The 124,753-nt window shown below is 37.4% G+C and overlaps 1 protein-coding gene and 1 long non-coding RNA gene across 3 annotated transcripts; one reads left to right on the top strand and one right to left on the bottom strand.

Moving 5' to 3' along the window:
* Positions 1–10,251: 10,251 nt before the first annotated feature.
* Positions 10,252–121,280, bottom strand: MAPKAP1 (MAPK associated protein 1). Of its 2 annotated transcripts, none has more exons than XM_072431199.1 (12): positions 121,173–121,280; positions 110,398–110,715; positions 101,482–101,571; positions 100,467–100,615; positions 78,734–78,906; positions 68,739–68,915; positions 60,148–60,257; positions 44,705–44,812; positions 34,907–35,047; positions 27,023–27,160; positions 13,027–13,124; positions 10,252–10,875 (listed from the first exon to the last, which is right to left on the bottom strand). In XM_072431199.1, the coding sequence occupies exons 2-12, from the start codon at positions 110,651–110,653 to the stop codon at positions 10,756–10,758; spliced, it is 1,560 nt and encodes a 519-aa protein (XP_072287300.1). In that variant the 5' UTR covers positions 110,654–110,715; positions 121,173–121,280; the 3' UTR covers positions 10,252–10,755. The 2 variants fall into 2 exon arrangements, with proteins under 2 accessions (XP_072287300.1, XP_072287301.1); XM_072431200.1 differs by lacking the exon at positions 121,173–121,280 and adding an exon at positions 112,653–112,828.
* Positions 74,378–79,811, top strand: LOC140344207 (uncharacterized). The gene is made up of 3 exons (XR_011923512.1): positions 74,378–74,458; positions 75,563–75,665; positions 79,680–79,811. It is a non-coding gene; the product is annotated as an uncharacterized lncRNA (long non-coding RNA).
* Positions 121,281–124,753: the final 3,473 nt, after the last annotated feature.

Below are 124,753 nucleotides of genomic sequence, written 5' to 3' on the forward strand. Positions count from 1 at the left end.
TCACAAGTCTATTTGTTGGTCCCTTCTGGCTTGTTGCTGTGGTCGGGAGGGAAGGTATGGTATGTCATGATTAAAGGTTTAATTGACAACCAAATATACACTTTAGTAAATGTCTATTTTCCCAATCTAGGCCAGGTCTCTTTTTTAAAGAGCTTGGTGTCAATGGTATATGAATTTTGTGAGGAACTGTTGATCCTGGGTGGTGACTTTAATTTTGCACTTAACCGCACAGTAGATGTATCCACAGGCTCCTCAACATTAACAAGTGCTGCTATCAGGAGGATTAGGCGTACATTTCATCTATATCACTTTGTTGATATATGGCGCATTCACCACCCATCGGATAAAGACTTCATGTAATATTCATTACTCCCAAATTGACTTCTTTCATGTCAAGCAACATGCAATTTCCACGATCTCCTACTCTACAGGAACAATATCTATTTCTGATCATGCTCCTATATCCCTGCCAATACAAGTCACTCCAACCACCCCCAAATCTTACACTTGGAGGTTGAATGAATCTCTGTTGGAATCCCGGGAGGTACAAGCCAAGCTTGAGGTGGATCCCAAATCCTTTTTTGAAGTAATTGATATGTCAGTAGATAATCCCTTGTCTCTGTGGGAAGATCACAAATGTTTGGTTAGGGGGCTCCTATTTCAGCAAGGTCACAAAAATAAAAAAGACAGCAAAAAAAGATTGAATCAACTATTGGCTGAACTCCACTCTTTGGAGGTCGCTCATAAGCATAGCCATGCACTTGAGGTTGAAAAACAAATTATTCAGGTTAGAGAGTGTAATAAAGAACTGCTCCACTTTAAAACCAAATTTCTACTCACAAAGTGCAGGGAGTTCCATTATGAACTCTCCAATAAATGTAGTAGAGCTCTAGCTCGTGATTTGAGGGAAAAAAAAAGGGCTAGAATTTTTTTTCCGAGTGTGGATTCTCCCTCTGGTAGATTGGTTAATAACACCCCAGACATAGCAGAGGCTTTCAGGGAGTTTTATGAGAATCTATATATTCATTCTTCCAGCCCTGACCCAACCAAAAGAGAACATATTCGGTCATACTTAAGCCCCTTTGGTTTGCCTTCTTTCTCAGAAGAGGTAATGGAGTCCTTAAGCGCTCCAATCACGGCAGAGGAATTGAATTCTGTAATCTCAAGTGCGGCCACTGGCAAAGCTCCCGGGCCAGATGGTCTGACACTCCGCTACTTTTTCCCAGTGCTTTCTCAGAAATATTTGGAGGCCTTTAACAGCTTGACCAACGGGAACATGCTCCCGAGAGATACCCTAGCAGCCCATATATCACTAATTCTCAAGCCTGATAAGGATCCTAATTCATGTTCCAGCTATAGACCGATTTCTCTCTTGAACTGTGATTATAAGTTTTTCAGTTCCATCCTAGCTAGACGTCTCACCCCCATATTACAAACAATTATTCATGCGGATCAGAGAGGATTTTTGCCAGGCCGAGAGATACGCGACAATACGGTGAGAACACTCAACCTGAATAATTATATCTGAACCAAAAAGATCCCAGCGATGCTTTTAGCAGCTGACGCTGAAAAGGTAGGGTAGACTGGAATTTTTTGGAATTAACACTAAGACATATAGGTCTACCACCTAATTTTTTTTAAATGGATTCTATCCCTTTATTTTACTCCTACAGCACAATTTAAGATTAACGGTTCACAACCCTTTAGTATAGGTAACAGGACCAGGCAAGGGTGCCTCTTATGGCCTCTGCTGTTTATATTGATCCTTAAGCCGTTCTTGCAGCATGTCAGGCGCAATACCAGTATACAAGGTCATCGAGTTCAGAATGAGGAACATAAAGTGTCAGCTTATGTGGATGACTTCCTTTTGTACATTACATCCCCCAGAATCTCACTTCCAAATTTATTGGAGGAAATTAAAACATACTCCGTGTTATCTAAATATAAAGTTGACCTACAAAAATCGGAGGCTTTCTACATCTTTGTCATCAGTAACCAGTAACAGTCCGCCCATTATCTCCTTTTTTCCCATTCAAATGGGCAAACTGCTATATCTTTTTTGGGCACAATGATTCCCAGGGACATGTCTTCGTTGGTGCAGCTAAATTTCTTACCTCTGCTTTGGTAGGTGCAACATTCTTAAGATGAATGTTATGCCATGCATGCTATATCTACTTCAATTGTTACCAGTTTATATACCTTACTCTATACCAAGTGGATTTCGACAGGAGTTTATCCGCTTTCTCTGGTGTGGTGACACCACACCTCGAATAAGGAGACAGATATTATGTCTACCCAGATGGGGGGAATGCTCTACCGGATCCCGTATTGAACTACCAGGCAGTGCATTTAGTGAGACTGATCGACTGGTATAGAAAAGGAAACCACAAACTGTGGGTGACTTTGGAATAGGGCATTATCTTCGATACCACTTGAGGTCGCTATTTGGTCTTCTCTGGATGCATATGTAGCAGAATTGTGCCATCCTTTAATTGGTCCGACTCTACGTATTGTCCGAGGATATTTTAAATTCGTTGGGACTTAACACATGTCCATCACTACTATGGCCTATTGTGGGTCAACCTCGGTTTCAGCAAGGGCTTTCGGACCAACAGTTCCGCCTATAGAGGAAGCACGGTATATTTCTACGCATTTTCTGAATGGTCTTGAGTGGAAGATAATTTTAGATATTCAATCTGAGAGTTCACTCCCAGCACTGACTGTCTGGGGTCGCCTACAATAAACCTATTTTTTAAGAGCTATTCCTTCACTGGCTCGATTTATCCGAATGCTGTCGATTTTAAAGTCATCTTGCACTGCTGCCCGTCCAATGCGAGGGACCTTGTCCCATGCTTATCAGCTTCTTGCCCAGAAGGGAGAAGTCGACACCCTTGGCCCTGACGTTTTTGACAAAGTGGGAAAGGGATCTAAATATTACATTCTCACCTGAACAGCATGAAAAACTCCTATTACAGCATGAAGAACTCAATTACAAGCTACTTACCTGGTGGTATTGAGTCCTGGCTGTCCTAGCAAAACTATACCCGCAGGCAGATAACCTTTGCTGGAGATGTGGGACAGAAGTTGGTAGTCTTTTGCATATATTCTGGGATTGTCCGGTGCTAAGCTCCTTGTGATCTAATGTGGCAGATGTTATGCTAGAGTTGACTAATGTGAACATAGGAAACAGACCTGAATTGAATCTACATCTGATGTCAACCAAAAAATATCACATTTTTCTATTGAAACATCTACTCAATGCAGCAAAAGCTTGTATCCCAGCATTATGGAAGTAAACCTCCCCCCCACATTGGGTCAACGGTATAGGCTGGGTGAATGAGATCATGGCGATGGAAGATTTGATAACACCTAGAGATGAGAGGGCAGCTAAGTTTAAGAAGACATGGTTCTACTGAATACAATATACCACAATTTTGGATATCTCTGTCATTTGCACAGAGGACAGAATTGATGACATACGATAGGTTGACGTTTTTTCTGCACTGAGGGTGATAGATGTGATGATAACAGTTGCTCAGATTATGTTGATAAGACTACTACTGTAATGCCACCCCCCATCCACCCCACCCCAAAAAAAAAAAAAATACTTTTTTTTTGTATCTGTTTTGTTTTCCTGATATATTTCTTTATTTATAAAATCTTCCAGTCCAATCATTTATGAGTCCAATCATTGTTTAGCAGATGTATAATTGTAATATTCATGTTGTGATGTGTTACTTTATTTTGAAGAGATGCTGTATCACTAATAAAAATTAAAATGAAAAAAAACTATTTTTTTTGTTGACCTGTGTTATTAGACAATAGTATATAGGACATGCTGAAATTTGGGGATCAAATTTTAGATAAATATTTTTTGCCATGTAACCTAGTATTGGCTGCATATTGTGGCATTTTCATACTAGTCAGGCAGTAAAAGCACCTATGTTATGACATGCTTTGTCTGTTCATGCCAGTCCTTGGAGTATGTGATGCACCCGCTGGGACTTGCAGCCAGCAGACCCCAATCTCCCAGAAATCTCATTAGTTTGCTGAGCAATCTTTTACCGTAATGAAAACAATAGCTTGCAGTAAGTACTAAATCAATCCTAATTCCATTCATTTTTTGCATAACTCACATCTTGGGCTTTATTTCTCTCTTGCATAAATTAACCCATTTATTTACAAAGAGTGGTTATAGAACAGTTAACTGCTTCAGATCCGTAGTGATAGTTTGTGTAGCCACATTTGGTACAATTGGTAATAGTTATCAATTCTAGATTAATTTGACAGGAACGGGCATTGATCTATAAGTATTTGGGTGCCCATGGACCTTTCAGATATCCTAATATGACAGATCTCACATTTAAAGCGGAAATAAACTGAAAACAAAAAAATACACTTACCTTTAATCCTGCAGGTCCCTCAATGGCATTGGTTCTTCCCGCGATTTGGTCCCGTGTTGTCCTGGAATTCCTCTTCATCTTGGTGCTGAGGAAGCGCTGGGTAACACTATCTTCATTCTTCACTTCCTTCCTCTTCCTCAGTTGTCTTGGCACGTCACCCGATCTCGCACTGTCCAGGTGCGAGACCAGGTGATGTAGCCTGCTGTAAAGGAAAAAAAAAAAAAAGCTATTCCCATGCAACTGCAGTTCTGTATCTTTGTTCTGTATCTTTTTCCCTTAATAGAAAAAATGCCCCTTCTGCGCATGTCAGAGATTAAGGCATACACACAGAAGGAGCAGCCAGAGCCTCCTGGGATCCATGATGTAGGTATCCTTGGAGGCTCTGTGCTCCCATTTAGTCTTGATCGCAGCGGTAATCAAGACTGGAAGGGGGCGGGGCTAAAAAAGATGTTGCAATTATGTTAAGTGAAAATGTTGAGTTTAGGTACGCTTTAGGCACTTGAAACACTGAGATTAGTGTGTATACCATTTTAAGGTTAACAACCTGCTATTATTTACATGGATTTAAGATTTAAAAACAAAATGTTGTATACCCCTGCAAACAAGCATTAACCACCCAAGCCTTTTTCTCCCTAAAATGCCTGGTATCTTAGGAAGGTTTTTAATTTAGAAATATTTTAGTTCACTAAACTTTTTAGTGTTTGTAGTCTACACTAATGTATTACATAACAGACTTGTTTTTTAGTGACATAATTTTAATACGGTAGCAGATTTGCTTATCATTTACATTTACATTTTTTTTCTTGGGTTTTAAAAACAATTTGTGGAAAATAAAAAAATATATAAATTTGCTAAATGTTTACTACACAACTTTTACTTAAGTTTACACACTCTTAGATTTTTAACCCTCCAAATCACTAGACCCCAGCTGTCAATGACTGAAAGCAGTTTTGGCTATAAAAGCTTCTAGGACCAAAGCCTTAAGGTTCCAGGTGCATATGCTATTTTAAATAGGATTTTGGGATCTTACATAACTACATAGTAAGTCAGGTTGAAAAAAAAGACATAAAGCCATCAAGTTCAACCACTAGTAGAATAAACATAACCCAGATATAAAACCCCATGGATATAGTTGATCCAGAGGAAGGCAAAAAAAAACCCTAGAACAATTTGCTTCAACAGGGGAAAAATATTCCTTCCGATTGCCTCATGGAATCATGATGTTCCGTGGATCAACAGTCTCAGTTATCTTTACTTTAAAGTTTTAATACCCAGTTATATTCTGTGCTTCTAGAAATCATCCAGCTTTTTCTTAAAGCAATCTATAGAACTTGCTGAAACTACTTCCTGAGAGTGTATATTCCACATTTTCACAGACCTTACAATGAAGAATCCCTTCCTTATACGGAGCTTAGACTTCTTTTCCTCCAGATGCAAAGAGTGCCCTCTTGTTCTCTACAACAGTCATATCCCCCCTTAAATGTCTCTTGTCAGGGGAGAATAGATTCAGTTCAGCTAATCTCACCTCATAGCTGAGCTCCTTCATTCCTTTTTTTTATTTTAGTTCTACTTCTCTGCACTCTCTCACAATGTCCTTTTTGTGAACTGGTGCCCAAAACTAGACTGCATATTCCAGATGTGGTCTGACCAATGCTTTGTACAGGGGCAGGATTATGTCTTCATCTCTGCAGTCTATTCCTCTTTTGATACAAGAAATTGTTTTGATAGATTTTGATATTGCAGCTTGGCATTGCATGCTGTTATTAAGTCTATGATCTACCAGAACCCCCAGATCCTTTTCCATTTCTGACTCCCCAAATGTATCCCCCCTGGACAGTATGAAGCATGCATGTTGTTAGCCCCCAAGTGTATAACTTTACAATTATCTATATTAAATGTCATTTGCCACTTGGTTGCCCAATCAAACAGTACATCCAGGTCTGCTTGTAGTTTATAGACATCCTGTATGGACATAATTCCATTAAATAGTTTTGTGTCATCTGCAAACACAAAAATGGTACTTTTAATCCCAGACTCCATATAATTTATAAAGATGGTAAACAGTTAAAGGTCCCAACAATGAACCCTGAGGTACGCCACTAATAACCTTAGACCATTCAGAGTATGAATCATTAATTACAACTCTCTGGATGAGATCCTTAAGCCAGTTCTCTATCCATTTACAGATTGACTTTTCTAAGCCTATTGACCCTAACTTACATATTAGCCATCTGTGGCATACTGTGTCAAATGCTTTTGCAAAGTTCAAGTCCACTGTAACAACTGCTACTCCAGTGTCTACCTGTTTGCTTACATCTTCAAAAAAAGAGATTAAATATGTTTGACAACTTTGCTCTTTCTTGAAGCCATGCTATCACTTATTTTATTATTTTCCAGCAGAAACTCCTCTATGTGGTTCTTTATCAAACTCTCCATTCAGACCATTCCAACTATGGACGTTAAACCTAACTTGTACTTTCTTGTACTTTCATATGTTTGATACTTTACCGTTTATGTCACACCTGTATTTATGTTTTTCACTCTCTTATCCTTATTAGAGTGCAAATATCCTCTAACCAACCTTATAGGTTGACAGCATAAATTAAGGCGTTTACTCAGATAAATTTCATAACATTTATACATTTACACATTTACAATATGTGGTTTGAATAAAAAAATCCTTACTAAATACATCTTATTTACAGAGAATCTCTGAAATACAAAGTCACTTCTACTATTATATTCACAGTTGATCTTCCATATATCAATCCCTACAGTGGGCTTACTGCTACAAAACTTTTACCACAAATCAAATGTAAGTTATGATTACACAATCTGTGTTTACCATTAGTTTGTCATCTTCCTTAATTTGCAACATGAAATCCTATACTTATATTGCATTATCTATTTATCAGATGAATGACCCGTGTTGAATAAACTACAACTTTTAAAACCAGACCTTATTTGCTTTTATTGATTGGTACACTGAGACTGCATTCTGAACTTGTGTTAATATATTTTACTAAGGTATCCCTCTTCGATCACCTTCTATGACTTATCCCACCTTGGAAACCATATCCTTTACTAATGCATATGCAATTCTTTACTTTTTGTATAATCAGCATTTTGTTACACTAATGAACAGCAATGGTTATATTATGTATAGGTCAAAGCTTATATACATTTATATGTTACAACTAATACATAACTGACACTATACAGACAAACAATTTACTTATGTTATGTTTTCTAGCTTGCTATTTGGTTCTCCAAAATCCCCTAAGAAAGCCCTTCTGGGCAAAAACGCATCAGAAAGGAGACCCAAATTTACTGCTACAACTAAATGATTACTAATAGCAAATCAGGTTTAGTCAGTCAGACGTATGTCTCATTGAAACAAAATTTGTATGCACCAATGCACATTGTTGAAGTTTATAGTTTTTGGCTATAGAATTGAAAAAATACGTGTTTTTAACAGTAAGAAATGCCATTTAAACAGCCCTCTCTTTTCCAAGTTCCTTCTTCCAAGTTGTAAATAAAATTAAAAGAACAAAAACAACAAAATTAGCTTTAGATACATTAAAGTGTATGTAAACATTAACATTGAACTTTTGTTTACTCCTTTTTGGCCTGTTAAAACGTTTTGATGTATTTGAGTACCAAAAAAACCCTATTGCCAATAAACGTTTTGCAAAATAATCATGTGAGCTGAATAAGGAGGGAGGGAGGAGATACCATATTGTCATGTCAAAGAAGAGGAAAGGAGCAAGTTATATTTCAAGATCAAAAGTTATTTTTATGTTCTTGTAGATTTACAACAAAGGGATATAAAATGATGAAACATGGAGAAATGTGCATATACGCTAGAATTTTTTTTTTTTTTGCCTTGATATAGGTTTTTATTTATGGCACTTTAACCCCTTTATACAAAATAGATTTCACTAGCAGAAAACATGACAGATCTAAACAGACAATTGAGTTGCTCATAACATTTTTTTATTAAATTATATGTTTACCATTCTGTGTAACAATGAAGCATAACTTAATTTGTTTAATTAGGAAAAGGATGGCTGGCAGACACATTCCAAAGGTCAGTAATTCCATTTTACATTACAGCGGGGACAAAAAAAAAAAATCTGTGAATCTTTCTGTATCTTCTGGAATCTGATCTGATCTTCATAACGACATATTGAGCATGCATTACTAAAGGATTCAATAATGTTCACAAAACACATTGTGTGAATAATGAAAATATCTGCATAATTAATGATATATGCAGATAATCTCATATAACACATTAAGAGATCACAGAATAAAATTTTGCACATACAGTACTGTGAAGGACAGAATGAAGTGGACAACAATTGCAAATTAATCATCAGATTCGTACTATTTTTCCAGATATATCTGTGATTATTGCTTATTATACAAACTTTCCAGATATTTAAATGCCATGAACTGGGAACAGCAGCAGAGATAATCCGGGAAATAAATGTTATTCTTCCAGTATTGTGGGGACAATGAAAATTAGACAAGAAATTCAACGTTTTGACTTGAATCTTACCAAGAATGCATTTTTCCAGATTTGTTGAAGAATTTGATGAATAATCATACTATATACACTTTTTAGTCAAAAGCAGCAACAACAGGCAACAGTTTCCTTTAAAACAGTAGATGGGCCTCAGGGGGTTTGGTCTCCCTGCACACACTTTTGACAGGGGTTTTACAGTGCCTTCTGTTTCAACCAGCTCGAGAACCCTTCAGCCTTTCGCTAGTGGGCTAACAGACCTGTATGCCATGTTTACGAATTGCTCACCTTTATTGGAGTGAAGTCCTTTGCCTATTTGCAGGAGCCCTGGTCCCTCCCCGATAATGAATATTTTCGTTTTGGCAAATTTGACACAATCTGTTGCCATTACCCAGTATTTATTTGTTTGACTGCCTTTGCATCATGCTGTTTGCGTAACCCTTTATCATCAGGGTTGATGTCTCAATTCTATGAATCTATGATTACGGCAGGCACCCAGAAGCCATCTTATGTGGTGAAATGGGAGGCAGAGTTGGGTGACGCTTTATCTTTGGAGGAATGGAGCCAGATTTGTCTGGTAGGGGTCAAGTGCTCCACTAATGTACTTGCGCAGGAAAATGCCTACAAATTATTGCCCTGTTGGTTTATGACACCAGAGAACACAGCTAAGTTTATTCCCGGGGGCACTCCAATGTTTTTCAGGGGTTGCGGAGCTATAGGGTTGTTTCTTCTTGTATGATGAGATTGCCCTGTAGTTAGGAGCCTATGGATTCAGGTCTACAATCACTTGAGAACAGTATTTTAAATTTCTTTAAGGATGGACCCATGCAAGGCTCTACTACACAGATCTATCCCTACTCTACGCAGGCATTCCTGTAAACTGGTTTTTGGCCACAAGACAGACAATAGCCGCAGCAGTAGTAAAGATATATGACTATGGTAGGGACATTAGATTGTGAGTCCATTTGCTGGACAACTAGTGACATGACTATGGACTTTGTACAGCTCTGCGTAATATGTCGAGGCTATATAAATACTAATAATATTAATACTAACAATACCTGTTGAAAAATGAAAAATCTTAATACAAATCTATTGAATATAAAACAGTAGATGGGAAAGAAGAATCTTTTTTTCCCCCCAGAAACTACAATGGAAAAAAAGAGTAGTGGTCTACAGTCAAGAGTTTTCGGGACAAAACTGTCCCTTTAAATTAGATAGTGAATAGCCCTGCTTGTCCCATTTGTAACAGGTAGGTAGAAAATGGAATGACTAAGAATCAAATACAATTTTCCCTACAAAAACAAAATTACAGACAGAAATTTTTAATTACTTTATTTAAAAAGCTTGTTGATACAGTTTCACACAGCCCTAATTTGTACATAAATGCCAAAGGGTGTGAAAATTCTTTCCTTGAAGAACTGTAAAAGTCCCAGCCTTTAAAAAACACCTAATTGTTAACCACAAAAGGACATATTTGGGATCTTTAAAGAAATGGTCTTAACATAATTACTTTTTTTTACATAATACCAATTAGTCAATGGTACTTTAAGCTTGAAAGAGGTCATAGGAGTGAGTGGAGTCTGATCTGCACTGGAATATAAATGAACAAACGGGCTTTGAAAAAATTGTAAACTATTGTTATACATTAAAGATGTTGTACATAGATGCATACATGATTAACGCTTTATAGTGGGGTGAAATCCTAAATGCCATAATTTATCAGTGTCTCTGCCTATGTCTTATTTGACGTGGCTGCAGGAGGCCCACTGGCCGGCCATCTCTGAGGCTCTGTATTTTTACCTACTACCACATCTATCTACCTTAACCTGGTTTCTTATCTTTCTGGAAGCTGAAACTGGTTCTTCTTGTCAATTTTCTCTGTTTTTGTGCAAAGTAATCAGCTCGTGCTGTGCTGGCTCTTGATTCCAAGATGTAGTTAACCTTAAAACAAAAGAAAAAATTGATTATTTGATGTAAACATTAAATATATATTTTGAAATTATGCAATTATCTAAAAGTAGGCACAAAAAACAAACAAACAAAAGCTTTGTGGCCAATAATGCATTTAATAACGAAGAAGTCTAAATGATCTTCCTGTCTCCTGTAAAGAACCTCTTTGATGAAATGTGTCAGGATTAAAGAACATCTATCAAGTCTATTATCCTTTTTTTGTTTTCTGAAAACCGATTTACAATATTACTAAGATAATATTTTTGAGATACTGGATCTCTGTTAGAATACCATTTGTGCAATCATTCACCCTACATGCATTATTTTCCACAAAGCCCTACTCTCCTTTTTGTATCCACTTTTAGATAATTGCATAATTTTACTTGTTAGCAGATGCTTTTTATAATTTTTTTTAAAATAGTGGTTTACATTCAAAAGACTAAGAAAGTTGGTGGAAATTCATGGTCCACCACTGCTGATCTGATATACAAATCTCAGGCTATATTTGGCTGGCTATAGTTGTATTACTTTTTAAAGCAATGACCAGGATCATACACTACAAGGTTAAGCATTTTCCACAGACTTTGCTGTACACCAGCACAAAGAAAATAAAGCAGAGACTTCCAGTATTAAGACACAAAGTACTATCTACGCCACCCAAAACACTAATTACACATGTGCTTACAAATTGATGGCATAGTTTTGCTAATCAACAGTATTGCATCTATAGTGGACTGAAACATATTGGCAAGCATGCACTTTGCACATGGGAAGTGGTTAAATTAACAAGGTGTACTCATTACCGCAATATCCAAATTGAAATGGCAGCACTTAACTCAGTAGATAATGAAGTCTGCTTTATGCTGGCTATTAATATCTGTTCAGTGCATCTAAAAGCTGCAATTAACCATTTGATTAGATCTGTTACTAATTATCCCATATTCAGTGTGTACACATGATCTGCATAGCTCACATTATCAGTTAAAGCCCTGATACATTGCCTATCATAGACCTTCTGGCTTTTAAAACATTGACAGGATATGTAGAATTTAACCACATAACCTAAAACATGTTTTTTCTCTACCCTTTGCACCAATCTACTGCTGCTCTTATAAGCATTCTGTCATTAGGTACTATTAGCTTTGGAATTTGGAATTACAGTCTAGCATAACATACAATGAAAACTTTCTTAGCCACTTGAGTCATGTTTTTTTTTCTTATACCCAGCTTAGAAATCCTGGGCAGTTTTTTATTTTTTATTTTTGCAAATATTTTGGTTTCACAACCTTATAACGTTTAGCTTTCGAAGTCTAACATTCTCCTACATCCCCAACCTGTGATCAGGAGAAGGACCCCCTTTTGGGGGGTGCACCGGCCAGAGGACTATGTCTCCCGTAAGCATCGCAGACTCAGGGCTCAGACCCGCAATGGGAGAGTGGGTGGGTTCTGGCATCATGATGTCACTCTGGAGGAAGTTTCTTCCCCTTTGAGTGACACACAGCTTCCTGTGCATACGTGGTCCGGAGTCCGTAAATTTAGTGGTCCGTGATGTCCAAAAGGTTGGGGACCATTGTCCTACATCACAATAAAGTAGCACATCCTGTTGAGTAAAGTTTAAAGTGAAAATTTTAGGAGGACGTTTTCCATGCTTTCGTTGCTTCTGTAAAAGGTCACATCATGATCTAAATTAATGCCATCCTCAGCAAGAATTCTGGTTGTACTTTGTAAACAGAATGCAGGTGTAAGTCCAGAAGCTGATCAATTCAACTCTGGGCTTAAAAAATTATCAGCAGTACCCAGAGAAATTATGGGGGACCTGTAGGAACCCAGATGCCATTTTAAAAAAGTATTTTGGGCAAACAGCCCACATTCTGAAGGTCTGTAGGACATACCCGGCAGTGTCAAACATTTTGACATTTTTACCAGAGGGAAAGATGACTAACTGTGTTCAATCAAGATGATTAGTATTGTTTTTCCTCTGACTAAAACCACATTTAAGATGTATGTATAAAGATAGAAGATCCACAATGTTTTGTTATGAAATCTGGAGGCAGGATCGCGCATATTGTAGCAGGTAAATCATTACTGCTTAGAGATAGCTTTATTCTGTACTTGCTGGATGTTCAGTAACAGCAAATTTACCTTGAGGACAATCTCGTTAACAGTAGCTGCATCAGATTCGAAGTACAGGTGCTTGTAATCATGGTTATTGAGGTAGGTCAGCTTGAACATCGCATGGCCTGTAAATGAGAACACGATTTCATTAGACACATACTTTTCAATCACAATTAAAATATAGGAAAACACTCCAAGAAATAATATTAAGTCACTAGTAGTAAACTGTGTACTTTTCAAGAATTTAACCCTGACTTGGTGCAGATTTCATGGCAGCTTACATAATCTCCTGATATAGGGCCACTTTAACCTACCAGCAAATTTTTCAGATGTAGGAGGAACCCCCCCCCCCCCCCCCCCCCCCCAAAAAAAAAAAAACACGAGGAGATACATACAGAAATCTATGCAGATCATGTCTTTGGCTGACATTCAAAACTAGGAACCTAGTGCTGCATGGCTGTGTAGTGCTAATCGCAATCTAAAACATTTTTTCCACAATATACCATTATATACAATGATGTGTATAGCTGATGCAATACATCTATCACATGTACACATTCAATTTAATACAAAATATATTTCAGGTAAAGTTTTATAGAGGGTCATTTGATTATATTTAGCAATCCCTGAATATGAGACATTTTATCTTGGAAATGTATAATTAAATATAATTACAACACATTATTCTTCCCCTAGTAGCATGTCTAATGATTTAAAGATGGGGAACAAACATATAACTTCCTTAAATCATTCAGCAAATTAAACTTGTTTGGTACATATATTAGTAGATGCCTGCAGCAGGATAATTTGTTTCTATAATCAGAAGGCCAGAAGGGTTTAGAGGAGAGGAGGGATGTGTTGTAGTCTGCGTTTGTACATTGTAAAATATACATGTGTGTATGCGTTTCTATTTTAGAGAAATTTCAGTATTACAATTTAAAGAAAATTTTACAGAGAAAAATCTGTAAGCTTCCACTAGTGAGAACTCTTTACTTTACTTTATGTTGCCTGGTTCTCATATTCAGATTAAAGCTTCAGCATTTTATGAGTCATTTCTTTTGAACAAGCTTGTTTCGGGGCAAGAACTCAAGAAAATATTAAGCTCAGAAGCATTTTTAGAAGATGGTCAGAAATGGCAGACTATTGCTAAAAGAGTTTTTTAAAAGTGTAAGGCTGGGTTCACTTCCATATGCCTACCACATCATGGATGAATGGCTTATATTCGTGAGGGCTGCCTACTGCAAGTGCATTCAAAATGAATGGCACTACACTGCCCAAACAATTTCCACAAGCATTACCCTGTAAATACACAGATGTGAATCAGACCTAAAGGTGGGCAACTGCATGAACAGATTGCCTAACTATATGAATGACTGAGTACAAATACAATACGTTGCATTAAAAGACCAAATGTAGTTCTGCAGACTTTTAAAAGAGTAACCCCCCCAAAAAAACAGGTGAAAAAACACGGTTACAAAAAAAGCAAAAAGTGTTCCTAATAATTCAAATGGATAAAATTCCAACATCCAAATAAATGCTAGTAAACTTTTATATGACTACATTTAGTATACTACATACATACATTACATACATAAATTACAAATACATATGGTGGAAGCATAGGTGAGTGGTGGTATAGTGTGCAAAATTCAACAAAGTGTATGGAGCATGGTAGTTCAGAATATGAAATGCACAGTGAAGGACACATGTGGGTGGTCTGTACTGCAATGTTAAAATGTCATTGCTCTAGGAAAGAGAAGGGAACAGAATTTGTGCTCCGGCAAGCTTATACAGTGTGGTTGCCTTTACTATTCAACCCTAAATGAAAAGTTAGAGCTAAGCATTTTCCCACTGGGATCCAATCAAATAAAGCCAGGGTGTATGTACATACATGGATCTCGTCTATTTTTATTTTTTAGGATATATTTTCTGTTTTACCTGTTAAGGGATTTGTAATTCTGACACAATAATCCTTTTATTTAGGCTATATTCTATGCTCCACGGGCAGGCAGATGACATATGGTAGTTAGACAAATACAGTTGTAGACAAAGGTAAAATAATTTCCATCCATTTTAACCAATAAAAATAAATACATGCATCCATAAAACTCTAAACCCACGTGGCAGTGATCCACTGGGGCTCCATCAGATACTGTATGCAACAGTACATGGGTGATCAGGGGAAGCATGCAAGGATATGATCATCTGTTACAAACTGGACTTAAATGTAAACATAAAGCTTTGTTAACCACCTGGGCGTGTTACGCTGATGTCTAGATTTCTGTACCAAAAGTGGTACACTGTTTTTCATGAAATTTTTTTTTTTTTAAATTGTAGACCTGTAATTTACAGAAATATGTCCGAACAGGGTTCTAGTGGATATCATAAATATAAAAAATGTTTGAAACACACAATCATGTAAAAAAAATACTTTTAATAAAATTAAATAAAAGACACAAAAATCAGCTTAAACAAGAATACATAAATAAATGAAAAATACTGAAAATGCGATAATTTGGTATACTGTATAGTAATATATTTTTCTAAAACACCTGCCTAATGTCCAACAGTCCAACATCACATACCTATAGACAAAACCACATAAATATATTTTGTATTATTTTGTATTGGATTGGATACAGGACTTTGTATCCAATCCAATACAAAATGAGCGTTTGAATTTACCAGTTATATACTTTGTATTTATTTTATATTATTTTGTATTGGATTGGATACAGGAGTTTGTATTCAATCCAATACAAAACGAGAGTTTGAATTTACTAATTACATACTTTGTATTTATTTAGAATTATTTTGTATTGGATTGGATACAGGAGTTTGTATTCAAACCAATACAAAATGTGTTTGAATGAGTTTGAATTTGAATTTCCCGCACACGGGCCGACGTCATCGCTGAGGGACACGTACACGCTACGGACGGAGAAGAAGCCGGCTTCTTCTTCTCCAAGAAGGCACCCGACGCTGGAGAGGGAGATCGACGCTGGAGGACGACACTGGAACACGAACACGACGCTGGATGATCACAGCGGGACCAGGTAAGTGATGATTTTCATACAGTGAGAAAAGTTCGGGTTTATCGATAATTGCAATTTTTTTTAACCCGAACCAAGGTCGGGTTTAACGGTCGGGTGGTTAACAAGTTTGTTGAAAAGAATACATTAAGAGTGATGGAGGGGCTAAAGAAGCTTTTTTTCCAAAGAAAATGCTGCTCCAGGGCACTTTTATTGCAGTGCTGGTCACCTTTTTGGAAGGCCCAGGAACTAGGTCATGTGGTCTGATCTGTTCTCCCAGCTCAAACCACATGACTTTGTCTGTTACAGAACAGACATCATATACCGCCTACAAGCTTCACACATAAAGCCAACACAAAAGGGAACCTGAAGAAGCAATCTCTCACTGAAAGTGTATATGTTATACCTTTTCTTACCATTGTGTTTACCAGTGTAACTGTGAGATGCTGTTAGTAAGAGAAGCCTTCTGAAAGATGGCACGGGCAACTGTGGGTGTGTCCTTTAGTAACTGGTGGATAAAGTAATAATACAGAGGATGTGTCAATGCCTGTAGTAACTGGTGGATACAGTAAGGACCAGGCACCAGGAATTTCAGGTACAGGAGATTGGTGCACTAATGGCAGAGTACTGTACCTGTCCTTACTGAACCTAAACCCTGATGAGTAATTTTGTGGACAGTTTTTCTAAGTGCTGTGTGCTTGCCCTTTCTGCTGTTTTGCTGTCATCTGCTGGAAATTCTGCACACTGCATGCACTAGACTACAGAATGTAGTTGTGTACTTTACATATATTGTTTAGTTACCTCCAGCAAAATACCCAATTAGATAAACTCTTAAACTAGTATTTGTAATGTAGTTTGAATGTGGCTATGTGACCCAGCCTGTACTAGAATCTGTTTTTCTTGATACCGCCCCATAGCACTTCAGTTTACCTGACTACACATACTATTCTCTGATGGGTTAGCACCTGTTGATAACATTATCTGCTGTCCTGAGACATGAGAGAACCACATCTCCTGCATATTTGCACTTCTTTACTACTGCAGTCACCAGTAAAACCCTGGGGATCATTCCAGTGTCAAGTGCCCCTTTGTCTCCAGGTAAGACATCATCTCTCCCTGCTGGCATGGAGAAAACACTTTTGGATATCTTTAGTACTTTGTTATAGGCGTATTAAAGCTGGATTCTGAGGCAAATTCATATTTACTCCTGCAGTGGGTCTCCTTCCCCACTGTAAGGGTTGAGTGCTTGTTTTGTCCAGGAGTAAATAGTTTAACAGAATATTTATCTTATCCCTTGTTCTTGCAGCAGCCTGCACTCATCCTCCTATCTGTTAGGCTGGTCTCATGCAGTCTCTTCATAAGCCTCTCTGTGTACAGACTTTAACCCAAATAAAATGCTGTGATAGGTTTGGCAAGAGAGCTGTGCATAAACAAATGCCTGCAAACCTCAATGAATGGAAGCAATGCTGTTAAGAAGAGTGGGCTGAAATTCCTCCATAAATGATGTGAGAGAATGATGAAGTCATACAGAAAATAAACACTCGGGATTGTTGCTAAAAGGGGTTCAACAAGCTATTGATCATGGAGTGCACTTCACACATGGCTTCTAAATTTAGGTTTCATGTCTGTAAAATAAAATATTGATATAATTTTTATTATGTCCAGATATGTAAAACCTTAGGATTGAAAGAGGGTGCACTTTTTATGACTGCATTATTGAGATGCTTTACCCTCCATAGGATTTGAATTTTTGTCCTTCTGGAGATTTATTATTATTTATTATTATTAATAATATTATCATTATTAATAAACAGGTTTAATATAGCACCAACATATTACACAGCACTGTACGTTAAATAGGGACTGCAAATGACAGACAAAGACAGTGACACAGGAGGAGGAGAGGACCCTGCCCTGAAGAGCTTGCAATCTACAAAGCAAATCCCTGTTTGGCTTAAGGGGACACCACATTTTTGGTCCTGTTCTTGCCCCAGTCTGTGACTTGACAACAAAAGCAACAGCAAGAGACTGATCCTTTTTTTCTTTAAATTTTCATTTCCTATAAGCAATTTAAGTTCGTATATAAGCATGACTTGGAGTTCAGATTAAAGCAATAGTAAAAAAAAAAAAAGAAAAATTGAAAGCACACAGCATTTCTTATTTCTTCTCTTCTGCTTCCTTCCTGAAGACTGAACATGCTATGTAAAATTAAGCAAACATCCACCTAATCTTTTGTTGAGTGTACATCGAGCGTGGCTAGTCAAAACAGCCAAACACCTGAACACCGAAAAAGACTAAATTAACAAGTCAGCACACCAGCAATAGAGCAAAGACAATTGAGTTAATTTTGCTTTAGTGTGCTCTGCTCATATGTAAAAAAAAATGTAGGCTGCATCTTACTGAACAGTAAAAAATTGATGTAACGCAACACAATTTAAAAAGGGCTTTGGGCGGCCTTGATGTTACTTGACAATAACATTACTACATATACTTTGATTGTTGGGTATTTTGCTACACCTGATGTTCATTGATATTATGCATATTGATCCTGTTCCTGTATTGCTGTACTCCTTGTTCATGTAAAAATTTCAATAAAACTTCAATTTCAAAAAAAAAAAAAAGGGCTTTGGGCTTAGGAGGACCTTAGTAAAAGAACTTGTCTAAACTGAGAATTTTGCAAACCTGGGAGCTCCTAGCAAAAATTCCATCTCAAGATCACAGAAAATCTTCACATTTTTCTTTGAAAGTCCAGTATTCTCAAAGGACAGTTTACATTAAATTTAGATTTAGTAAATGGCAACAGTAAACTGAGGTGCTGCACATTCCACAGCAATTTAAAGTTTAGTACATAAGATCACCAGTCAGTTATAAAATCACTGCCTCTTATATCAGCTGTTGTGACAGAGTGACACTGGGAGCCACAATATGGTGTATCTTGTGTGTCAGGAGTCAAGGCAGCTAACACATCCCATTATTCTAATAGGTGCAAAATGTGACTTTTCTTACAGACAGTCCAAAAAGTTTACTGGTAGCAGATTTGATGGAAAGTAGTGGGGTGTGAGCAGGTAGGAGAGACAAGGGAAGTGGAACAGAGGACAGGGAAGGAGGGAAAATGAAAAGATTGGCAAATGAAGTAGACTTGACTAGGTTTATCTGATAAAACAAGGAGAGACAAGTAATAGGGAGGGTTGAGATGGAAGGGTGATGTTCCTAAAATAGGTCAGCATAAGCATCATGTCCATATCAGTCTCTATTTAATTTCTTATCCTAGGCTTCCTGTCACTGTTGTCTGTGACTGTCCCTAGCTGCACCCATCCTAAAGGCACAATAATAGGCTCCCTATAGGCAGTCAGGTGTAACATGCCTTTCCAAATTTATTAGAGTTATAGTCAGCATTTTTAACACCAGAAAGGCAATACAGGTATAAAATGCTACAGTTAATATTATATTGTAATATAATACATTTTATCATTGCTAGTTAAATTATTATCTCCATACAGCTACACAACATCTTGCACATAATTAAAGGGTTACCCATTGTAAACATGACATTTTAGTATCAGGTAAAGCCTGATAAGCTAAGTGAGCCCATGGCATCTTATACGCCTTAAATACTCTTAACAAGTGACACCCCCCTGTAATTTATTTTACCTCTGTCCCTGTTCACCTGAGAGCTTTGGATAGTCCAGGCAACAGAATGTGTTTTAGCTATCACTGCTACAATTTTCACAATATCAAAAAAAAAAAAAAATCAAAGAGGGAGCTTGAGATCCTCATAATAACTTCAGCAGGTGTGAGGAATCAGAAAGCACAAAGATATTACAAAGAGAGAATGCAAGAAATTAAAGAGGGGCAAATCAAGGGCTTTAGCTTTGTGGTTGTGATATTTACAGACATGTCCGATCATTAACATCTGATCAAGGACCAAAAAAAAATGGTTAATTACAAGTTCTCTGCTAATGAGTTCTGTTTAGTTTTCCCATTTTATCAGATTGGTAATCAGACCAGACCAAGTGAAAAATGGCCCATGTGTACTAGGCCAAAGACTGTATAAAATATATACATGGTCCATATAGAGAACCCTCTTCCCAATTATTCACTTTGAGATCATTACATAGGACAAGAGGGCTCTCTTTACGTCTGGAGGAAAAGAAGTTTAAGGTCCAGATAAGGAAGGGATTCTTCACTGTAAAGCTACATACACACTTCCAATTATTATCGTTGGAAAACGAACGACGAACGTTCATGCACGATATATACGAACGATCGTATAGCACCGATCCTACACATAGAGTTAACGACACGATCGTTCGTAGATATTGTACACACAATAGATACGATCGTTTGAGCGATAGAGGAACTATGTGCACGACAGGAAAGTGAACGGACGTTCGTTCATCACGCATGCTCTGAACATGGACGATCAACGAACGACCGTACACACGAACGATGTTCAACGATCGTCGTCCAATCCGATCCGTCGGTCCGGTCGTTCGTTTCCAGCGACTTTCATTGTTCGTCGGCGTCGTTGGTTACTTTTTTACGAACGATTTTTTGCCCAATCGATCGTTCGTCGTTCGATTGGAACGATAAAAATTGGAAGTGTGTACGCACCTTCAGGTCTGTGAAAATGTGGAATCGGCTCCCTCAGGCAGTAGTTTCAGCAACTATTATAGATTGCTTTAATAAAAAGCTGGATGATTTCTAGAAGCACAGAATATAACTGGGGATTAAGGCTTTAAAGATAACAGAGACTGTCGATTGAGGGAACATCTGATTGCCTCATGGAATCAGGACGGAATTTTTTTCTGTTGAAGGAAATTTTACCACGGTTTTTGCCTTCCTCTGGACCAACTATGTCTTATAATGGTTTCAACTTGACTGACTTATGTTCTTTTCAATCTAACCCACTATGTAACCTACTATGTAACTATGAAACTCCTCTTTCTATTGGGCAGCTGGATAGGGCTGAGAAGAACTTTCTACTTTGAGCTCGCATGTAAATAGGTTTACTTTATTATTTGGATACGATAGGGGTATTCAATATTTCTACACTTTATTTTGTCTTTATTTGTTCCACAAGTCTGATTGCTAATTAGGAATATAGAATGAGTTTTGGTCAGCCATGAATACTAGATTTGTTTTCAATGCTGTAGACCAATATTCAGGTTAAAACTAACCCCAGCAGTCAAAAAAACTTTATCTGAAAAGTGAAGTCCCCATTAGAGGAAAGTATTTTGTTCCGTTTTTACAATGACCATTAGTTAATTTGAGACACCACCTACTAACCCTTGCAATATACAACACTTTACATTGCTTTACCTGACATTGTATTATTTCCACAAAAACAGAATATCTAATTTATGAAAGCACATGAAAAACAAATGTGTTGCTTATAGCAACAATGCAATTCTTTCCACATTCCAAATACATTACAGATAAAAATAGCTATCCCAATGTAAATGATAATGAAAAAAACTGACAGTTATCAAATTCAGTATGGGGTCATTAATCTTTACATATCTGTTCTTATATGCTGTAAAGTCGTTGAAGGAAACCCCCTTGGAGAAAAATTCCAATGATGACCACAATAGGGCAAAAACAGCTAAAATTAACAAAGCACAGGGAAGAAAACAATAAGAGAATCACACAAAAGCGATCAAAGACTCAATGGGGTTTGATGTTTTCCAAACCAATGGAGATCCCTCTGGCAACATTGCTTCAAACCTTCCAGAAACACACTGTATACTTATTATTGCAATATATTTTCGGGCAGTGAATATAACAGCTGTTCTGTCTGATGTGACATGAAATGGCTCCGTCTGTAAAAGGGCACCTCTTATATTTACATGAGAGTCGCACAGAGAAACATCTCTATGTTCAGAGGCGACACGATAGGGTGTAAATGGGTCTGATAGCAGGTAACTCTATGTCACAATGGTGACAGGGACATGCTGGGAAATCCAGTGACCTTTTACATACAGCTAATTAAAAAGAAATTACACAGTGTTCTCTATTCACTGGTGAGACACAGGAACAGAGGCTTTTACACATGAATAGTTCAATTCCATCTACAGCAGTCTTTTTCTCATCTTTTAACTCTTCAGTTCCCCGAATAAGGGAATTTTCCATGCCTGCGCTTTTTTCTATTGTGGAAGTGCAAAGTAAAGGGTCACCAAATAAAAAGGGCAATAGAATAAAACATTATGGATTAATGAATATCGAGATTTCCAGTATCCATACAAATTCTGCACAGTGCAGGTGATAGTAATAGCAGCTTTACAGACCTAATAATTTTTCTACTAATTAGGTTTAAAGCAAAAGGTTATGTAAGGACCTATTACATATCTACAAAGGAAACTCCTGAAAGATGGAAAGTGTTCACAGACATACTGCAGTCTACCTGTACCACGTTTGTAACAGTAAGCTTAGCCCTATGACCCGTTTAGAAAAACTATTTTTATTGAGGTTAAGTTACATGTAAACAAAGCTTTCATGTGTATATCCAGCTATGTCCTGACATGGATGTTTAAAAAAATTAATCTAACCACTGAAAATCAATGCCCTATACACAGTGTGTCTCCTACGTTTGTACACATACTGTGAACAGTAAAGCTGGCAGAGATAGGGTATAACACTGCTGGCAGCAACGGCATATCACTGCTACTAGTGCAATGAACCAAGAAGTTAGGCTGGAAAAAGCAAAAAGAAGCTTGGCTGCCAACATGTAACAGATAATTTAAGATTAGCAGTATGTAGTCAAAATTATCCACAGCCGTGCAATAATACAGACAAATGCCTAAAAATGCCAAAATCTTGCAGCCTAATCAGCAGATATAAGGTTAATATTCTTAAAGAAAAAAAAAGAAAATACAATGCAGACACAGGGTTCTTCTCAATCTGGCACTTTGTTATTGCTTCTGTGGTTTTGTCAGACAAGCTATTTTTTGTTCACGTTTAATGCACATCTGTGTATCGCTGCATCTACTTAGCCCTTGTGTTTGCGTAAATTTGTACACTTGTTTGTGTTTGTGTGCAGTGTCTGGCACTGAAACACTTCTGTGGCCAAAGACATCAATCAAAGTGTCAAAGTCGAAGACAACTACCAACAGACGGCTGGTGTCATAGGTTACAGCATAGAAGAGGCAGGAAAGATTTCAGAAGAAAGCTGCCAAGCCCCCACCTTTTCTAATACAGACAGAAGCAAGAGCCCCAGAATTCATAGTCTTCATCAATCTTCGTGCTGGCTTCCTCTGATCGGCTGCATAGAAATACAAAGGTGTAGCTGGATAAGATAGGGCTCCACTCACCGTCTGGCACCTTGCACAAAGCTTTGTACTAAACTACAGAGCATACTCATCAATGGGAAATCATGTCCTTTCCCGAACTCATATAAAAAGCAACTCTGATGGCATAGTACTATGAAAATAAATAATTCCTGCTATTTCAACTGAAGTGAACTACTGCTATTTCAACTGAATTGAACAATTGAACAAACAAAGCTATATGATTTTAGGTTATGCAGAACTGTTTATGGTAACACCTAAATGTACTCTACACAGTCAATACCCATCATAATGTTAAGGATGTGTCATAATAAACATAATAAACAATGTATGGCACATAAGCAATGTTTCCTGAACTGTACAGGGAAGGAATAGTTAAAAGAAACACTGCAATAAAAGTAGGCTAGGCTTGAAATTTTTTAAATACCAATTGCAAACACTGCTGTAAAGGTAAGTAATACGAGATTGACAGCCAGTATGCAGCTTGTGTCAGCTGTAAATGAGCTATGCCAATTAGCATTTTGATACGTGAGCTACCAAAAAATTGTGCTGCTGTTTGGATTACTTCATGCATGCCCCAACCAGGCAGTAGAAAATAAAAATGGGCAGAACTGATCTAGCCGCCATTTGTGTGCTTACAATGCTGTAGCCTTTCACTATGTAACTAACTGCCTAATTGGAAGAAGATAACTTGGTAACAATGTATATTGAGCAGTTCATTGAAAATTGGCAAGAGAACAAGAAGGCAAGCAGATTTAGAAATAGGAGGCTTGATTCTACAGACAAACAATCTTTAGCACAGTCCTCTATATCTCTTCAGGGACTTGTGAGTAGCAGTACTTGTGAGTAAAAAATGCAAGGGTTCAGAGGATGCCAGTATGTGCACAAAGCCTGGAGTTTTAGGACCAATGGTTTCAAGAGAGCAAGGAGAGTGTTTGCATCATGCCTGGTTAAAGCCACAAGCACCTAATAACCAACTTGTCAAATGACCAGGTTGTTGGAACAGAACCTGGTCATTTGGTAAAGAGCATCTGTACTTGATATTCTTGTGATCCATATAGACGGTAATACAATAGGGTGAACAGTAGATAAACTCAGTAGATAAATATAATATTTTTTTAAATACACAGGAAAACATGTCTAACCATTTGTTTGCATAGAATATTTGAAACAGCATTTTCTGCTTTGTTTATAGCTTTTCCCTATCTCCTGTGCAGATACAACTACAGGTACTCTTGCTTTAAAATAAGGCATAACAAAATGTTCCTCTCCCTTTCTTTGGTCTGTACAGAAATGATAATATAAATGGATTTTGTGCAAGATAAAACCTTTGTCTGAATCTTCCATGGAATATATATAGTCCTCTAGGTAACAGCTACACCCTGCCTGGTGTGATCTGGAGGTGACGTAATTGAAAGGTCTTGGTAGCCAAGCTGTTAGATAAAACCTTTAATGCTAGGCCATCGTTTTTGGGAAATAAAGTAATTATGTAGCACTTTCAATTCCACTTTATTTCCAAGGCAGATAGCCCTGGCTGTCAGATTCGCAGAAGGAATCACAGAGGATGCTGATTGATTTACTCGGGAGAGTGAAACTCGCGGGGCACATAATAGTGTGAGTTTAGAAGGCTAATGTTTCAATACCAGCAATTCTGGGGTCAGCAGACTGATAGAATCACATTATTGCCATATCCACTGAATGACTCTTCTGTATATTGTCCCCCTGGAAATGCTATCATATGTACTTACTGATAATACAATGTGTTGTGACAGTAGTATGCATGTGAATAAACATATGTATAAAATATATGTAGGCATGATGACACACACACACACACACATATATGTGTGTGTGTATCATATCACTTTGTAATAAAATATGGAGTTTAGTACATAACAAATATAATTTACTTTAGGACAGTAGGCTTATGATGGTGTTGTAAGAAGGTCAGAGGACTGAGGAGGTTAGATGGATTCTCAATGAAAATTCTAAAGCTTTCAACCTTTTGAAGCACATGTGGAAGAATTTAATGAAGGTTGTTGAAAAGTTAAACATATTAAGCAACAAGCTAAAAAGCATAAGTGACCTTGCCGGACAAACAAACTAGTAAGCCACAAAGTAAGCAGGAAAGTCTACTCAAAGAACCATACAGGCATCCCTTACTAGGCTGACATCTTCATTCTGACAGCCATACAATTGACCCTGCTCTGCGTGCTTGCATAAGTACAATTTATAATAACTCCCTGTGCTAGATAGTCTGAGCTTGTGTTACCAGAGATAAAACACTGGAAAAAGGATATATTGCACAAGTCTGAACTCTTATCAATTCCCTATCCTTTCCTTCTCCCTCATAATTCATTCAAGGAGGACCCCAGGATTCATTTTTTTATGTAAGCTGCACAGTAAGACATATATCACTGGCTGATAAAAATCACCCTCAAAATTTGTGCAAAGAGCAGTCTAGAAACAAGCAGAGAAAATGTATCTCTTCTCAGTAAAAAGAAGCAGGCCGAGGCTAACAATGGAACCCTACTGATAAAGATAGTTACTGGCACATGAAGAATAATATTGACATTTGAAGAGACAATGAAGCTGAATGTGTAGGTTGGACAGACAATTTTACTATAAATAAAACGTATTTATTTATTATTTATTTATTATTCATCCCTTTATTCCGTTCCAAGACTTTGGTTTAAACTAGCTTGTAAAGGACAGTAAAACACTAAGATTTCAGAACTGAATCCAGGCTAGTATAGTTCCATGGTTCCTCCGCTGCAGCCTTTTTAGAGCGTATCACTTTTTTCATTTATTTTAGGATGATCTTACTTGGATGGGAAGGTCTAAAACTTTCATACCAACTCTTTTGCATGGCCTTTAAAAGGAAGGCAACAGATGTTTGTCTACCTCCAATAATTTCTATTGTTAACAGAGTTTGTAGCATGGTTAACCAAACAGCAGCGCAGATCTACAAATCACATACAAAAAAAAAAAAAAAAAACCCTTAAAATCGTATTCCTGATCTAAGAATTCATTGACTTTTTTTTTTTTTTTAAACTCATGAATGGGTGATAGAAACAACCGAAGGCAACAATCAAAAATATACTGTGTATGGTGGGCCTGGCTAAATAATCAAGATCCTGACAGCAACCAATCCTTCCTACTCCTGCCAAATTTGCTCTTTAGATGCAAACATCCCACTAATAAGATATAATTTTTGTGTGTACCTTTTTTTATTGAACTGGCCCACCCAGGAGTCACTTAACCTCTGGGTCTTACTAGCCTACCAGCTTCCAGCCCTGATAAGAGGTCCTGCATATATGTTCTACAAAGCACTGTTTTGGATTTGTTATTCAGTTTACCATATCATATTACAGAACACCAATTCTGGAGTTGGAGAGTGTGATTTGTAAAACAGGAACCCTTGATGTTTGGCTTTGATAAACAAACCCCAAGCCAAATTTGCTTTTTAAATATGTATTTTTTTTTAGCTTTGGATAAAATAGAGATAGGGATAACATATGTACATATCTACAAAGTGAACAGCAGAAACATAGACAGCAATAAAAACTTGACAGGTGTTTTTAAAACCCTCACTTTTCTACCCAATACTTTAAACATATTAAAAATGAAATCATATATATATATATATATATATATATATATATATATATATATATTACACACATACACACACGTGTTACTCACTTGGGCTTTTCTCTTCAGCAAGGTCACACCCACAAAGCAAATCTGAATCAATAGAGATTGGTTTCTGTTTGATCCAGAATTTTGTGCTTGTTTTCTGGTTGGTCACTGGGTCAATCTCCACTTTCTCTCCAGAGATCCCTAAAGAATAAATCAGATTTTAACTCTAAGAGGTCAAATGACAGATTCAAATAATGATGATCTGATTAAATGAGGCATAGTGTATTTTATTTTATTTTTTTTTACATAGATGCACACATGAAAAAATATAACAGTCAACAAAAAAAGCTTTCCTAAGATTTAAATATTTTGCTAAACATAATAAGGTGCCATTAAAATTAAAGTTCATCTATAGGTAACATGAACATCATATAGTTTGCCTAAACGATGTAGGTTTGTAATAGCGAAGTGTATCAAAACCATAAAAAACTACCAAAGACTACAAATCTTGGTCAAATTGTTCCTTTATATTTTATTTCCATACTGTAAAGTTGATTATATATCAGTTGAAAGTCAACAGCTTTAGTTATTGAACTGCCTGCTAGAAACTAATGCAACAACTTAAGGGTGGAATGGGGTAGGCTGAAGGAAAGAAGCCCTGTCTGTTAAGTATGGTAGCATTGAGTGTGACAAAAGAAACAGCAGTGTGTGGGTGAATTGATTCAAGGGTATTGAATGAATGAACAATAAAATATGTTGCAGTTAACTTTCAGCTTTCATTACACTCTACAATAATGAAATAGGTTTACTGGTGCACTATATCACAAAGTCTGGTAGAGCAGTGTTTGGGGCACATGCAAAGGAGTTTGCTACAGAGGCAATTCATGGGTACACTGGTCTCTGAACCTGCGTGTTTCCCTAAATGAGCTTGTACATATTTAACAATATTACTAAATGGGACCTTAATTACATGAACCAGAAAATGAATTACATCAAATAAACTATAATCTTTTGAGTAAGACTCTCAACCAAACCCAGTTGCAATATTCAAAAATGTAAATTTTTGTAAATATAACTAGTTTAAAAAAAAAGTAAATGTGTCCCGCTATTGGCCTACTATGGTTCCTTGAAAACAACAACACTGAGTATTAGGAACTGTACCGCACTGATTACCAGACTGTACTGCATGAGCAGACATGGAAAAGCACTTCAGTCCCCTGCCCCCCTCTATCCTTTCTTACTGATAATTATCTCAAATGTATTTAACAAAGCCTAAATTATTTTTTATACAATATAGCAGATTGCATAAAGTAAACACTAAAATGAACTGCTTCTATTTGATTTTCATTGGTATGTTCTATATATTATTGAAAGCATTTTGTGATAACTGCTTCACAATGAAGAACTATACAAAGAATACCCACCAAGTTTTTGTGACCTCTACACTAAAATTTCACCGGTGATGACCAAACAGTGACATGGTCAAATTTCGTTTAAAGGCCAACATCATGTTTTTCCAGAAAATATCAGATATGGCTGCTTCTGAAACTACTTTATTGTACTGTTATACATATGTGTACCCCTCATTTAAATCAGAACTTTGATATAGTTTAAAAACAGAATCTTCATTGTAACAGAGCAAATTATTTAAAAAAAACAAAAAAACAATTACTTGCCAGGAGCTATCATTGCACTGTGATCAGTCAGGTAGAGAAGGTGTTAAGTGCTGTTAATTTGACAACTGCTGATAATAAGAGTGGAAAATAAAGGTATGACACCAAAATATTCCAGATGATGCCAGAGGTATGAACCTAGAGTGATTTTCTAACAGTAACCGAACATAAACCAGAAGTGACACCTAAAGTGGCTGCTGATTTATAGCCACGGTGAGTTTGGGCCTGCGTCCCCATGAATATTAGCACTACAAATCTGGGCCCATTTAGCAGAGAGAGCCTGGTACATACATCACCAGCTTCTGCTCCTAGCCAAGGTCACCCTCAGAGCCATCAATCTTTCCAACTAGGGGCAAGTGGGCAAGGCGTGGAGTTGTGCAACGGGAGAAAGCAGCGTAGCTGGTCCTTCTCATCTGCCTTTTTATCATGTAAAGAGCGTGCAAACCTCTATTATATTTATCTGCTGGATAGTTCCTGCCTTGTCCATCCATTACTGCCTCTATGTACAGGAGAAAAGCCTCTTTTTCACATCCTCGATTCTCATCTCTGAATATAGATTCCTTATTTTCACAGCTCAACACATACTAGAAAATAAAGCTAAGTAAACAAGATACAAACAAATATAGTTTTCATCCTACTTACTAGAAAAGTGAGAGTAGAAGCAAAGAATTTTTCAATATCAGTCAGATTTTTGTATTTTCCTGATCTGACCAAGCAAGGGAGAAAACCTATGCCATATTAAACTTTTTTAAATTTTAGCCTTTCTGTGTGTGTGTGTATATATGTATATATATATATATATATATATATATATATATGTATGCATATATTTTAAAATTACAGCCCAAGGATAAATACATTTCTACATGTATACAAAAACTGTGCCTTTAGCCTGACTTATTTGTTTGGTGTACTTGGATGTTCTGCATGCTTATCATTTTCACTGAATACCACTCAATCTGAATCCTGAAAAACAGTTTATTCTCAACATTTAATTGAGCCTATTTTAGCCTCACCTACATGTAATGAAACATAAGAAAGAGGTAATGCATACCTACCCACAGAATAATGCATAACTATATGCACCAGCATGATCTTGCATGTGTAGTTATTTATTTTCCAGAGAATGTCAAAATTCGATACAATCTACATTGTCACATCTCATAAAGAGACCTTACATGGTCCTACTGAAGCCTGCCACTTAACGTGTTTGCATGTAAAGGAGGCAGGCAGCTTAATATGTCACTAGTTTCTCTCTAAAAACTTGAGACTAAAGCTGCGTACACACCTGCAATTTTTCTCGTTGGAAAGGATCTTTCACGATCCTTTCCAACGAGAAAAGACTGCACGATGCACGTCCATGGATCCGCCAGGACGGTCGTCAGACGACGACCGACTGTACACACGGCAGATTTTCGCCCGATAATTGGCCAATACCGATTATCGGGCGAGAAAAATTTGCCGTGTGTACGCAGCTTAAGCTTTTTTGAAAAGGGGGGAGTGACAAGAGTGTATCACTGCTCTGAAGTATTCAGACAATTTGCTGCACATAAATCAGACACTTTAACTTGTGTACATTTGATGAAAGCTACATGAATGATTGTATTCCATATGGTATTAATAACTCAGCTCCTTGGCTTCACATTTTTTTTTAAGCAAGAGTTCAAGTAAGAAAAAGGGTCATGAGGCAGGGATTAGTTAATAAATATTTCTAAACATATTGTTTTGCAAGAAGTAGCAGCCTAAAAGTCCAGAAAAACTGACTAACATTGAATGATGACCAGTTCTAACATTCAGACAAACATTCTACTGTATCATATCTATTTATGATATTTACATTTATAACATTATGCTAAATTTCACATGAATAGTCCGAGACCACCAGGATTTCTTTGTTGAGGCCCTAAAATTTCTGTAGAGAACTCAGTTCAGTTCCACCCTCCAACACCGAGCTCTCTTCTCTTCACCCTAAAGTCTTTTCCCCCAATCCATGGACAGTATTTTTGCCTTTTTTTTTTAAATTATACTTACCTAAAGTCATTGGGATGGTCATGTGAAGTGACGAGTCTCCTTTAGATCTTCTCTAATGGTGGGTCCTCCTCCGTGTTACAGAAAGCGTTACTGGTTTCATAACATCAACATTGCTTTCAAGTTTTTTACGAAAAAGACTAAGGACATCTTTTGAAGGAGAATGAGGTAATGTAGAGTTAGGTGATAAAGAAAATGTGAGTATTCCACTATGTGTTATTTGGTTTTTGAGGCTGTTTTGTTATAATACATTTGGTATGAGACAGGAAACACTGATCAAATTTACACACACAATGGGCTTGAACAGATTATAGCCATGTTTAAGGTCAGACAATATGATAAAGACAACTATACAAAATAATGAGACATTATATAAGATATGCCATTTTTGACACAAATAAATAAAGCGCTAACATGTATCCACTAGAACTTGCTCTGTAGTGCTGTCCATTCTATACACACTATATCACTGTCCCCCACACACCTCCCACAAGATCAATATGATCAATAAAGCTTCAGGCTTGCAATCAATAGCTTTTGGGAAGTAGATGTCTAAGATATAATTGTCTTTGCTCAGTGACAGAGAACTTGCAGCAGCTCACACCTGAGGGTATTTACAATACAAAAAACTATTTAAGCAACTGTTTTGCAATGTTTCAACCCCTACTGCAGTATGTTTGCTCACAGGTATTGGCTAGATGCAGGAACATTTAACAAAGTGGCGGTTAGGATGACCAGGAACAAAGTAAAAAAAAGACAAAAAAAAAACTCCTAAGATTCACCAAAATCCCATTTTTCCTTCTACATGTCCAGGATCTCCAGCTCAAAACCCTCCCTATTTGATAACTGTGTTCTACACTCTCTCCCAACAAAGAAAATTTTTTAAGGTATATATAAACTAAAATACCAAAGTCCTAAATAACCTTTACCATTTTACTGTCATTTTGTAAAATAATTTTTTAGGATTTATAATTTGCAGCTGTCAATCAAATAATGCACATCATTCTACCACAAAGGTGTCTGTTCAAGTAATTTTTGAATTATGTAACATTTATCCCAATTGTGCTCCTCTATGGTGATCCAGTCACGTAGGCTTACAAAGAGAATAAAGAAATGGCCATTTAACACACACATTAAACATTGTGAGCATGAATGTAGACAGTAAACATTTGTCCAACGTACACTAACTGAATCCCCTGAAATGGAGATTCAAAGAGTTAAGCTGCGTACACACTGCCAATTTTTGTCATTGGAAAGGATCTTTCACGATCCTTTCCAACGACAAGGGAGTGCACGATGCATGAACGGTGCTGTACATACAGCACCGTTCATGCTCTATGGAGAGGGGAGGGGGAGAGCGACGGAGTGGCACCCTGCTGCGCGCTCTCCCCTTCCCTTTCATTAGGATCGGCTGTCGTCCATCGTCCGTGGATCCGGCAGGTCGGTCGTCCGGACGATGGACGACACCGACTGTACACACGGCAGATTTTCGCCCGATATTTGGCCGATGCCGATTATCTGGCGATAAAAATCTGACGTGTGTACGTAGCTTTAGACTTCCTAAACCAAGCTGTGACTTTTAAGTAGACCCTCACAGTCCTCACTTCAGTCAAACAGTGAAGAGAAACTACTTGGAGTGATCTGATGCCAGATACAAAGGCAGAAAACAATAGAAAACAGAGACCACCCTGGGAGTCTAGCCTTCTATTAGAGGGTTACAGTACACAATAAGGTTTTAGGTTATTTACAGGACAAGGCAGCAAGTTTGAAAACCTCTTGGCGATCAGAAATGCCACTGGAAAAATTTGTGTGTGAGAATGTATAGTCAGAGAAATTTTCCTTATAGACTGAGAGTGAGGCTTCTGAAGAACTGCCAAACCCAAGTTTTATTAATACAACAGCCGAAGTGGAGTTAAGTCAGAAGAGACTAGTGCTGACTACCTGAAATAGGATATAAAAAAGTAATTTAAATGCCAACATCTGACATTTGACATTAATTTGACAACAATTTGAGGTCTGGAGAAAAGGAAATCTCTTCTTTAGAAAAAATGTGAAGGTAAACCCTTTGGACTAACACTATCCAAAGTAAGTTTTGAAGAATTGATGGTATACTCTACAAGTGATACAGTTGTTTTCAGAATAATAGCACTGTGCTTAAAAAAGTGAATAAAGCTATACAAATGTATTACGAACACTGAACATCCACTCAAAATCAAAACATGAAGAAAAAATGATCAAATTTGTGTTATTCATTTAAAGAGGTGTCAATTAGAGCTCCTATTTAAGGAAGGAGTGCAGCAAATGTTGTTGAAAAATTTGTTATTACAGACATTTAGAAGAACAAATTATTTTGAAGTTGATTGGAGAGGGGAAAACATAAAGAAGTGCACAAAACGATAGGCTGCTCCTCTATAACGATCTCAAATTCTTTAAAATGGCAACCAAAACCTGAAAGACGTAGATTAAAACAAAAAACTAACATTCAAATGAATAGAAGAATAGCTAAAATGGCAAAGATTCAGCCAATGATCAGCTCCAGGAAGACCAAAGAAGGTCTGAAATTACCTGTGAGTCCTGTTTAATTAGAAGCCCCTGCAAAATCCCAATGTTGAAAAAGACGAGCTGAAGAGATTAAAGTTTGCCAAAGATCACATTGACTGGCCTAAAGAGAAATGGTGAAGCATTTTGTGGTCTGATAAAAGCAGGATAAATGTTATTTTTGGGTCTAGGGGCTACAGACAGTTTGTTTAGACAGTAGAGATTGGTGGTACATCATATGGGGATGTTTCTTTTACTATGGTGTTAGGCCTATTCATTGCATACTATGGATCAGTGATCGCCAACCGCTGGTTCGAGAGAAAATTTTGTCGGTACGTGGCTCTGGCCGGTGCGCCTCCAAGCAGGGTCAGGAGAACGACCCCACTGAGGGGGGGGGGGGGTGTCGGGGGTCACACCGACCAGAGCCGCGGACCATGTCCCGCATACTGATGGCAGGCTCAGGAAGTGGCCGGGTTGTTTCTCAGGCTCAGACCTGCGATGGAAGAGTGGGCGAGTTCTGGCATCATGACATCCCTATGGGGGAAGTTTCTTCCTCTTGAGTGACACCCTGCTCCCCGCGCATTCACAGTCTGGAGAAGGTAAATTTAGTAGTCTGTGGGTCCGAAAAGGTTGGCGACCACTGCCATGGATCTTAGATAAGCTTGAATGCTTAAAAATACTTGAAGAGGTCATGTTGCCTTATGCTGAAAAGGAAACATTTTTGAATTGGACATTTAAACAAGATAAGAACCCCAAATTAACCAGTAAATGAGAAGCGTTTTGGTTCCAGATCAGAAGGACTGAGGTGTGTAGTTTTCACAATGTATTTGTGTGTATGGAAATAAAAAGCTAATAAAAGGATTTTGAGCTTAATCTCTTTTTAGACACACTGCTGTTTCTACAGTTACAACTGTAGAGTTATAAGCTTTAAGCATATTGGGAATCACAGACCCAGTTTCCCACTTTGCATCAGCCAGCAAAAGAATTAAGCTGGCATAGCAAGTCCTCCTGGGCCAACAGGAAATACCTAAATACCCTTCACCTTGAAATTCTGCAGCAGATAAGGTATAAACTTAAGAGAAAAAAAAACCTCAGATCAGAATATACCAATCTAAAGTTTCGTCAAGACATCCACTGCCACTGAAATCAGGGAGCTAGTCACAAATAAATCCAACTTGATATTGGAAAGAGACACCATTGGGAATGTTGTCATATGACGTGTGGGTCAATCTGTGTTGTTAGGTTCATGGGGGTGAATCATAAACGCTGGCTGGTGCTTTGTGCATTCCAATGTAGGAAATCCAACAAATATGACTGATCCACATTCAACATTAAAAAATTAAAAAAGCAGAAACATTTTGGGGCAAACAAACATCTAGTGAATCTCTATTTTCCCTAGTTTGCTTGATAAATGCACAGACAAAGTGTGCTAAACTTTTTATAACTATCCATGCACACAAATCACTGAGAATCTCACAGGGGGTGGGTATGTCTAATTTAGGGTTTTGGGATAAACTGGTAAAAGATTTAAACCCCCTGGGGCTGTCTTAGCACTTATTCAGAATCACTTACACTGAATCACTGAAATAAAAAGCTACAATAAAAAAAGATTATTGAACCTCTCCAGATTCTACTGCCTTCCTTCCTGTCTTTGAAAACAAAAAAAGGCAATGTACAGGTAGACACCAGGAGATAGGAGAAAACTTACCAAGCTGGACATCCGTGGTGAAACGCAGTCTGTGGATCATGCTGACCTTGAATGATTTGTAATGATGACTGCTAAGCATGTCCTGCACTGTTGCAATGTCTATTTGTGCTTCTTCCTCTTGGGGCTCTTCTCCTCTTGAACCTTAAAATAAAGACGAAAGATTTACATACAGATACATTTTATATAATATATTTATTTCATATGAATGTGGTATACTTTCAATTTGTAAACTGGATAATATGGTCTGCATAGGCATACAAGTAATGTAATTATTACATTGTAATTAATGTTAGCAATTAAATATGATTTTGTAATATAATTCTTATCGATGCAATTTAGGAATGTTAGGTTTAAGACACCATTGTTGGGTTAACAGAGTTAGGTCTCTGTTACTTTTTTTCATTTATACTTTGCACTCATGCTTCTGTGACATCTTTGCAGCACAGTCCATGGGAAGCCATACAGATGGTGGTAGAAGATTCTTGATCGGTCATTTGATTTTCCAGTGGATAAAAATCCCTTGCATGGAGTACACTGTATCAAATTCCCCCCCACATGCAGCTCACCAGAAACTTGAAATATTGACCTATTGTTGGTTGTAATCATCCACCAATATGAAACTAATACAGTGATATGTTGCCTTAGTAAGAGACAACACAGAACTGGAAAAGCTTTGCCCTAACTGCTCACTAACAGGAAGTGCTATGATATCACCATTGTGATGGAAAACAAAAGTGTTTATTGATACACAAGAAGATCACTTTATTTTATCAGATGAGTATCAGATGAGTTTTGAAACCGGGGTATTTATAAAGTGAAATGAACACAAAACTGGAGTTTGAAGAATAAACTACAGATCCAGAAGATCTGGGTCGAGGTTTACAACTGCATCGTCACTCCACATAGTATAATGCTAAATTTTCATAAGGTAAAGGTAAATGGTTGTTCTGATTAAACCTGGGGGCAATGAAACTGTAACATAGAGAAATAAAATGAGTTTGAATTTGGCGAAGAAAGGCAATAGGACCAGATCAGAGAGATATTTAGTTTTTTTTTTTTTTTTTTCTAGAGGGAAAATGTAGAAAAAGAAGGAGACTGTTAAATATAAAATGAAATATTTCAAAGCAGTGGCTTTGAAAAATTGAATGCACTGTAAATAAGAAAAAAATATTTAATTGGGATAATATCAAGTATGAAATGATCACAAGTATGAAGTGCAACATAAATGTTAAGTACACTAAAATGTAATAACATTGTTTAATATGTATTTATATATTTATATTTCAGTATATGAATCTGTATCTGCACAAAGTTTGTTTACATATATATTTATACCACAGTATATGAATCTGTAAAAAAAAATATTTTATATTCTAGACTTTATAATGAACACTTTGTTTTTATAAGTAACTGCCTCTCTGTGGATTTAAATAGTTTAAATAAAAATGGAGATTGGGGCTCGGGCATTGGACAGTTGGGGCATAATACAAAGATGATGGAAAAATGGGACATACTAAAGACGTGGGCATTAGAAAGCTGAAACAAAGTATATGGGGAAGTGGAATGCTGACATAATTATAGGGTTTACTGGACAACTATGACACAAAGAACTGGGAGCACTACATGTTTCCCCACCCCCAAGGGCTCAAAAAACATTTTTGAGGGGAACACTGCTCATGGCAAGCCTGGAGTTCAGTTCTAAAATAAATGATTTTATAGTCTACAGATGAAAGAGATGAGGATATGCAGCTGCTTGTAATGTTTCACAGTAATGGTTTGTAATGATGCATAAATTTACACTAGATACTTATGGTGTCTGAAGGACATTGAATTGAATTTCTGGGAGTGAGATTAGGTAAAGCACCAATATTGGTGCCACAAAGTTGGCAAGAGTTCATAAAGTGTTCATTTTAACATGGTGACCATACATTTTAATTATGACATTCCAAATCCTGAGCCTGTTTGAGCAGGCTCAAGACGCTACCAGATATTTAATATCTAAGTGGATAAGATCCTGAATGCTTTACTATAAGTTTACTGATGCTCAAGAGCCATTTTATCCAAGTGCTGTCCCGTTTTTAAGTTACATAGTGTTCAAATATAATGCAACATTAAACACAGTACACATAATTACTTCAAGCCTTGTTTATGTCTTTAATGCACTTCTAAAATATAAGCCAATTTCAGATGACTACAATTAGCTCATCAGTTTTTATTTTTGGGACAAAACCTAAGCAGCCACGAAGAGAGCACAAAAAATTCATAGAGATAATATCCCAGGTCAAACCCTGGATGTAGAGCTGCAAAGAAATATGACTAATCTCATGTCAAAATATCATGTATACTACAAGTGTCAAGGATAAAAAACAGCAATATTTAAAAAAAAAAAACACCAATATGGTAAGATATTAGTACAGAAGCTTCTAGATGTATGCACATCTGCATACAGAACATGTCCAACTTCCGACCTATTAGTTTTTATTAAATGATGTGCTTTTACACTAACTGTGCCTTACAGTAAGCTGTATTAATGCAATATTTACATACAGTAATTTTTTATCTGCCAGACTGACCAAGTCAGGGGAGAACAGAAGTTGGCTACCTGCTGTGCTGGCAGGTACAAGTATAATTTAAGGTAATTAATGTATGGCAGTTTTCAGCACATCTTTAGGGGGTAATGTGGTCTCCTTTTAGTCTATAAACACCTGCTATTCAAGTTACAACTATTTTAAAGTGTTGTGACAACTAAGAAAGGTTTAACTCACACAGACATCAAGGAATGCAATGCTAATAAAAAATGAGGACAACTATGTAGCATTTTAAGTTAAAGTTTTATTTACCAGTTTATGCATGCGCAGGGCGATTGGCTTTTTTTCTTCCCATTTTCAGGAAGACATGTCACCTGATCTCACATCTGTGCAATGCAAGTTTAGGTGATGTGAGAAGAACCTGGAATAAAGAAGATTAATGGCCCGGGGCTGAACAGTATGGGAAGATAAAGATCTTAATGGGATGGTAGAAGCATGATTACCCAAAAGAGAACAGATCTGTAGATAGTATAAAACAGCTAGGGACAACCAGACTAAAATGGTTCTAGATGTGGTGGCTGGGCTGAACCTTAACATATCACAGTATAATATCTCACAGGTGCACACATCTGAATTACTTTAAATTGTATTCATGATTTGGACAAAATGAATAGTACAGTGATTTCTGAGAAGAACAGGCAGAATATCATCTATCATGCAGTAGTAGATCTGATCCCTACAAACTTCGTCCTGCAGATGGCAATGAACCTAAATACATGGCCAAAATCCACAGTGAAAAGAAGAATAAATAATGCAAGAGATGGTAAGGTCTCCAGCAGTCTTAATCTTGCAATCATGTAAGTCTGGGGTTACTTGAAAAGACAGCCAAATTCTGCAGCAGACCTATGACATGCTCTGCAGAATTGTTGGAACAGCCTACCATGTGAGGGTTTCTAAACTACATACACATGTATCTGAATGATTTCCTGCTAAAATAAAAATCAGCTTGTTGTACACATGAAATATTGTTTTTTTTAACTGATCATTTATGTTTTTTTCCCCCTGATTACACTACCATCTCAAAGCCTGGATACATTTTTGCCATCATACAGGTAGACTATATTCCTGGGTTACAAAAATTCCAAATGTTCCTAAGTGAATTGTAACCCCAAGCTGGTAAATGAACATGAATAGGCAATTGTGAAATAAACCCTGACCTTCCTTCAATGTCATACAACTTGAGTGACTGCTGCCGATTCCAGTACACAAAAGGTTAATCCCAGTGGCCTTTACTCCCAAATGATTTAGGCACTGTGGGATTTTAACAACTTTTGCTCATAAAACTGCCATTATCCCCATTATCAAACTCATACATCCTTCCTTACTAACACCCTGTTTTTTCTTGAAGCTATTAGTTATAACGAAGGTAACTGCTCATTAAGCCAAAACGTCTATTACTTTAAAAATAACACGCTGGAACACCAGACATTTGCTGCCCTTTTATGATATTTTGGATCACAACCAATTTAGAAATGAAGGTTTCTGATGGATTTTGTTTAAATATAGCCCCCATGATGCCAGCATTGGGAGCCGGGAAATAATCAGTCAGATGCTTTTAAATAAAGTGCTGCATAAAATATGGCAGAAAGGGTGATTTAGCCTCTTGCGGAGACAGCATGACACGCAGCTTACTGCACTTGCTAATGCAGGACCTAAAAGCCATAGACTTTGGATTTCAGAGACAGATTAATAAAGACGTCATTGTTTTGTTTAAATTGAAGTGGCTTGTGATACAAGAGGAAATAAACTTGCCTTTATACAGAGAAAATATTATAAAATACACAGAAAATACTCCAATATTCCTGCAAGGCTGGCAGAGCAAGGGGGACTAATAAACATACAAGCACAAAAAGCTGTTTCAAAAAAATCAACAAAAAGTGATTTAAGTGCTGAAAGCCACAGGTTGTGCTAAAGTTAAGTAAAATAGTTTTACAGTAACCAAGAAGCTGTGATTTTTCTTGGCTAGGTAGGTAAATTAATAATTACATGTTATATTGTTTGTGCTCTTTCATGTTTTATGAATATGGTCCACTTTTTTTCCTCTGCATTTTAAATTTTTCTGCCCAAAGCAGTGCTGCACAGTGAGCTAACCTGCATATAAATTTTTACAATTTTCATCGCCAACCATGCTAAGTGTCAGCCACTGAGTGCATTACGGTTGTGATTAAGAGGAAAGCCAAAATAAGCAGTTGCATTACATGGGAGCATAATCATGGATGATAAAAACTAACTATACTGGAGGCCAGTATATCTGTAATAGTGTAAATAAGCCATTCTGTTAAATGAGCATGGCCCCTTGCTGCCTAACATGAAGGGCATTGGTGGAAGAAACACTTCAGTCTGACCTGTGTCCAGAATCAGACCCATATACTTTAGGCATAGCGATGGAGTCTGTGAAGACAATTTAAAAAAGTTTAGGGTTCAGCCAAACCAATCCAAACTGTATTTAGAAAGGGGAAGGGCGGTTGGGAGAGCGAGAAAGAATATCAAATTGAATTGAGAAGAAGGTACATTGGCCACCATTTTTAGGATCACCCAAGATGTATGACCAAACAGTAAGGAACCAAACTAAAAAGTGTTACCCCATGTCACTAAATGCAGGGACCACTGATTGAGTAAAGAACTAGTGATGTGTCTTTCATGTCAATTGACAACCATTAGGAAAATCATCATGACATATAAGTAAGTATGAATTACATTTGACACTGTGACATACACATGGCACTGTGAATTAGGAGAAGAAGTCCTTACATTTTTCATTAAAAAAAATAAAGAACAAATACTATATACGCTCATGACAACTTATATACCAGTTCAATTGCTTGTTTATGCAAATAACTAATCAGCTAAACACATGGCAGAAGCTGAAAACATTTAGGCATGTAGACATTGTAAAGACTACCTGCTCAAGTTCAAACCGAGCATCAGCATGGGAAAGAAGGGCGATTTAAGTAGTATGGTTGTTAAAACCAGAAAGACTGGTTTAAATATTTGAGAAATTGATGATCTGCTGGGATTTTCATACACAACCATCTTTACAGTTTACAGAGTCCAGAATAGTCTGATAAAGGGAAAATATTCAGTGAGTGACAGTTTTCTGGGCAATGCCTTGTTGATGCCAGAGATTCAAGGAAAATGGCTGACTAGTTTGAGCTGACAGAAAGGTAACAGTAACGCGTTACAACTGTGGCTGACAGAACAGATTCTATGAATTAACAGGTCAAATCTTGAACACAATAGGCTACATCAGAAGTAGACCTTAGCAGGTGGCAGTCCTGTTGACTAAGATCAGACACTTAAAGGCTACAATTCATTTGGACTCACCCACCTTAAACAAAGGAAATAAAAAAAAAACAAAACAGAAAAACTTCACCTGGTTTACCATAAGTCTCAATTTCTGTGAATTCTTCCCAGAAATTTGAGTAAACAACAAAAATGCATGGATCCATCCTCCCTGGTATTAGCAGTTTAGACTGTGGTGTAATGTTGTGGGGATGTTTTCTTGGCACACTTTGTGATCCTTAGTATCAACTGAGTATCATACCCAGCCTACATTAATATTGTTGCTCACAATTTCCATCCCTTTATGACCACAGTCTACTAATCTTCTGATGGCTTCTTCCAGCAGGATAACAACTACACTAAGCTGAAAATTTTTTAAACAGGTTTCTTACACATGACAATAAGCTCACCGTACTCAAATGGTCTCAACTACCATCAAATATCAAGCCAGTACAGTACCTTTGGGATGGGAAGAACGGGCGATTCTGATCATGGATGTGCAACAGACAAACCTGCAGCAACTACAAAATGCTTTGTCAATATGTACCAAAATGGACCTCGAAGAATGTCTCCCTTTTTTATTTATTTTTTTGCAACTTAAATTTTGTAATATAAATATATATATATATATATATATATATATATATATATATATATATTTATTTTTGTTTTTTTGCAAGCTCTATCCTATGATTGTGACAAACCGTTACATATAAAACATTACTTATATTACCATATTATCAGAAAATTTACAGAAGAAATTACCTATATAATTTTGTTTTGTTTTTTACAAAAAAAAAAAACAGAAGTTTAGCGAGCAGAACCCATAATGATGCATCATTTTAATATAGTGGTATTTTGCTTAATGAAAATTTTTAATTGTAATTCAAATAATTACATACACAAACTCCCTCATTACAGTCCCCAATAAGACACTGGCTTTTTAAACAGGTCTAAAAGCACTTAACCAATTTTAATATATTAAGAGCAATTTCCTCCGAATACTAATTAGTTCTTAATGATAAGATAAGAAGAGGAGCATCATAGAACGCAAACGGCGGGATATAAAATTCAATTAACCGTGGAAAGGCTGTGTGCTGGCACAACTTACATTTTAGGAAGTAGAGATGAGAATGGAAGCTTATAAATCTCCAGGATATTTAGGAAAGATTACAGAACTTATCTGGATCACAGATTTTGATAGATACCACTACTAAAGGCCATCTTTAAGTTCCTAACACCCTTTACTAAATTAGACTTCATTGCCCCCTCACTGTCTTACACACACACACATAAATATATGTATGTATATATATATATATATATATATATTTTTTTTTTTTTTTAACACAGTCAAGAACAAAATAAAGAAAAATAGCTTTTGAAAAAAGACCTGATAAAGTATAAAATACATTTTTTTTTTTTTTTTTTTGCCATGGAGACACTTGGGAAAAGACTGGATGCTTACTCCCAAAGAGGAGTAGAATTTGAACAATAACATATTTTAAAATTATAATAAAAAAAGGAGTAAATACAAACACTGCATCCAGCTCTCCCTGGTCATTCATATCACTAACATATCATTGCGCTGCTCCACTCACCTGTTCCTGGTGACAATTAAGTATGTGTGCAGAAACACTGCTCTGCCACCTTAACAAAAGCTTAAAGTAATCCTTGAACATTAGACCTTGTGGTCTGGGAGAAAGAGGACCAGCAATTGCAGACATAATATGTCTGTTGCATTGAAAAGTTTGGTCAAGTCTAACACTGAACATGCTTAAGGTTAAACGCAAAGATCACTGCTCTCTAGTTGTCCAACAAGTGGGCTGGGCTCAGAGACAGGATATTACTGCACTGCTTAACTATTAACCACCTGAGCGTTACACTGAGGTCTAGATTTCTGTACCAAAAGTGATCCACTGTTTTTCATGAAAGGGATCTTGTGTTCGGCCGGCCGGGCGGCGGAACGCAAGATGCCGGGCAGCGGAACACAAGATACCGGCCGGCATCTTACCGGTCCCGCTGGCACCCGACGCTGGAGATCGACGGACGACGATGGAATGGGAAAACGACGCTGGAATCCTTACCTCCATGGAGGTAAGGATGTGACAAAAATATGGGGTTAACCATCCTAGCCATTTTTTTTTGCCCGTACGAAGGTCGGGCATACCGGCAAGGTGGTTAAAGAAAGTGTAAATACAAAAGCATTTTAATCCTCCTAGTGGTATTCCCAAGTGTGATTTGGGGGTGGATTTTACCTGGTAAGAGTAGTATTCCAGAGTCACACTCCGGGTTGCTAAAAACATAAAAAAGAACCCACTTACCTTGTTCCATTGGGGTCCGCCGTCGCCCTGCTGGTCCCTGCAGCTCCTTGGGACAAGTCTTCTACCTTTGATCTTCAGCCAGCGACTGCAGAGACGTTCTCCGGGGTCTCCCGGTGACATCGGTGCATGCGTCGGTGTGGAGAGGAGGATTGGCGGGAAATTCAAATCATTTTGTATTGGAGTCCAATACAAAGAAATCTTTATAGAATATATATATATATATATATAATATAATTATAATATATATATATATTATACATGGTACTGTACAGTTATATTAGAGGTTTCACTATTTTTTATAACAGATTTTTTTAAATTTATTATTAAATTTATTAAATATTGGACGAATTTCAGTGAGTTATGCCTAAGTAATATAGGCCTACAATGTAAAATAAATTTCCATGGAAAAAAAATGTAACGCTTTTTGCGAGGAAATACAGACAGAATTAGAACGCTAGGGGGGTTGATATAGCTGCAACTTTTTGCCAAGTACAATATGCACCAATCGGCCATTTTTTGGGACATTTCATCTGGAACAAAGATGTTAGCAGCACAACCTTTATGTTGCATTGTTGCTGCTGGCCTGCCTTCTTCACATCCTGATGCATTCAAGTCATTTACATGATCTAAAAGACGACATGATTCAGCTGACCATGTTAACTTCTTCCACTGTTCCAAGGGCAATTTTGATGCCTGCATACCCATTCAAGGTGGATGGATACAAGGAGGATATAAAAGTATTGAAAAAAAATGCCTTCACTGCTACCAACATCTAAGAGCAGGCACCTCCAGGTGCCCCTGCGTTAGTCAAATTGTCTTAGAACAACCTATTTGTGTGAATTTCATCACAAAAAATATTATGGCTCTGTAGTGTGTATAGCCCCCATATTGTCTGTATGCACTCCTAACAACATCTGGGCAGGCTTGTGATGAGATGGTAGATGGTGGCCCGTGATATGTTCTCCCAGACCTGCATCAGGGCATCGAGTTCTTGGAGAATCTGTGGCCCTTCCTGGTGGAGTTGGAAGAACTGATGAATAATCGCCCAGAACTTCACTACTGGATTACGTATAGAGTACAAATATTCTAAGCAGTTTTAGGGTAGAAAAACATGGCTACAGGTGATTTCCCAGTTGGTAATTTGGCAGCGGGAGGGGGGTTAAACTGTACAAATGATGGATTTTTTCACCTGAAAAGATTAGTATGGTTTGTCTTGGGTAATGATTCTCTGTGTACCAACACATTTACCAATGTATTTGCCACATCTGCCCAGCTATGGCAAGTACTAGTATGCTTTACAGTACAGGATGTTATGCAGATTAATTCTAGGTAAGTGAAGGCAAGTATGATTTAAATGAATATATTCTGTTTCTTTATTTCATGACCGTTTCATCAGTTATCTAGAGATGGTCATTTTAGTTGTGCTGGAGTCAGACCCTCCACAAAAGATCTGTCATACCAGAGAGATAAACAGTGCTAAAACCTCAACAGAGAGTTTGAGCCAGTCAATCACGTTTCATGGGTACCCTACTTGAGCAGAAAAAAAAGGTTCAGGCAAGTTTGTGATTATCATGTGTATGAGAGTGTACAATCTGGACACTTACTGTTTTCTCTTACAAGGCAGAACTCCAAGGAATTCTGACTCTCCAGGCTGCTGTCCAGATCCACTGGGACATTTGGCTGGTTCTGTTTCTCCAGTCGATACTGAGGACCTAAAACACATAATCCAGATTAAATTTATAATGTGTGGTAATTTGATAGTAGCTTTATGCAAACCATCCCCAATATATGCCCAATAAAAAAATGCTGATGTAGTTCAATTTGCAACCAAACAAAAAATGGGTTTTTACAATTAATGTTCAATTGATATATTTTTCAAATATTGACCTATGTCCTAATTTTATTAGAATACTGTTTGATATAATTTTTCTATAAAATCTAATGTAAATCTGGTAAAAAATGTCAAATCTGATACATTTAGAACTTATCACATAATTCTCTATGCTTGATCCAACCATAATATTTATCAAAGTGTCTCAAAACAATCAACTTACTGTCAACTTTAAACAAGGTAATTACAGCTGCAGACTGAATTTCTGATTGGATTTGGAGATAAGGATCACCTAAATAAATAAGGTATAATGTTTTTTGTTTTTATCATTAGGGTGTATCTAAACCATACAACAAAACTAATAAATTGAATCTTATCAACCCTCAGATGTGGTGGCAGCAATTGTTTCCTTTGTTTCAGTATTTTTTCGGTATTTTAATCCACTGAGTGGCAGCACTGTTACCTTTGGATAGTCTACAAAACCCTTTCTCATCCTCTTCTCCATTACATAGGGACAGGTGTTTTAAAGATAGCTGGAAAAGCCGATAGTTTTGTTTGAGATTTCAGTGTAATGCACAGATTACAAAGATGACACAATTTTGACAAAATCAGCATGTATTTTTTTTGTACTAACAGAAATTGTTCTTGGCCTGAAAAATAAAAATAAACCACTAAATCTGGGAACTGATAAGCTGAGCTATATACCATGTTTTTCTCAGGTTTATATATTTTTAAACATTATATCATAGTTCACAAAATTGGTGGTGCAAACTTTGTGAACTATGATGTAAAATTTGCAAAAAGTTCAAACAGCCGGTAAGAAGGGGTGTCAAACTCTGGCCTGTAACGTCCTTTTTTTTTTGGCCTTAATGAACCTTAAATATGAATTGCAGCTAGGCTGCGGCTGGGATTAGTAGTAGCGGTGCTTTTTCTGTGAAGAGGGAGTTTTTAATTTTGACCCACTGCATATTTGAGTTTGACACCCCTGTTCTACTCAACAGCAGGTCGCTAAATGTCCAAAGCTTATAACCGCTATTATATTCTATTAGGCAGGATGCAACCAGGAGCTCCTGCTCTTCCTTCACTCCCAATAAAACTGAAAAAGGCAGTCTGTACGCACTCCTTGCCTTTACTGTAACTGGAAACAACAGTAGATAAATGCATGCCTTTATGAAGCATAACATGCAGATCTGTCCACAGCAACCAGTAAAAATACACCAATTATCCAGATAATTATTGAGCGCACAAAATAGCTCATGAGCAAAAAATAACCTTTTTTACTCGCTATATGAGAGCTCTCACCCAGTATCTATAGGTTACATGTGTGGGGGTGAATGTAGAAGATGATGAATAAAGATTACATTATATTCAGGTCACAACATTAGTGCTGTGTCTTTATGTAAAGCATGTAGCAAACTCCTGCAATTGGAAACAAGCCATAAATTTGTTACACACTTTAAATGAGGACACAGTGCCATCTATTGGTGGGCAACAATAATACACAAATGATCATTTAGGAGCAAGTGATCCAACATTAGCAACTCAATTGTACAAAATGCTTTAACCTGTAAAAATGGGAAAAATATGCAACATTACCACATGTGATTTAAATTAAATGAAAGCTTTAAAATAAGACACCATGGATATGGTGTGTACAGCAAACTTTGTGCCCAAGTTTTTTATCAAGTTTGCACTCAAGTCAGAGCATTTTCCTGTATGGTGAGGTAGAAAGGGCTATGACTGATTTTTGTTTGGAATTTGTATGTGTGAGATCATCTTTTAATTACTGTATACACTCAAAGTAGTTTTTACACTTTTGTTTTTTGTTTTAATTATACAGCATAAATTATAAATCCCTTTTAAATATTTGGATTGGACATGCATCCCAAAAGCCATTCTCATAAGCTGACTATGTTAGACAGCAGTTAGGTTTCAAACATCAAAAGATCTGTTTGCGTTTTCATTTCTTTTATTTTTCTCCTTTTAATAGACATGTGTATAGCTCAGGGAGACAACCCTTAAATATAAAGTAAAAATGACCTTTTTTTTGTTTAGGACCCTTAAACAAAACAACCCCAAAAACAACAACCCCCCAAACAAAAAAGGTGAAGCCCCTCCCCCTTCACCGCAGCAGTAAACACAGAATGGAATCGAAGAGCCTCTTGGGATACCCATGTCACACATCCCAGGAGGCTTCTGGCTGCTCCTTGTACCCACATTGGGGAAGAAAATGCAGATCACACGCATGTTCAGTGAGAACGGCACTCCCCATTTACAGCAGGCTACGACATCAGATTTCACGCCTGCGCAGACTGGATGACATAGCCAGAAGAGGAAAGGCGAAGGTGGCGGCACCCAGCACTTCCTCCGCACCAGGACAAAGGAGAATTATAGGACAGAGTGGTTCCCAATCTCAGACATCTCTGGAGGGATTGAAAGATCTGCAGCACTAAAGGTTAGTGAAATTTTTTAAAATTAGTTCCATTGTTTTGTTTCCCTATTGGTTTCAGATGTTTGATTGTATTTGTATTTTTGAAAATAAATAAAAACAATTTGAAAAAAAAATTTGTTCTGCTTTAGGGGAATATCAGAAAGCCCCAAAAAAGGCAAATTCATAACAGAGAGGGATTAGCTGGTTGCAGTAAGTATATTATTCAAAGGCTTTTAGCAAGAAAAGGAAAATGTAAAATAAATAATGCACTTTAATCAGGTTTTAATATTCATGCATCTGTTGGCAATCCTTAAAAACCCGTGTCTTAACTTATCCTATGTAAAATATATATTTATTGTATCTTTGTCATTCTCTTATGACTCCCCCCAACACGAGTCCAAAATAATTTTAAAAATTCATTTTTAGTCCAACAAGCAAGTGCACACCTACTCCTACTAGCTCTTGTCTTGTGGGAGAAAAGTGAGAAGAGAGGCTGCCATAGCTACCCTTTCCTGAAAATGATAGTTGATTGGATGTGTCTGTCTCTAAAACTTTGAGTCATGAATACAAAGTAAATGAACATAGGAATTCCTTAGTTCCACACTTATTTTTTTCTCCTCAGACAAGCAACTGGCATTTATAAAAGGAGAGGTCAGGAAAAATAACACACAGAGGTCAGCAAAAGAACGCTTCTCCCATGACATATATATTTAAGACTGAATTTCAGGCAAACAGCTTAAAACACAGATAAAATACATACAAAGGAGGTGCGTTATCTGCCAACAGATGTGTATTTGTGTTCATCCAGTTCTGAGATTTATACAACCTACTATACTGTAAAGAGCTGAATTTTGTCTGCTGCAGTTAAGTGTCCGTAACGGATGTTGTCTCTGCTCTACTCTGTAACTTGACAGTGAATAGAGAAACAGTAGAATGATGAGCTCATCTTTGTCTTTCTCCTTTCTCCTCTACCAGACTACTTCTGGGACAGGAGCACTGCAGCACAACCGCTTGGCTCCCTGTGCTGAATTCCCCTCTCCCAGTCTAAACTTTGCTGCTAAGGCACTGCAGGATTCTGATACCAAAATAAGGTGATGATACATTTATGTATAATGATCTGCAATATTTTAAGTCTTTTATCTACCTTCAGCTCAGCTTTAAAATAAAATTTAATAAATAACTGGTAATATTTTGCAATCGAAATTAATTATTACACTGAGGATTTTTAAGTAAATTTACTTAAATATTGTTGTGATTTTGACCCTTAAACCATCTGCACTAACCACAAATATAATAAAACCGAAAAGAAGCACTGATGGAAGAGGTTAAATCTCTTACAATATAAAGCTGTGCCTCTAGGGAATTCCTATTTTGAAGCATTTATGTCTAGAATTGGACTGGGGTCTCCCTCTGACACCAAGCACAGGGCTGCAGGCCTCCTGTACCCTTTACAGAGACCTTAAAAATGTCAGCGGCCGGAGAGGAAACATGTTTGTTTATGTGGCAGCGGGAGACGTTTATGTGAAGCAGTAATACTGCCGTCAAGAGAGAGCCAGGCAGAATGATTGATTTGCCGCACAAACATGCCTTGCCTTGTAATGGACCACAAACAGATTCAGCTGTGGGCTTATACAGCCAAGGTCTGATTGTGACAATCTTATACAAAACAGGGGCTGACCAACTGTCGCACAGGAATCAATAGATTTCCATTTATGGTCTTGTTTTGTAAGAAATGAACAAGCTTCTGGTGAGGGATTAGATTTCCATGTAAAATATTGGTGATCACACTAGGACAGAAATACTCTTTATTAGGAAATATAGTCTGAAAAGTTTCCAAGTTAATCACAGCTAGTGTTACAACTGAACTAGGTGTCACTGAAAGTGTTTGTGAGCACTTAGGGATTAATGGGAGGGAGTTAGAATGCTTTTAAGCCCACATAATTATTTCTCCCCTACTTTGGAGAATAAAAATAAGGTGCATTTTTAGAAGGGTTGGCACTTGTTGTGCACACCTAAAGCTTTAGTTGCCAGTATTATTTAACAAACAATCTAACATTTTTCTTTCTTTTCCCTGTCCAAACACATAGGCAGGTAAAGAAAAATGTTAATTAGATTGTCAGTTGAAAAATGCCACTGACTTTTACACTTTTGTTTACCTTGCTGTACATTCCTTGCTGAGCACAATATAAATTATTGTGTAACCAACAATTTTTCAGAGAGCCGTAGATGGCACTAATGTATGGGCATGTCCACAGTCTCTGCTTACACCTGTTGATTGGTCAGTCTCCAGCCACATACACCAAGTACAAAACCTTGCGGTAGCACTACATGTAATAAATATTATATGTAAGCCCTTTGGTGAAACCAAGAGCTGCTATAAAGTCTAGTGTTGGTGTTCGAATTTCGGGTAGTTCTTTTTTTCGACCCGAATATGGTTGTTCGAATTCGGATAGACCCGACCCGAAAAACACAGGATTCGATGGTGCAAATTCGTGTGTAACAAAATGTGTTAAAAAGAAAAAAATTAATGTTAAAGAAATTTATAGATTGTGTGTGATTTGTTTTAATAACCTCTTTTTTTACAGGTTATCCCACAATGACAGGATGATTCCCACAGCTGCACAGCCGTGGGAATCCTTCTGTCAGTGTGGGATTCCCGGGCACTAGAGCTTAAATGGGGGACAAGTGTCCCCATTCATTACCTCAGGTGCTCTGTATTTGGCTGAGGAAAGGTAAACCCTAATGACAGCTCAAGCGTCATCAGGATCTTCCTTGCCCCAGCCAATACTAGAGCACTAGAGGTGAATGAATGGGGAGACTTGTCCCAATTTAACCTCAAGCACCGGAGATGTTCTCAATGACTGCGGCCATGGCTGGCCGCATTCATTGATAACAGTGTACGACCCCAGAACTACAGGTTAAATGGGGACAGATCTCCCCATTCAAAACCTCTAGTGCTCACCTCAGCCAATCAGGGAGCACTATCCCTATTCCTAGATAGTTTCTCTATCCAGGAACACAGGACTCCCTGTGTTCTTGGATAGAGTTTCTCTATCCAAGAACACATACAACTAGTAAAGGGCTGCAAGAGCAATCAGGAGAGCGGAGCTGTCAGCTCTGCTCCTGATTGCTCTTGCAGTTCTTCACAGTCCCTAAAAATAACCTGAATTCTCCCACCATTGATTTTAATAGTGATCGAATTTGGTATTCGATCATTCGAACAATATCTCCCTATTCGATCAAACAGCTGTCGAATCGAAAAGTGATATATTCGACCAACACTAATAAAGACCCCCTTGACCTAGAAAATTCACTAGCACTGCCCTAATAAGACTCAAAAAGAGTGCAAAAAAACCCTTAAGATAAAAAAAATCATCCTATATGGTTAATTCAATTACTTAAATGCAAGAAATTGTAAAATAAAAATGTATATACGAGTGATTTCAATCTTACGTGTATAAAATAAAATAAACAGGAATTTTCAATGACAGCTTATCTGAAAATGTCCTGGGTGATTCTTGCAGTGTAATTTTAGATGTGCATGCATCTTTAAAACATGTAAAAGTTTGGTTGGCAAAATATATTTAATAAGATATACCAGTGTAGCTAAAACATCTACCTAAAGGCTGTTCAAATATATCTTTAGTTTTAACCACTGTTTTATGCATCATACAGCTTATTTCAGCCTTGTAAATTATTAACTGGGGTCAACATTTGCATGCATCCTGGGAGAAATTTGTTTATCTAGTTCCCCTTTTTTGCCAAACTTTCTGATAAATATACTAATTGTTAACCTATGCAAACTAGACTATGTATGCTGGCTTAATCATTCATAGAGCTGGTAAAACATAGAAGAATCCAGATGTTGGTTATGAATATCCAGGACATTAGCAAATAATTTTGGCATGGATTGACAATCCAGGCGTCCAAATAAATAGTTGGGGACTATATTGGTAACTATCTTGTGACACAGTAAAATGTACTTTGAACTTCCTTTTACGAGCAGATAATAAAGTCTCTTGCAGATTAGGTATGGCACTTAAGCTGCGTACACACGGCAAATTTTTCTCGCCCGATAATCGGTATCGGCCAATTATCGGGCGAAAATCTGCCGTGTGTACAGTCGGTCGTCGTCCATCGTCCGACGACCGCCCTGGCGGATCCATGGACGATGGACGACGACCGATCCTAATGAAAGGGAAGGGGAGAGCGCGCAGCAGGGTGCCGCTCCGTCGCTCTCCCCCTCCCCTCTCCATAGAGCATGAACGGTGCTGTATGTACAGCATCGTTCATGCATCCTGCAGTCTTTTCTCGTTGGAAAGGATCGTGAAAGATCCTTTCCAACGAGAAAAATTGCAGGTGTGTACGCAGCTTTACCAAGCAGAAACTAGTACAAACTGATCTTACCATGTGAATAATAATTAAGTCACACTATGCGACACAGGGTGTCCTGTGCAGTAAACCTTAAATATAAAATATGAAGTTTATGTATTTCTGCAGAATAATACCTTTCTATAGTAAAAATATTAGACGTGCAGCACAGAGGCTCAAATACAAAACCTGTTACAACGTTGAAGTAATTTTATATGGAAATATTATGGTATGTTTATTCCAACTTGACAACACAGAGGCAAATTTGGACATTATTATTAATGTATAAATGCATACGTTTAAAACAATTTATAATTTATAAGTTTAAAAATCACAATTAAAAATAATGTTTTGCTTTGAAAAAAAAATATCCAGCAGGTTAACTGTGCTTTAAAATACATTGGCCAGCTGTCAGGAATCACACTGAAAAATCCACCACTGTCACTTCTTATTTGGAGCAAAAAAGTTGTCCCTTCAGTCAAGGTTTAAAGGGAAAAAATAGGAAAGAAAGGCCCTAACTTTTATCTCAGATAGTGATGTCTGTAAACTCTATCTCTCTTTTCTGCTGACAAGCAGTGGCTGAGATAAGATTGGAAGCGAGGCTCACTTTACTGGGATAAATAAATAATCAATACTCATCTAAATGGAAATGAGGAACAGCACCCCCCCCCCCCCCTTCACACCACCACCTTCTGATAACAGGACCCCTTATCAGGGATCCAATTTTTCAGGCCTGGGCCTTATCAACATCACTCAGCTCTGAGGTAATGTGCAGGAGGGAAGGGGGGAAAAATCCTGCTGCTAAATTGAAGCGATTGAATGGAATCAGTTTAGTGAGGTGTTGGTTACCCGCAGTTCAAATGTTTAGAAATGCAATTTTGCTCCCATTATGTAGCAGTGGAGGTGAGAGATACACAGGGAAATGCTTGGGGCATTAATGTGAAGGCAACTTAACTCTTCAGCCCAGAAAGGCCAGGAAAAACATAGTTGATTTCATTGCTTTTCAGCATGCTGAGTTTCCTTATGACCTCTGGACCACTCCTAAATTATTACACCAAGCAAGGTTGTACTTAAATGTGACAAAAACAGCAATTTGGTTTACGTACACACTTATTAGTTTTTGGTGGCAAAGCTAAACCACAAAAAGAAAAAAGTTTATATGAAATATTTAAGGCTTCAAAATGCACACACATAACAGGAACTTAACTAGGTACTATAAAATGTATTCCATGCACACTCACCGCTGACTAGCATAAGGTTGGTACCGCTTTTAACTCTAAAGCTGCCAGAATTCATTGTGGCAGAGAATGAACAAAGAGCTGGAAACAGCCTGTCCTTTCTGCAATAAAAATCCTGACTGCTCACAATTTTTCATTGTGAAACTATAGTTGCACTCGAAGATTTGTGACTGATTTATACTTGAAAATGCTTCAACATAATCTTTTCAATAAAAATGCTGTTTTCTGTTTTCAGATTGCAGAGCTCTGTGCTAGAAATACTGAGTAACAGCCACAATTCTCAGAGATGCATACTCCTCCAGACAGCATGGCCAAGACCATGCAAGCAGTCTCTTTTTTTTTTTAGTTGAACTCTACAATGAAAGTACCCCCAATTTTTTCTCCCCCCCCCCCCACCTTGTGTAGTGTCCCTTGGACTTGTTTTAATTTCCTTGACCTTACACTAAGTAATCATCTTAGCTGCTATGTCATTATAAGGGCTGCAAAACATTAGTGATTAGAAGCCTTTGTAAAATTAACACCACAACAGCAGAAAAGCACACTTCAGAAAGGACAGGAATTTTCTAAGCTCACAGCACTGGCTCTCACACTCTGCATCAGCACATTTCAAGCTGATTACCCCTAAAAACATTCACACATAAAGCTCCGACTACTATACTGACAGGGCAGAAATAAAAGGGAAGGGCTAAGAGACAACAAAGAGTAGTGGAATGAATATTCTTGTAATTTCATTGGGCAGAAAATAAGGTGAGCTCAAGACACCTGCTGCAGCATCTAATCTTGTGGGGAAGTCACAGTGTGCAGGGAAATGGGACTAATGGGTTTCAGAACAAGAGAGGACTGTCTAACAAGTGTGATTGAGTTAAAAATTCTCCTCCTTTTGCTGGTGCTGACATTTGGTAGCTTTGCCACCAAAAACACCTTTTTTGGATCTACATCTTTATTGGACAAGATGGAATGGCATAACTCCTAAGCATGTGCACTGGGGTTTATTCATTCCTGGGACCAAGGCATGCCAAGACTGTACACTGAACTGCCCATGCACAGCTCAGTGCATGTTCTACATTTAATGGCAAACATGAAGGCAAGTTTGTTTTATTGCAGCAAAGATAAAGCATGTCACTTCTGCATAAAGAAGCTCTGTCACATGGCATAAGTGGCTCCAAGTGTTTTGGCTCTAGCTGTCCCAGTTATGCTGTTCAGGGTAGTGAAGGTTTAAAGGTTTTACTCAAACCTACAAATGATTTAGGAGTATCAAAAGGTGTATACTTAAAAGTACCTAATTATTTTACCTTTCTTTAGCATACGTAACACCCTTTTGTATATAGTGTTACAAAGTCAATGAGGATAGATTAGAGATTTTTCCCTTTTTTTCTTAAGATTTCCTGAACCTGAAGAAAATCTGGCCAAAAAATTAAACAAAAAAAAAAAAACACACCCATACAATATCCTGCAAAATGCTTATATGGCAATTCCAAAAATAATACCACTCGTTAGAAAACTCTTTCAAAAAGTTCAGTTTCAAGGAAGCGTCTCATTTAACTTTTCTTATAAACATTGAAGTAGACTGCTGCAGTTACATGGTTAAAGCCATTTTATTAATTTGAAAATATTTACATGTCAGACACTATTAGATCTCTGGTATTACTGACTCTCCCATTTCCTGTCTGGCTGAGATAATATGCTTACTCAATGGTGCAGACATTTTTTGGCTATTTTGTGTCACTTTAGACAATTTAGGATACAAAGTCTGACAGCTGTGACATGACTTATAAACAGATGTTTTCATTTACACTGAAAGGTATTAGCAACTTGATGGCTGAGCCTTAATAACTTCATAGCCTGTGGAAAATTTAGGTCACTCTGGAGAAATATTGGCAAAGGGCTTTGTTTAACAAATAAGTTAGGAGAGCACTTGGTACTTGAAAGGATTAAGTATCCTTAGCCTTATTGTTAGAAGTTTACACATGGGAACTGACTAAAGACTTAAGGTGCGTACACACTTCCAATTTTTATCGTTCAAAACGAACGACGAACGATCGATTGGGCAAAAATCGTTCGTAAAAAAAGTAACCAACGACGCCGACGAACGAGGAAAGTCGTTGGAAACGAACGACCGGACCGGCGGATCGGATTGGACGACGATCGTTGACCATCGTTCGTGTGTACGATCGTTCGTTGATCGTCCATGTTCAGAGCATGCGTGATGAACGAACGTTCGTTCACTTTCCTGTCGTGCACATAGTTCCTCTATCGCTCAAACGATCGTATCTATTGTGTGTACAATATCTACGAACGATCGTGTCGTTATCTCTATGTGCAGGATCGGTGCTATACGATCGTTCGTAGATATCGTGCAGGATCGTTCGTCGTTCGTTTTCCAACGATAATAATTGGAAGTGTGTACGTAGCTTAAGCATTGGTTTTGCAAAGAAAAAAAATACATTCTAGTTAATGTTTATATAATCAAAATAGTGACTAGGTCAAAATTTATTATCTGGCAGAAAAGAGGTGCTCAACTAAAGGTACCAAAACATATGAAATAACAAACCACCAATCAAAAAAACAACAGTGCTTTGTTTGGCTTTTTTCTTTAGCAACCAAAAAAAACTTATAAGAAGATGGGGTTTGACCTTCACAGCTAATCACTGCAAACAGCTCTGAGGCCTCCAGTGCTTGGCAACAAATTATAATAAAAATGCAGATTAATGAGAATTTAGAGCAAAAAGTTCTTGTCAAGTAAATTGAGTTTTGGGTGGACTGTAATTAGAACAGATGATCCATTGATATGCCTACCTACAGTACCTAATTTGAAGATCTCTGGTTGCAATTCTGAATTTCAGCCCCCTCTGTTCTCACCCCCTGAACCACTTATCAAGAACTGTTAGGACCCCATTGTAACTTACAACACCCTGATCTGCCCAGTATTGAAGACGACCTAGAGTGTGTTTAAAGTACCAGTCAAGTAAAATTTTGATAATGAAAGCTTACAGCTGTGTACACATACAATTACCATAATGCAACATTATATATAAACCAAAAGTTAATCAGAAAATAAAGACCACCACCTTTCTCCCAACAAGCAAGTAGCTATATATGCTAAGCTAAAGAGGCTTTAAAAAGATTTAGTTCTTACCTACACAGGGGATGAGCTGCATGGTATGGGTTTTATAGGCCTTTTCCTAATGCGACCTTTGACTTTAAAATACAAAAATGAAAACAGGTTGGGTTTCAAGTGGAACTGTTTTACAAGCCTGTCTGTTCAAAATATTTTCTTATGTACAATGACTTCAACTATGCTGGGCATCCTGACAGCCCAGGGGCATGCACAAGATATACAGCATTCTGGCTTGACCAATCATGATGGCTGAGAATCTTGAACCTGGAAGATGACCATGTGGTGCCCACAACAGAGAGGACAAATGAGTGGAATTCTAACAACATCTGATCAGTCAGGCAAGTTTGCCTGCCTGCTTGATTTTTTTTTTATAATTTACATTTATTTCTGCTTTAAATGTTAAAATAACTACAAGAGCACATACTTCTACAGAGTGTCTCATAATATTACTTAAATCTTTGGAGGTTAAACCTTAAATTTTTGGAGGTTCACTTTAAGTAAAAAAAAAAACAATAATACTGCATGGTTTGTAAACCTGGTCTAAATTTGCCAGTTAGCTATTAGAGGTGATAATCAACGTTAAAAACAAAAATATCGAGCATGCAGGGATGATCCGCATGCCAAGGGGTTGACAACCTCATTGTACTCTATGTACTCTACATTGCTATTGGGCTTCCATGCGGAGCTACCACTTTTCACAAGGGCTTGGATTTAGGATGTGGGGCAAGATTTCTCTGAGGAACAATGGGAGGAGGTCTGGGCCTATTTGGCTAGATCCTCAGAAACTACTCTCATGGTGGAAACATCATAGAGTCTTGTTTAAGTGGTACCTGACACTGCTCGGTCTATCAAAGCTCTGTCCCTCCTCTTCCCTCCAGTGCTTTTGAGGTACTGGTGAAGTAGGTTCTATTAATCATTTATGGTGTGAGTGCCCTAGTGCCCATATTAAGGAGCACTATTCTGATATGCCAACTCAATCATGGGTCCCAAATTACAGCCAGCACCCACCATGGCATTATTGCAGTTGGGCCTGGATTATCCGAGAGTAGTTGCAGCTAAGCTCATTATTACCAGGGCTTGGAAGACCACTTAGCTTAACTTTGGTTAGGCCTGTATGAAAAAGGTATTTCTGAAAGAAAAACTTGCGGTCCTGGATCACTACAAAAAAATTCAGAATGTGTGGCAACCTTGGACCTTTCAGGTTCCAATTGAAGCAGTGCCTCTGAGAATATAATAGGTTTATTGAGGTGAGGTAGGTAGATGGCTTCCTTTCCCTACCCTCCCCTTCTCTTCCCCATTACAAGCCTCTCCCCCTTTGATGGGTAGTGTGGTGCTGGTGGTCAGCCAACTGAGCCCCTAGACTTAGAACTTGTAGCTACATTCTACTAGTAACTGTATATGTAATGTTATCTAAGGCACAGAAAAAATAAAGTTGAAAAAATAAAGTATGTTCCAATTATGTGTTTTTTTGAAAATAAAGAAAAAAGGGTGCAGGCAGCTCCCGTTCTGTCAGGGGAACGCAAAGCCTCATGGGATACCTATGTCACACATCCTGGGAGGCTCTTGGCTGCTTCTGTCATTAATAAAAAAAACTGTCGATCTCACGCATGCGCAGTGTTTTTTCTATTCTGTAAAATGCTCAATAAAATATGTGTCATTAAAAAAACAATATGTAACTTTTCCAATAGTATAGAGGTCTACTTAAGCTATAAGATAACTTCACTAAACCATAAAGACTCAGCATTGGTGAAAATGAGTGTTGTATTTTACTAGAGGTCAACAAACCACTTCTCTAAATCATCTTCTTATAAATTCTGTCATTGGTTCTCTTAATCACAGACCAGAACAGAGTATAATAACAGCCATGTCCTGCCATGCCATGTACTGAAGACCCTGGAGAGATATAATTTGTAATTACTGAAACCAGCCAGATCTTCATTGTAGACATCCGCGCCTTGGCTTAGCAAGGCTCATTTGGCAGCTATATTCTTTGGCTTCTGTCAAGGGATTACATAACCGTCAACCTCCTGCCCTTTGCAATAGCAATAAGTGGACACCAGCAACAAAGCCGGCCTTGTATTCATAAAGCTGGCCACTAAAGTAGTTAGAACTCACTTCGACCTTGAGAAAGACTCAAGAACAAGCAGCGGGTTCCTGGGCGTTGATTAATTGACCTGGTCTCACTTTCCTGCGAGCGGCAGCATGGAGAGATAATTCACAGATACACCAGATAAAGGAGAATTGGAAAAAAAAGTGTACAAAAGACAAGATAGAGAAAAGGCAAAAGGAAGAGAAGAAATAGGGGAGAAAAGCAGCCCAGCCCAGCAGACCATTTGCAGCAGCTAACGACTTGTTCATTATGAGTGATGATGGATAAAGACTTCTCAAGCTGCGATGGGATGGAGATTTATATGCATGGTTCTGTCTCCCAACTTGGGAGAGAGATCATCATCATTTAATTCTATCTCAGCGGTCAAAGATGGGCGTCCAGAGGAGCTAGGTACCACAGCGTGCCGTCAGCTGGCACAATCTGAGCGCGTGCAGCTGGAACATCTGGAGCAGGCTGCCCAAGGCTCAGGCTGAACAATAGAGTCTGGAGCTCTGCCAAATAGCTTGAAGGCATTGGCAGCAGAATGAGGCTCCTGTCCCCTCTGTCTCTCGCTTATTCTTTACAACGATCTGATCTCTCCCAGGCTTCCTTATCTGTCCCTGGGAATATGGCCTTGAGATTGCTCTCCCGTGTCCTTCACCACCTTATCGCTCACCACTTTTATTAAAAACTTGCTCCCCCTTTACTCACGGCTGTCAATACCTTGTTAAACCTTGTGATGGATAGTATGTTAGTTGTTGGGTGAGGCGTAACTGTGCAAAGGGTTTTTCTGGGAACATTTTGAACTTTATTAGATTCAAGGATAGCAGAAAACTCATTACAAAGGAAAAAAAGAGGCTAAAAATATATGCACAGCCACCATTTTTCTATTTTTGATAATGTGGCAATGTGATGGAACCGCTGTTGAGCTTTTATTACTATTTGTGCTCCTGCTTGGTAGCTTAACCCTTTTTAATCAACCTTGTCACAAAGAAAGAATGATGGGAAAAATAAAAATTTTATGGAGGACACAACTGCTCCGGTGACAACTAAGAGGGACCTCCCCAAAGATTGCTTCCCAATTCTCACTGCATCCCTGGGAGAGACATTAAAGGGAACAATATTAAATTACAAAACATTGTCATTGTCCCCTTTTACTTTTGTAGTTGTGGTGTATATTCAAGTGTGACTCAGATGACTGGAAGGTGCCTAAAAGTAGAGGCTGATTGCAGGGAACTACAAATCTATGTAACAATAGTGATACAGTGCACACATATGTATTCTAATTGTGTATTTTGTTGCCTGTTTGCTGTCCATCTTTTATCCTTGACTTTTCATTGTAAAAGTCAAGCTACGTCTGCCTCTGGCCTCTTATGTGTGTTGGATTTTAAAGCAGCAAAGTCTTCCTGCTTCCTATTATGCTTCTGTCCAGGGGGTGTGTTTCCTTGTCAACAAACACAAGAATGCAGCACATCAGATGTGCTGACCCAAAAATACAGTTAAGGTCTCATCAACAATGAAAACAAATATGCACAGATGGTTTATTTCTCCAGTATCTACCAAAAAGTTTTGATACAGTTTTAAAATTCATTATTGTCAGTACACAGGCGTAAACTGTAGGTTTGCCATACATTTGTGAAATAATCACCCAGGATTTTCATGGCATTTCAAGTTCAGTAATCACATCTTTCCCTAAAAGTTTCTGGCCCTGCCCCACAGACTTTGGAAGCTAGGAGATAATGGTTTTCATTTAACAGTTGTGAGTGACATAATGCATTAAATATATATAAAACGGAAACTGCTCTGATATGCTAATAGATGTGTTGATTTTATGGAGAGACCTTTCCATATAGTTAATGGTACACATGCAGACTGCACATTGTTGGGCAAGCTAAATAATGAGGTTAGTGAGAATAATGAGGTTAGTGATAAATAAAAGAAACTTTTTCCCATAACAAACGCTACACACCTGAGTTTCTCTGAGATCCTTTCCTGCGTTTCAGGGCTTTCTCCAAGATCTCACGCATAGTCACATTGGTACTGTCCACCTGGATCAAAGAGAATCCATGGGCCGCATTTCTGTTGAGAAGAAGTATTTTGGTGATAACATAAAAAATAAAATACACAACCCATGTACAAATAATATTAACACAAAACCTGGTAATAAAATTAAAAAAAAAAAAAAAAAAAAAAAGAATATAGTTTATTCAAACTCCATAAAGCCATTATAGTTGTTCCCTAACCCTACATGTTCTTTTAAGACCAGGACAGGCTATTTTGTTTCATTATGCAGCTTATAAATTATACTACAGGGAAAACCTCAACCCCATATCTAATATTTTGGAAATTATCAACTCACAGCACTAGGATGCCGAAGCTTGACCTGGACACTATCTCTATAGGGTCACTTCATAAACCAGGGCTGTTAAGTCAGAATTGGTACATTTTTGTCAACTCCGACTTCAGGGACATAGTATTTACTGACCCTGACTCCTCAGCCCTACAAAGAACTCCTATTTTCATCTACAAACTAAAATAAAACTAGTAGGTTAACTAGCTTTGGCCCCCTTGATTTGGCTTTATACTATGCTAACACATTGAACTAATATTATGATAGGAACCAGATTTTAAGCTCCTCTGAGGTCATGGTACCTTTTTGGGTGGTATAGGGGAAAGAAAAAGCTGTCCGAGGCTCTAATCTATCCAAAAAAAATCCATTACATTAATTCACAAAATGTTATAATTATTAATAAAATAAAATTACAACGCTAGCTAACTGTATGTTGAAAGAGTATACATTGCAACTAAAAGAGAAAATACATCTTGCAGCTGAGCTGATGGAATGCAAAACCATGTGTTGTCCTTTTCCTCAGATTCCCATACTGCAAGTCGACTACACACTCCTTGGATATCATCATACACCACATTCAGGATAGTCCATACCAGTGTTTCTTAACCAGGGTTCTGTGGAACCCTAGAGTTCATCCAGAGGTTGCTACGGGTTCTTGAGCAAGGAACAATTTGTGCTCTCAGGTCTGTTACCACTGACACTATTGATCTTTTTGGCTATCTTAAGGGCAACATTCTTTCCACTGACCACCGCACGAATGTACAGTGAGCTGTGGTTTTAATATTTATAGCAGGGTTTTCTTGGGACCTTAAAGATATTTCAGTGGTTCCCCTATGTTCAAAAAGGTTGAAAAAGGCTGGTCTATACACATGTGCAGCACCATATAAAAATGATGATGGAGAACAACTTTCCTTTGAATTTTCTATATGGACCATTTATATAATATCTCCAGCAAGTGCAGCAAGATCAGGACTCTTTTTTTTTTTTTTTCCCCATCTACCTAGGTAAAAAGGCAAAGATGATTCCTCCATGGGGGGGGGGGGGGGGTACTGGGATGCCACAGGAGCCAACAGAAGATAGCGAGTGAATTTTTTTTCCCAGTTTACTTCCGCTTTAAGTTAGATGTGCTGCATTTGTGTACAGCAATCTTTAGGTCATATCATCGATTCTCATTTGGATTGAGGTCTGGGCTTGGATGCATGCAGTAATTCAAAGATATTTAAATGTAACCTGAAAACTTTTTCAAAGTGTATCACTATTCACTTATTCAAAAACTATTTCAAATAGCCATCATGTGCCTAAGCTTAACACAGAACATCACTTGCCACGTGGTTGCCCAAAAAACCTGTGTGTTAGATTCAACTTACTGAGAGACATCTAGCACGTTCTGTATTTCTGTGAAAAGCTGTACTACAAAGTACTTTTACTCCCAAATACTACATAACTGATAAACTTAATAAATGGGTCCCAAAATGTAACCTTTTTTTCCATAATACATTGAGGTCAAAAGCTTTAGAAATGTTCAAATATATTATATACCTAAAGCCACCATTATTTATAGGTTTCTGTCTACTTCTTTATGAAAGAACAGAAAATTGTTTTACATCAGTCATACATAAATCCCTAGTGGTGGCATACAATACATTTAATAGCTTCCCTGCTATTAAACTTGCCTAAATTGGTTTAGAACCTTATATCCCATTAAAATGGGTGAATCAGATTTGTGCCAATAAAATGGTACCAAGACAGTCAACAAAATAATTTGCAGAAATTAAAGAAATACCAGAGCTCAACTCGTGACAGATTCTTGGATATACCCCCTCTGGTTAATATACTTAATGCATGTTTATTTTGCATAATTATTATTGAACCCCATTTACAATGTGATATGTTTGAATTGTATCAATAACATTGTCTACCACCAGGTTCCAAATTGTTTCTTTAGGCCACTTTCATACTTACAATGGAAAATTGTGTGGTTAGTCACTTTCAAGTGCATCACAACATGCTGCTATGTGCCCATTAGCAGCAAAGTGCACCACAGGTAAAACATTTGCAAGCAGTTGTGGTTCTTCATCTGGAGGAAGAAAAGCAGCCGTGTGGCCAAAAGCAACTTTTATAGAACTTCACTGTGATCCAGCAAAACCCATTGAATGAGATTGGTTGGGACTACAGTTAAATCTGTGGCAGAACGTTATAATAAACCACAGGTATGATGAAATGGCCTGTTGTCTCCAGTGACCAGCTCAGATTTTTTTTCTGCCTACTTACACATACCTTGTCCTCATCTATTGTGTCTAAAATATGTAAAGGCATTTTTTTGCGTGTATCTTTCTCAGCTTTCCATAACCTTTTGTTTGGCGTTATCTTTCATACCTTTTTTTTATTATATGTAAGCCTTTTTGTTTTTTTTTTTTTTTTTTTTTTATCATTTTCCCATTTATATGCTTATTAGGAGGAATTAAGCTACATGAGTTTTAGTATTTAATGCTTGCTATAACTGCCCATAGGACAGCAGGCCATACAGGTAGCAGAATCCAGGACACTGCAGGCCACATTCAGCCCGTTTTAGACACCAGGGACTTACAGTAAAAAAAAAAAAAAAAAAAAAAAGTAATTGCAAGTTAAAAAGCAAATGTATTACCTAAAAGAAAACCTGTTACTCAGCACAGATACCAATTATTAGTTACCACTAACACTACCAAAGATCAATGGTGGCTGAATAATCTCCAGTATCTGACAATTCCAAACGTGGCCCCCGTGACTACAGGACACACCAGTCTGGAGAGGTGACCCACAACATACTAAAACATCCAATATTATCTATATATTACGTGTATTTAAGGAACACTCCAGGGAACCATCAAAACTTTGCATTTAAACTGACACAAGACACAAAATGCCTAATATATTGAAATTTTTAACTTCACATTAAGCTTCAGCAGCTGGTTGTCGGCTAACTCAACCTGGCTCTGCACAGTGTTTAAACAGAATGTGCCAAATCAGACAGAGCTGGCATGGACAGCAAAATTCACTGTGGCCAGCAACAAACACATCCATCTGATCAACACATCACAAGTCTGACTGACAAAATATCCTAGAAAGAGGATCTGGAAATAAGAAGGCCTCAATGATTAGGAACTACAAGTGTAGCATCTGCAGTATACAGGGATGCACTTCAGTCTGAATATGTAGCAAAAGTAGTGTACATTTGGGAGCAAAGACAGTAAATGCAGTTTTAAAAAAAATATATTTATTATTATTTATTATTTAAGTAAACCAAGTGTTTTTTTTTTAGACCAACTTTATAGTATGAAAGTAAGAAAAGTGCTTTTTTGGGGGGAGCATACCATGTTGATCATGTCTATAGTTAAACACAAGTTATAATAAAAATACAAAAATAGCATCTGTTTTAAATGCTCCTTTTCACATTGAACATCACTGACCTCTCTGAACAATACCGACTGATGCATTCTGCACTTAACACTCCCTGAATCCAATGTACTTTTAAGTTACCTCATGTCTAAACTCTGCAACTGCTCCCTATGTCACTGTTTTTGTATTTCAGTGTTTTTGGTATTGTGTGCTTCCAACTTTTCAAAATGCTATGATTGTTTGTGATATGTTAGCTCTGAGCACTGCTTCACTGTCCCTTGGCTGCTGAAGTGAAGATAAATTACCAAGCAGCAGCTGTAGTTCTGCAAATACTAAAAACTGGCCCTGTACAAGCGTGAGGTAGATACAAACTTCTTTGGCTAAATCTCACCACTTGTCATGTTGTGTAGTGGCGTGTGAAAACAGGTGCACTTATGATTTTACACATCAAAACAAAGTGTATAAACTCTTTTGCCATGGGAGGAAGTAATAACAGTTCCTACATGTCAGGAATACCACCTTCTGTCCACAATCTGTTTCCTCTCTGCCACCTCTTCACACTTCAGTTTATGGCCAGTTCTTCCACTACATTCTCTTCCAAGGAAATCTGATCAGCTGGTGCATTTCTCTTTTTAGCAACAATCTATACACACTTCCCTTCCTCTCTTTGACTCCAACAATTATATTCAGTTCATTCAAAGCCACAATCATCCTCTACTTTGTCTCCAAGCAATGCTTAGTGTCATTCTATTAAAGTGGTTCATGATCAGATCACATTTAGCCAACTATCCCGTGCAATAGATCACATTCCACTGTTCTCCCTCTTTTCCCTATCCATGACCATCTGTTTTCTGTCTTTTCTCATACCTTTGTACCTAGTCTTTCCTACCCTGTCCACGATCATTCTACTTTCTGCCTTTGTTTTTTTTACACTTTGTCTCTTTTCTCTTTGCTCACTGATCACCTTCAGCTTGCAATATTCTATGGTCAGTTGTTTAATTTCTCTCTTCCCTCCCATGAACAGCCTATCACTTGGCTTTTTCTGTGTCACCATATTCCATTGCTAGTTGCGGTCCCATACAGTCACAACCATGTTCTGACACCATTCTTTTTCCATCCAGCTTTTTTTTCTTTTTCAGCTTATACTCAGTTACTTTAAAGAGATAAAACAATTTACCAAATAATATGTCAAGACTAAATACTGTCCAGTATGAATCCCTCAAAGGCAAAAACTATTTACCCTAACCTAACCTGTTTATGAAAGAATGCATATTTGATAGCTATTTTTCATCTAATTTTTGAAGAAAAACACTGTCACTGCAGCGTTCTACCATATATAGTGGTACCAAGTCATGTAAACCATTAACTTCACAGCTGTCTTCATCCAACAATGACATAAAAACATTTAGGCTTAATTGTAAATACATGTATACAAAAAGTACGCCCTAACTAATTTAAAGTTTACCCAGTTAAACCCTCATTGACAGGTTGTTGTACCACTGCCAAAACACCAAGGAAGTATGTGACACTAGAACTGGATCAATATGGAAATGTATGGAAGTTGCCAACCTTGGTTAAGCCTGTTCGCTCGGCTGGAGCACAAATGAGACACAGATGTATTTCAGCTCTTGGCACAAAAGAGACAGCTAATGGCTTTATTCTGTGCCCTGCCATCTCAGTTGGGCACAGGTACTCTGGGTGTGAACTGGCTGCCCCCTCCCCCTGCCTACACTCATACAGTTATTGATTGCCTTTGCGGATAGCCGCTGCAGATGCCTAGCAAACCGCTTCCAGCCAAGGGCTGCTGGGTATTTAGAGCAAGTTGTAGCCAGCGCTCTGTTTGCGTTGGCAGCGGCTGGTGTGGGCAACATAACTGCAAACACTAGCGGCTGTTAGGTCTCAGAAGAAAAGACAGGCGTGCTGTACTTGCTTGGGAGAACTTGGCCAAGCCAACCATTTCACACTACGGAAACACAGGCTAGAGTATTGGAAGCTATACTGACAGCGTGGTACATTTCTGACTTCTTATTTAAATCATCTATAATCTATTGTATAAAATAGCAAACCTCAATGCAAAATAATATCTGCCTATCATGCAAATGCAGAAATGTTTAACATATCTGATATGAGAAAATTCAATAATATAACAAGTTGGTTATTCATAATTGAAATGTCTTCTGCAATAATTAAAAAAAAGTTAAAAATTGCACAAGAGTATATCACAGAATTTTTTCATTTACAAGAAAGAACCTGTTTCTTGTCCCACTGAACTTACCTAAGGTGCCTTGATTACATACAAACATATTTTTGATACTTGCTTTACAAATAATATCTATCTTTTAAAGCTGTTCGACAGCTATTACTAGGATATTGTTTTAATGCCTAGAAGATCCAAGTCTGACCACTCAATCAAGATCCAAGATTTTTCATACAGAAAATAAATAAGAATAATCCTGCTTAGATATCAGTACAGGTAGTCCCTGAGATAAGGACATCCGACATGCGGATATGAACGGGGCTTCCCTGCTTGTTCGTGTGCAGGACAGAGGCTTGATGGGAAGAGGGGAGGCACGGTTCACGTGACTTGCAGAAGAAATCTTTTGCTGTTCTGCAAGCTCTTGTAACTCTTTAATGACCAAGAAAAAACTCTGCAGTTGTTTCTTTTTGCATATCAAAGCACAAATTGCTACAGAAGTTAATGAATGTCTAGGCTCCATAAAGTTTTTATTTTGTTGGGTTTTTTTTGAGGATTTTATATAGTAACTGACACCACACTGCCTAATATTATGTTGAGACAAACATCTTTCCTAATTGCATTTATTAAAATAATGTACCTGTTCGGACATACAAATTCAACTTAAGAACAAACCTACAGTCCCTATCTGAAATGTAACCCGGGGACTACCTGTATGCACCAGCTCATTATACCATATATGGAATTAGTTTGCAACAGAATGGACAAATGTGTAAAAATCTTAGTCAATCAGTATTATCTAAAGACTAAGTAAGGTGAAAGGTCTTCAATATATTATTTTACATTTTACCAGCAATTCACAAAAGAACACACTGGATTTTAAAAATAAAGCTGCATAAAATGCAAACTTGAGCCGTCTATTAATGGGTTTCCAGTTAACAAAACATTTAGGTCAATGGCAAAAGGACTAAAATTTTCAAGCCAAAGATCAGAATACACATGCATGTTACCGTTTTAAACCTAAAATTATCCTCACAGGCAAACATCAAAATGAGAACACAGAACATTATTGATCATTTAAAATTTCAGCCTAACTCAACTTTTGTACTAATATAAACAGCTCAGTTAACTTTTACAAAGCTAAACTTTAACAAAGTATAGGGATCTTTTTTTAATTTTTTATCTGTAACATCTTATTTTATTTTATAAACATCTCAATTCCTCAAAATGAAATGGCATGGGCTAAAACATGAACCAGTTTGTGAAGGACAAATGTTATGTTGCAAATGCACAATTGCTGCAATCAGCAAATTAAATTTCACCTACGAGGGGGTGCTGAGAAGTTTCTAGCTTTGCCCCCTTCCAGATGAAATATAAAAATGAGTGTGGGAGCATATGACAGCCTAATATCATAGTATGTAACTGTGCAAATATCAGGTATTTGCAATTTTTAAAACTGTTTTTTCTTTTAGAGTGAATCTGTTTTTGGCAGAGGCACAAGCAAGTTTCACGTCGTTGAAGTTACGGGCCGTCATGAAGTTTTTGTTTCTCCAGGGAAAGTCACACTGAGATGTCACAAACACTGGGGGAGAAGTGTCCTTCCTACAGCACTGTCAAAACCTGGATATCTCATTTCAAGACTGGGCTTTTCATCGTTGAAGATGAGCCTTGCAGTGGGCGCCCCCTAACCTCAACTGAGCCGGCAACCTGCGATACTGTCCATGAGCGGATTATTGAGGACCAGCAAATATCCGCAAAAAAGATTGCCCAGATACTTGACATCTAACAGCAGTGTGTTGGGTTTGTTATCACCACTATCTTAGACATGCCCAAGGTTTTAGCGAAGTGGGTGTCGAAATGTTTGAACAGTGATCAGAAGAAGGAACAAGCTGAAGCATCCAAGCCGTTTTGGCCCATTTTGAAGCTGCACAGGACATTTTGGCTAGGTTAGTGACTGAGGATGCTCCACATCTATGATCCTGAAACCAAGGAACAGTCAAAAGATTGAGCCACAGCGGACCGAAAAAGTTCCTAACCAAGAAATCTGCGAAAAAAGACATGGTGTCCGTTTTCTGGGACAAAGACAGTATTTTGTTGGTGGACTACCTACCTCAGGGCTCTAATATCACCAGACAGTATTATGCTAACCTCCTGGTAATTAGGATGAAACGCTGTGAAGTTGACCAAAGGGATCCTTTTTTTTTTTTTTGCAGGACAATGCACCTGCACACACATCCAACTATGTGGCTGCCAAATTGAATTGGTCAACCATCCCCCCTACCCACCTGACTTGGCAACATTTTGTGGACATTTTTGATGTCAAATATGCTGCTGAGAGCTGGTTTACAGCCCAATCAAAGGACTTTTATTTGAACAGTCTAGAAAAGCTGCAACTACGCTGTACCAAGTGCACCAGTCTCAGGGGGAATATGTTCAATACATGTGTTAATTCATAGCTCTGGCTCTCTTCTTTCTGGGCAAAGCCAGGAACTTCTCAGCACGCCCTAGTATTATTCTACAGGAATCCGATTGCTTAGTGTGAACAGCTCTACTTCTTGCTTAAAATTCCTAATTTATGTATCTGAATAAATTGTTTTCCTACTGTTTAACTTTACAGAAGTTTGACGACATGAATACTTACATCCGTACAAAGAGAGATTGCTTGGCTGCCAGGTTGGGAGAGGAATACTTCTCCACAAGAGCCAGGGTGCTGAAACCAAACTTGTGTATTGGCTCATTAGAATCCAAAGGTGGGAAATCTGTGTCAACCTCTCCATCATCCTCGGCAATATGCAGGCAGTAGGCATCCACATTATCACTACAAAAAGAACACAGTAAAGCAGATGTGGTCAGAAAAGTCTGAGATAATGTAAAAACATGCTAAGATTTGTACTAACATTAAAGTGAAACTAAACTTTATTAAGAAAAAAATGTGAGAAGAAAGGTTCATTACTGCAGAAGAAACAGCAGTTCCCAATACTTAAGCACTGATCTCTGAAGACATTTGGGAAACCAACATGTATCAGTCTTCTGTGTCCCACAGGGTCTATTGGTTTCTCTTGTCTACCTTTATTTCACAGTGATGACTGAAGAGGGCACCAGAGAATGACACCCTAAAAAGTGTCAGTTACCAGCAGACTTTGTGACAGAATACTTCAGCAAAGGAGCATTGGTTGTCAGCACTGGCAGCAATAGGGGGCCTCTCCAATCTCCATGTAAATTATGGAGAATGCAACCAGAGGGGCTGAAATACACAAGGGTTAGCGGAAGCCATTAAAACGTCAAGGGGGAAAGTAGCATAGATGGGAAGTATAGATAAGAACTTAGATGTTAAAGCATTTAAATATGGGAAGGTAAGGGCTAACAGCCCACAAGGCCAACCTATATTTAAAATATCAATTCAGGGTATACTGGCGCTTTAAAGCTTTTATGTGTTACCTCAAATTCAATCCTCTAGGTTTCATTACAAAAAATGTAAAAAAAAAAAATCACATTTACATTTAAATTTTTGCCAACACAAATAGCGAAAATGTACACAAATCAAGTTGCTATTTACAACTTCAGCATTTGTTCAAGATCATCTCCCTGCTGGTAATGTAGAACTTGATGCTTTATGCCCAGCCAAACATAAGGCAGGGCCAGAGAGTGCCTGAGGCGCCAGCCACAAGTGGCCATAAAAGCAGCAGTTCAAACTCTCTTTGCGTGCTTGTGTGAGACAATGGGGACATGATCATAATGTGGATAAAATCAGCTGCGCTGGAGAGACAGAGCCATAACTCAGTGATGCAGAGTGTCGGGGGAAACATCCGCTGCTAAACATTCCATGGAAATGCTTCATCCAAATAAAAGGAGAGAGGTTCAAAAGGTTTCATTAAAATGATATATGCTGTTCTCAGCATCTCAATCATACATGCTACAGAAACAATGTGCTCAGTAATCTCTGCAGAGAGCTAGCCTCAGAAAAAAAACTGGCAAGTCTTATGAACACAGGCATTTGCTTGGATCCTAGCGGAACTTCTACTGCGATATAAACTATAGGAAGTGCAATGCCAAGCAGCAAAGGTAGTTGGAGAAATACTTCAGAGTAGGTGTACTGTTAAATGTTTTAGCTGTCAAATCGCAGAGGAGGTATATTCTATATTCAACTAGGGGAAAGTAACCTAAATAAAAGAATGTTACAGTGGTACTTCAGTATAAGTCCGCTTTGGAATAAGTCCAACCTGTTTGGACACGAAAAATTTTGCTTGGTATACAACCTTTTTGCTTGTACGGGTCAAAATTAGTCATAACACCGTGCACTACCCTTATTTACCTTTCTCGGGACAAAGCCACGACTGCCCACGAGCGTCAGTACGTCAGTACAACCCACACTATAACTTTCTGAATTACATAATATCTCCTCCTCCTCCCTTCTCAGCATCATCCTAGTAGGCACTCGACTCTTCTCAGCAAGGTAGAGTGAAGTTAAATTTTCATTTATTTTATCTAATTGCTTTTGTATTTATGTATACAGTATGTATATAGCGCCAAGATATTGCCCATCATTGTACATTGAATAGGGGTTTGCAAATGACAGACAGATACAGGCCATGAGTAAATACCAATGGCTTCCTTTTTTTAAACATTTAAAAGCATGACAAATCTAAAACATTGTAATATATTGCAGCTTACAAGTGCTACAATAATTTATTTTCAGTTTTTTTGTTTTTTTTTTAGTATCTGGTTTTCCTAACATAGCTATCCTAGGGTGGCTGCGCTTACTAACTGCACTGTATCTACAGAGAGAGGTATTATTGTCACACTAGGCTGCTATCCTGACTTCAGCTAGCCAATTATGAATTGACTAAGGTTTAGTTTTCATTTACATTAACATGTTCATTATAAGTATTGACCACCAATCCAAAATTAAACACTGCAATGGATGAACCACCTTATGAGAGAAAAATCAGTGGAAAAAAGCATATGTGTATGCTCCTAAATTTGATCAAACAGAAGCCGTTAGTTACTTTGATCAACAGGAATTTTTGTGACCTGACCAGCTAAGGTTGTTAAGGTTAGATTCTACATTCACTACTGACTGCTTTTGATTGACTGAATACAGATTCAATCTGTGGTCAACTCAGTGAAACCACTGAATAGATTATTACAACCATAAATTTGACTTGGTTAGGACTACAAAAAATAACTCTCTTCCCATCTCCATTACAATAAGGGTAGAGGATTGTGTTATTTACAGAAGGTAGCTTGAATAGAAGCTATATTTTTTGTGATTTCAGTTCACAGAAATGTATTTTAGTTTACTTTACAGAATATGGGTAAATCCTGTGTTGACCCTTCTTTTGCCTGTTTTCTCTGCCCGTCCTTCTTACTGACCTGGCATAAACCTTCCAATTACTAAAAACCTTGTACTTTGTGACTCGAGACCAAATTTTAATCTTAATAAGACGAAGGGGGCTCATCTTGTAGCATACCATGGCCTCATACATACAAAAAAAGAAAACAAAACACAAACCCAACAAGATACTCCCATCTCTGTTTTCAATATGATTAAGTGAATGCAAAAAAAAAAAAAAAAAAAAAAAACATATGGTTACTACAAGAAGCAATAACTCATCTTCTTTTAAATCTTTACAATGACTAGAATCCTAAAATTACATGGTACACCAACTGCCCTATTTAGGAGATGATCTCATGTCTGACTGTAGGAAGCAGAGAAAGTAGACAAAAAACATGTTTAGGTGGCAAGTGATCAGCCTGCATGTGATCAGATGGTACCTGTTTGTACAACCACATAATTATCTTTGTGTGTGTATGTACACAAGTCAAATTTATGTAACTGGAAACAATCTTTTGCAATTTTTTCCATTAACAAAGACAGGGGGGAGACAATCCACTGCATTCTACCCAATAGGAAATGACAACAGTTGTCGGGGACAGTCATTTAGCAATCTGCTTACATTAAACCACGTTGGGGGAATGCTGCACACTCTAGATTTTCGCCTGGGATAATCAAGAACTCTAATCTTGAGAATTACCCAGCATGTGTTTGACAATTTGGACTTTCACTTAAAGCAAAATTGTAATTTTTAAGTGGCCCACTCACCTGGGTACAGCCTACTTGATCCACATTTATGTGTAGGTTCCAGCCATCCAATCAAGTATGGTTTTCCGAAAGAAACAAATGGGGCTAGAGTGCTCAGGCAAAGTAGGATAAGAACCCAGACAAAGGAAATTTATTGTATGGTTACACAGTAAACTTCTCCTAAATGGTGAGGAAGGGACATGTTTTATCAGATTTGGGCTACAGACAGTAGAGTGGTTAAATACTTGAAGGATAGGTTCACCAAAGCTCAAGTTATCATTTAAAGTGAACCTTTTCCAAAGCAGTACACTTTAAATTCTGATTTCTGAGCCATTCCCTGAGCTGCAAGCTAGTTCTGTTGCACCTGGTGCCTGGTTTCAGCTACAAATAAAATAGATTAAAAAAAAAGTCATAATCCCAGATTATGGAAAAAAAGTAAATAGTTAAATATGTTTTAGTATGTGTATATCGGTTTTTCAAACTCAACTCAAAAATACGAAAATAATAAACAATGACCCAGTAAACACAATTTAAACACTGATATACACAAAAGCAATCAACATCCAATTACTACATTACTATCTGGATTTTATGAATTCCAGCAGCCTTACAAATCTACACATGCATTTATGGGAACATAGCTTCAGTTACAGGCATTCTTCACCATTTAGCTCAAACCTATACCAAGCAGAAATATATGCACTCCTGGCATAGTTCTCCCCAGTGTGTTTTACCCAGGTGCAGCGCCCGGCTGCAGTGCCTCCTCCACCCACCTCTCATCCACAGCTCTAACCCATTTAAGGGATCACATTGGGGCTGCTCTGTGCACAGCCATCATCTATTCTCAAGCTGCTGCTGCGAGGTGGGCGGGGGAGAACAGCACAGCACAGCTAGTGTGAGAATGGGACACAGGCAGTCCCACCCCCATCCTCTAGTTCGTTCGGTGTCTTCTATTGAAAAAAAAAAAACAGCATGTAAAACGTATCCGCCCGAGTGGGCGTATGCAATGACGTCATTGGAAGCATAGTGTGATAGTTGTGCATGTAAAGGCTGCATGTCAATATCCGGTAGCTTTACAACTCTCTGTGTACAAACCTTCAGATCTCTCCAATGACTTAAATTTTCAGGATGCACCAGGGACCCTCATAGTTACTATTAATCAAGTTTTAAGGAATTTCAAGATTTGGGGGGGTCACATGTTTAAAAACATGTGAAAATTAAAACATTGGGGTTGCTGTTTCAAAAGAAAGTGTGCCTAGGAGCCCTAAATTGAAAATCCAGATTGGGGACCCCGGGGCCAATTAAATAGCAAGAAGCACTGAGATAGAGCCCCTAAATTTATACCTGTCACAAGTCTATTATCATACTATGCTACCCTGCCTATCTTCTTTGAACCCTGCTTTCCCTAGAGAGTCAGGGTGCATGAAACCTAAAACGTTGATGCAAGTAGATGACACCTTTGGCTAACTCTACCTTTTTCAATTCTATAGTATCATTAGAACATAAACTCTTCCCATCAAAATGCGCTGCCCTGTTATGCATAACTGCCCACTGCCTAACACTTGAACCCCAATTTCTCTGAAATGGGGATGTGTAAGAAACTTACAATGTAGGTACAAGTGGGCAACATATGTGGCTAACAACCCCTAAAATTTCATCACTATAGCATCAATAGAACAAAAACTCACTAAAATTAAATTGGGGTTCAGGTAATAAAAAGGTACAGTCATGTGTAACTGGGAAAGGAGATTGGATGGGCAAAGTTTTTTTTATGTTTTAATGATGCCATGGTAATAAAAGTTTGGGGGGTGTTAGCCACAAGGCTCCTTTTCTTGTTTGCCTGCACCTCTCCATTCTAGAGAAAATGGGGTTAAAGGTAGAGAAGCAGACACACCAGGGGGAGGGGGGGGGGGGTCCCTTAAGGTGAGTACCTAAAGGAGGAACCTATATTGAGGTATGTATATTGATTATCATATGCAAAACGGTAAGGTGAGTACCTAAAGGAGGAACCTATATTGAGGTATGTATACTGATTATCATATGTAAAACGGCAAGGGAATAATATTGAGTTTGGATTAAATCAGAAGTATTTGAAATGGTACTCTAATATACCATTAGAGTACATTTACCAAGTTTATCAAGATTTTTCCCTTGTGTTGTTTGTTTATAAACTTATAATATGCATTTTTTGTGAACCTAGATACCTCAAAATACGGTGTTGATCCCCACTAAACGTAAGATCACCCCTGAGGAAGCCCAAAATTTGCAAAAAGCGTCAGGTAATCGACTTATGCTTGCGACACCACTGTTTATATATATTCCTGTCAGAAGTTTATCGTCTAGTGCCCTTTAAGGGCCTAAATGGCAATGATCTGGATCTGTATCTCCAGTCACTGCAAAACGTAATATTGCATTGCATAACATTTGTGATAAGTATTATGAGAAACAATCAATAATACAAGTCTATTTTGTTTGCCACAAAAACCCTTCTCATAATTTGGTTTTTCTATTATTTATCTTCAGGGTTGGCAACTAGGCTATATTTATATAGGCTATATAAGTTATGGCCTATATATACAGACCTCCACCAGATGATACACTCCAATTCCTCAGTTATATTCAGCTGTGAGCCACATAAGTTTAAGGGGCTAAAATTAAAACCTATTACCCATTGGAATATATTTTTCAGTGTGCTTTTGTAGAACAGACTTGAAACATTTCAATTTCTGTTCTGTGTTCTTTGAGGATAACATTGTCTCCTTAATAATGTAAAATTTGCATTCTTAAAATTAAATGTTTTTGTCTTTCCTGTTTTTGCTTCCTGTTTACAACTTACATTAAATGAAATCATATTATGGTCACTGTTACCCAGATTCTCTTTTATATGCACATTTGTTATATATTTTATGTTCTCCTAATGCCAAATTAATTACATTTTAGAGGGGTTTAGCCACAAGTGTCCCCCATTTGCACCTACATTTTTGCTTTTGCTTACCTCTCCAATCCAGAGAAGTTGTGGTCCAAAGAAGAGAAGCAGACAAAGTAGCACAGTCTGACAGTTATTGTGTGAAAGGTAGGTATAAATTTAGGGGCCCACTCCAATGCTCTTTGCCATGTTAGTGGCCCCTAGGGTAGATGCACAACCCAAATGTTCAATTTTCACAAGTCGACCCTCATATCTGGAGATTCTTTAAAGAAAATTTGGTTACTAGTAGCTATGATGGTCCCCTGTTTACCCTAATAATTTCAAGTTGTTACAACCAACGATTTAGGAGATATAAAGTATTGAACACATTTGAACACACAGGATTTTTTTTTTCCCCCACAGAATTTAACTTTATATAAGTTTATATTAGTTTTTTTTATTTCCTTTCTTTGTGAAGGACCTCCAGATTCAGTCTTTTAAACCATGGTGGCAAAGACTGAATGAGAAATCTGCAGCCTTCAATCTCATGCATGCGCAGTGCAAGGATACAGGATGGAACGGTAAGCTTCAGTAAGAAAATGAAGGCTGAGCTTTGAGTGTTACTGCCAATGTGAACTAAGCTTAACTTGTTACGTTACATTGATCACACTATTACACTACTACAAGGGATTATGCTCTTAAAACATGGAACACTAGCAAATTGGGTCACAATACATGAGCACTTGACTCATGTACTTGACTGTTGGGGCATATTACAAAAATGAAAATAATGGACATACAGGGCAGCCATTAGAAAGTTGGAACAAAGTATATGGGGTAGGTAGAACACTAGCACAGTAATAGGGGTTACATAGACAACTGGGAGCACTAACTTTGCTGTGTCTTGCCCTGCTTACTTTTTGACCACCCAGCTACAGCTTGCCACGACCTGGCTGAAAAAAAAATTCTGGGGAGAACACAGCTTGGTTGTGGCATTCACTGCACATAAGCAGAACCCATACCCACAGCAGCCTCCTACCTCCCCCTTTTAGAATTCCAAGTTTTAACTGCATGATTGATGTGGAAATTAATTAATCTCAAAGTGCATGCTAATTGTTTAATTGCTTGCTTGATCTATATGGATCATTTTCGGGAATTAAAAGTAGCTGATTTACTCTGGCTATTGATTGAATGTGGCACTGAGTTATTCTGCTTGCAAACTGATTTGAAATTCCCTCAATTAATTCCCAAAACCTTTTGCTTCTGAGGCGGCTGGGTGCGTTTGCCCCTTCTGGCTGATCTATACTAACTTGTCATGCTTAAGAGATATTTATTATTAGATCCGGCAAGTAATAATGACACATTAATATTAGCGGGGGCTGTACATTTCTACAAAAAGGATTGCTAACGTGGAATTAAAACCGATATATTTGTCAGTATCAATTTTCTCAAATTCCATGGTGACCTGGGTGGACTAATTAATGGGCATTCCCTTCTCACGCAGTCAGCACTACAAAAGTCATTGTCAACGTTAAAAGGTTCCACCATGGGACAGCTTTTACTCTGCATTTCAGTACCCTGCCTAGTTATGGAAATGCAAAATAAAACATTTATTTTTGATCATCTATTTTTGTTTTAACAATGATTACTTAATTCAAGAAAGGTTAGGTGGAATTATGTTGATCAACATGGATTGGTGATCATTCCCTTATTCCCTTTTTAACCAACTTTTTATAAGACTATCTGTAAACAGCTTTCACATTGTATGAAGACATGGGCTTGTGGTTTAGCTCTTCTCATCATAACACTGCTCCAGCAGTGCTTTCTGAACTACTGTGAAAGTAATAAGCCCCAATAAACATTGGTGTAGCTGCACTAGGGTAATAAATAAAATTATCCAAAGTGTTTATACACTGTATAAACCACTGACATCATACTGTGGTCCAGTCCTTGAATGCAACCTGTACTGAATTAACCTGTTAATTCCCTCCCACAGCTCTGCACTGTGCACAGGCTATGTACAATAATAAAAGGATGTCCATGCCATGCCATTCATACATACATATGAATGTAGAGCAGTTTTTCTGACAAAACAACCTGAAGATCTAGGACTTTCTTATACATCCTAAAGTTGGAATTCTCTGGTATTTTCTAACAGGTCAATCCAGCACTGCGCTGGTTAAACAGACTATAATTTTTTTTAATTTTTTGTTTATACGTTAAGCAGCACATGTCTTTATTTAATAGAATTTGGGATTTTTTATCTTATTTATTTGAAGGTATGTACAGTGCCCTCCATAATGTTTGGGACAAAGACACATTTTTTTCCTGATTTACCCTTCTGGTCTACAGTGTACAACTTTAATTTAAAAACAATTTGGACTTCAAGACTTTAAAGTTATCTGCCTACATTTCTGTTTCAAAATGTAGAAATTACAACCCTTTTATTACATAGTCTCCCTCATTTTAAGGCAGCATATTGTTTGGGACAAAATAATGATAGGAGTAACAAAGTAGCTGCTTGAAACCTGTGATTTATAAACATCAAATGCTGAGTTACTTCTGCCTGGTCCCTACTGAAAACTCTTAGAAGGATTCTACTGTTAGTAGTCTCTGACTATGACATACCTGCCTCCTGAAGACTGTTGGACAGGCATTTGAGGATATTTTTTTACCATACAAAGTTTTTTTCTGTCATCAGCAGTAGAGGTCGTCCTTGGCCTTTCAAACCCTTTGTGATAACAGACCCCACCAGTGTATTCTTCCTTATTTTATTCCAGACTGTTTTGGGTAATTCTTAGGTTTGACCAAATTCTCTAAGGGTTTTATTCTTGTTTTTCAGTCTCATAATAGTTTTACCGACTTTGTCACATTTTTTCTCCTCATGTTGAACAATGGCAACTACAGACTCCAAGCCTAAGTATTTTATCCCTGTACTAATGGAGCAATGAAACACACGTGATCACATAACCTGTGAAGCCAATTGTCCTAAACATTATGGTGACCTGAAATGAGGAGCACTATGTATAAAAGGTGTTGTCATTTCTACATGGTGAAAATCTCAGATTTACAATTTTGCACTGAAAAGCAGAAATCAAAGAAAAATGTGTGTTCATCCTAAACATTATAGAGGGCTTTGTATATGTTGTGTGTGTGTGTGTGTGTGTGTATATATATATATATATATATATATATATATATATATATACACATATATACACTTCTGTAATTGATAATGAAAATAATAATATTTTACGTTTTTTCTTTCTTTTTTTTATGTATCATAAAGAAATTTTTTTAAAGAATTAAAAAAAGGTAGATGGAATTCTCTAAAACTACCCGACTAGATAATATGAAACAAACCTGATAACCACGGTGTCAAAATAATATCTGAATATTGTTCAGAGATCAGCACAAAGCAGTATATGGAATATAAGGAATATGACAACACTCACTGACAAAAAAAAATGGCCATGTGCGGTTTAAAATTAGGTGTTACTGATCATCAGAAGGAGGTTTTTATCCATGAACTCTGTATGAGATTAGTATAAGCACACTCATAGCTCCAATGTTTAAAACAGCTTAATATCAGCTCCCTAAATAAGAATTTTTTTCATAGAGGATAATATTTCTTAAAATATTTGGTTACTTTAGTTTTGGTTCCCGTCCTTCTGTTGTATACTGCCAGCAGATAAGTCCGATAAGATCATGAACCTTGGCATTAGCAATCGTGACTACAGTCATAGGCAAAAGCTTATCTTGGCTGGTTTGCATTGAGAGATAAACATCAATTTTCTTGGTGGCAGTTGTACCCACATGGCCCTGCAAAAAAAAATGAATAATGTCAAAGTAAGAACAGAAACTTGAAAGGACTGCTACATGTCAGAGGCAACTAAAAATTCAGTAACGAATATGGTGTTTGAGAATCAACATGTTAATTTAAATTTTGTTGACTTTTTTTAGGAATCCTTTTACAAACCCGATGATTGTCCTTTTTTTTGTTAGTATTGTGCACAAATTGAATTCAATTACAGTACTAGTGCCGTCAATAAGCAGACCTCAACCCATGCTGGAACTCATTATTTTATGCTTTTATCTAGCTGGGCAGGATAACACGACTAGTGGAGGAAGATGGAAATGCAGAGAAAAAAAAATCTTCAAAAGCAAATATCACAAACAAATGATTATCTGACAATATTTTGCTGGGCATGGAAATCATATAAATTCTGTGCAGATAGCGCCTCTAGTAGGAAGAAAAAAACATGAATTCAGAGATCTTAGGAAAGAGTAACAAGCCACACTAAGTATTAAGTATTGCAACCTTGGATAACACTATAAAATCAGCAAAAAATAATTGTTTCGTACATAGACAGAGCAAGGACATATTAAAATCAAATCACTGCCTATTTGAGAACTTTGTGCAGCTTTATATTCTCCCCGTTTTGTTGTGGCTCCTTTATTTGCAAATACAAGTATCACTATCCAGTGCTACCCACTTTGCAGCTTGTACTCAATGCCTTTGTTATTTACGCCCTGAGATGATATCACGCTGTGAAATAAAGTGCAAGTCTCTTTTTTTCCCTTCTCTTTTACAGGCTTGTAAATAAACTTGCATCGGGAGTAAGCGGGTTCATTAGGGATCTGGACATTAAACCAAAGGAAAACAGCCTCATAAAAATTGATTTGTTGCTTATCTACATGACCAAACAAGACTGAGTTTATTTTTTTTTTAACTCTTTCTGAGAACAAGTATTGACAAAACTACAAATATTCATTGCAATGAAAACTGTCTAAAATATTACTAGATTTTTAGTACATAAATAACTATTAAATAATCATATTTGTGTGTGAACTTATCATTTACATAAATTACACAAATGTAATGCAGAGAGAATAAAGGCAATAGTGGAGGTCATTTGTAGCAATCGGATTCTATGATATGTTCTAGAGCAAGTTAGCTGATTGGTTACTTGAAGAAGCCGAAAATTTTAACTATATTATTAGACCAATCAAACACACAAAAATGTAGCAATTGATGTGTTACCAAGAGGATGTCACACTTTGAAAGTCTGTTATTAAAGCTCAACAAAGGTTTCGCAAAGTTTAATGAGAAGTATATTTATTTATTATATATAAATTTACCACAACATCCCTAAAGAAAAGGGAGCTGGCTTTGGACCCTGAAACTAGGTATTTCTTTCTGCTGGACAGTGGTTTAGCTCTCCTTTTTATGTCTGTTTGTTGCAGCCATATTTGTCCACCAGCAGTACTGGATTTCCTGTAACTGCCAAAAACTGAACACCGTGCAGAAATTTGTGGTCTATATCATAGAATTTGTGCTCATGGAGAGTCACTATAAGTTATTAGCACAAGTGAATTCCTAGTGCATATCAAGTTGCCTCACATTTAATATGGTTTTTATTTAAAATATCCACAATTACTAAGCTGTGAAAAAAAGCATCTCTAGGCAAACATTTCTTTTAGTATTTAAATGTGGATGGTTTATACCCTTCGGTAAATATTTATTATAGTCCTATAGGGGACCTATCTGGTACTGGTGAATAGTGTCACGAAGAAGGAAAAATCAGTGGAAATCCAACACTTTAGAGTTGTGACCAGAATATGAGGTAAGGAAAAATCTTCCAGTGGAGACAACTGTTCTAAGGACAAAAAAAGGGAAAGAAATTCCCTGTAGTCCCTGTCAATTTTCCTCTACTTTTTAATTATTGACACTAGAAACACAAAGGAAGTTTCCAAACAGTACACTGACTTTAGAAAAAAAAAATGAATAACTTCCCTACTCTAACCAAAAGAATAAAATAAAATAAAAAGTAGAATACATGTACACTTTACTTCCCTGATGTGCTTACTTTGGGGAAAGTGATTAGCATTTTCAGGAAAATGTTAGCATGCAGTTGTCATATATTTCTCATTTTTTCTTTTCTGCTGCATTTTAATGTATCCAGCTGCAATCCATCTAATACATTTTTTGCTGCAGTTTTGTATAGCCTTGCTGTATGGCAAGTCTTGTCAGTTTTATCCACTGATCAGCTGGCAATGGATCAACATGACCTTTCAACATACAAAAAAATACGTTTGTGGGGCCTAAGGGTGTAAGTGTTCAGAGATGCTTTTTCCCTGACTTTTACATAAATGTGTAAAGCCCCTTAAATGAGCATCACCCATAGCCCACTGATTTTGGCTGAGCAGTACACATGTCATATCTGTGTCTGCATATGACCTGCTCTGCGTTGCTCAGCATACACAATGAAGATGCTATATAAAAGCAGACACATTAGTAATAAAACCACTTCCTGGTTATAGAACAGAGTGATTAAAAGCATTGTTCCATTTAGCTGATCACTGCAAATGTTTTGACATGTTTTCAGAAAGTTAGACCTTTCCTTTACGAGTTCTTTTCGAGTTCTTTTTCTGTACCCCCCACCCCCCCCAAAAAAAAAAAAAGCTTGAAACAAAAGTTTCTGATTTTGGATGTATCTGGTTTTAAAAATCTTGTTTTAACATTCGCAAAGGCTATTGCCTGGAGTAACGTGTATATAGTAGATTATGTGATGAATAGGGGCACAGATCTGTTCAGCACCCCTCCTCTACAAATTCTGTGTGTATGTGTGGCAGGATTTAATGAAAGTCTACTGGGGAATGTGTTCCTCTTCTCCATTACTGGCTGATGGGGCTTGTGGAAAGGTTACGGTGTAGTCATTAACATGCTCCTAAATTATACAGCAAATTTGGAGCACTCTTGAAATGACCTCTAAGACAATTTAATTCTAGACTTGCTGGAAAGTGCTCTGTTAATGCAGCCCAAACTGCTGATGTCCATGCAAAACTGAGAGGCACTTTGAGGTTACATGAAGATAAATACACAAAATGTATATACCTAACTGTAAATATGTATAATAAAACTGTAATTTTAACTAAGGTTTATTTTTTTTTTAAATATTTTCCCTTTATTGTCATGCATCATTACTTTTTATTTGTTATCTCAAACCAAAGAAAGTAAAGCATACAATGAACCATGAACGAGATGCTTGGAATCCTTCACTCCGATAAATGTTAATGGAGACATACAAGGTCTGACTAGGTTTTGAGAAGGATTTAACAAAAATCTTATCAGACGCAGATTTCCAGGCAGATCAAATAATTTGTTATCAATTAGAATTCCGCACTGTAAAGTGGGTTGGGGGGTGGGGTTGGGACTCGGCATCGCTCAGTATTACGGCTATTATTTAATTATGAGGCCAGATGGTTTAAGGCTTCGCTAGGCAGAATCTGCCGTGAGAAATACTTTATCTTCATTGCAATCATCACTACAACATCAGCTCCAGGGCTGAACTAACGCTCATGTTTTATTCCAGCCGCTTGTAGTGTAGAAGTTAATTATGTAACAAAAGAGATTGTGAATGGGGCTGCACCATCAAATGTTACAACATCGTCTTATCTTTTTCCTTCTGAAAATATACATATATTAGGAGATAACAAAATTAACCACACTGGAAAAATAAAACATTTGGCAAAACTTCATTATAGCTACTTTCAATTCAAAGTACTCTTTCTGACACTTTTCAGGATACACAAAGTACGTGTGTCTGTGTATGTTACATATTAAAATGTCTTCCTAGCAAGTTAAGCACACAGAAAACATGTGAAGTAGTCACCTCCACCATAAACAAAGTATTTTGCTTGTGCGGTTTGGTACTTGTTGTGTGGCCTTTGCAGCAATAAGAAGTGGGAACACTGGTTTTAAAATGGTAATAGCAGTAGTCCACAATAGATATATATTCTACGTCCTTGGACCTACTGTCTTCTGTAGCATGTCTGCTAAACCACCGTGCATAGTTGGATTCTTAGTGATCCAAAGGTCGGTTCAGAATTTGTTTATATTCTCTTGCCACAACTCCTCCCTGCTACCAATGCCTGTGTTTTTTCCTGAGCAGGTATACTTCTATAGAAGTCTATAAAGCTGTACTGCACAGGAAGAACAGAGGATTTGCAGCAGTGGAGCACAAATTAATACACAACGGTTGAACGGGAAGATGGGTTAAGTCAGTGGGGGGTGGATAAAGAACCTATTAATAAAATGCACTTATTCTTTAGGGGTAAAAACTATTCCTGATAATTTATCTTTGTCCAATGATTACATTTACCTGAAAAGGTTAGGGCTATAAAAGGCCTAGTCCAACCCCTAATTAAGAAGTCAATGTCCCCCTTTAGTGAGGATTGCCCGTTTAAACCCTTTTTAAAGTGGCTCAACATTTTAACACATATAACACATATAGTAGTGCCATCCATTTGGTTGAATGCTGCAAGACACAGTAGTTTGTTGCTAAAGGTTAAAAAATAAAAAAAAAAGGTCATGCCTTTATGCAACACACATACATACGTTTACCGCAAGTACTGTAATGCACTCCATTTCATCTAAAGATTCAAAATGATCCATATAAATCATGATCAAACCTGCTATCACAAGAAACACACTGTAAAAAAGAAATTAGCATTACAAGAAAAGAAATTAGCATTACAAGAAACTGTAGAAATCATAAATATGAAAAATATTTTAAAAAATATATTGCATAAAAAAAATATATTTTATTATATATTATATTAATTATATTATATTATATTATTATATATATATTAATATTATATATTATTTTAATACTGCAAGCCACATTCTACAGGGTGCCCAAGGTTATTATTTTTCATATTTGTGTATATTATGTTCTTTAAAATTACTAACTACAACCTCTGTATGTGGTCTATGCATATTACAAAAAATGATAGTAATATTAGATGCCATATATATTCAAAAGACTGTCCATTGTATGACCAAACTGTAACATGTTTCATAGAATGTTTCACACAATAAGATATAAAAAGAGTCTAATAATGTAACATGCAAGCAAAAAAATGGTAAAAAAAAACAAAAAACAAAAACATTGCTATACCTTCTGTATCGCTATAATTAAGCTATGCATGTTTAATGCCTCAACAGTTCCGGTTTTTATAATGACATAAATCTACTCAGCTGTTTCTCTGATGTGCTAAATAAATATTCAGCAGCTCACATATCATTGTGTTAATTAACCAGTGGTGTGGTGGACCCTCTGGATGTAGATGGAACAAACTAGGGGCAGGGAGGTACAGGTGCTGTCTAGGCTGGATACCCGTTGCAGCTGTCAGATAAAGATGGCCCTGTTCTTAATAGTCTAAAAACACCAGATTTGACGGCATAACACAATAAATAGACTGCACACAACAATCATTTCTGAGCCAAGCAAGAGATGGGCACAAAGTGACCTCAAAATATAAAACTGTTTATCACATTTTCCCACTCAAGCACTGTAAAGTAAGTGAATAAAATGGACGAAAATATACCTTGCTAAACAGAAAGTAATACATTAAATTACATTCAATCTACCTTTTAGTTTCAATACATTTTTATTGAAATGATATTTAATCCATTTTTTATAGTAACATTCTTAATTCACATGTTACATTTGTATCCTGTAACATATTGAAGGTCTAAAAAATACCGTTGATACACAATTATTTTAGGCTTAAGCTGCGTACACACGTGCAATTCCTGTCGTTGGAAAGGATCTTTCACGATCCTTTCCAACGACAAAGGACTACACGATGCATGAACGAGTGCTGTACATACAGCACCGTTCTGCTCTATGGAGAGGGGAGGGGGAAAACGACGGAGCGGCACCCTGCTGCGCGCTCTCCCCCTTCCCTTGCATTAGGATCGCTCATCGTTCATCGTCCATGGATCCGCCAGGACGGATCCACGGACGATGAACGACCTGGGCTGTACACACGCCAGATTCTCGGACGATGCCGACTATCGGGCGAGAAAAATTTGACGTGTGTACGCAGCTTAAGGCAGACATGCAAAATAAGTCTGCTTGAACCCTGAACATTGCCTTAATGCTAAAAAAATCTTCTACTGATGCTAACGCAACCAGTAGTATCCACGGAATGTCCTGGGTCTCATGCAGGTGTCATTGGTTTCTACCTCCTACTTCCACCCATTACAGAATACAGTTTAACCAAGTGTATCTGTTTTTAATTAGATAAATAGGTTTTTGAAATGTACTCTGAATAATGAAAGACAACTTTGGCTGGAGGTTAAAATAAAAGGTAAGGCCCACAAGAAGGATGTAAGCTATATACTTCATTGAATCACTGTGAAATATATATTTTTTGTCAGTACATAAATTCCTTTTCTTCTCTTAAAACACACACAGACACAATCAAATATTTTTCAACAAAACGGGAAGTTAAAAAAGCAAAAAAAAAAATAAGCCCTGGCAAAACCCAAGATGCTAAATAGGCCAGGGCAACCCTAAAAGCAGAATTAAAGGATGTCCCTTCTGCAAAAAGTATGCTTACCTGTCTGATCAGTTGCTTCATGTTTGGTTTGCTAAACGATAAAACAAAACTCATTATCTCCCCCTCTCTCAAATTCCAAATCTCCCCCTGACATATTCCTAACTGCTAATAATAATTTTATCCATCCCTCCCCGCATGCACATTGTCTTCTCATCATCTCCTCATTTACCCCCCATAATCAGAACAGTTCCAGGTCATGTCACTTTCACCTGCGCAACATCTCCAAAATCCACCCCTACCTGTGCCCAGAAACCACCAAACTCCTTGTACATGCTCTTATCTCTCGTCTGGACTACTGTAACATCTCCTCTTTGGTTTTCCACTAACCTGACTCTTTCCTCTACAATCTTTTATGAATGTTGCATCCATCCTTCTGACCGCTACTCTTCTGCTGCATCTCTTTGTAGTACTCTTCATTGACTTCCATTTCACCTGAAAATCAAATTTAAGCTCCTGTGCTTTGCCTTCAAATCCCTCCACAGTTATTGTCCCACTTACATTTTTGACCTGATAGAAAAATCTTTCCCTGGCCTCTCTCTTCGCTACTCCAATGACCTACTAATGACTTCCTCCATCATAACCCCATCACATGCACGACAGCAGACTTTTCAAGAGCTGCTCTGGCTTTCTGGAATGGTCTTTGTGGTCCTATTCGGCTGGCTCTTAGTTTCTGCTCCTTTAAAAGAGCACTCAAAACCCATTTTTTTCAAACTTGCCAACCTTTTATCTTTTGTCTTTTAAATCGCTCACTAATTCCCATCACTCCACATCTCCCCTTCTATTGTGTGTTACATCCCCCACCCTTCTAGATTGTAAGCTCTTCGGGGCAGGGTCCTCTCCTCCTCCTGTATCACTGTCTGTATCTGTCGGTCATTTGCAACCCCTATTTCATGTACAGTGCCGCGTCCTTTTAATATTATTAATAATAATATTATACCAATGGAGGAGTCTTGACTCGAGTCAACCAGTCATAAATCAAACTGATTGAACATGATTTAGAAATGTACACACCTCTCTCTATAGCAGGCCTCATAACTGACAATACATAGAGCAAAAACCAAGCCATGAGGTTAAAGGAACTGCCCAAAGAGTGCAAAGAAGGAAAAAAAATCTGCTGCACTAAAGGTTCCTAGGAGCCCAGTTGCCTCCATAATACTCAAACAGATGATGTGTGGACCAGGACTTTTCCAAGACTTTTCCAAGAGCTGGTCACCCAACCAAACAGAAAGTCCTAGTGAGAGAGGTGACTAAGAATCTTATGGCAACTCTGAGCTCCAGAGATCCTGTGTGGAGATGGGGCTAAGTTCCAGAAGGACAGCTATAATTGCAGCTCTCCACCAATCTGGGCTTCATGCCAGAGTAATGCTAGATGGAAACACATGAAAGCCCACTTTCAGAGGGACCCATGATGATTCAGCAACAGGGGCTGGGAAACTGATCAGGGTTAAGGGAGACTGAATGAAGCAAAGGAGTGCTCAGGACCTCAACCTGGGCCAAAAGTTCACCTTCCAAAGTTACAATGACCCAAAACACACAGCGAAGGCAACACGGGAGTGGCTTAGGAACAATTCTGTTAATGCCCTAGAGTGCCCCTTCCATAGCCCTATCAAACATTCTTGGCACATCTCTGGAGAGACCTGAAAATGCTGTCCACCAACAGTCCTAATCCAACCTGACTGAGCTTAAGAGGATTCAAAATGCAGAAAACACACATGGTCCACCCCATGGCCACAAAGCAGTTCTGTCGGGGGGCTCTGCCTGGCTAGTGTGGGCTAGAAAAAAAGGGGGTTATTCCAAAATGGGTCAGGTTACAGGGCCGTAGGCCACACAGGTACAGATGTAGTCCCAAAGATGTAGTCGAGTCAGGGGAACCATGTGGGGGGCATGGGTAGAAGAGGCCCTTGGGCTTTTATCTTTTATTCTTGCATCATTCCCACTTTGCTTTAATGTTATTTTTGTTACCTGGAGATTCCACACCTTTTCTGGTACGACTGGAACTAATTTATACTTCTGGGGGGACTGAGTGGTAGATGGAGTACAGGTGGGGCTTGCCTCCCTTTCTTTCACTATCGACTCATATCTTATAAATCTTAAGTTGGTCCTGGGGTGTTGAGCACGGGGCTTGTTTATTTTTTTTTTATCTATAGAATAACTTATAGAATAAAACAAATGTTTACAGGTCAAAATCACACTACAAAATTCACTTTAGTTTTGAAAATTAGGAATTCTTAATGAAGGCCTAACCCTACAACAGATATATTTAAATATATCAATTACTTATTAGCCAAAATGGCAAGGCTGGTATTTCAGGTTCTCCCTGTACATGCCAGAGGGAGCATCTCTCAAGTGTTTTAATTGCATTTTTCCATTTGCAGATTGGCCTGCTTTGCCCTAACAATCAGGTGGAACTTTGCATTAATATGCCTGGATCCGATGTGTTAATTTGATGTAACTTTTTTTGCCTTGACAATGTGTCATTAATTTGTTCGTGGGCCGGTCTAGCTCCGGAGCAAGTGACAGACTCAAATGCTGGGTTTCTTTATCCTGATCTTTTTTTTTTTTTTTTTTTTTTTTTTTTTAGCACGCCCCAGCCTGCTGCTTTCCTATGGACTGCTGTTAATTTGTAATGAAGTGGCATTCAGGAGGGTGCCTTGATTTTTAATTCTGACTGTGTCAGATCCTTCAGGAAAATTACAAGTTTCTCTCGTTGCAATTACTGCCAAGCTCCACTGATGAAAGGTTTACGAAAACTGCGCCTTTGTGAAGCAGGCTGGATGTAATCGGCTGAAACGGGTTTATCTCGACAGAAAAACAGAATGCGGGGTTTTTCTTCTTTATATAAAAGGCATCTCTTAACCCTTGGAAGCTTACAAACTCCCCCTCTGTCGTAAAATCTCAATTTTGCTGTCAACTTAATTAGCAAGTACTGTAGAATAAGAATGGTAAATAGCTCGACATTAGCATAACATGCCACAAATACTGTAATGTGGAAAAAAGAAAGAGGTTGTGAACAAAGAAGGTACAGCTCAAAGGGCTCTGAACCCAACAGTCATAACTGCTAGAGTACTACCTTTCTACACAATGTGTTCAATCAGAAAATTATTGAAGTTCATTGATATTGAAGAAATAACAATTGTTAGTACCTATAGAATTCTAGTGGGGAAATCTTTCAAGAATCAGTTTCAAAATACTGGATAATACCAGTGTTCTAGAAGATGGGCATACAAATCTGATAAGCTACATAAATTTAGTTTGCTTGCAGTGCTCATTCACAAAATGTACCCATCTAAATATTTTTCATAAATAGATATTTAATTATAGATGAAAGATACTAGGTTTAATAATTTGCAAACTTAATAAAATTTTGGGATATATATACCACATACAACAAAACCTTCTAGGAATGCAAAGTACAAATTTTCAAGAACCAACATGTTTCATATGTTGATTTATTGAAAAATTGATAAATGATTTATTTCACAATGAATCAATATTTTAACACTTATGCTAAGCATTCCTCATCTTGTCTCAAATAACTCCTAAATATTTGGGTATTACTATTTAATGATATTATCATTTTACAATCAGTGTTCATAGTTGGAAACAGTTGTGAATGCGTTAACTATCACATCTATGTAACCACAGCTGTGCCCACAACTCTGTATGCAAAATATACAGGTAGTCCTCAAATTAAGGACATCCAACATACGGACAACTCCTAGATATAAACAAGGCTTCCCTGCTCACTTGTGTGCAGAACTGAGGCTTGATGGGGAGGAGGGGGTCAGTTCGCTGCCTGCCCACCATGCCCCTGCCCTGCAGCTACTGCTCGCGACTGGATGGAGGCTTGATGGGGAAGAGGGGGGAGGGGGGCCTTTTACTGCCCGACCACCACACAACCTTGCAGTGGAGGTGACTGTGTGGTAGGCAGGTGGTGAAGCACCCCTCTCCATCCCTATTCATTTTAATTTGGAAGCCTGCTTGTACTGTACATACATCTTGTCATTCCAATACACCAGACATGCTGACGAGTGGTGCATTCCTGCTGTGATAGTGTGTACTGTACAGAAGAGCTCATCTTCAGGCTCTTCCTCCACTTCATCAACTCTATCAAGTTCTACCAACATTGTTTAAGGCTGTACTGTATTTGAAAATGTTTAAGCATTTACTGTGCATGCACAAAAGGATAAAAATAAATATTATGTTGGGACAAACGTCTGTCCTAATTGCATTAATTAAAATAATGTACCTGTTCTGACTTACATACAAATTCAATTTAAGAATAAACCTACAGACCCTATCTTGTATGTAACCCAGGAATTTTCTGTACATAGTGCATACATTTCATTATCCTATGTAGGCATATGAACTTTCTCTGTGCATTTGTCCTTACTCAAAAAATATACTAGAAGACAAAAATGTATAAATTCATAAAATATATGAAAAGAACTAATGAGGTTACTTATCCAAAATAGGTAAAGCACAAAGATAATTTAGAATAAATAATAATTTTGAAAAAATAAGGTATGTAGGGATCCCTATGAATCAAAAGATACAGAAAGGTATGAAAAAGTTAGGTGGTCTGTATACCCAATATTTTCCCCTTTGGCCTACTCATACCATTCTGAGTCTGGGGACCAAGGATCCTCCACTGCAAAGAAACCCCAATCACTGGTCCCTGCCTGCTCCCTTCTGCCAATGTCATCTTCTGTTATATTCAGAAAATGACAGACAAAAGAAAGTGTCTGCGTCAGGCTGGCAGTAAATAGGATACCCATGGAAGGACCCAAGGCAGAATTTAAAAAAAAAAAACAGAAAAACAAAAGATGGGTAAAGGAGTGTCACACAGCTCATAGCTTGGGTTGTTTCAAATGTTTGTTTTTTGGTATTTAATGTAAGTGGTTAGTTAGAGGAGGGTAAGGTTAAGGTTTTTTTTTTTTGTAACAAAGACATATCCAACCTCTCCTTTCTCGAAATGACCACATCCTCAATAGACACATAAAAAGAAATTTTGTGGAACACCACCAAACAATGGGATTTTTTAGGCCAGCCTTTACCAAGTTTAGCCAATTAGACACATTTTAAGTCACAAACCTATTTTATTAAATATCATTAAAATAAAACATTAAACATAAAAAAAAAACAATGTATAACAAAGAACCTCCTATTGGGGTTTCCAGGGTACACCCAATCTTTTCTACACGTTTCATGGAATAAATCAGCTTCCTCAGGAAAAATATAGAGATCTGATGTATGCTGACATGCTGACATGCAAAACCTCTTCCAATGGATAATTTGAGGATAATTGGAATAGCAGCAAAAGGATCACTTTTCAAGATGATAGCGAATTGTTGATATGGATCTGAGATATTTTCTCATATAACATCCAGAACTTTGATGTCTTTTCTTATAGTTGTGGTATTATAACCATAAGAAAGGTAATTCAAAAATATCAATACACTCCTCCAAATATGAATGCACTCAGACACAGCAGGGTACTTATCAATAATCAACTTTTGGTGAATAACCGGTTCCTTCCATGCTAGCAGAACCGCTCACCTTCCTATATTACAATGTGGATAACTCCTTTGCATGCTGCCTCATTACATCCTGTGGAGATCTCCCCAATAGAAACTACAATAGGAGGTTCTATGTTACATTGATTTTTTTATATTAGGCTGGCCTAACAAGTCCCATTGTTTGGTGGTATTCCACAAATTTTGTTTTTATGAGGTTGTTCATTTGCCCAAATTCAGGTTCAAATGAACACTCTTTATACAGCAGTCAGTAAACTGTAGGGTGAGAAAGTGTGCCAGTGGGAGGTATTTCCAATAACATTGAAATGTGACAAATGTTATGATCAGATTATATTTATTGCTATATAATTTCAATAAGGTTAATATTTCAATAAGTAACAGTTTGCATTTAGAGTAGAAGTTCCAGGTTTTAGAATATCTTACTCTTCCCTAATTAAACAGGAATCAGAATGAAGATATGGGCCTAGATAAGTCTTGCCCAGGTCATTTTGTCTTAAATCTACAGACTGCTTTTGAGACTTCACACAGAAAGTATATTTGATAAAAAGCATAGGGGTAACCTAGTATTTTGCTATGCAATTCCTTTAAGCAGATGTCAAGTGATTCGAAATGGTCCTCTTCCCCTTATCCCTTGGAAGGTGCAGCCCCCAACCGGCTGTTTTTCACACAGTGACAAAAGAAAAAAAATATGCTTCATTTTTTCCCAGCTGAACCATCATATTAAATTCACTGCCAATTTTTAAAAGTGCATTAAAAAAATTATTATCTATAGTAATATAATATCCAGGTAACTAACACCTTATACATATTTAGTTTTATTTTAACCCCCCCCCCCCCCTTTAAAAAAAAGGTGTGGATAAGGAGGGGCAGTGACGGAAAATCATTCTTACCTTTCCTATTGTCCTGCTCTAATAAAGCTCATTATAATTCCTCTTGTTATAAGAGCTTTTTAAAACCATTACCTGCAGGGAAGTTAAAGACAGAACTATTAAAAGGTTACTTTAATGTGAATAATAGCCTCCCTGATATACTCCAGTTAATTACTATTGGAAACTGGTTCTATTTTAATTTAGGGCTGAGCGTTTAATGAAGGATATGCTAGGCTAGCAATAATGACAACAAAAAAATTATTCATGGTCAACAGACCCATTACGGCTGTCTCGTTTAAAGAGATAATATCCTTTCCTGGTTCCGCATAACTGCGTTCCACAATCAAAAATGACATTTTTTTTGCTATTTCTCCTCGTGTCTGTCAAATTAGAAAGGAGCGAACTGATTGATATTGCAGACTTTCAGATTGTACAAATTGATTTCCGATGCCATAGTGAAGGCTGCTCTGAAATTAGGAAAACCAGTAAAAGGGACAGGGCACACTATAAAGCTGTAACAGGGCTAGTACTGGCATTGGATTCTTCTTTGCGTGGTCAAACCTCATTAATGAGCAGTGCATATGCAGTAAGTGTTTTAATGATCTCTCCCGTCTTAGTGTAATTCACATTATAAAACTCCACTGTGGCGTGTGCCCATTATTTCAATTTATACTTTAGAATACTTAACCCCCAATTGCATTTCAAAAGACCCGAGTGATAATAATATACTTGTACATCTGCATTAATGGCATCTGCAATTTATATGATCTTTTTTATGTTTTTCATAGATCCAGAGCCCAAATGCCAGGTCGGCGCACGTCTCTGGCAATTAAGAGGTTAATAAAGAAGCATTTCTGGAGGGTAATTGTGCAGAACGTTAACGGCCGCTGGTAGAATACATAATAATGAAGATTAGGAGTATTTGGGTCAGAAATTCAGATTTTCTACAGTTTTTACAGCTCAAATCAATCTGCATTTTCACCTTTCTAGTGGTGCCATGCTTCGCTACATCACTTTGAATTTTGTGTTTTATAGTTTTTGAAAGCACTACAGGAAAAATGACCAATTAAAATTGAATACTGCAACCCATAAATAAAACAGGTCAGCAGTTTTACCCAAGATGTACAGGCAATGGTTTCAAAACCTTGATGAAATGTAGCACATTTAGAATTGCATTAATATTACTTTTTGACAATGACAAACAGAGCTATCCAGTGAAAATTTGCTAAATTCATATAAAAGTTAGGACTCCAAAAGTTAAACACCATATGACACCTTTATTTCTGCTGCTGGTGACCACTCACTAGCAGCGAAATTGACCTCTTCCTTAAAGTAGGTCATTCTGTTGCTCACCAAAAAGCTTCAGAAAAAGTATTCATTAATAGGGAAGAAGTGGTGAACTCACTGGATTGCAAAGAAGAAGGTAAGTGGTGTTTAAATTATACTGTTGCTTGTGAGTTGTTCACAGTGAAGGCTGGAAAGCTATTGTCACTGCTGAGAGGAGAGAACAGGGTGATTCCATCCTCTGAGAGATCAGATTGAATAACTTGAACCATGAACATTTAAGGATGTGCTGCTCCACATCCCATAGAAATCCAGATCACATTGAATTCAAGTTGTTTTGTGACCTCAAACTTTTTAAAGCAACTACACTGCCATACCACTGCTAAATAAATGAGCCCCTACCTCTAGAATCAGAATAAGTTAAATGCAAGCACCGAAAAGGTGTCAAATATTTTACAGCAGTTTCAAACTTTTGTGGTACATTACTGTAAACATGTTAGTATGACTTGTAATGTAACATGTGGTTCAATAAGGCAGTCCATTACAATTTGTTGGGCTACCAGAAAAAAAAACAAATGCAAAAACCACATCCAAGAACAGGTTAACTGCAGCATATTACATTTCAGTTCTTGAATTTAAATACACATTTAAATAAACATTTTTTGTAGAGTGTACCGGTCCTTGTAATTTGCCAAGTACCAGCCGGTGTTAGCCAACAGAAACCTAGTCATAGACCTTAAATACATTATACACTACCTCTGCTCAGGTGTTTTACCAACAAGAGTGGTATACTAATAAGTTTCCAAAGGGTGGCTGTGATATCAAGAATAAAAAAAACTTTATTAAGCAGTTTTGAAGCTGCTTTTTACAAGGGAAATATCATTGCCACTCTGAAGCAGGGGACAAGCTGTGGAAAAAAATCAGTAAACCTCTCTTGGCTCCCAATGACATGATGGGACAGAGGTGTGGGTGCTGCAGATGTGTCTTTGTAACTGGCAGTCACTGCACACAATTCTTTGCTATGGCGAAGAAGAAATCTCTCTAAGGCTGGGTCTACACAGACAGTTTTAAAAACGCATGTAAACGTTCCTACCATGTTTATATGCATTTTTATGCACTTTTACAAGCATTTGTAAAACATGTAACCGCCTATGACACGATTTTACCTAAGGGTCTATAAAAGTTTCACTTTTAACCCCTTCAGGGAATGAGTACAGGGGTACATAAAACCCCTTACTCATTCCCTGAAGGGGTTAAAAATATATGAAAAAATTAAGAGGAGACTAACTTTTTTTTTTTTTTTTTTACAGGTTATCCCAAAATGACAGAATGATTCTCACGGCTGCAATCATGACATGAGCACAGCCGTGGGACTCCTCCTGACAGTGAAGGATCCCCGGGCACTAGGGGGTAAATTAGGACAAGGCTCCCCGTACACCTCTAATGCTCTGTGATTGGCTGAGAAAAGGGAAACCCTGATGACAGCTCAAGCGTCATCAGGATTCCCCTTTCCTCAGCCAATCAGGGAGCGGAGCAATCAGTGGAGCTCTGCTATGCTAACGGCTCCACTCTCCCGATTACTCCGGCAGCCCTAGAGGAGCTGTGACATGTGTTCTGTATCCAAGTCTTCTGTAAACGTTTTGACAAAACACTCAGTATCTTTGGTTAAACAGACAAAATGGAAGGTGTGGGTAGGGCCACATGGCTGTCATATGTATTATGGCTAAGAAGCACCTCAGGGTTTGGGATCTAGAAAACTTTAACAGGGTAGAACAAGAAAGGCCACTAAAAAAGGAAATCTTTACTTATTAAGTTGGCAAATCAGAGTTTGCAATATGTACTAACCCATACCAAACTATCTACATTCATATTTCTAGATCACTCTAAACAGATAAAAAGGTGAGCGTTAATTGCTGTGAGTTACTGCACTCTGCACCCTATAGTATAGATATTCCCAAGTTAAAAAAAAAAGAAGATCACAAAATAAGGCAGGTAGGTCAGCCATACCTGCTTACATGCATAGTTTAATGTAAAGTAGTGATACCATTTGAACTGGGAGGGAAGCAAAATGCAAACAAAAGTCAGCCTGTTGATCCAAAAATGAGAGACGCAAGGTAAGTAAGAGATGTGCTAATTGTATTATAAGGTGATCTTTATAGACAGTGTGCTGTTAAGTGACACTTCAGGTAAACCTACCCTGTGTAGAATGAACAACCTCCAGAACATTCCATTCCTAATGTTGTGCTTTATATTATATACTCCATGCTGCTAACCACTAATAGTTCTGATAATAAAATTTCTTGTTCTTGAAAAATGCCCAAACATATTTGCAAAGTATAGAGCGGGCAAAACAGTAGCTGGCTGCTGTTCTAGCATACTTTGGAAAACACACCGTTAATACCATATGTATGACATGAAAAACAATTTGTTATTCTTCCTACTTAGAAGATGAATGGTTAAACCAGACACCCTGCGCTTTTCTGTGTAAATGTAAACCCTCATTATTCTAAATTTAATAAAAAATGCCATATGCTTGGGATGAGGGGAGAGAATGATATCTACAAAGAGCAGTGGCTACTGCTAGTGTAGAGCTAATAGCAATGTCTCATTCAAGTTTCTTTTAAATGGCTGTGCGTATCTCTAATTATCTGAATGGTGCTCAATATAAGAGCAGCAGACAAAAAATGGTATTTAAGGACTGTGCATCCCAAAATGCTGCTAAAAGCCATTAACCAGTGAGTGTTAATTGGAGCCATATTCATATTCATTTGCACTCCAGGCCCTGATAAAATATTTCCCAAGGTACGCTTTAAAAGGAGTCTTAATTTAAGGAACTGCTACAATCAACACTTATGAAAATTAACAGCTGAGTAATTAGCGCTCATGAATTATGCCACAGACCATGCTTGCAGGCATGGGGATGTTTGAGTTGATGATTTGGCAGGGTCTTTTCGGGGTCTCTGGAAGAACGGGCAGGATTAACTCTTTGATATTATAAATTACTGGAGAAATTAAAGGCAGATTTGGGCATTGCTGGATTATATGGTACTAATTATTATGCTGTTAAGTCATTCACACATCCTTAGATTAAAAACAAATAACAGCTAGAACAATTAACTAAAGGGCCTCATTGTCCTAACATCTTGCATTAGCAATTAGCTAATTTTAGTTACTTTGGAACAAGCATTATTCAGTACTCCATTGGCCAAACACTATGTACCACTTCAGGTATGCATTCACATTTGTTTGCCTGTCCATAGACTAACAAAAAAGGTCTGGGTAGCTCAACTGTTTCAATTTTGCAGGTCTTGCCAACAGAGCAAGGCAGATCAGGAAACCGTGAAGGACATAATCCAAAATTGCTCCAGAGAAGAGGGACACTACCTAATGAGGTACAGTTGTCTCATAGTGAACCTTTTATGCAAGACAGAATACAAAACACAAATGACGTGGTCAAACACATAATACTGTGAGAAGACTAGATAAAGTAAATAATGTACAAAATTTTGTATGTAGTGTATTTAAAAAATAAAAATTGAAGTGTATTTAGGAAGTGTCATACTTTAAATTAACATAAAATTCTGATAATGAGAGCAGCATATGCATTTTAAATTAGTCATAACTATGTAGATACTTTATGCAGGATTTACTTTCTAGCTGAAAATAGCCCAGTGGTTTAGTAGGAGGGCCAGAACCTGGAATGCAGCAGGTTGATGAAATCAAATCTAGCGCTCCCTCTGCGCCGGGCTGAAGTCAAAAAATGTGATGACGCAGACCCGACAGAAGAAACTTCCTGACGGAAAGACTGATGTGCAGAATTGAAGGCAAATGTAATTTTATTGTTTTGGGTTAGTTTTGAGTTTACTTCCGCTTTAAGTAGGTCATAAATAGCAGCCTCCTTACTTTCCCTTCCCCCATCCCTTATGACAGAGTTACTTTAACCTAAAATTATAAGTATATTCCGAATCATTAATTGCAAAAACTTTTGTGAAAAATGAAAAGGACATAATTAGCAGTGATAAGTCTCAAGATCAGTACTTATATGCACACTAGCATTCAAAAATATGGAATCACTAGCAGATATCTTTTGTTTTTTGTTTTTTGAAGAAATAAAAAGGTACCAAGAAAAATATACCCTTACAATGAACTTTAGTTCAAGCATACAAAAAAATGTAAAGATTTCTTTTAAACAAAACCTGTTTCTATTACATAACATGTCATAGACCTGATGGCTTACACACTTTGCGTACTGTAATTCAACAAATGAAAGGGACATGCTGGGGATGACCATGACCATTCTAAAATTCGCCAACCAGAAAACAAAGTGGACTCCATCCCACTTGCTGTAACATTTATTGAAACAGGAACGCATAGAAGCCTGTTATTCATAAAAAAAGGATATAATACTACAGTTTATAATTAGTGTTATCCTTTAAAAACTTGATACAACTTTTCGAAATTGTAGTTTTAGGTTAAAAAAAAAATTCCCCAAACTAAGCAGCTTTCTCAACAAACATATTAGTGTATAGCAGCCTCCCTCAACTTCTTCAATATGGGTAAACCCTTGAAATACCCTTGAGGTATTAGGGAGCTCCTGCAATACCTACTACAATATATCCACAGCTCACAGTACATTAGCTTAGTGGTCAGTGGGAAGAATCCCTCTTACGCTAATGGCCAGTGTTAAGAATTTCACCATTACAGATAGCCAAAAAGATCATTGTCAGCTAAACTGACCTGAGAGGAACACAGGGGGGAGCAGATGTGCCTGGAGAACTTCCACAAAATAAACATTACATACTCACCATTGATTTATCATTCAATGCTGCAAAATCTGTCATTAACAGTTCAATAATAAAGGGCAAATATGTAATTGAGCATCATGTAGAAAAGTTAGTATGCCCAATATATGTTAACTAATTAAAAAACGTTTGATCTTCATTTAAACAGTGACTATAGGTTAAATAGATATACCTGAAAAAAAACTGACAGTACATACAATGAACATCTGCCATCACTACAGATCTATCGGATTGAAATAAACTGTTCTTAATTAGGTTCCAGAGACTGGAACATTTTTAGTGAGTATGCAGCTTGAACCCATATTTAAACTTCAGAAATCTAGAGCCTGGTGTTCTCATTTTCATTGAGGTGCATGTGTGTGTGTTTCATTAATATGCCATGATCAAAAGAGCTCTCCCAAAGAACTCCTGAAGAAAAAGGTTGTAAATGACCAGAGTTAATTGATGTAAATGAAATGTAATTGCAGGATTTGCACCAATTTAAACTGCATGGGGGGGTTCTTGAAAAAGTCTTTGAAGTTCAAAAAGAACATTAGAGCAAAACTACAGGTTGTTGTTTAACATAAGCAGCCACTTTAGAAATATGTATACATGTTACGTGCATAAAAAAACAGCATTTCAGGGAAAGAACCTCATACCAACTGTGAAATATAGTGGTGGAAATTCAACAGTGTGTGGTTGCTTGGCATTTCAGGGCATGCAGTCACATAATAATTATGGGGTCGGATACATTTTAGAGTATGCTAGATGTAAGACCCTCTTGTTTGAAGTTTAACCAGAAATGATCTTTTGTCTCCGTAAAAAACCAATCCTTTAACACAATTATGATCCAACAAACCGGTTAAAAATAGAGGGTATAGGCTGGTCTGGTCAAAGCCATGATTTGAAACTCACTGAAATGTTGTGGGGGGTTTTGATAAAGTTATGTAAGCGGGAACAAGGGAATTACATCCTTATGAGTTCCATGTGCTCCTAAAATGACAGTAATTAGTTTATTCTATAACAGTACTGTGTTCTGTAATAAGTGGAGGTCAGAGGGGAAAAAAACAGAGACGGCAACTGGTGACCCAGGAAATTAACCATCCCAAGTGTCTGTCTCCATTCTAACTTCAGCAGAAGATGTCTACTAAACAAGAGTTCAGCGAGAGAGGAAGGAAAGGTACATTTTACAGATCTCTTTAACAAGTCCAATTAACTATAGAGACAGGATGACTTTCAATCTATTCTCACCCATGTAACTTCACCACCCCCCCTCCCCCAGACATCGGGTCAAAATAAATGGTAAATTTGCATGCAGCATAATTTATTTTTGCATACATTTAACTGCAAAAATATTTTGCATAAGAAAGCTGAAGTATTTGGACATTTAATTAGCAATCCCAAATTGGAACAGTTTCCAATAACCATCTTTAGCTATCACAGCAATTGGTGACAGATTTTATGTAAACCTGTCCTGTGAGGTTCTCCAAAAAAAGAATTTTACTCTTTCCACATGTATAAGGGGGAAGGGGGTGTATTTCCTCATCCTGATACAGTCCTTCATTAGCCATATTGGTTGATTTTTTTTTCCAGTTTTCTAATATTGAGTGGGAGAAAATTCTTGTCAGGTCCAGGACTTCATGAGAGCCATTCTAAGGCTGTGTGCACATGTTAAAACAATTGTTGTTGGAAGGCTACGTACACATGTTCAATAATTGTTGTTGGAAAGGATCTTTCCTTCCTGTGCTCCTAAAATGACGTTGGAACGTTGGAAAGGATCTTTCCTTTCCAACGACAAAAGACTGAACGATGCATGAACAACCGCAGCACTGCTCTGCTCTATGAAGAGGGGAGGGGAAGAACGACGGAGCAACCCCCCCGCTGCCCTCCTTTATTCACTTCCATTACGATCGTTCGTGGATCCGATTCGTGGAACGACAAGCGCTGTACACACTCAGATTCTCATCCAAAATCAGCCCTGAGCCGATTATCGGTCGAGAATCATCTGATGAGTGTATGAAGCCTTTGATAAACTACTTGGGGAAGGTGCTATCACAGTTCTGTTTTACACATACCTCCCTCCTCAAATCAATAAAGCTATTGATTTACAGCTTTTTTTTATATACAGGCTATAAACAGCCCTGAATATGGCCTGTAAATATAAAAACTGTCTGCAGAAATGTAAAAAAATGCTAATACTTTCCAAAGTCTTTATATATATAATTTTTCAAGCTGTGGAAAGTTTGGAAAGGCCGCTTACAGGCAGAGATATCCCCTCTTTATGTAAAACCAGACCTCTAAAATATGTTTTTACAAATTTTTAATAGGTGGTGTCCAACAACCAAAATATCACTTGTTTTTGTTTTAAATTGAGAAATATGGGAAAAAATACTATTAAAAAGAGAAATACAATCTAACAAGATAATGGTATGAACATCTACTTAAACTGTAAATATACTATAAAAGGCTATGCATAAAAACAAAGTACAACTCACCTTGCCATCAAATTTAGAGTATTCATTGAAGGGATTGTTTAGCTGCAGAGGACATTGTTCCAGGCGCACAGATAATATTGATGGTTTCCCACAATGTGGTATCCTTTCTCTAAAATCCTTTTTTTCAAACAGTGAGCTTAATTCTTCTGCTGCAAGTTTAAAAAAAAAAATAAATACATTTTGATTCAACCCATGGTATTCAAGTATAATTTTACATACATAGTACATAAACGTAATCAAATTTGTTGGATAACAAACTAAAGGTTTAGGCAATATTCAACATTCCAATCAAGGTCTTGAGTGTCCCCTTTAGGTTTGCATTCCGATACAGCTATACAGGAATGGAAAACTTGATAAAGCTGGTCAATCACAGGGGAAATGGAGCTGTTAAGGAATTCTGAACTATTTCAGAAACATCTCAAACTAAAGAAAAACTGAAATTGTTATTGCAGTCGCAAAGCTCAATGACACTGGCCCTAAGACAGGCCCATAAAAGGCAGATGTCTCACTGAAAACAATAGGAAGAGAGCCATTCTTCTTTGCATTTGGCATATGCTTGTTTCAGAACCACTGCATTTATATCTTTCCACTGACAGCAGTGTAGACATAATAATTCTTATGAACAACTGAAATTATTGAGCCATCTCACCTTTTTTCATTTAAATAGATTGTAAAATTTGTAAAATAAAAAACAACATATATTTATAAGTGATGGTTGAAACCTGCAAGATTACCTGTACATTACTTATAGACTTATAATCAATTATAAATATAAATATAAGCCAAATATGGCAAATCTCAAATGTCTCCACCAATTAAATCTCATTCACCGAATGAAAAACCATCCAGGCAGATAAAACACATAAGAATCTAACAAAAAAAAAAAATCCAAAATACTCTGCAACTCTAAAGAGATGTCTTTTTTACATCTTGTATTTCTAAATTACTGTCAGGTCACACCTAGTAAACTGGTTTTGGTAACAGTAAAAAGACTTTACTGATAATGACTCTGTACCTGAAAGGCTTGTATTTCTTTCCTTCCACTGGACATTCTTACACCTGATCTGGTTTTGCCTCTCCTTTCGAAGACGTTCCAGTTTTTGTGCTAGAAAACAGTCAGGGAAAAACAAAATTACTTTGTTGGTAAAACTTTCCTAAGAAAAGAGATAACAATTAATTCAAATGTCATGAATATTTCATAATGCATGTATAGAATGATGGGGAACAGGGGCAGGAAAGAAGGGAGGGGGGACACTGAGATAGGAGAGAGCGGCGTGCATAAAATTTTTAAAGCTGACATGAAGTTCAGAAAATATCAACAAAAACAGAAAAATGTGCTTGATTTATAATTGAAATTAGGGGACATAAAACATTAATACAGACCATAAAGATAGTATTAACATAGAAGGGAATCGTAAAATGTGAAAACTAGCGTGATTAATAGGACAGTTCGTTATATAAATCATTAATAACGGTCTTAAAGGAATTTTAATGTACAAATGAAGTCCCATGAATGTTACGGAGTGTGCATAAAATTATAGATATGAATTACGTGCCCCCATTTCAAAAATTAAAGATAAATGAACTTGGGCTCAACTATTAAAGTTTTAAATATAGAATCCTTTATCTGAAAATCAGGAAAAATTATAAAATGTCAGGGCCATATAAATTACTAGCGTTTTTCTATGGTAGGACGGAACAGTTTATAGGTAATAAAGGAGGTGATTTGTATCTGCGGCAACATTAGTCAAATGTGTAAGGAAAGAGAGATATGAATGGGGATATTTTTATTTTACAATTTTTTTCTCTCCTCTTTAAAGATGCAGAGAAAAATATTAAAGATTTTCAAGGGTTTATTGCACATCTCTCTCTGAATATCAGATAGCACCAAGTGTCACATTCTGCTAATTTTCTCCATTCAGGAATGTAAAATAAGGCAAAGAAGTTTAAACTGGAATACATGGATGCAGTACATTTAACAATATTTATTATACTGGTTCATATCAAACTTTTATTGAATACATAAACTTTAATTTTAAAGACAATCTAGCAAAATAATAATCACCTTCTATTTAAAGAGAAAACTACTAAGCTATTTCAGTAACTGTACATGCCAAGTTATCATTTAACATTAAAGTGCTTTTGCAGTGTTGGTGCAGCTTGTCTTGTTTCTTAGTCCTACAACACCGATTTGGGAAGATATGGTCAATGAAACAAAGAAGCCATTTGTCAAAATCTTTGGGCCCGTGGATGAACAGAAAACTTGTCATTCATTCCTATGGTCAAGTCAGCCTGTTCACTAAGCAATGCATCACCATTATTATTATTATTATTATTAATATTATTATTATTATTATTATTATTAACAATAATATTAAACAGGATTTATATAACGCCAGCATAATACACAGTGCTGTACATTAAATAGGGTTGCAAATGACAGATACAGTCAGTGACACAGGAGGAGGAGAGGATTCTGCCCTGAAGAAATTACAATCTAGGAGGCATCATCATCATATTCTAATTAACCGATAGCAGACCCAAAAAGCAAAAAATAAACGGACTAGGTTTCCTACACTTAGTAAAAGGCTCCATATACAGGTAGTCCCCGGGTTACATTTCAGATAGGGACTGTAGGTTTGTTTTTAAGTTGAATTTGTATGTAAGTCAGAACAGGTAAATATTTTAATAAATCCAATTAGGACAGATGTTTGTCCAACATAATATTAGGCAGTGTGGTGTCAGTTACTGTATAAAATTCTCACTGTGAGGTAATCACAAACAAAGCAAGAATAACAAAAAAACTTTATGGAGCCTAGACACTCATTACCTACCTGATATGCAAAATGAAGAGAAAAAAACTGCAGAGTTTGTCTTGGTCATTAAAGAGTTACAAGAGGCTGCAGAAGGGATCACCCACAACCTCAGCTGTGTTTAGCAAAAGATTTATTCTGCGAAGTATGAAAACCGCCCCCCTCTGCCCCTTCAAGCCTCCATACTGCACACGAGTGAGCAGGGAAGCCCCGTTCGTATCTAGGAGTCGTCCGTATGTCCTTAACTCAGGGACTAACTGTATACAAAAGCCCACTTACACTGAAACTGTTTTTGCAGTTTTTCAGAACAAAGGAATTGACAGACCTTCTTGGACTGTTCCTATAAATGATGAGAGCTCATAGTTATCAATTTACCAAAGTCAATACTTTGTAAGAACACCTTTTTTCTGCAATTACAGCTGCAAATCTCTTGCACATTTAGCCACTTTTTCTCAGTGAACATAGTAAATTGGCTCTAATTACTTTGATTTAGATGGGTTGTGTTTGGTGTATAGCAATCTTCAGTTCATGTTACAGATTCTCCAGTTTTCCTGTGCCTGACAATTAATAATATCCTTTAGGTCGACAATGATGCTACCACCACCAGGCCTAACTATGGGAATGACGTTCTCAGGGTGATGGTAAATATGGGGTTTGTGCTGCACGTTGCATTTCCTATGAAGGTCAAAAATTTTAATTTTGGTCTTATTGACCAGAGGACTTTTCTCTATGTGTTTGAAAGTCCCAAACATGCTGTTCAATACATTCTAAATATTTTTTTCTGCAACTAGTTGCTTTTTTATTGTATTCTTCCACAAAGCCACATTATGTGAAGTATATAGCTTAATGTGGCCCTATGAACAGATATTTCTGTCTCCACTATGGATCTGTACAGCTTCTTCATTATCCTTTGTCTCTTTATTGCATCTCAGGTTAATGTGCGGCTTGCTCAATGAATGAGTTTTGGTAGGGTGCCTTCTATTGTCAAGTTTGTGGTGGATCCAAATTCTTTCCATTTTGTTATAATGCCCTTACTGGTACTCCATATGAATAATTCTCTACATTCTTGTTTCTGATGTGTTTAGAGTGCTCCTTGTATATTGCTTGCTTAGAGGTGTTCCAGAGTCAGTGGCTGTTCAAACAGATCTTTTTACAGTAAGTATACTGACATAATGTAACAGATCCTGAGCCACTGACTGCATACAGGTAGATCTTTTTATGTGACTTGTGAAGTTAATTGGCTGGTCCAGACTTCATTTAGAGGTTTTATATGAGAAAATGCGGTTTAGCATCCATCCATAAGTTTAACATTTTCATTCTATACAAGATTTAAATAAATGTTTGTCCCTTACAGAAAATTCAACTCTCCCTCCAAAAATACTCTATTCCTTGCCTTGGTAAAAGGACTTCCCGGGAAGCACCAAATGAAAAGATATGGTAAAAGATAAGGTATGCTGCAGGTGAATTTGTAATTTGTCTTTAAATTCACACATCGATAAGCAAAAAAAAGCATTACCAAAATTGAAACTAAAGGTTTGACATAACACGGCACTGCAATGCAATTTAGTGGGAACATCAGACATTGCATAGAAAGCAAATTTGGCATATTGGACACAGTGTAACGAACATAGCACAAACTAGGCCTAAGAACTCATTCACAGCATTCCCCTGTAGTAAAACGTGTAACACATGATGTTGCCATTCATTCTGAATAGCACCCCAATGCACCTTGGTTGGAGGTATATTGCAGCGCACCATATACCCATATCCCTCTCTCAGGTCACATTAATATCCTTCTGTCTGTGCAGACACCCAAAAGTGTGCACAGTTTGTAGACATAGAACCCTTGGGACACATACCTGTGTCAAAATGAACTATACTTTTGATTACCCGTTCAACATTGGTTTATACAATACTGAAGAATAATTATTTCATTATTATAAAATCACTTTCAAATTGCTTATCTGGCATTCAGATTCAGCATTCCCATTCAAGACTAATACAGCAGTGGATAAGCACACCAACCACAAGACACTACATAATGTTTTAGTACTAAAATAAAACCAAACCACAACAGCAAGACCAGTCCTGCTAAAAAAAAATTAATGAAAAAAAAAATTATTTATTTACCATTCATTTTAATTTTAATAAGGTTTTGTGGCCAATGATTGTGGACCACTAGGAAACCACTTGCAATCCCCTAATACCTAAACATATAAAATTAATTGCCGCTTCTAAATAGTGCATCATCTGGTCACATGATTCTATGCTTTAAACAAACCCTGATAAACCAAGTACCAGAATCTAGGAACCTCCAATTCAATGCTATTGAGAAAAAAAATACATTACTAGGCATATCAGGCATCACAGGGTTTCATGAAGTGATGCAAGTAGTGCCACAAAAAAAATGCCAAGATAAAATGTTCTTGTTTCACTGTACTTAAAAGACATCCCATAACAATTTAAAATATTTGCAAAAAAAAAAATTTTAAAAATGTGCCATGATGCAGCTGCATCATGCTAATGTCACTGTTGTATAGTACTTGTAAGTGGAATTATTCTGCATTTGTGAACACCTATGTCATCTTTGGTATGTCTGATATTCTATGCAGTACTTGAGGCTTTTGGGTATATATGTCTCTTTCGTACTATATGTACATTTCAGATGACAGAGAAATCCATTCTCAAAACAGCATATAGTAACCCTGGCAAAAGTGCTAACAATTTTTCCTTGACCTTTATAAAACATTGTTTAATTAAAAATAACATGGAAAGCACTCTGTCTTTAAAAAAAATAATGCAAAGCAAACTTTAAAAAATTTAAATTCTTGCAATACAGTTTTTTTTTTTAGCTTTTAGGAGCACGTGAGGCATCTTTCAGAGCAGCTACAGTGCTAAAATGCCACTGAATTGTAAAACAATTAACTAGGAAGCGCTTTTCTATAAGATTTTGTATACACAACAATCCTACCTAAACTGCACCAGACTAATTAGCATCCCCTCTTTTGGTATATTTATCTCTGTGAATCTATGCAAAACAATGCATAAATCATGTTCTATTAACAGCTGACAGACTATGAGCAAAGAAAGCGTTGATTATCAGACTTGTGTTAATAAGACTCCGGCTATGCTTAAATACGAGGACTGTATGTGCTTTATAGCGTAAAATCACGAGAAAAGAAAGATCTTGCTACAACAGAATCAACATTCCACAATTATATTACAGCACAGTATTGAAAAACTAAAGATTATAATTGTAAGTTTTATTGCAGGCTAAAATGTTCTTCCTAAGGATGTTTTTGTATAAGGTACATTGAAGCCTCCAGAAAGGTTGGAGCAACTGGACATCCCAACTCAAACAGAAATCGCTCATATAATATTGATATATATTTTATATAAAAAAAATTTTTTATAAAGTGAATTTTTATTGAACATTTTCACATACAAAGACAACCAGGCTTATACAGCAAAACATTTCGTAAACACAGCATACAGGGTGATAGGTACATCCGATAATGGTACATAAAACTCTGGCGTAAGTAACAGTAAAAAACAGTGGCCGTACTGTACCGGCCTATCAAACCCCATAGACTATAAAAATACGGAAACAACAGATTTGAGGAAACAACAGAAAACAAGAAATGAGTCAAAAAGAAAAAACGAAGCTAAGCCGGGGAATAGGAGGGGGGGGGAATAGGAGGGGGGGGGAGGAGGGGGGGATACAAACAAAGTGGATAGGAAGCACAGTGGCATCTGGAACCAGCGACATAATAAACCTGTAGACTGGTATAGTATGCATCCCAAGGTTCCCATATCTGTTCAAATTTCGCAACCCTGTTTGGGGTTTCAGGCGTCAGGCGTATGTCTTGAATACGAGCATACAAATCCTCCATAGATTTCCATTTGGTGGAGATTAGAGTACGAGCAGCCACTAAAACATGATATTATATAAAAATTTAAACCTAAAAATGCATTTTATATTGGATGAGAAAGCAATAGAACCTTTGCCAGGTTTGCATTGCTATACCATTAAATTAGTTCTCACTACAAAATGAAGAAATGAGCGGATATCTTGTGATGGGGACACCCGTTTTAATGACAGCTATCTAAGCAGGGGATAACACTCACTAAGAGACTCTCTCATCTGTAAAAGTCTAACAAAGTTAAAAAAAAAGTAATAAAAAAATAGACATGGTTTTAAACTCTTCCTTGCTTAATATAACATTACAAATACAAATGTGGGCTATGCCTATACTTTATGGAAAATACTGCAGAAAGGGTAAAGTAGTTTAAACCTTCTAGTTCGTAAACAGTCAACATGTTGTTTCTTAGTCTTAAGTTAGTTTTTATTTGTTTTCTCAAGATTTTGTTTCTTTAGGTATTCACCGACCAAGTCTTTTTGCAGTCCAGGAAATGTAAAATAGTTTACTTCAGCACCAAAATTTACAAACACCAGTTTTTCCACCCAGGGCTTTAAATATAAGTTACAACAGGAAAGCCCATACCCTTAACTAACCTAATCTTTGTTGGTAAAGTGATGTCCCCAAACTTTAGTAACTTGTCACCATCTGCAGTTCTTTGATGAAACTTTGTTTTACTGTTTTAAAGAGGAAGTAAACTGAAAAAACCCAAAAACAAAAAATGCACTTACCTTTAATCCCGCAGCGCAGTCGATCGGTCCGGAGGTGTCTTCCTCTATGCTCTCACACTACTGGTTTAGGTATTCTCCTTGCCTCAGTGTGCTGTTCTCTAGAGCACGGCATTGAACTGTGCATTTTTTTTTTCTTTTAATTTCACTTTAGCCACTTTTCAGATGTTCAGCCATTTAGTCTTCCTAATCCTTTTCCCCCCTTCCTCATTGTTTTGTTTGACAATATCACAAAATTTTGTTCATAGGTCTTGAAGATTTCTTTCTACCAAATCTAATCCTTTGCATCTCTACAAAAATGCATTTAGTATATTACAAAGGTTCATATGTAATTGTTTACCAGTTACATATTAGGTTGTTTCCTCCTTTCAAAGTTTAAAATGATGCCAACCAAGAAGGTAATATATTGAACGTATTCATCATATGTAATTGGTTTAATGGCTTTCTTTCTGTTTTCTTAAAGTGGATTCTAAACTTAGCAATATGAAGCTCATGATCTGAACTTGTTCTTTGACTGTCAACTTTAGTGTTATATCTACTAATGATGTTCTATCCAGAATATGAAGCAGATTATCAAGCAGAAATATGAAGCAGAAAACAAAGCCTCTTTGGCTTCCTATAGCTGCAGATCATCAGGCAGGAATCATAACACGTAACAGCATGAGTGCTTACTATTTTACCTCGGTAACTCATTCCATTCCCCCCAACAAAAGGGGGAGGTGAATAATAACATAATTTGATCAGAAGCTTGTCACAAAGCTAAACCTACATATGAGAATATAGAGGTAGCTCCTGGGTTAAATACCAGATAGGGACTGTAGGTTTGTTCTTAAGTTGAATACGTATGTAAGTTGGAACATGTACATTATTTTATTAAATCCAATTAGGACAGATGTTTGTCTCAACATATTATTAGGCAGCATGGTGTCAGTTACTGTATAAAATCCTCACTAGACAAAAGCTTCATGGAGCCTAGACATTCATTAACTTCTGGAGCAAGCTGTGCTTTTATATGCAAAAAGAAACATTGCAGAGTTTTTGTTGGTCATTAAAGAGTTACAAGAGGTTTCAGAAAGCGCTCACCCCCTAAGATCACCCAAACCTCAGTGTTCATTTTGGAAACTCTTCTTTTTTCTGTGTTCTTTCCTGTGAATAACTCTTTCCACCTGCAGTGTGCTTTAAATAGCTACATTTTTAGAGAAGGTAATATTTTTGATTTGAGGGTTTGATTTTATGCAGTTGGGCCTATGGTGTTTTAAAGGTCCACTTTAAACATCTGTTTTGAATAACAGTGTACTTGTTTGCTTTGTAACCGGCCCTTTCCGCCGGCATTTTATAAAGCCAAATATTATTGGTTGAGAGTGGTTCTGCACATTGAAATTATTACATTTTGCTGCAATGGCTTACACAAACAAAAAAAAAGAAAAATATTCCCCTAATATTAGCAGTCCTTCCAATTTTAACTTCGTTTTTTATTTTCAAACATTTTACTTGCACATTCTAGACCTGCAGATTACTTGAAACCACAAAATATTATACAATTTATGAAAATAGAGACCCTATGGATTCAAATTGTGATAGTTTTTTTATGTCATACAATATTAACTTTTCTGTTACTTTTCTGCTTATCAATCCCAAGCTTTCAGCAGAAAAACAATCCACTTCGGAGTACACAAACATAACTCAACAACACAAATCACAACTTTTTCTGTAATATTGAAAATGAGATATTGTAGAATAAATAGCAAACATAATGAGATTTAAATTTAGAAGTAGAGAAAATTCTACAAAACACTTACAAACACTTTTAAAGCCAGATACAGCTCAACGATTTAGAGTAAAACCACAAAAAATACTGCTAAAATAATTGTTCTTAATCTAGCATGCATGGCAATACCTAGTATGTTCTAAATTCTATGCATATGTCAATGCTTAAATGTGCATGTACCCAAATACAGGAAGAGGGGGCAGGGAGGATATTCATTTTGTATCTTTTTTATCTTACAGGAATGCTAATAAAGCCTTTTTTTCATATATGGCATTGTCTGTAGTACTTATTACATGTTATATTTCTATGCATTTGCACTTATCTTTTGATGCTCAATCAATGTTGTATAAAGTATCTGTTTTATTGCTCAGTATCCTAATAAAGTTTTTCCAAAATAAAAAAAGAAACCCAGATATTTTGTAACAAATTGCCCAGTGAGACTGCTACAATGTACCTGCATTTATTATATATTAACAAGCACGGATACACTGCTGCAGTACAAAAATAAGTTAATGACTCAAAGTAGTCATGACACATATATCAATACTTCAAACAGATAGTAGACCACAGCAGCCACTTATGTGGACATGGTTTCCGCAACAAAGAGCTTTATGACATATCAGATACACAACAAATAATTAACTGCCGAGAGCCAATATTTAGAAGTCGCCTTTTAATTCCCCCTAATAGCCCAGTTCTTACCTGTGTTTGATCTTCTTCGTATGCCAAAATCCCAGCTAGAAGTAATGTCAACTGACTGAGAATAAATGTAGCCTTGAGTTTCTCCATTTCCTTGTATCTGTGAGAGGTTCTCTCCCGAGACTGATGATGGGTACAGTTTTTCTAAGTCAACATCATGGTCAATAAGTACCATCTCACACATGCCCGTGTCATCGCTTGTCACATGTGACTGGCGTATATGTGCCAAGATAATCAATGGATTGTCTAGGAAAGCCATTCTCCTCTCTTTGTGCTACATGGGGTTACCACCAGAATATTCAGTAATTCGAGAACCGTTACCTGCCAAACAATAAAAGAAGCAATACATTATCATTTTTTTTCTCTGACAAAAGTAAAATGTCTTTTTAAAATTATCAATACATTTATATATTACATTTTATTGTTCACTTTTTTTTTGCAAAAAATTGGCAAAGGGATGAATAGAAAACAATTGGTTGCTTTGGACTGCAATCCTATATACTACATAATTTAGAGTTGAAGCTATATAGATATATATAGATATAGATATATATATATATACACACACACACACACACACACACACACACACATACATACATACATACACGTGGCAATATTTTGTGAGCAGAACTGTTATAAAGCAGAAAGTGAACAATAACACAATCCTGTCCGTAAATATCATAAAACAGGCTGCCGCTCCAAGTAGCATTTAGCTTTTTGTATCATGAAGTGTTCACTGGTCATCATGCCAACCTCCACTATTGTGTGCTATAAAGACATAGAGGAAGGTAGAAAGAACTCCTGAGAGCAGGGTAACAGACTTCTTTGGAGGATATCACTTTAAAGGTGGGCATTCTGGCAGCATGTTCAGGCAATATTTAATGTCAGCATCTACCTCTTGGACTGGTTCAGATATGACAACCTTGTAAGTTTTGCTGTTCCTCCCTTTATGTAGACACCATACCTTGTTTCTTCAGAGTTCACATCAATACATTTTTAGCACACCTATGCTACGCTTCCTCCCCAACGTCTGCAATAACTCTATTAATTCTACTGCCGTCTCTGGAAGCTTCCTTTCCAAACTCAATGCCCAAACTACATTCTCTGGCAACACCCCCATTCACGCTAGGTTGTTTTCAAACCTCTTTCCTAAATTTACAACATGTTCCCCAGAGAAGCTTCTCGCCAATGGCCGCTACCTTTTTTTTCACTTTTTGTAAACCAGTGGCTCTGCCATTCTGTACTCTGACATACATAATTGGGAGAAACTGCTAAGAAGACATTAAAATGCCAAAGAACATTTATATGCCATCCTATGTGTATTTAATTGTTGTATTATCTTTTTGCTATAAGTTTAAGTGTATGAAAACCCCAACTGACTTTTCTTTTTATTGAGTTTGTTAAATAATTAAAAGCATTTTATAAATATAAATACATTCTTGCTGATCTATCCAGAAATCTAATGCTTTGATAGTTTTCCATGATCTACACCTTTGCTGACTGTAACCAGACTGTAACTGTTTCTAACTCATTCCAGTGCTCAACCCAGAATTTTTTTTATGCCGGGTGGAAGCAGCCCCTGAATCATGACCCAACTCATCAGTAACCACCCAAAAACAGCCAGGTGGTTGCTGAAAAGTGCCGGGTGGTGCGGCTAAAATGGTCTGGGGAGAACACTACATTATATGGACTACAGAACACCTCTGACATAATGAAAGATAGGAAAAAGTGTACTTTAGTCTTACCCCAAGGAGCTAATCCTGCTCTTTCAAACATACAGTACAAAAGTGTGTTACTAGAAGGATCATCAGGTCAAAAAAAAAACAAAAAACAGTTACCTCATATGACAGAAATGAAATGTATTTTTGTTCTTGAATTTATATACATTTTAGCTTTAAAGTCAAATTACACAAAGATTGGCATCAATTAAAATTATGAGATGGAATTAAATGTAACAGCCTTAACTAAAGCAATATAAAAGAGAAATATATATTTAATTAATCATACTAAACCCAGTAAACAAGATCACATAACTCATTCATGATCCAGTCCACATTGTGTCTTCTTTCCCATGGCTCAAGTTAGAGCGCAAGTATGATAGACACACAAATCCTAAATTAAAGTAGACAAACGCGCCCAGCTTGCATGCCGCCTTCTATCAATACGGCAAAATGCTAATTTCCTAATTAACAACCTAATTAGGTAATTATGGTGTTGCAGAAGGATGCCGCAATGAAATATGACAACATGGTCACCTCTTTATATGGCACCTGTGGGGCTTTTTCAGCTGTTACCCGCAAAGCCTGCAGTATCAATCGGAGAGCAGATGTCAAAAAGACCTTGGCATTTCCCAGTCTGGTAGATGACTGAATGTTTCAGACAGGAATTGTTTAACTCTTTCACAGCAAAGCAGAAAAACAATCAGAGTGTACTTTTCAAAAACGATGACCAGAAGACACAGACTTCACTGCTTGCTGTATTTAGTTTTGGAGAAAAAAAAAAAAAAGATTTAACTATATTAAAGATACAAGGCTTTTTAACATAGTAAAGCAGCAATAAGTCGTACTTCAAAAGCAGAACAACGCTTACCAATAGAAAAATTAGGAATTTATAAAAACAAAAAATTAAAAAAATAATAAAAGTGCAATCTCTACTTATGATACTGTATGATATAGGGTCAAATTATCACCCTTGCAAATAGTCTATGAATTTCCATTTTAAATATAAGGACTTGCCATATTTCAGGAACGAAGCAGCCCAATTGAGCTTTGTCAAATGCTGCACATATTAAGAGTTCCCAATCATTAAATCAGATATAAGTTTTACAATTTTGAAGACATTTTAAAAGCCAGTTCCATTTTTTCATTAAAGAGTCATTCATACCTTGCTCATCGGGGGCAAAGTGACTGTGTCTTTGTAAGGAAGCCCCCCAGACCTAATTATATCGCTTCTCATTAGTAATTCCCCAGTGTTCTTTCCACCACCACAACCATAAATAAAATACCCATTACTGGCTGGTGCATTCAATGCAATAATTTGTTCCATTTTTTTTCCTGTGCACCAAATTCAAAGCATTAGTTTGTTTTCATTGGAGCAATTCAAACCTATGTTCTTATGTTAGGACTGGGTTAAGCAATGTAACCCAGACGTATGAAGGAGGTCTAACTGGTTTATACCTACTATAAGAATGGACAGCCTTTGTTCATCTAGCTATGTCTTGTTTACTGCCCTGCTGCACAAGCAATTATAGTATTGTGCATTATGAAATATTGCTACAAATATATACAGTTTTAAGAAAAAAGAAAACACATTTTTTGTAATGTGTGATTATTTAAAGAAGTAAACTAAAAACAAAAAAAATTACACTTACCTTTAATCTGGAAAATCCTTCGATGGCGCTGGTCCTTCTTGCAATCCGGTCCCGCGTCTTTCTAGAATTTCTCTTTATCCCAGCGTCAAGCGCCGCCATCTTCTCTCTTCTTGCTCTGTCACCCGATCTCGCACTGTGCAGGTGCAAGATCGGGTGACAGCCTCTGTGAAGGGGCATGCATGAGATTGGCCTCTCGTTCCCCTTGGAGGTAAGGATGCCCCTTCTGCATATGTCCAAGATCAGGGCATGTGCAAAAGGAGCAGCAAAAGCCTCCTGGGTTGCGCGACATAGGTATCCAGGGAGGCTCTGCGGTCCCCTTATGTCTTGATCGCTGTGGCAAGTCTGCACCCCTTTTTAAATAAAAAAAAAAAAAAAAAAAAAAACATTTTACTTTATTTATATACAGGAGTTGTCTACCCTTCTATGTAACGTAAAAATGTTTAGTTTAGGTACACTTTAACAAGGACTAATGGGAAGGTATCTTAACAAGGAATAAAAGAATTAGGTTAGCTAAAATAAATCAATAATATGAAGTAGCAACCAGGTAATACTAATAAAATAGATCCCCACAGTTCTGACAGCTTGCTTGTCTGGAGCATTCAGGTATGTGTTAACATAATGCCAAGAAGAAAAAACATATGCAAAAATTTTGGAGAAGACAGCCGTCAATCCTCCCAGGAGTTGACATCTCAGCTAACTGACCCCAAGATCAGACTGTACAATGGTAAGAAAAACAAAAAAAAAAACAGAAAAAAAAAAAACAAAAAAGAGCTACATCTTAAAATCTACAAGTCTCAGTCAGCATGTTAACTTTCATGACAGTACAATTACAAAAAAAAGGCATAAAAACATGTCTTGTTTGGAAAGGTTGCAAGGAGAAAGAATCTTCTGTCTAAAAAGAACATGGCAGCAGGGCAGTGCAGCACGGATATTCAAATAAACCAAAAGACTTCTGGAACAATGTCTTTTGGACTGATGAGACCAAAGTGATGTTTGTCTAAACACAGTTTGGCAATAATGTGTAACATATAAACAGTGCTCAGCCCAGAAATTATTTTAAGCTGGGTGGGAACAAATTTTAGGCGGGTGGCAGCCCCTGTATTGTAACCCAACTCATCATTAACTACCCAAAAACAGCCGGGTGGTTACTGAAAAGTGCCGGGTGGTGCGCCCGGCTAAAAGGGGCTGGGGAGAACACTGTATAAAGCTTTGCAACCACTTCTATCAAAACAATACAGGTAATCTTTTTGTTCCGATTTAAAGGAATCATGTGTTGATAGTACTATGAGAGTAACCATTTCAAATCTTGTTTTCTGATAAAATAGGTGTCTCCCTGTCAAACTGATTCAAAGGTTCTAATACCGTCTAAGTATCTTACACAGAAAAAGTATAAGGCTTAGTCTACACGCACTGTTTTCCCAGCGTTATCCCGAGGCTTTAAAAGCCCATGTTTGAAATTCCTATGCATTCCAATAGGTTAATCTACACCAGGGCATTTCCTTGAGGTAGATTTTGAGCGTTATAGAAACCGCTCCTTGCAAGGTTTTAAAAATTAAAGCGCGGGTAAACATGTCCTTTGATTTTAATAGGGGCGACAGTATGTTGGACGTCCCTAACCCAGGGACAACGTGTATTGAAGCCATGCAACTAGTATTCACTGAAGTGGGTAAGCTGTATCATCACACCACTTTTTGATTTATGTAAACCAATCCAACCAATGGATATCTAAAACCACTCACTGCAATTTTCTTTGACTGCAGTTTTGCTGCTCCTGCAGTTATGAAAAAAAAAAAAAAAAAAAAAGCTGCTTGTTTTCATAATGGGCAAACATTACAGTGTTCAACCCTGAAACTTTTTTTTAAGTCAGGTGGAAAGAAATTGTAGGTCGGTGGCAGCCCCTGTATTGTAACCCAACTCAGGTTGGGTCGGGTAGGTACTAAAATGTGCTTGGTGGTGCACCCAGCTAAAAGGGGCTGGGAAGAACACTGCATTAATATGAAAAATTTTAACACCAGTAACATGATATCAGCATTATAAATACCCAAGATCGTGCATGCAGAACTTCAAGGTATTATCTACAAAAAGCATTTAAAGCCACAAACATCAGTAAGACCCATCAGTGTCTTTTTATGAGTCTTACTTTTTGGTGTCCTTTTAAAATACCTATCAGTTTATTTCACAAACATGCATGCATTTTTCCTCAGAGTTAAAGAAATTTGCCACTATTAAATCCTAATTTTCACTCTTGAAAGATGACAAAATATTTCATGTAATAATTACCTTAATAATATTATAACTAATAATTCTTTGGCTACATACGGGTGCAATAATTTTCGTTAGAAAGATGTTTCATGGTCCTTTCCAACGACAAACGACTGCACGATGCATGACGAGTGCTGTATATACAGCTCCATTCTGCTCTATGAAGAGAGGAGGGGGGAGAACGATAGAGCGACACCCTGCTGCTCTATGTCTCCTCCACTTGCATTACGATCGTTTGTCAACCAGGACCCTTTAGACAGTATCCAGCCCATGAAGAATACTTTTTAGAAGGATTTGTTTTTAACAAGGCACTTTTATGTGCTTAAATATTACTTAAGTAAAATAAATATGTGTAGGTAGAGAAAGAGGTTTGAGGCTCGTGGTTTTTCTTTCAAAACTGACTTGTGTATTATTTGAATACATATATTATACAGTATTTTCCTCTGTCCTGTTAGGAACTCACAGGACAGCGGTTTGGTATACTATACATAGTTATTCTCGCAAGACATAAGTATTGGAGGAAAAAAAAAGAAAAAAATTTAATTTTTGATAGTATCGTGTCGTGTAAGAATCCGACGCGTTTTTCCTTGATGGGCTTCCTCAGGGATCAGGTTTATAAGCGCACTAAACGGTCTGAGTGTATATACAAAAATGCACAGTATAAAGAAATATATACCAAAAATATACAGCATACATTAGAAAATACAATAATTAGTTCTATTGCTTTTTATCCAATATAGTGAATGATGTACAAATCTGTTAATTTATCATCATATTTTAATTAGAATGTGTTGATAATACTAGTGTAGGGCAAAAGGGTATATAGTGCTGTTACTTAAGTACCTGTCACTTGAATAGTAACTCAAAATAGTCACAGTGAAGAAAAATATATGCAGAAATTGGACGTCAGTGGGATCACAGCTGTGGAAATTGCTGTATGTGAATAAATATATTATTTTAAATACTCTATATTATCCAAACGGTCAATCTATATGGGGGTATAGTATGCTGGTAAATACCTCATGAGTATTGATGCTTTTACATCTCAGGGGGTATCTGGTTGTTGTTGGCTTCTTTGGGATCAACCTTGTGTTGACAAGCATTTATCCATCAAAGTTTTTTGGAATTGAAGGATAGAGAAGAGCCTTCTCAAGTTCCACCACAGCTGAAAGGACACCTTAAAAAGGCGCACTTCTCTGCACACAGCCCATCCGGATGTCTCCACGTTACCCACGCTCTGCTGCACTCTGTGTTTGATCTCAGCAATCTCTATCCTAAGGTAATTTACATATTTTATTATCTAACCATGCAAGTTTTAATGTACTCTAACATCGCAGTCAATAGTATCTTCCTAAGCCCTTGTATGTCCAATTTTATATACAGTGTATTTATATGGGAATTCACCACTTATTTACAGGAATTTGAAAAGGCTCTTCTTTATCCATCAATTCCAACAAACAATGATGGATGAAGGCTTGTCAACACAAGGTTGATCCCAGGGAAGCCATCAACAACCAAATACCCCCTGAGATATAAAAGCATCAATACTTGTGTGGTATGTACTGTTATACTATACCCCTATATAGATTGACCCTTTGGATAAGATCGAGTATTTACAATAATATATTGTTTATTCACTTACAGCAATTTCCACAGCTGTGATCCAACTGACATCCAATTTGTGCATATATTTCTTAACTGTGACTAATTTGAATTACTATTCAAGTGACAGGTACTTAAGTAACAGCACTATATACCCTTTTGCCCTACACTAGTATTATCAAAACATTCTAATTAAAATATGATGATAAATTTACAGATTGTACATCAATAACAACTACTGGATAAAAAGCAATAGCACTAATGATGGTATTTTCTAAGGTATGCTGTATGCTGTTGCTATAAATTTCTTATACTGTGCATTTTTGTATATACACTCAGACCGTTTAGTACACCTTGAAACCTATCCCTGAAGAAGCCCATCGAGGTGAAACGCGTCGGATTCTTACTCGACAATTAAAAAATAGATGTTTTTGTTTTTTTTCTAATACTTATAGTTTGCCAGAATAACTATGTATAGTATGCCAAACCCCTGTCCTATGATTTAACAGGTAGGAAAATACAGTATAATATATGTATTCTGTATTCAAATTATACACAAGTCAGTTTTGAATGTAAAACCACGAGCCTCAGACCTCTTTCTTTCACTCTACCTACACATATTTGCTTGACTTCTAGAGGTGGCTCACAAACTATCCACTATTAGAAGTGAGGTGAGGAGTATCTCATGAATTATTCCATCACTTATGTAAAATACATTGGCAAAATCTAAATGGAATACATCAATTATGATTGAGAATTAGGTTTTAATGGGGAGTTAAAACATGCTATTATGTGTGTATATCATAACATATTACACGTGGAAAGCATGAAAACAGGATTAGAAACATAAAACTTTTACTTTGTGACCAACATTTCAATGGTGTGACAATGGAAAACTTGGCGCTGAACTCCATCAAATGGTTGGTTGCTAAATTCTTCAAAAAGACTGTAAATGTACCTATGTGTATATACATCCATCACACAAAGGGTAGTGACATATCAATATGTCCAGAAAATCCTGCTACACATGCTGTTTTAAGCCGCCCAGATTTACAAGTTCTTCACAAAAGTAAAGATTTGTCGGATGGCATCTTTAAAAAGACCTCCAGATATATCATAAAGAGCCTTCATAATTCAGCAAATTAAAATCCAAGATTGGCCCTCAAGGAGGCCATAAATAAAGCAAAAGGTGTATATGTGTATACAAAGTTAAACTTTTCTACATTTGCTCTTGCCACTGTTCCACTGAAACATGGATAGAAAGAAGTATTGCTGCAATGGAACACCGGGTTTTTGGCCTGACTTGCATTTTGAATATCAAACCAAAAAGGTATTATATTTTCCAGATTTTCAGTAAATATCTCAAATATTCTCTGTTAACTTAAAGTAATGGTTGCCAACCTTTCCAACCTCACGGTCCACTAAATTCACCGAACTGCTCATGCACGGGGAGCTGTGTGTCACTCAAAGGGGAAGAAGCTTTCCCCAGAGTGACGTTATGATGCCAGAACCCATCCACTCTCCCATCGCAGGCTCAGACCTTCTCGGTAAACAACCTGGGAGGACAGTAGCGCAGAGACAAAATTTGTTTCCACAGCTCTGCGCTACTGTGCCCCCAGGATGTTTAGCAAAGCAGGTCTGAGCCTGCGATAGGAGAGTGGACATACGGAGGACAGAGCTGCGGACCACCAAAATTTTCTCACAGACCACTGGTTGGCGACCACTGCCTTAAAATGTCAGCATCAAGCTGCAAGCAATTGAGAATAAATAAATCTATCCAGGTATTGAGGAAATTACACGTAAAATTAAAGCTTTCCACAGGAAGCCTCAATAGTTACAATAGTTAGAAGAAAAAAGGAACCATGTTTGTACTGCCAGAGCCCCCCTGAAAGACTCACAACCGTCCTCATTGATTAAACCAAAATACTAAAAAACAATAAAAATCAAACTTAAAGAAGAATTAAACCCAAAACACAAAAAAACACACCCTAAATCCCGCAGTCTGTCCCTCAGGAGGTTTCCAGGTCCCGCGCTGTCCTGATATCAGTCTTCTGCCCGGTACAGAGGGAGTGCCAGGCACCAACATCTTCTTCTATTCTTTAGCATTCTTCTTTCTACGACACCCAATTTTGAACTGCGCACGCATGACATTGGCAATTTTTTTTCTATTGGTGAAACGGCTCCTTCTACGCATGCCCTAGTCTCGGGTATGTGCGAAAGGGCAGCCAAGAGACTCCCATTCATTCTTGCACATAAAAAAACACAAACCTCCCTGGCAGTCTGAATAATAAGTATTTTTAAATGTCAAAGCGGTAGATTTCAAAATACTCATTATTTAAAATTTCCCACCTGGTCCTGCCACCCAGCTGCACAGTCTCGCGCGGCCCGGTGAGCATCTGTGTCCCCCAACGTTCACACGCCGGCGACACAGATGCCAGTCAGGCACTGCTGGAGGACAACCACGGGAACACGGGGACCAGTTAAGTTTTAAAACTCCCTTGCAATTCCACCAGGAGTGTGGCTCGGGGTTACTGCTTTTGGTACTTAACCCTGAGCCACACTTGGGAATACCGCCAGGAAGGTTAAAATGGAAATAAATCCAAAAACGACCCAAATAAATACACTTACCTTCAATCCAGCACAGCAGTTGATCGGTCCGGAGGTTTATTCCATTGGGTCCTGCATCGTCCTGGCATCCATCTTCGGCCCGGCGCACTAGGTGCCACAATCCTCTCTCTGTTCTTCTGGGTTCTGTTTCCTACGTCACCTGATGCAGGCGCGAGATCGGTTGACGTAGATAGGAAAAAACTTGCCAATCTCACTGCGCATGTGTGAGATGAGCAATTTCTTACGCTATTGACAAAGGGCTCCTTCTGCGCATGCCTGAGATGCTCAGACATGCGCAGAAGGAGCAGCCAAGAGCCTCCTGGGATGCATGACATAGGCTCTGTGCAACAATAAAGGGGGTAGTGCTGCACCTTTTTGTTTTTTGTTTTTTTAAAAGAAACACCAGAATTTTTACTTTAAATAAAAGAGTTGTCTACCCTTCTATGTAAAGTAAAATTCAGAATTTAGCTTCATTTGTCACAACCATAAACAATAAGCTTAGGGAGAATTTAACAAGGAGTATGTAAACTACAACTACACGGGTCATTTATTCAAATTGATGGCCGGGTGAATGAAACATAGTAAGAAATATGAAAGCATTGGATGAACTTATAATTTATTTTTATTATTATATAATATGACGCATGCTGCTGATATCCTAGGCAACCACAAATGTACAGATCTGATTACCTAGAAAAATGGGCAGAAAATAAAGGGATTCACTCCAAGCATTGCAATACACAGAAAGCCATCAGTGAATGGCAGAATATTCATAAACAAGATTGCAATTGGGATCATTTGTTTTGTTTTATTGCCACAGTTACTTTAAATATTGTCATACTCATTGATGCCTGATAGCGAAACTGAAATCACATCAAATTGAAGGAAACGAATGGACCCCCTAATGATGGTGAATATAACGCCGCATCCTCACCTCGGCTTCACCTGTCACGGAAACCCGTCCATCGTTCCTCGATAAACACCAGCAGAAGATATTTGATGATGTAATAATCATGTGACCGGGCTCGTGTATGACGTAGAAGCAGTCACGTGACGGAAGTGTAAGTTGTTAAGAGGAAGTGGGGCGGCGAAATCGAAACAAAGGGCGATTTCCTATAAGAAAATCCTACCCTTAGAATGCGCGTTACTAGCTGATTGGGCGTGTACAGTGACGTCACAATCAGCATGAGATTTGTAGCCATGCTGCTGTCATTACCCCCAATTTATAAAGCTTCATATCTTAGCTGATACTAAACCTAATTTCAGCCCCCTAAACATATTACGTTGCCCCATAGAGGGTGTCAAACACAAAACACCAATAAGAATCAGGGATTAAAGTGGAACTAAAGTAAAAATAAAAAAAATGACACCTTTATTTGCACAGATCCGTGACGTATGCCGCTGTATTTGTATAAAAAAAAATGTCAATCTTACTGCGCATGTGTGAGATCGCCATCTTTCTTTTTTCAATGACAGAAAAGTCCCTCCTGTGCATGACTGTTCTCGGAGCCCAAGTCTGCTGGAACTTGTTATGTGCGTAACCCAGGAGGCTCTGCGTTCCCATTCAGTCTTTACTGTGTAATACTAGAATGCGAAGGGCTTTGTGTTTTTGTTTTTTTATTTATTCTTATTTTTTAATAAATTTAAAAAAGGTATTTATTAAAAAAAAAAAACAAATCAAAGGGTTATGTACCTTTTATATAAAATAAAAATTGTAGTGATTGGCTATTTCAAAACCATGATCCCCGAATTGAGTTTGCATATTATGGAACCTCAGGGCCACTTCCATGACATTGAGCATTAGGATACTGCCAATTGTCTATGCGCTGTAATGCCTCAAATACAAATTTGACCACTCACCAAACTTTAAGGCTGCATTCAGACTGGCAGTAAAGCGGCACTGCGGTTACCCCTTCCTCATGCCATGGAACCCTGGCTCGGGGGAGACACTCAGTACTGTTCACTGCTGCCTGGAGTCAAATCTGCAGACTTTGCTGTGCGGGGGACTGAGCGGCCTGTGGGGTGGCTGTTACACATAGCTGGCCACTTACCTTCTCTAGAATAGTGGGAACTTACCAATAACGTTTTTTGTCCACAATTCACTCAATCAAAACCTTATGCCCATCATATCATGCTACCCTATCACACATAGCTATCCCCTTACTCCCTATGAACCACGATTGCTCTGTACAATTGATCTTGCTAAAGATGGAGCTCTTATTGAAATCAATGGAAGTTTGTGAAATCAAATGTGGCTATTGTTCTAAATTTTTAGGTGATGCATGAGTTTTATGGAGTATGGAAACAGTTACCCTTTTTTTCTAGGAACCTAGTTACATAAAAAATGCCTATGTAAGGGTTTTGTCAAACCTTTAAGTAGAACTAAACCCAAAATTAAAAAAAAACACATGTACCTTTAAGCCCGCAGATCTGCAAATTTGTCGGGAGGTGTCTGCGTTTGGGTCCCGCACTGTCCCGACATCTTCTTCTCTCTTCTTCCGGGTTCTTCTTCCTGGGTCACCCATTTTTTTCTTCCTTTAAAGAAAGAGCTCCTTCTGCGCATGCCAATCTCACGCCTGCGCAGTGCATGATCATGTGATGCAGGAAGAAGTACCTGGAAGAAGAGAAAAGAAGATGTTGGTGCCTGGCGCAGAGGCTGAAAATGGATCAGGACGATGCAGGACCCAAATGAAGAAACCTCCCAACAGATAGACGGATCTAAAGGATCAAAGTTATATGTTTTTTTATTTTGCGTTTAGTTTAACCTCTTTTCCTAGGAACCTATTTACATAAACAATCTCTATGTTGGGTTTTTAGCAAGCCTTAGAAAATAATTGTCACTATCATGAGTTCTTAATTATAAAAAGATTTTATGATATCTGTGAGTCTGATTGAACAATCGTCTGTTGGTCGCAAGCTTGATATACCATGGTATGAGTCACATAGTGAATCATACAGGAATCTTGTGTTTACCCCTATTTACCCTTGCCCTCACAAAAACTTCACCACCACTAATATTCCATGGTGCCCTGTCACGTTTAAATGTCCCTTCATTTTCTTTGAACCCAAATTTCTTGGTAACGCCCTAAAATTGCATCACTATTCCACTTACCTGTGAACTCCATTTTTCCACAAACGGGGAGATGTAGGGACCTGAAGATGTAAGTAAGTGAGTAAAAACATGTACCCCTTAGCTATTTGTCATATGAATTCTATTACTCTGGAAGTAGTCATTGCAGAGTTATTGGGGTACAAAGGAAGTTAGCGCCCTCCTATAATTGACAAGGCACCTTGTATGGTGTGGTTTCTGCTGTGTGGGTTAGGAAATGGCAAGCAGTGACCAATCAGAACTGTATAATAGCTTTAGTTTTGTACCTTTTATGCTCCTGGGTAGGGGGAGGGGTTTCAGTAAGGGGTCCTGAAAATTTGAAAATGAGTGACTAACAGTCTCTTACATTTTTCCTAGCTCTATGATAACTGTGAGATGCAGTTCAAACATGGGTTACATACAAACTCCTGTAATGAATGTTAATGTATTTAATTGTTATCTGTGTCTGCTGGTAGCATGACATGATAAAACAAGGCAACATAATTTGCAGTAGCACCTATACACATATACAGTAGAGGAGGAGCTGTGGTGTAGTTGCTTCCAATTTAAAATGGGTTTAGGGAGGAGCTGTGCCCAACACTGTCGATTTTCCTAACAGAAATTTAGTCCTTAATCATTTGCTGACATTGTGGCCTGTAAGTACTGTATTTGGGACCAGCTAACCATGTAGTTTTCCACCACAAGTGTATGTTGCCATAGGCTATGTTAAGATCTGATGTAGGACCAGGCAGTTCTGTGCAACACCCGGTTGCTGGTGCTTTGCCACCTATACAGCCACCTGCACTTAATTAAACATAATTTGCATAATATACAACCAGTAATAATAAATAACTAATTGCTGCCTTTATTTATTCCCTATAGCCTGCAATGGGTTAGGGAAGGGGTGCAGGGTCAGGGTTCAATTACTGAGATACCTTTGTACAGATTAGCAGTTCTTTTTCTTGTGCAGCTCGTCATTCACCTATGACAGGTGAACTGTAGCTTTCCTGTCACTATAGTCTTGTAGTGCAATGTCTGTGCAATGTTCTGCCATGCAATGTCTCATTAGCTTTAGTCATTTCTGTGTAGTATGCTCGATGTATATATATGTTTAGAATTTTTTTTGTTGGTAGATCATTTTGAATTGGTCATTTTAAAAGTAGCTTGCAAGCCAAAAAAGTGTGGGCACCCCTGGATTAGATGTTACTAGTGGCATCTCATGAGAGGAAACCGTTCAGGGCTGTGAGGAAAAGGTGACCACAACGTGACCTCACCACTAGACTAAACACAGCCTTAGGCTTAGTCTACACGGACTGTTTCCCCAGCGTTTAACCTGAGGCTTTTAAAGCCCATGTTTGAAGTCCCCATGCATTCCAATGGGCTAATCTACACCAGGACGTTTCCTTCAGGCACGTTTTTGAGCTTTA

The sequence above is a fragment of the Pyxicephalus adspersus genome, chromosome Z (assembly GCF_032062135.1).
Source record: "Pyxicephalus adspersus chromosome Z, UCB_Pads_2.0, whole genome shotgun sequence".
Taxonomy (NCBI): domain Eukaryota; kingdom Metazoa; phylum Chordata; class Amphibia; order Anura; family Pyxicephalidae; genus Pyxicephalus; species Pyxicephalus adspersus.

Excerpts from the sequence above, each read along its gene's own strand:
- MAPKAP1 (XM_072431199.1), bottom strand. The coding sequence starts at position 110,653 with ATGGCTTTCCTAGACAATCCATTGATTATCTTGGCACATATACGCCAG. Across the intron at positions 60,258-68,738 it reads CAATCTCTCTTTGTACGGAT|AAATGCGGCCCATGGATTCT; the intron begins GTAAGTATTCAT and ends TCTTCTCAACAG. Across the intron at positions 13,125-27,022 it reads TGCTGAAGAGAAAAGCCCAA|GCCATGCGATGTTCAAGCTG; the intron begins GTGAGTAACACG and ends TCTCATTTACAG.